General features: G+C 49.9%; 4 protein-coding genes across 7 annotated transcripts; 3 read left to right on the plus strand and 1 right to left on the minus strand.

Annotated features, from left to right (window-relative positions):
- Nucleotides 1-388: 388 nt before the first annotated feature.
- TPRA1 (transmembrane protein adipocyte associated 1) lies at nucleotides 389-17,730 on the minus strand. 3 transcript variants are annotated; one of them, XM_035546663.2, is made up of 11 exons: nucleotides 17,617-17,730; nucleotides 13,693-13,895; nucleotides 13,414-13,546; nucleotides 10,826-10,912; nucleotides 9,128-9,200; nucleotides 8,036-8,115; nucleotides 6,731-6,841; nucleotides 6,269-6,329; nucleotides 5,095-5,197; nucleotides 4,395-4,475; nucleotides 389-3,329 (listed from the first exon to the last, which is right to left on the minus strand). In XM_035546663.2, the coding sequence occupies exons 2-11, from the start codon at nucleotides 13,881-13,883 to the stop codon at nucleotides 3,095-3,097; spliced, it is 1,155 nt and encodes a 384-aa protein (XP_035402556.1). In that variant the 5' UTR covers nucleotides 13,884-13,895; nucleotides 17,617-17,730; the 3' UTR covers nucleotides 389-3,094. The 3 variants fall into 3 exon arrangements, with proteins under 3 accessions (XP_035402556.1, XP_050568711.1, XP_035402557.1); XM_050712754.1 differs by having other exon boundaries at nucleotides 395-3,329; nucleotides 13,693-13,891; nucleotides 17,617-17,668; XM_035546664.2 differs by lacking the exon at nucleotides 17,617-17,730 and adding an exon at nucleotides 17,080-17,479 and having other exon boundaries at nucleotides 395-3,329.
- Nucleotides 17,731-21,442: 3,712 nt separating this feature from the next.
- MCM2 (minichromosome maintenance complex component 2) lies at nucleotides 21,443-33,876 on the plus strand. The gene is made up of 16 exons (XM_035546976.2): nucleotides 21,443-21,500; nucleotides 21,948-22,138; nucleotides 22,660-22,835; nucleotides 23,342-23,605; nucleotides 24,611-24,830; nucleotides 25,138-25,345; nucleotides 25,987-26,121; nucleotides 26,333-26,524; nucleotides 27,668-27,761; nucleotides 28,418-28,668; nucleotides 28,924-29,050; nucleotides 29,269-29,381; nucleotides 29,510-29,752; nucleotides 30,565-30,747; nucleotides 31,763-31,918; nucleotides 32,842-33,876. The coding sequence occupies exons 1-16, from the start codon at nucleotides 21,495-21,497 to the stop codon at nucleotides 32,950-32,952; spliced, it is 2,670 nt and encodes an 889-aa protein (XP_035402869.1). The 5' UTR covers nucleotides 21,443-21,494; the 3' UTR covers nucleotides 32,953-33,876.
- Nucleotides 33,877-42,867: 8,991 nt separating this feature from the next.
- On the plus strand, nucleotides 42,868-72,913 carry PODXL2 (podocalyxin like 2). Of its 2 annotated transcripts, XM_035546883.2 has the most exons (9): nucleotides 52,332-52,382; nucleotides 52,582-52,644; nucleotides 52,729-53,022; nucleotides 60,976-61,871; nucleotides 62,912-62,986; nucleotides 65,818-65,974; nucleotides 67,460-67,521; nucleotides 69,022-69,201; nucleotides 69,556-72,913. In XM_035546883.2, the coding sequence occupies exons 3-9, from the start codon at nucleotides 52,809-52,811 to the stop codon at nucleotides 69,763-69,765; spliced, it is 1,794 nt and encodes a 597-aa protein (XP_035402776.1). In that variant the 5' UTR covers nucleotides 52,332-52,382; nucleotides 52,582-52,644; nucleotides 52,729-52,808; the 3' UTR covers nucleotides 69,766-72,913. The 2 variants fall into 2 exon arrangements, with proteins under 2 accessions (XP_035402775.1, XP_035402776.1); XM_035546882.2 differs by lacking the exons at nucleotides 52,332-52,382; nucleotides 52,582-52,644 and adding an exon at nucleotides 42,868-42,992.
- A 1,131-nt stretch (nucleotides 72,914-74,044) lies between these two features.
- ABTB1 (ankyrin repeat and BTB domain containing 1) lies at nucleotides 74,045-103,221 on the plus strand. Its single transcript, XM_035546787.2, has 12 exons — nucleotides 74,045-74,272; nucleotides 75,921-75,983; nucleotides 77,090-77,145; nucleotides 78,055-78,199; nucleotides 80,161-80,320; nucleotides 81,253-81,298; nucleotides 82,294-82,410; nucleotides 87,729-87,844; nucleotides 93,388-93,486; nucleotides 94,096-94,263; nucleotides 97,528-97,728; nucleotides 99,565-103,221. The coding sequence occupies exons 1-12, from the start codon at nucleotides 74,217-74,219 to the stop codon at nucleotides 99,769-99,771; spliced, it is 1,434 nt and encodes a 477-aa protein (XP_035402680.1). The 5' UTR covers nucleotides 74,045-74,216; the 3' UTR covers nucleotides 99,772-103,221.
- Nucleotides 103,222-107,183: the final 3,962 nt, after the last annotated feature.

Raw genomic sequence — 107,183 nt, forward strand, 5'->3', positions numbered from 1 at the left:
GAAGAAGTGTAAGTGAGGCAAGTGCACAGTGATTCCTCCCAAAACCCGCTCGCAAGCCTCTATTTCTAACCTGCCACCTGCTCATTTTATTTGATGACACTCAGTTCTCGTACTGAAAAAGCCCACGAACAGTCATCTCAAAGCCCAGAATAGGAACTGGGCACCAGTCGGTGCCTACTCCCACACGAGCCTTTTCCCAAGCAACAGGGGAAGGCTGACCTACAGCAGAGACCCCTGACGCTAGGCATGGCTGGGAACAAGACCCAGTTATTGAGAAATTCACTCTATTGTAGACCTGGAAACCACTCTCTGTACTGCCCTAGTAATAGGCGTGCAAAAAGGAAAAATCTGTCTCTGACAAAAAGAGACCATGGAACTCCATTATTATCTGCCAAACTTGTTCAGGGTTTATTTTTATTTAATCTGAAATATTTTTTTCTCCATAACATGGATCATTTGAAAAAGAACATATGACCATTTATGCCAAACAATTTTATCTCTTTATTTTACAAAAAATATATATACATTTATTCTATATTTAGTCTCTTTGCACCCCCCCACACAACACACTTCTGCTCGAGGACCATTGTGGACATGGCCCAAAGCACTATATACATATACAACAGGAGGAAGGTCAGTCCATGACCCAGCGCAGAAGCTCCTCAGCAGCAGAACACGGGACACTCCAGAAATCCTGGAGCCCTGCCGGCAACGGACAGGATGGACATGGTGACCACCTGCACCGGTGATCCTTCAGCACTGAATTCAGCTGATAAGGAGGCAAATTCAGGACCTGCTCTTCACAGCACCAAGGAGGGATAAGTCCCTGTACTCGGGGTGTTAGTCAGTGAATACTCCTTGGGATGGAAAAGTATTTGCTCCTTTATTTCTCAACTGCTTAGACTTTCAGATCTTTCAGACCTGTCCAAGACCCACCAGCTCCAGGGAAGCTCTGCAGGTTTCCCCACACTTCCAAACAGCAGCTCAGGATCGGTGTTGTAAGCAGCATTAGGAGAAGTAGGGCAATTCAGGCAACACATCATCCATCCCTTTTAGATTAGGCAAGCAAGCGTGGCTCAGGCCGATTCACAGCAAGCAATGGGAGGAGCACAGAACACTTCTCTAATGTGGCAAGGACTGACTTGGCCAGTTGCTTGTCCACCCCTTTCATAGTCATTACAAGGAAGGGAAATGTGAGAGGCTGTTGATCCACATGGGAAAATTTAGTTCTCACACATGGAAGCCTTTTTCTTCTTTTTTTTTTTTTTTTTTTTTTTTTTTTAAAGTTGTCGATGCTACTCAGAGGCCTGCAGGGCAAAGTCCACAGGCAGCAGAACAGAGAGGCTGCATTGCTCATTAACAAAAAAAAGATAAGCAGAGGGCCTGCATAGTTTCGGCAACTGATACGAACTTTGTGTTCTTATCCAAACTGTTTCTTCCTCTATGGTGGGAACACCAAGTAGCCAATGCTTCCCCCTACCTACTCATGACCCAAACCAATACCTCCACACTGCACCCTGCATGATGATTTCATAGAAACTCATACATCAATATTCTTTCTCAGAAATAGCAGCGAGTTGTGGCAAGAGATGTACACAGTACTCAAGTGTTTCCAATTCCCTCTTTCTACCATTTTTAGTGGAAAGTTACTATAGCAGATCTCCACCTACCTGTAGGACTCAGGTAGGAAAGCACCCCCAAAGCTAGAAGAATAAACCTCTTCGTCCCTGGAGAGCACAATCTGTCTCAGAAACCAGTCTACTGCAGCTTTCAGTTAACGGTCCCTGGATTAGAACACAATGTTATGGAACTGCATGCCAGACAGCTCTGACAACAGTCCCCATTCCAGTGTGGAAGAGATTAGTAAGTCCCAGACAGTCTTTAAATGAACCACACTCCACGTGCACATAACTATTTCCACTATAACAAGCCATAAAAACCTATTCAGACCAGAAGAAATCTGAGGATTAAAACTGTAACGTAACAGAAGCTGTAGCAGAGCGGCCACCTCCCAACCTAGAACACCAGCCAGCTTGATTCCAGAATGCCTATGGTGTTTGAGAGCTCCCAGTCACTACATACTGACAGCTCAGATTCATCACAGACTTCTGCTCTGCCTCCGGTATCTGAATGTCTCTGGAGCCTTCATCTGCAGAGTTAGCTTCCCTCGCAGCCCTCTCCGTGACCCTGCCAGAGCCATAAAGCCGGGTGCAGATGTAAAACACCCCTACCTCACAGGTTTTATTCTTGAAACTTAGCCCTGGCTCAGTGTTGTCACCTAGATGTCCCTGTGAACTCGGACGCACAGCGGTGCAGTCTCCATACTGTTTTACAGCTACCTCAGCTCAGCTGTGCTGTCCGTCCTTCTGTCTCCCCATTGCTCTGTCAGTTCACATCCATGCTACTAAACTACTAGCCTGTGCCCCCCAAAATAGTCCCAGGGCACACCGGACAGTTCATTCCTCTTCATACCTCTTCTCCTCCCCACACGCTCACAAAGTCCTTTTAAACCCTAGCAACTTAGAGCTTTCATTAGCATTAGCTGAAAGCAGAGATGAACCCAGCTGACTGGCTTCCCTCTTTAGACACTGCTATTGCTGCCTGTGCTGTTATATTATGACAAGACCCAGACAATTGTGCTGCTTGAGAAATCCCAGGACGACCATCTTTGGTTTAAACCACCAAACTCTTTCAATATGTGTAGAATACAGCAGTCAGATCAATAGCATCATCCCTAAATGCCATTCCCTCAATTGGCAGACAAGTGCTGTCAGTCACTGAAAGGCAGGAGGCGCCAGTCAGGCCTGGCTTCTGGATCAGATTCACATCTGGAACATGGAGGATCACGAAGGTTTGGTGTTCATGGGTTTACGAAGAGATCTGCTCTAGATTGTTTTCAGGTAGTGACAGTGTTCTTTCCAACGGGATTTGGGCTGCCAACTTAGTTCCACGATAGGTTTCAGAAATCCTAAGGAACAGAGGAAAGCCACGGCAGATAGCCAAGGACAGACTTCCAATGGACATCCTAACAGCTGTGTATCAGGGTGTTTAGAAGGAAAGGAATGAGGCATCATGTGAAGGGGGTAGCCCTGCCTTAGGCGTTGATGGCTTTCCAGCGGTCACTGTCTACGCTGTTGATGCTGCCCACGTGATATGGCATAGAGGCTACGTCATCCAGGTACGCTGTGGTGTCGATCTGAGTGCTGGAGTAGAACCCAGAGTCCATTCCCTCCTTCTTGGCAACAGCGTACGGATGGGGTAGGTGCACATCCACATCTTCAGGTTCATCCACCTGACATTTGTAGGAGAAAAGGATCTTCGGCTCAGACCTGGAGTTATTAAAGATTCAAAAACACGCGTTAAAGCAATGCGGTGTCTCATCACAGCCACCTATCCTTAACTGAAACTCGGCAGCACCAAAACCCATGTAGTCAGGTCCTGAAGAACCCTTCACATGAGCGTTCAGTCCTGAAATACACCTAGTGGAGTGATTGCCGTGAAATTATGCTAAATGTAGCTTAGGAGCAGGCTACTTGGGAGAAATAAAAATGGCAGAGTCCTGACTTCAGTGTGGGAAGCAACTCCGAGTTCTGAAGCACTGAGGGCAATCCTTAGCATCCAAACATCACCGGGCTTCACAGCAGGCCTGGCTACTGGTAACAAGAGGATTCCACCTCATGTTCCATTCATGTGCATCAGGAAAGTCAAAATACAAATACTTCACATGTGTCTCCATCTCACAGAGATTACATGCCTCTGTTACAGGTCTGACTCCAGAAACTGTTTCTTTCTGATTTCAGAAACATTTTGGTATTTTAGGAGTACTTTTTGTTCTTGGTTGTTCAAAAGCCTGATGTTTCTTGCTCGTGGATACTAAAAGTTACAGCCTACACTACTGCACTTTTCCAATCAAGATGAATCTCCTGAGTGGCCACACGGCGGCACCCTCAACCCAGTAATAAACACTCCCAAGTGCTTTTAAGTAGTGACTACCCCGTTGTATAGGAATCCCCAGTCAAGGGGTTACTTAACCCCCAGATCCTTACCAAAAAGGTATTAAAAAATCCACTCAGGAGCCCGATTCATCAGTCAGGACTCGATCTCTCACTAACCACTTAGTTACCAACTTCAGCCGCAGAACTTTGCACTAACAGGATGCAGACACTGAAGTGACCCTCCTTAAGTGTTCGAGAGGAATACAAATATTGGCTCAACTTCGCATACAAAAGAAGTGACCTGCCCTGGGTCATGCAAGAAAAACAGCAAAGCCAGAAATAAAAAATTGGTTCCTTAACTGGCATTCTAGTCACTGCCTTTTTCTACAGACTGAAAAAACTCAGGTGCCAACCAATTAACAATATATACTCCCTAAATCCCGGTTCCTGGCTACTCACCCAAAGAAGCCTTTCAGGAATGCCACATAGATGAGAGGTGCGAAGAAGCTGAAGTAAAGGAACGTGGTAGCATCAACACAGCTGCAAAAGGGAACATGAAGACATTTAGGACTCAAACACAACAACTGGACAACCCCAGCGACATCCACCCAAAGGATATGATCCCACTTCCCTCCAGCATCCAAGCAGAGCATAAGAAGAGTCTTCCGCTAACCAATTTCAGACTGATGCAAAATAACAGACTTTGCCACCAACATGTCACCTCTCCTAGGCACTCAAGAGGAAGCCATGCCATGTTGCAGGTTCCAAGCCCCAGTGCTGCTAATTTTGACGAATGGAAGGTGACTGATCTCTGCAGAATGGGACTCCAGATATGACCATGAGCATCTCCATGCTATTCCTAGCAAACAGGCTATTTACTCCCTTGTTATCTATGAAACAAGCCAGTGGCCAGGCATCAGTGGAGTCAAACTACTGGTCTCTCTCACCACCTCAAGGCCACCGTGAAGGACGCACTCCAGAGACCTCCCTACTTCAAGCTTCCTGATGATTTAGAATTCTTTTGGCATGAAACAGAACCAACAACTTTATTCCCCCTTAGGAACACCATGGAAGTTTGCTTTCTCGAGACAGGCAGTGTTAACGGACACAAATGCAACATGAGAGACTGGGCTGCAGACCTCCCTCCCAGCATACATACCACAGTCCTTCGATGATATCCACGCAGAGAAGGGCACTGCCCAGGCCCTGCACCAGGTTCAGCAGCGCCAGGATTCCAGCATAAACATAAAAACTCCTCCTGGCTGTGGGAAAGACATGAACACGAGGATGAAGCTCAACCTCACAAGCACCAGAAAGCGCCATGCAAATAATAGGTCCTGTCTGACAGAGCTGGCAAACCCAACGTAAGCATCTCAGCATCTTGGTTGTTTTATGAGCTCTTAGGAGTTAAGATGACATTTTCCTGTCCCATGCTGCCAGGACTGATGGAGGTATAATGGGCTAACCCAGACCCTCCTGCATGTGTATACGCAAATACACACACTGAAGACAGGTTTTGAAAGCATGTGGCCATGGCAACATGTGCGAAGATGTTACAAGCAAACATCTGGAACCACTGTCACTCATATATTTGGACATAAGAAAAAAAAAATTCCCCAGCTGAACCAGAAGTTGTGTCCTTTTGATCTGCAGACTAACAAAACTGCTCAGGAGACCCGGACAGGAGCAGCAGGGTATGCTGGACCAGACAGACCAGGCTCGGGATTGCCTGCTTGTGCCATGTGCCACACACCCACTCCCTCCGGGTACCCACACATGGATACCAACACTACACGGAGAAAGCACAGTGCAATTCAAGTATCTCAGTAGCAGCCCCTCTCCCTGTTCAAGAACTGCAGATATTCCACAAGCAAATAAACAGCACACACCTACAGAAAAGCACCTTAAAGTAAACGCCCAAATAAAACTTATTAGGCAGCTTCCAATCAGCCTCCTTCTCACAGGCTGACTAGCACGGACACTTCAACATCGTATGTGCACTTCAAAAGGAAATCATTATTAAGGCAAGGATTCTTATTGCTCTTCGGAGATTATATATTTATACCTGTATCAAGAACCAAGATACTACATCTTGTTTCCTTAACGTAACTAATTTGCTGTTGAAGTTGCAATGTAATTCCTCTCACCGTGCCCTCCAAAAGGCACAACATCCTACTTTCCAGTGATAACTTGAGTCCTTTGCCACGTTTCTGTACCCTTAAATAGCAGGACGTACCTTCAGCACAATCACATACAGGAACCTCTTATTCCCACCTATGTTTCATCATGATGCTGTCCCCACCTGTATGACGGAACACACTACAAGCACTTACAAGGCAGAGAAATCCGGTCCTTAAGAGGAGTTTTTGGAAGAGTCACCACGAAGGAATAGACCTGTTGAGACAAAGAAATAACTGTTCCACGGCTGCTCGGGAAGCCTTGCAGAGGCAGTGAGTGGCGTCACACACTTCCTAGATGTCTCAGGGCAGGGACACAGGCTCCCTGACATTAAACCCAGGGCACACGTGAAGGCTCCACACCTCACCCCATCAGCACACAAAGTCTGGTCACTGAGAAACAAGGGAGCAAAGAACATCTGAGCTCAGCTCAGACTCAGCTGTCACAGCTTACACAAACTTTTTTGCTTCAGCTTCCTTGTCTCATGAAAAGCATCATGCTGCATTGTATCAGGCAGGAGGTGGCCTAGGGCCTTGTTATGTTGAAATCATCCTCCCTACTCCATTCAGAAATTATAAAGAGGCTGTCAGAGTGCACAACACGTGCCTCGTACTTACCAGAAAGAAGAAACAGGAGCTGGCAAGCCAGAAGTGCCTCCCTCCATGACCATAGATGTTGAAGTCTTCTGCTGAGAGGTGGGCATCAGGGTACAGGATTTCCAAGGTCCCCTAGGAGGAAAGTGACACCATCACTACACTAGGACAGTCAGCATCCTCACTACAGTAGGTGTGCGTATAAGTGAGACTGTTGAAAGTTCAGTTAACAGTTGTCTGTGCCACGCCTAAGACCTAACTGCTGCCTTGCTTAGGCCAAGTTATGTTCATCCAGAATAGGAAAAAATAGAAAACGAGAAGTGATAGGAAAAAAAAAGGTGGCAAGAATCAGCATCTAAAGGGATACAGCAGTGACATTCCAGAGAAGAGACTGAAGAAAGGGAGGAGAGTGATTTCAAGCAGTCATCTATTTAGAACAGTTCCACTCCTATTTCCATCTCTAAAGTACACCTTTCCTGCTGCAACATCCAGAATATAAATGCCTGCACTTGTGCAGGAGTTAGGAAAGGAGACTGTCTTCTTCACTTGAATCCCTGAGAAATTATATAAATAGAAGCTACCATACTGACAGTGGAGAGAGAAAAGAATTTGTAAGCGTTATCAGCCTCTGATACGGTTCTCAAACACTTGATACTTAATCAGGCTCCTCCAGGATATCATGTGGCAATGATCAGTTCACTGCCTCCACACACCAGGGCCTGATCACTGAACAATGATCTGTGTGTTGTTCTGGTGCCGCCCCAAATAGAGGCGCAGAGCTGAGCACTTACATACCAATGAGAAAAATAAACCCAGACACACGCTGTATTGTCCAGAGAGAGGGAGACACAGCTAATAACCGAGCTAGCAAGCCAGCTGCTCGTTTGAAATGAAGCAAGAGCTCTCATCTCTCAAAGAGACAGGAGACAAGAGGCACAGTGCACAGCCCGTACTGACAAGGGCACTTTGGGTGTCTCCATCTAGTTTTGATTGTACTTGAGGCTAGACCCAAAATCTGTGGCTCGGATGTGAAAAACACTCACTCCTGTTCCAAGATTCAATGAACAAGGAAATCCATCCAAACTTCTTGACCAAAGATTTCTTGACCTTGACTGATGCATTCCTGCCATGGAGACGACAGGGTGATATGGTCTAGCATGTGCTCTGGGGAACTTTGTACTCCACCACGAACATCCAGTCTTCCCCCAAAACTCTGTCCAGAGAGCAAAGCTGCCACTTCCGAAACATTCCAGGAATCCCACACCTAACAAACTCCATGGCAAGTCACTCCTTTTGCAAAGGCTAACTCTTCTGCTCTGATGTACTCACCTGGGTGACAGAATATGCCAGAGACAGCACTGTAGTGATTGCCAGAACGCGTTTCACACTCGACTTGCTCTCCAGATGACCTGGAATTAAGGAATAAAGAAGTGACTCAGGTTGCAATCCCATCCCTGCTAAAAATCAGTTCTCTCCAAAACCAATTAACGAAAACGTTTGTATTTCCACAGGCCTTCAAGGGAAGTTTAAAGCTTACTTAACCCCTGTCAACTGCTCCCACTTGGAGAGCTAAGCCTTTCAGAGGCAAAGTAACACTTGTAAAATAACAGGTTTTTAATTGCTTCCTCCTGCCCATGCTAATACAGAGAGGAACCAAGTCCTGTCACTTGGATTACAAGCAAAAATCAGGAATGATTCCATTATCATCTACATGGACAGGTTTTAATTTCTTTCCAGGAAAAATGTTGATGGGAGACTGGATTAGAGGAAGGGAGAATGTCTTACATAATTTAGAAAAATCTGCACTGAAATACGTTGGAGCAGCCCATCTCCATAAGCTCCTTCTAACCTAAATTATTCTACAACCCCACCAAAGAGGAAAGAGACAGTGCTCCGATGTCTTAATGGCAGATGTGACAGAGATGCCTACCCTTTCCCCCAAATTTGACCCACAGCAAGAGGTGCTCCAAAAAGTATTTTTACTTGTACAACTGCAAGTAGAGTGACAGATTACAAGTACAGCTAAACGGACTGAATGAAGCCAGGTTGGACTCAAACTAACCAAGGTGGGAAGCAGATAGAAGGACCCCCAGAAGCAACCATCTTCTTTAAATAAAAAGCAATTTAAGTAAAGACCAGACAGTTAATCTCTGCATAAAGGTCTTCACCTAAGCTGTACACTCCTTCACCACAAGCATGCAGGACAAATAAAGCACAAATAAATCTTGCAATTGTACAAGCCATAGAACTGTGAATGTAATCAGGCTTTCAGCCATTTCTAACAAGCTAATTTTTCCTTTGTCTTTATTCTGGAATTCCTTAATTTTGTAGGATTAGCATTTCTACAAGCTTACAGATACAGCATCTGTGGAAAGAAAGGGAATAGGAAACATCCAAAGCACTCAAACTCCCGGCACATACCAAAGGCAAGGCCTAGAATCACCACACTCAGCTCAATCGCCAGAAGGAAGAACCTTGTGATCTCCCACAGGATCTGAGGGATAACAGAAACCAGACAAACATGATTAGAAGGAGCCAGGAACCAGTTAGAAGTTAATACAGCAAAACTCCATTCTCTGCTCCAGGGGATAGCTGCCTCTGAATGGAACAGGTCATTTCTACAAACCTTCCTCGTGCTTTGTAGGGATGCTAGTTTTATGCTTGTCCCAAGGTCTGATCTTGTCTGAACAGAACAATTGTGTGAGAGAAAGCAAACAGCTTGCCTCCGGAGAGGCAGAGTGGCCACGGTTTGCCACGCTCGTGGATCTGTCACTTGTCATGAAAATGCCCTTTCTGCTATACTCTCAAGAAGCAACAATCCAAGATGATCTTAAAAGTGTAATTTCAAACAGGGACAGTTCTTAAAGAAGAAAATTCTGCAGTAAAGTTATATCTGAATAAATTCGGTATTATGCCCTCCCCCAAGGAGGTCTGGGTTTTGGTCCCCAAATCCAGAGTATATTCAACTCTAAAACTGAATAGCTTCCAGTTTGTCATTTTTAATTCCCAGGCTTCGTTTGGTGAAACAAGATCGGACAAAAAGCAGGTGAGGTGACTTTCCAGAAAGTCATACAATAAACCAGGGCCACACTTAGGACAAGAACTCTGATTCTGGCTTATTTATCCCTTTTCTCTGAGCACTGGTGCTCTCTTGAATATACATAATATTTTAAGAGGCATGCAATAAGACTTCTCAGAAAATATATTTATAGTTTGAGACGTTCTCTCTCGTGTATATGCACATATACATGAGCAAAATATATGTGCATATGAGAAAAAACAGAAACATAAGGCATATTAGAACATGAGCCCACAGGAAAGATTAACTGAATGTCTGTCCTCCTGCATGACTTCTCAGCAAGGTGAAAGCACCTTCTCACCTCTTCTCCATTATTCGAGTCCTGGACATACATCTGTTCAGCAGAGGTGAATGGAAGTGCCACAAACGTCCAGCTACTCACTACAAGCAATGCCTTAAAATGCTTTTACAGGGAAAGCAAGAGAATCACACTGATCCCAGAGAACAAAGGTAGAAGACCCGTACTCTGGGCAGCCCTTCTTCCTCCAACAGCTCAAGCAGCAGATTTTTTTTTTTTGTTTTAGGTAACATTCTGTTGCAAGGCAAACGATTACAAAGGAACAGCACGTACAAAGCTATTTCCTGTTTGCTAAGGGTTCACCCTCTGCTCAGAGAAACTGCAAGGACATTCAGATATCAGGACAAAAAGGGAATTCTGTTTTATTTGCTTTCAACACAAAAGACTTCAGTATTTTTCCAAGAGCCCCTCAAATATAGCAAGAGCAACAGAAGCCAGTTATTGCTTATCCACTAAAGGTATCCGAATGTTTGTTTAGCTCTTGCGAAGAGCAACTTTCCATCTGCAGGAAAGTTTAACTGCCACTGTTTGTGTCTAATTTAGGAAGTCCATTGTTTTACAGCCCTGGATGTTGTGATCAATTAGATACAGCTATCAGAACAGGATTCCATAGCCCACATAAGCTGTGAGTAGTGCAAACAAAAACACATTCTTCTTGCATGCAAATAAAAGGGAAGCAGTAGCAGAATGCTGCGGCCAGAACCGCATGAAGCGGAGCCTCTAGAACGCGTACCGTACCTACCTTATCGGCAACTGTGGCAGCATCAGAGGCACTCACAGTCATGGAGACAACAGCACGGGCAATACCAACCAAAGCCACCACAAACACCTACATGAAAAGGTATCAAAAATAAGCAAATAAGCTCATGTCCAAAGGCGCGCATGCAGTAGTGACCAGACACCCTTTTGGAATACTGTTTCCAGGTCAGCTTCAAAGCCTGATAATGTGTACTGAGAACCCCACGTAACAGATTCAGTTTAATTTCCTGAAGAAAATTCCTCAGGCTTGTCAGGTGTGGGAGTACTGGCTTACAATTTATGAAGGTGCATATTTCCTCAGCTGTCAGATTAAACAGTTCTGAGGAATTCTCATCCACTCCTTTACAACCGTGCTTTAGTAATCTAGCTCTTCCCACCCTTCAGTCTGCTGGGGCTGGGCAGGAGAAAAGTCAGACAAAATACAGCCCTCCAAATTACAAGATAAAGCACTTGGTATGACTGAATAAACCAATGGCATCAGATAACAGAAGCCACTTCATACCAACTACCACACTTCAGATCCGTGATAAAGCTGAAATCCACAGTTCTTTCCCTCAACGCTGACAACGCTCAGGAATGCGGAAGGTAAGTCAACGCAGCCAACAGCTTTAAAGCTTCTCACCCCAGCACACAGAGCAAAGTCAAGATACCCAAGTCAGCTCATGCACCATTTAAGCATGGCAGCACAGAGCGCAGCAAGGCTAATTTGCCATCCCCTGTGCTGTCACAACTATACTCTGCAATTAAGACCTCAGTTGGACATATCTACCCTCTGCTGTGCAGACTTACCCTCTGAGAAGACAGATTTTTCCAGATAAAATTCTCCACGTTAAGAGCTAATTTAGACAAATGATGAAGGTGTGAGACAGCTAAATCTACCACAAAATGGAAGTCCAAGCTAATTCCAAGATGGATGGAGAATGGAAACAACCAATAAGTCACCTACTGCAGATTGGTTCCTCCTTAGAGGAAGAGGGGACACAACAGCACAAAAGAATAATGTGACATTCCCTTCTGGGGTCAAAAATTGAGGACAAAACACCAACAAAAAAAGAAGGGTCCCTGAATATAACGTGTTCTGGAGCAGCAACAACTCAGAGAGGAGAACACACCCTTTTTGCTTCCCCTCTAAGAAGGTAGAGACTCTTCCAAAGCTATTAACTTAGCTTTAATCACTGACTCCACAAGAAAGCATTCCTCCAAAATGTGTCAAACAGCCATTTGAAAGGAAATCCTCACAGAACACACTTAATATCCTCATCTCCCAAAAACTCAACCGAGAAGATCAAACTGAGTGAAAAGCACTTTTCTCTAAGGCTGTTTCATCGCATGCCACTTCTCACTCTGTTCTGAAGAAGCTGACAGCATACAGTCAGTTCACTTTTTTCTTTCCTTTGGTTTCTCAGTTTTACTTTTCAAAGCCTTTGGAATGAACTTCTTGCTGACCCCTCTGCGTTACTGGAAACGGAACGGAAGACTTAAATCCAGCCTGGAAATAGCTAGTAATATTTTCCTAAAGTTGGAGGATTTGTGCATGGTCCTGGTTACCCAAAACTTTGCACGAGCTCAGTGCCCACACCTCACACCTGTAAGAGCTGTAAGATTTCTCACCAAAGATTCAGCTGAGGCTAGCAGCTTACATTCTCTTTTGATGCACTGTGGGTTTTGCCATGCCAGTACCTGTATGCTGCCTGAAGGATGCCTCCCAATCTAACCCAGTTCAAACACCCATTTACTTACACAGCCTGTACTAATCCCACTGAGAAAGAGCAGGCACATCATGCTGCTTGGAGGCAAGCTAGGATCTCAAAGTACACCTAGGATCAAGCTTCTGAATGACATTTCACACAAATCCGAGCAGGTTCCTAGCTGCATTTACAATGCCCTGTGAGCAGAATCACTGAGTAGGACTGACGTTCAGAGATTACAACAGAGACTATCTGAACGTGATCAGAAGCTGCCTGTGCTTTTCTGAACTGGGGAGAAGAGAACAGAAAAGATCTTGAACGTTTGAGAACTGTGACTGCATTGCCTATGTTTCCATCCTAAGTAATAACAGGAATATCATCTAGCAGCCACTTTGATATGATGGGAAAAACTGACTGGGTAAGGCTACCGCATTCCCAGACTAACCAGAACCCTGCCGCGTCACTGTTTTCTACACTAGATGACCAAGCTTTCTAACAAGGGCAACAAAAATTATTCTCCAGTGTTTCACTTTCACTACCTCAGTGAGAAGCAAGTTTCATGTCACATGACTTACTGTAAAGAGGAAGGAGAATAGAAGATACTAGACCCCAAGACAATAAAGCAACAAATGAAGGAAAATAAGTCACCACAGAACAAAAACCACCCATATCCAGATACGGACATTCCCATAATCCAAAAAATAGAGTTCAACAGTGAAATAGTGTCTACTTCTGGTAATATCCCTCTGACTAAAAATAGATTTTATCCCTGTGTAATTTGGTCTAGGCTCTCTCACTCTCTCCACTGGTTCGGTGATACTGTTCATGAGCGGTAATAAAAAACACTCCTTCAATCAGTTCAAAAGCACACAGTGGTACTCACTAGTATGTAGAATGTGGTGAAGATTGGGCTGGAAGTGACCCGGATTTTGGCCCTGGCAGAGGGCAGCTTCCAGAGAAGAAACATAAAGAAAAGCACATTGGGAACCAGGAGCAAAAGATCCCAGTAGCGGACTCTGCAAAAAGTAAATAAAACAGGTTTTTTTTTCCTGTTCTTCAGCATCTAGAAGGCAAGGTACCAGCCCCAGTCCCTTCTCTCCCAAACTCTCAGAAGAAAAGCTCTTTCCCCTGGCCCAGGGTCAGGCTGTGATCCCCTTCTCACCTGGATTTCCCAATGTCCTCATAGAGCAACAGCAGGCACTTGTGTGGCACAGTGATGTTGGTGTCATTGATCACCTGCATTGTTTTTGGGGACAAAGTTGTCACATTATCTAGTGCTGTCACCAGGGCAGTAGAGTGTGTGACGTTGTCAGACACGGAGAACCTCATCACAGACATCATGGACTGCAGCATCCTGCCTTCTTTCTGGTCCAGGTCAAGCACAGCACAGGACAACAACAGCAGAGAAAAAGGAACATCAGATCAGTTGTGAGTCAGAGCTCAAAAAGCACATCCCTTCCATTAGGCCCCTGGACAACTGCTTCCTGCTTGTTACAGCAAATTATCATCATCATCAGGACTGCATTACACAACAGAACAAACGCCACCTGCCCTGCACACAGCCATTAGGGTACTCAGTGGAAAACCAGGATCTTGTATCAGAGCAACAGGCACCTTCAACACAGTGGCATACTAAGCTGGAGTAATTTTGTGATTTGAGCTTTGGCAGATTCCTAGAAGAAATCAAGACTCAGCAGCAATGCATGGCATCCTCAGAGGCAAACTCTGCTGTACCACTAATTATTCCAGTTCCCAAGACCAAGAAGTCAATGAATTAATTTCAACTACAGCAAAGAAAAAACGAAGGCCCGTACCTAAAACTTGTTGCTGTTACCAACCCTACAGTCAGAGCTGACATACTTTTACCAAAATGGACTGCACCATCTGCAGAAAACAACACTGGCAAAAGCCAAAATTCAGAACTTTTCTTCTAATCCTCCACAAGACACCAGAACTATTTTGATCTAAAGCACAACAGCAAGGATATGGAAAGACAGTGCCTGTCAATGACCTGACCAGCATAAGGCTCTCCAGCTTCATTACCCACCAATCTTGATCACAGTGAACCTCTCAAACACAGAGCAGCACCTGTGCAAACTGGCAGTCAACAAGTCCAGGACCGGGTGCAGTCCTACCTGGTGAATTTCCTAAGGCCAAACTCTCCGGCAGCAGAGAGCTACACAGTCAGAATCACAGGAGTTGTGGAGCTTGGTTCTTCTCCCTGCCCTACCTTACAATTCTCCAGCCACTTGGAAAAGTGACAAGGCAGAGCTTCCCATCTCCTGCTGAAACTTTTTGAGTTGCCTTTCCTGAGAGGACATTCACATGTTTTCTTCCATCTGTCCGTCCACCAGGCCCTACACTGCTGTGTTATTCCGCTCCGCTATCCATTAAACTCCACATGCTTCATGCCCATGCCAGTGGCTTTGCTAAGTGTCATAGCAGCAGAAGTGACAGCAGTTCATCACTCTCTTGGTTCCACAATCATTTTGGAAGCTCGAGTGGATGCTGGCACACAGTGCTGTAGAGCAGGATTAGAGTTTTGACCTGATTTATATTAGCAAACCTGCTCCTGATTCAGTGTCACCTTACAGTGATCCTCTCTTCTTCGTACCCCAAAACAGCAACCCTCACTGTTCATACGCTGCCTAGGAGCTGAATGCAAGCACAGGGTCCTGTCACCTCTCCCGGCACTCCCCAGAGACGCGGTCACCGCTGACAGATCCAAAAGAACCTCGACCAACTGCCCTCTTAGGGATGTGTGGTGTCAGAGATAGCACTCTAGTAGTCTGTGTGCTATAGTTAATCCAAGATTCACCTCAGAAAAATTCTCCCTGTTTGAATTTAGCCCTGGCTGGCACAACAAAACCAGCAGCCTGAATGACAGGAGTCAGCAGGTAGCTTCCCTGGTAGATGCCGAGTGACTCACCGGTCAGAAAAAAATCAGCACAGCCCTGCGTCATCTGGAGGTGCTCGGGAGCACCTTCCCCACAGACCGCTCAGGACTGTGGCCACAAACCTCTCTTCAGAGCTGAGGCTCTTCCAAGGTCTTCTGAGGAGTCACTCCCAGCTGACAGAGCCTCCCTTTGATTCACCCCTGCTGACAGAGACTTTGAAATGGGACTTGCTTTCGCGGCTGCCATGTGCTGCACTGCACAAGGGACGTCCCATCAAACAAAGACACACAGACCTGGAAAGATCAACTTTGTGCTGAGGTGGCAACGTGCGTGCCAACAAACCCTAGTTCTAGCAGAGGTTCCAGCAAACAACCTTCACATGGCAGACCTCTCCAGAAGTGTCCTCTCTCCCCTCCAGTTTCGCACTCTTCTGAATTGACACCGTTGAGAATGATTTTCTCTAAATAATTCTGCTCCATTCTCCTCTGAAACACTTCCCTGACCTCTGCGTCTCAGTAGCAGCAAGGTACAAATACATTCACATTTGTCAACACAGAAGAAATTCTACCTAACTTTAAAAAGGCTTGGAAAGGGTAGAGAAAAACCTCACAGAGCATGGGTAGAACAACATCACCAGCTGTGAACCATCACACCCTCTAATAACGTTTCTGGGACAAAGATTTGATCTGCTCATCCCATTGAAAAGAGCCCAAGTGTAAAGCTACAGAAGAATTACATGGGAACTAACATGTTCTTACAAAAACAAACAAACAGGCTCCAATTCTTTTCCCCTAGAACCCGCCACTATCACGCAACAGCAGCGAGCTGCTGATAAGGAGAGGGGTTGGCCACGTCTAGCAGCCAGCTCCAGTCACAAGTTTCAAAGGGCAAAGCAGGACTGAGCTTACCGCTGTGCCAGGCTGCTCACCGTGACCTGGTACTAGGATCCTGCTCCTCTTCCCAAGGCGGGATACGCACAGAGGCACAGCAACAGGACGCCCAGCGCACCGCGAGGGGCAGCCAAAGCCCTCAGCCAGACAGCACCATCCTCACGCTTAGGTCTGCCCTGATCTGGTGGAAGTCACCAGCAAAAACCTCACAGCAATGGGGCCGGGAACTGATGGCAGGGATCGGGCTAGGCTTTGGGATCCCAGCAGCACCGCTCCCTAGAGCAGACTCTCCAAACCCTCGAAATAAACGCAGTCAGCTGAGCATATCCGAGCCATCACTCACCGCACCCTGCTGCCCGGGCAGCCCCGCTGCAATCCTGCCCGGCCCACGCACGGGCTGAAGTCAGCCCCAGCCACATGAAAGGAGCCCGGTGCCACAGCCACGGCCTCCCTCCTGACAGGCTGCCCTATCTGTCAGGCAGAACCCAAAACAAAGCGGTCCTCTACGCACAGCCCGACTTGGCTGAGCCCCGTTGCTCTGCCCAGGCACTGGCATCTCCAGCGTTATTTGGAGAGAAAACACGGAGATACCCTGTAGGGTCACTGAGACAGAGCCTGGGCACCTTTGGGGCTGATAACTGCCTCTCCCTGAGCGGGTTTAGCTTTCTGGCTCCTGACACCAATGGTATCGGGGCTCTGCACAATTTGGGGCAGTCGCCTGCCCCCAGAGCCCGGCCACACAGAGCCGAACCGCGCACCCACCTGAGCCCTGGCTCTAACAGCAGCGACCGCTCGCCTTCCTCCTGAGGACAGCGCTGGGAAACCGGGCGAGCACAGAGCGCGGCGGGTGGCACTGCTCCCTGGGAGCGGGCTTGTGCAGCAGGGAGCTGCTCGCCGGCTCCTGCTTAAATTTAGCTGTCGCCTCAACAATTTCAAGGTTTAAAAAAAAAAACGAAAAAAAAAAAAAACAAGCGAAAAAAGCCTTTTTCCTACTCTTCTTTTTAAAGACAGCTTTTCAAACCTCGCTCTTAGTCTAAACAGTTAGGATTCCCGTTTTAGCCCCTACAGGACCCCCCAGGAGGCAGCTCCAGCGCCCTGCTCCCCCCGTCCTCCCATCTCCCCCCCACACCCGCCCCTGCTCCAGCCCCCGCGGGCCGAAAGCCCCCCCCAGAAGGGGGCAGCCGCCGGAGCAGCACCGCCACCCCCAGAGCGCCCCGCTCGGCAGCCAGGCTCCGGGTCCCCTCCCGTCACCCGCAGCCCCCCGGGCAGGCCCCGCCGTCCCCCCCCCCCAGCTCCTACCCGGCCTCCCCTCAGCCGCGGGGCCCGGCCCGGCCCGGCCCAGCCCCACCAGGCCCCGGCCCCGCCGGGGAGCGTCGCTGTAGGGAGGCTGGAGCAAGGCGCGGCTACCAGGCCGGAGCCTTTTCGGCTGGGCTCGGGGGGGGGTTTATTGAGAGATGGTCCCTCAGCGGGGGAGGGCAAAGGCCAATGGGGAGGCAGGAGGGGATGGAGAGGCAGAAAGAAATAGCGGGGACAGCCAATGGGGAGCGGGGGGAGGCGGGACTCGGAGGGCGGGCACGCGGCGGTTTAAAGGAGCCCAGTCCCGGCGGCCAGGTCTACCCAGCCGATCTCCCCCCACACACACACCCCACGCCCCAGGGCCATGGTGCAGGCGCTCACCAGCTCCCCCGGGGACAGCAGTGCCCCGCAGCCTGCCCTCGCACCTCCAGCAGGCGGCCACCTTCGCGCAGGGCCCTCACGCTGCCCTCAGCACCTGGTGGCGCCCAACAGCCCCAACACTGCTCTGGTGGGGCAGGGAAATGGCTGCCTTGAGCCCATGGAGGGGCAGCCGTGCCCTCGGCGCTCGCGGCAGGCTCTGCGCTGCACCGCCTGGTTCGGATTTTCCAGGGCAGCCCGGGCAAGGCAGCGTCACACCCAGCTCCCGAGAGCACAGATGTGACCATGGGCGCTCGTGTGAGCCAGCACCCGAATTGGTGTGTGCCTCCAGGGCTGGGAGAGCAAGGATTTTAGGCTACCTCAATAGAGGAATTGTTTATTAAAAGCAGGGGAGTTAATAATTTTCTTCCGCGACCCGGATGCTGTAATCAACACCCTGTAGGAGAGAATGATTAACGAGCTGGAGAGTTTGGCTTTTAAGGAACGTTTGAAGCTGAACTAGCTCGGCATAGTTTGGACAACAGCAGCAAAAGGGGAACAGGAAAATTCATTAGCAGGATTGGGAGGTGCAAACACCAGTTGGTGAGAAAAGATGTTCAGTATGGCAAATAGGGACATAGCTGGGAGAAATGAGGCAAGATTTAACAAGGAAGTTAAAGGAAATAGCTGGCTAAATATCAGCAGGTCACTCTTGGCAGTAAGAGCCGTCTGACTGAGATCCCAGTTTCAAGGAGGATGCCTGTTACCTGAGTCACTTCAAAGACCGGAGGTTACACTGACGTGGTTTTCCTATCTGTGGTTCACCTGGGGCTCTAGGGATTGCTTCTGTAGGAATGCAAGGCCTCGACTGCGTTGCACTTTGCTGTACAGTCAATACCTTTTTAGAAGATCCCTGTATTAGAAAAGTTTGCATGACCTGCTCTAGGGAACAGCAAGCACGGAGTTATTTGGGGACCACCCCACACTTGCATCTTTCTCAGATAAGTCTGCTTGGCACTATTCTCAGGTTTAAATTTCCAGCTTCACTACAGAAAACCTCATGGAGGGGACAGGATGCGCACTGGACTCTGGTGGCTGCCTCAGCCCCATTCCTCTGATTTTCTACCAGGTTGAACCAGGTTTTTATGCTGGTGTCATGCCACTGGAATGACACCTGGAGCAGCCGGTCATCAGCTTGCCCGTCTCACATTGTCGTTCGGGTTAATGATATGTTGCAGTATCTTGGCATGTTCTGTTTATGGATCCAAACTCTAAGGCTCAGGAGGCCCCAACGTCTCTGAGTTACAGAAGGGACACCTCTATTCTAAGAGAGGTGGAGTGCTTCTGACTAAAAAGTGCCTTGGCAACAGAGCCAGGAGTAGAAGATGCGTCTTCTCACTTCTAGCCTCAGGCTCTAACTAACTGAACGTGTTACCTCCCACATTACTGTGTCAGAAGGAAAGATTTTGCCTTCCAATCCACATGCTCTTTCCATCTGAATCACTCTGAGGCTATAGCCCAGCCCTTAGGACACCAAAAACTGTCTCTCAAATAGAAGGCTACTGGGTGCCACCCCAAGGACCATGACAGTTTAGATCCTGCCTTCCTCGCTGCCACCTTGAAATGGAGATGGGCAATCCACGCTTGTTTCCCTGCATTAACGAGCCGTGCCCTTCAGCCCAAACACATGGTGTGCAAACAGCTCTGCTCTTCCCACCTCAGAGACTGCCCCATCTCCTTGCTGCATGCTGAGAACCGCTGCTCTCTGACGTTTCCCCAGACCTGAGCATAAAGGTGGCAGGGCTCACTCGGTTGGTCCTTGCTGTGTCTCTCGACACTGCCAGGATGAAGCAAGACAAAAGTGATATTCAGCATGCCTTGGTATAACCCTGGTGGCCCTGTCACTTGGTGCTTTACCTGCTACACCCTGTTGCCCTTTGGCACCGAAGTCTCACCCGACTCGCAGGTGTCAGAGACAGATGGTGCAGGTATAGTTTCCAAAACATCACCGCACTCTCATATTGTCACCAAATTCAATTCTTTTCAGACATCTCTCTAAAATATGTTTCAGGTTTCATTGGATCAGCCTCCTGGACAGAACATTAGTTCCCATCCTAAACTGCTTTGCCGTTCAGCTGCTGAGCAACTGCAGAGGCAGATGTGCTCGCGTTGTTTCAGAGCTACCGATGCCCAGAGCTAGGCCTGAATTTTCACCACAGGGTTCCCGCTGGGCTGTACATCTCTGCCCGGCTGCTCTGAGCTCAGTCCCACAGCTCCCCCCGTGCCGCAAGCCGCCAGTTTGCGAAATCCTGGTGGTGTGCTTTGCCGGGAGGCTGGTGTTTCAGACTCACAAAGGGCGCTGGGCAGCTGTGAGGGAGGAACAGCAGAGCTTCTCTGTGTCCTGACCCGCAGCCTTCATGCCAGCAGGCCCTGCCGGTACCACAGCCCTCTCGCACACCCCAGTGCACGGTCTTTAGCACAAAAACTACCTGATTTTAGCGGCGCTTTTAGCTGCCCAACCTCAGCGAGGCCGAGCACCCCAGCTCCAGCACAGGACCGCTCACAGCTGGCACTGACACGGAGGTGGGCTGTGGTCCTCTGGGAAGGACAGACAGAAAAGCTGTCTGGCTATCCGGTGCCCAGAGGAACAGTGGCACCCTGTGGTGAGAGCAGCTCACGGCTGCGTCCCTTGGGCCCTGCCAGGCAGCACCACCTCACCCGCCTTCAAGCCTCTGTCCTGTTTGGCTGCCCCAAGGCAGGGGCAATCATGGGCCGACAGTCCTGAGCCACCCTCCTGCTCCTGCCGTGCTGCTTCTGCTTTGCTGCACGGGGCGGAATCGTCCCACAGGCTCCTGGAAGAGGCCTTTGGGCCTGGGGTTGCCAGGTTATTTGGGCTCCTGCTGGCTCTTGTCTTAGGGTTTCTGTCCCACATCCGGGTGCAGGTACTAAACACCAGCCCGAAACCCTTCAGAGAAGAAGATAGCTCTCCAAAATCCAAACCACCTGCACTTGTGAAAAAGCCTGTGGCCGGGGCATTTTACCCCCTTGCATCCCTGCAGAGCAGCAGCCCGTGGCCACGCCGCGTCTCTCTGAGCTCCCCGCCCAGTTTCGGTGGGACAGGTGCCCCTCTTTGCTACAGGGCACCAGAGCCTGTGCCGAGTCGCTGTTAGGACATACGGACTCATACCAAAAAAAAAAACAAAAACACCAAAAAGCCAAAAAAAAAAACCCCAAAACAAACAAAAAAACCCCACAAAGCACTAGAACCAGCCCCCAGCCCCTGTAATTTCGGCACGAAGCTGAATAAGGACGACGCTGGCTCTGGGGGCGCAGGGGGGGGCTCCCTCTCTGCCCCGGTACCCCCCCTAAACACGCCCCGCCCGCCCCAGGCGGTGGCATCATGCATATTCATGAGGAGGGGGCGTGGCCAGACCCGGGGCTCATCCATTATTCATGAGGTTTCGCGCGCTTTTGCCGCCCACGTGGGCCGCTTGGCGCGGAACCCGGCGGGGCAGGAAGGAGCCATGGCGGTGAGCGGCTGGGGTCGGGCCGGGGGTTTCGGGGTGCCGCCGCCTCCAGCCCCGACCCCCGATCCCCCCCCCACGCCGGTCACCGTCCTGCGGGGTCCGGGGGTCGGGTTTTGGGGGGCGGCGGGGGGGTGGTCGCCGGGGGCACCCCAAGGTGCTCGGGGCAGGGGGTGGGCGCGGAGCTCTTCGCCGCCGCCCTGGGGGTGGGTTCCCCCAAATTCCCGTGTGTCCCCGTTAATATGTGCGAGGAGCCCTAATTATTTCCATTTCCCCCCTTGTCGGCAAGGAGGATCCGCTGCCCATCAGCCCACCCGCTGCCCCCTTTTTGCCCCTCTGACCCCCCGTCGCGGAGGCTTCTGGAAGCCCCGAGCCCCCCCTTTCGTGCCCCGGTGGCTGGGAGGGGGTCCCCCGGTCCCCCCAGCCCTCACCCCCCCCCTCGTCCCCTTGCAGGACTCCTCCGAGTCACAGGCGGCGGCCACCAGCCCGGTGCGCAGCTCTCGCCGCGGCGATGCCTTCACGTCCAGCCCCGGCCGGGACCTGCCCCCCTTCGAGGATGAGTCCGAGGGGCTCCTGGGGACCGAGGGGCTCCCCGAGGAGGAGGAGGAAGAAGGGGAAGAGCTCATCGGGGAAGGGATGGAGAGGTAAGGGAGCCGGGGGGAGAGGGCTTCTGGGGGGCTGCGGCTGGGCTTTTGCTAGTATTTGGTGCAGCCAGCACCATGGGAGCTCGCAGCTGGGGTGGGTGCCTCTGCTGTGCTGGGGGGGTTGAAGAGCTGCTGGTGGGGGAGAAGGGGCAGGACGTGGTGTGGGGCAAGTCCTGGAAGCACAGAGCAAATTGCAAGCCAGGAGGAACGTGCCATCGTGATCCAGTGGGGATAAACGTGGATCCGTCTGGACACGGGATGCACATCCAGCTCGGTTCCTTGCTCTTGCAGGCACAAATCTGAATGTTTTGTTGCTCAGCTAGGCCTGCCGGCAAGCTGGTGAACTTCACAATACAAAGACTTGAATGCTGGCACTTGTAACCCTGGTGCTGGAGCTCTTCGTACCGCAGGGCATCTCTCTGTGGGTGCCTGCTCAGCCTGCTGTCCTGACACCTGCGCAGCAGTACCAGTGAAGGGCTGGAGAAATGCTTTCTGCTGATTTGGCGCTGTGTCTGTGCTAGGGACTACCGCCCCATCCCGGAGCTGGACGTCTATGAAGCAGAGGGCCTGGCCCTGGATGATGAAGATGTGGAGGAGCTGACCGCCAGCCAGCGGGAGGCTGCCGAGCGGGTCATGAGGCAGCGAGACCGGGAGCTGGAGCAGGGCATGGGCCGCATGAGGAGGGGGCTGCTTTACGGTAGGTGGAGACGAGCTTTAGCAGCTGGACTGCTGATCCCTGTGTGGTAAGCAGGCTGTAAGCTGGCCCTGGTGGGGGAGCTGGCCTCTCACCCTCAGAATACATTGCAGGGAGGACTCCGGAGCTCCAGTGTATTTGGGATCTTAGTGAAATCTGAGGCTGTGGGCTTGGCTGGGCTCGCCTGTGCATGATCCCTTTCATTTGGGCTTCCTCACAGCCCATTTGGTGTGTTCTCCTGGTTATATAGCTGCTGCTGAAGCAAAGTCAGGATCCTGGGTCTGGATCAAGGGCTTGGGATTGTACCCAGCGTATGCTGTGGAGTTTGGGGTTGGTGTTCCTATAGAGACTTCTGCGGGCTGCATGGGAGGGCCTTTTGTGCACTTGGAGGTCCCAAGGTTTGTATCCCAAGTGCCAACCTCTTTGCTTCCACAGCCTGTGTAGTCCAACCACGACCAGTCCAAGGAGTGGGAATCCCAACTCTGACAATCTGTCTTCCTGACCCTTAGACAGTGACGATGAAGACGAAGACCGTCCTTCGCGGAAGAGGCGGCTGGCAGAACGGGCTGCTGACGGCATTGAGGAGGAGGATGAAGACATGATCGAGAGCATCGAGAATCTGGAAGACATGAAGGGGCACTCAGTGAGGGAGTGGGTTTCCATGGCAGCTCCCCGTCTTGAGATCTACCACCGCTTCAAGAACTTCTTGAAGACCCATGTGGATGACCATGGGCACAATGTCTTCAAGGAGAGGATCAGTGACATGTGCAAAGGTAGGGCTGGGGCATCACAGGCTCTCTTCTCTTTATGTGGGCTGTGGTACTTCGCAGTGATCCAGCCCCCAGGGGGTATTTTGCTGCCTGCTCTGTTTGTCTCAGACATCAAGTCAGCACTTTAAGAAACTGCTGCTGATGGAGATAATGAATAATGGAAACATCGTGACTGTCGTCTTTGATTCTGACTGACTAATTAGAAGGCCCCTGGCATCTGCTGTTCATTAATATTCATATCCTAGAAATGCTGGCAAGAAATAAGTGGGGCAGCAGACAGCGGTCTGCAAGCTTGCGATGTGAAAGAGACAACAATGACTTGCTGTCTGTGCCCGCTTCTTTCTCACACTGGAGTCTGGATTGTCCGGCGAGGGGACACAAACAGAGCCTGTGACTTTGAAAGTCACGTCAGCGTTGCAGCATTGTATTCAAACTAGTCGCTGACAGAAGCAATCATTAGGGCTGTTATTGATAAATTTTAAAAGCAGATATTGTCACATCTAGGAACAGCTTGTGTAACTGCCATTCATATTTCTTCGTTACATTGAGCCAGAAGCTTGAGTACTGGATCTGGGTCATCGTTACGCAGCTAGCAAATAAAAGGTATCTGTCTTGTCTCTTCCCAGGAACATCAGAGGCCGAAGGGTTTTGCCAACTATTTAGCACAGTTGTTTCTCCTATTAACTTCTGTTTCTTGGAGGTCTGTGGGAGAGTTGTGTTGGGCTGAGGCTTACAAGTCTCAGGAGCACTGAGCCTGGGAAATACTTGTGCTGAATTGGAGAGGAACAATTGGAAGTTTAGTACTCATGGAGAATTTGGCAGGAAAAATGACTTAAAATGACTTTCCATCCATTTTCAAATTGTTGTCCTCCACACTTTTCAGGGAAGGTGCAGACATCTGTGAGATGCAGCTTGCAGGAAACAGGCGTGTGTGTTTTGGCTATCTGTTGAAAGTTCCTTGAGGAGTGAGCAGGTTGAAAATAAATTCCATCTTTTCTTCTTCTTCAGAAAACAGAGAGAGCCTGGTGGTGAACTACGAGGATCTGGCTGCCCAGGAACATGTCCTTGCCTACTTCCTGCCTGAGGCCCCAGCAGAAATGCTGAAGATCTTTGATGAAGCAGCCAAGGAAGTGGTGTTGGCCATGTACCCCAAATACGATCGTATTGCTCAGGAGATCCATGTCCGTATCTCCCACCTCCCTCTGGTGGAAGAGTTGCGGTCGCTCAGGTGAGCAGCAGAGCCACCAGCAGTGGCTGTAGGGCCTGCAGGAGGCTTTGGGGTGCTCAGGAGAACTAGTCTGCGAGCTAAAGTTCTGGATAAGTCCAACAGAATGACTAAGTTTATAACAGGAAAAAGTCAGATTAAGGATGAACTTCCAGTGTCCCTAAAAGTAAAATGCAAACTTTGGGAGAAAGCTCCTAGTGATAACTTTTTCTTAAGAGGCCTTTAGCAGTTGTGCCTTAGAGTAAGAATGTGCCTGGGGGGTATTCTGCCTTTGGTGCCCCACAGGCATCCAGCGTCTCTCTTTCCTCAGGCAACTGCACTTGAACCAGCTGATCCGGACCAGCGGAGTGGTGACGAGCTGCACAGGGGTCCTGCCTCAGCTCAGCATGGTCAAATACAACTGCATGAAGTGCAGCTTCATCTTGGGACCCTTCTTCCAGTCCCAGAATCAGGAGGTGAAGCCCGGTTCCTGCCCAGAGTGTCAGTCTCTCGGCCCCTTTGAAATCAACATGGAAGAGGTAAGAGATGTGGGCACAGGGCTGTCTGCCGGTCCTGCCCCGGCTGCTGCCGTGCCTGTCCCTCACCACCCTGCCTTGGATCTCACCCTCTGAAGGGACTTGGTGCTGTGAGAGGGGTCTACTGCTACATCCAGGGGACTGTGAAGATAGGTCTCCTCTATTTGAGGTGTTAATCTGAATCTGCCTGATCTGGCAGCCGAAAGTCATTTTCCGCCTTTTTGCAGGCACAAGCTGTCCAGCTCTCCTCCTTCCCAGGTTAGGTCAATATTGCCAGAGCTACCAGCTAAGGAAATGAGGGGACTGTAGCAAAATCACTGCTGTGTAGCTTCTGGCTCCTGTTCTTTGCTTTGATATTTTCAACTGTCAAGAGTAGAGCGTCTTTCTCCCAGGATCTGCTCTGGGGTGGACAAACACTACAGAAGCTGAAGCTCGGTAGTCAGATGTGGGAAAAAAAACTTTCTTGTCACCATCGTTGTCTGTCACAGACTAGAATTGTTCCTCACAACCTCCATCTTCAATAGTTTTCTACCCAAAATACAGTAAATCTTTGAATGGACCTTTTTAGTGAGGCGCCTTTGAAAAGCGGTGGCAGTGCTGATGCCATCCAGACGTGCTGGGTAACTTTAGTTTTGTTGCTGCAGACGGTCTATCAGAACTATCAGCGCATCAAAATCCAGGAGAGCCCCGGCAAGGTAGCTGCTGGCAGGCTGCCCCGCTCCAAGGATGCCATCCTCCTTGCCGATCTGGTCGACAGCTGCAAGCCAGGGGATGAGATTGTGAGTATGTTGTTGAACTCCAGTATGGGGCGCGCACAGAACATTTCTAAATTCTCTGACAGGTACATCAGTAATTGTGTCAGAGGGGATGCAGGGACAGATTGTCCTCAGATATGTTTGGGCACCTACTTTCAAGGCTGGTATCTTGAACTGGAAAAGGGGGGCTGTTTCCTACTGTGCAGGCACTAATATACCATCTCCTGGTTCTCAGGAGCTCACAGGGATCTACCACAACAACTACGATGGCTCCTTGAACACTGCCAATGGGTTCCCGGTGTTTGCGACTGTCATCTTGGCCAACCACATAACCAAGAAGGACAACAAGCTGGCTGTCGGGGAGCTGACTGACGAGGATGTGAAAGTGCTTGTGGGTCTGTCCAAGGATGAGCAAATCGCAGAGAAGGTGGGTCTGCCTCAAACATCCTTTCTTTTCCTGCTGAGAGCCAGCCATCACCTGGATCAGTTGGATCAGAAAGTGATGGAAGGTGTCAGCTGGCTAAATATTAGCTAGAGGAATTTTTAGAAATCCCAGTTCTATCTCAATGCTCTTCTGGTCTTCTGTAGCTCTCAGACAGCTGTTGATGAACATGAGTTACAGGAGGGAAACAGATATTACTTGTTTCTTATACTTTTGGAGGGTCATATTTTCTGTTTCTACCCTTCTCTGAGCCTTCCACATCACGACAGGGCTTGAAGATGAGGGTGAGAGGCACTCAGACACTGCTGGACTCTGATCATTATTTCCTCACACTTTGCTTTCAGGATATGGGCAGAAAGCATTCTGAGGGGCCAGTGCCTGCATATCTGATCCCCTCAAGGGTGTTATTACTTAGCTAAGCTGTGACGGAGGTCTTGGCTTTGCTTCTCTCTGCATGCTGAGACCTGAACCCAGTATTCAGAAGAAACAAGCTCCTGGGTTGGTGCGTGTTCAAACTCCCTTGAGTCAGGTTTAAGTTCTCTAGTACAGGGACTTCACTCTGTTCTCTTAGTCACATAGTTTTTATATTGATGGTGCAGCTCCTGGTGGGTAGAGCAGCTTCATTTAAGTCAGGACAGCTTTAAAATCAGTAGTCTCCAGCATCAGGCTATTATCAGAGTACCCTTGAGAAAATAAGCCAGTTGTTCGTAATATTTAACCATGATGACAAATCGTGTATGGCACAGCACAGCCCATCCAACTACCGTTGTGTGCAGTGAGTAAGTCTCAAACTGAATCAAGGTCTCCAGCTTCGCAACAGCCGATAAGAGCCCCTGTGGTGCGCTTTGTGCACAACACGAGTGTGGAGGCAGTGGTGGCAGCTTCCAGCACTGGACTATGGAATCTCCCATGTTCCAGCAGCTCTGTTTTTTTAAGGCAATTTTAGGGGACTCTGGGTGGGTAGTTACCTTTGAACCCCCCCCCTCACCATGGATAATAGAACACTCTTTGAAGACAGCTGTATAGTAAGGGCAGCCGCAGATCAACTCATGATGGTTTTCATGCCACTTTCTGCCCAGACTGGGAAATGGCATTCCCTAAGCAACTCTTTTCTGCTTTTCCTTTCAGATTTTTGCCAGCATTGCCCCATCTATTTACGGGCATGAAGATATCAAGAGGGGGTTGGCTTTAGCTCTGTTTGGTGGAGAGCCCAAAAACCCAGGTGAGTGTCCCTTGTGTTCTGTTGCTTGGGGCTGCTTCAGTCAGCTGGAAACAAATGGAAATTGGTTTGTCCGCAGTGTTGCAACGAGAGTGGTTAGAGTTGTCCGTGTGTCTTGGTGACAGACAGGGTAACAGGCTGAGGGATGTCTCTGATCAAAGTGGCTCTTTTTATCACAGTGAAAATTCCGGTGTGGCAGTAGAAATGCCTAGAGTAAAACCAGCTCCTGCAGCAAACCTGGGCAAGTTTTTATCCCTCGTTCTCTAGGAGGTCATATTTGATGCCCCTTTAAAAGTTTGATCTTTTGGCATCCTGATTTGCTATCTCCTTAGAAGAATGTGTTCAGAGGGCTTAGAAATGCTGCCTTACACTTGTATTTAGAAAATTGCTGTTGCATTGGAAAGGGAGAAGCTCTGCTTTGGATTCCCAACACTCAATATTTGACCCTTTAGTACTTTGGTTCTTCTTGGTGCTCTAAACTGTAACAAAACGTGACAGCATCCAAGGCTGGTTTTCTTTTTCCCTCAGCTTCCCTGTGAGGTGGTTTCCCCGTGTACACTTTGCCTTCCCTTCAGCTTTGTGGTGGTCAAGGCAGGGTTGCTATCAGGCCATGTGCAGAGGACTCAGCTGCCCGTGTGTCTCTCCCATTACTGTTTTAGGCGGCAAACACAAGGTCCGTGGTGACATCAACGTGCTCCTGTGCGGGGACCCCGGTACTGCGAAGTCGCAGTTCCTTAAGTACGTGGAGAAGGTGTCCAGCAGGGCCATCTTCACCACTGGCCAGGGTGCTTCTGCCGTGGGTCTCACAGCCTATGTCCAGAGGCATCCGGTCAGCAAGGAGTGGACTTTGGAAGCAGGAGCCCTCGTGCTGGCTGACAGAGGTGTCTGCCTGATCGATGAGTTTGACAAGGTGAGTCCCGGCTGCATCTCTCTGGGAAGGCTGTGCTGTGGAGGGCCTGGCTGTAACCTCTGTAGTGAGGAGACTGTAACTTGGGGTGCCATCCCCCAGCAGACCGGGTAATCCTGCGGTTTACTTAGGCCCTTGCTGGTCCACAGTGCAGTTCGCTGTCTCTTCAGAACACCCCACACAAGCTAATTCTCCTTGGTGCATTAGGCAGTGAGTATAGACTTCGGTTCGCCTCACGTCATCCTTGCTTTCTTGTAGATGAATGACCAGGATCGGACCAGCATCCACGAAGCCATGGAACAGCAAAGCATTTCCATCTCCAAAGCGGGCATCGTCACATCCTTGCAAGCCCGCTGCACCGTTATTGCTGCTGCCAATCCCATAGGTAAGTGCTAAGAGACCACAGGCCTGTCTCAGGCCTCCAGCGTCAGTCCTGTTGTCACGAGCACTGTGGTGCAGCTTCCCTCCCTCTGCCTGGTTTCTCCAGTCTCGAACAGAGACCAAACAAGCAGTAACATCTTCCTGCAAAGGAGATCTGTGTTTGCCTCAAAGCTTCAGCCCTGAAGCCCGTGTTTGACTTGAAGGTTTGTCTCTGTGCCCCAGGTGGTCGATACGACCCATCGCTGACTTTCTCGGAGAACGTAGACCTGACGGAGCCCATCGTCTCTCGCTTTGATATCCTGTGCGTGGTGAGAGACACGGTGGACCCTGTGCAGGTACAAGTTGTGCAGTGAATCAATCCGAGTTTGTGACATTGCTGTTGGGATGCTCAGCTGCTGTTGCTCACAGAGTTGTGCTGTCTAGTGGGTGTCCTCAGTTCTGTTACTCCACTGCTCTCTTGTAGGATGAAATGCTGGCCCGGTTTGTTGTTGGCAGCCACATCAAGCACCACCCTGGAAGTAAGGAGGCAGTGAACGGGGACTCCAGTGAGGTTATTCTCCCTAACACATACGGGGTGGAACCCATTCCCCAGGAGATCCTGAGGAAATATATCGTCTATGCCAAAGAGAAGGTCCACCCCAAGCTTAACCAGATGGACCAGGACAAGGTGGCCCGGATGTACAGTGACCTCAGGAAAGAGTCTATGGTAAGAATACTGGGAGAAGGGGGAAGAAGTATGCATCTAGATTGTAAATCAGCCTGTGGCTGCTCCAGCATATGTTGACACATTCTAGCTATTCGTGTCAAAAGAGTCTGTGCCGCTTTTTTGTGAGAGACAGGCACACACTACAGTGTCTGCTGAACAGACGATTGTTCATCTAAATGCAGAGGCTTGCCTGTGGGTGATCCATGGACTGATGGACTGGACACATGTACTAATTCCTGCCAGGGCAAAGTCCTCGTATTGTGACTCAGTCTGGCAGGCCCACAGGAGATGTTTGCATTTGTTCCACCCCATATGCTCCTGGTACATCACAAGGAGTTGTTCTGTGTAGAAACGTCCTTCTCTTGACTGTGGGATCTTTCAGGCTCACTTCATCCTCTCCAAGTGCAAGTGGATTTTTTTGAGGTCTGAAGGGGATTTTTGGACCTTGCGAAAACTTGTGGTGTTTTTTTTGTTTGTTTGTTTTGTTTTTTTTGTTAAACTGGCCTCTTATTTCTCTTCCTGGCTTTTTGTTTCTCCTTGCTGGAGGTAGCTGGGGATTGATGTTCCTGGAAGGCCACTAAACACTGGCAAGGAGGAACCCCATGTAGTATTCCCTCGCGCTCCGCTGAATTAAGATGTTGAACGCAGGAGCCTGTAGCACTCTGTGCAGCATGTGCCAGCAGGTGGCAGCGCCTCCTTAGCCTGAGACAGTCCTTGAAGGTCCAGGAGCGGGTCCTGACTCAGAAGCCGCGTGTCTTGCCCCATGTCTTTTACCCTTTAGTAAGGAGCTGCTCCTTCCTCCCCCTCCTCAGGCGACCGGCAGCATCCCCATCACGGTGCGGCACATCGAGTCCATGATCCGGATGGCCGAGGCTCACGCCCGCATGCACCTGCGGGATTACGTGGTGGAGGACGACGTCAACATGGCCATCCGGGTGATGCTGGAGAGCTTCATCGACACGCAGAAGTTCAGCGTCATGCGGAGCATGCGCAAGGTGGGCACCGGTCGGGCCCACAGCTGCACCCCCGGCCCTGGGGGTTCGGCTGCAGCCCCCTTGGTTGTGCTGGCTGTGGGGAGAGGCTCTTGCAGGCTCTGCAGGGTCTGTCCTGCACAGGCAGGCATCGTGTCCATGTGAAGAGCATTTTGAGTCTGAAGGCACTGCTCTGTGACTGCCCTTTGCTGGTCTCTGGTGGGGTGTGTAGGGGCTCTCTCAGGAGCGCTGTTTTATCAGGGCTGAGGACAAACATGAGTCCTGACCTGTGCCCTGAGCCCCTGTACCCAAAGCACAGTTGTGTCTCTCCTCCTTTGACACCTTCCCTCCGTGTTTTGGCCCAGCACTCCCACTGCTACCACTGCCAGGTGATCGAGCCGGCAGGCAGTTTCTTCATTTTTTCTGTCTCTTCAGGGGACAGTTAACCCCACTGCAGCCCACACCGTGACTCAGTGCACGAGAGCCTGCCCTTTTCTCTGCGTGGCAGGGCCTGGCTCTGAACAGCTCTTGGCTGGCTGCAGCCTGGCATCTGTCCACAGAGTGCCTGCCCTCAGTCTGGGCGACTCGTGGCCTCTCTGTTCGGCTGCAGACAGCCAGCTGGGTGCGAGCGTCTGCTGGGCAGGCACGGGGTGGTCTGGGTTAAGAGAAGCAGCTCTACCCTTCCTCAAGAGCTGCTTCCCCCGGGGGCAGCACACCTCCACAGCCGTGTCCTCTCAGCCCCTGGGAGGCTCCCGGGCTGCTGCTGGGGTCCCTCCAGAGATTTTGGATGGGCGTCAGAGCAGCTGGTGGAAAAATATCTCGGCTGATACAGGCCTTTGTTGTAACTGCACATGCAGGTGGCAGCTTGGCAAGGCTGAAATCCCTAAGGAGACACTAGGTGCAGGTGACAGTGGTGTCATTTGGTTCCCCTTGTACTCTGTGGGAGGAGGGGGTTGGTTGGTGTTGGGCACGGGAGACCTGCAGTGCGGCACTCGATGCCTGACCCTCCTGGCTCATCTCCTCTCCTCCCCTCTGCCAGACGTTCTCCCGCTACCTTTCGTTCAAGCGAGACAACAACGAGCTGCTGCTGTTCATCCTGAAGCAGCTGGTTGCAGAGCAGGTGATGTACCAGAGGAACCGCTATGGGGCCCAGCAAGACACCATAGAAGTCCCGGAGAAGGATCTAGTGGATAAGGTACGGGCTTATCCTAACAAGCCTTCTCTGGGGTTGGTTCCTGCTCTCTGTCAGCAGCCTCAGCCAGAGGTGCTATCAGACAGGTAACTTCTTGAGGTAATGTATCAGGAAAAAAAAACGGTGTTCATCAGTTCAACCCAAAATCAGGACGGTCTCATCTGTCTCTAGTCTAGGAGTGCCGTGTTCTTCCTCCTCAGTTCTCATGCCCATCCCATAGAACTCTGGGGTTGGAGTGGTAAATTCCGCAGTAAGGCTGGTGCTTTGCAGGTGAATGAGGAAACAAGTTCCCTGGTGCCCACATGTGAGGAAGCAATGAGTAGAAAAATCTACTTGGATGAATTTTGCCAATCCCTCCTGAGGCTCACTGTCCTCCTCCTTAATGTGTCCTCATCCCGGCGCAGGGGCTGTGCTCCTGACTCTGTGCTTTTCTGTGCAATGCATTGACCTTGCGTGGCAATAAAGCAGTACTCGATTCCTGGGTTGCTGTTTTTCTGGTCCTTGCATCAAACAACGAGAGTAACTGCTCCTTCCAGAGCCACCAGTTTGTTGCTGCTGCTTTGACCATCCCCACTCAGAGATCCTTCAAGACTGTCTCCCACTGAGCGAGGACTGGGAAGTTTTGGATAATAGTTGTGTATAATAGTCATGTTCTACCTCTAGTGGAAGTAAAAGAACAAGCTGAGAGCAGGCAGATGCTGAGCAAGCATCCTCTCTTCGCTCAGCTCAGCTCTGCCAATGCTCCTTCCTCCTGACCTGCAGTCTCCCCTTCTACTGCAGTTCTGGTTCCCGCTGAGCAGAGCAGAGATTGCTGACTGTCAAATTTTGTGAGGATGCTGCTGTGGAAAACCACATGGTGGCTTTTTTTTTTTTTTTTTTTGGTTTTGAATAAACATTTACCTCTTTCCCCCGCTCTGTCCTTCCAGGCCCGGCAGATCAACATCCACAACCTCTCCACGTTCTACGACAGCGAGGTGTTCAAGATGAACAGGTTCAGCCGGGACGTGAAGCGGAAGCTGATTGTCCAGCAGTTCTGAGCCTGGCACCGGCGCCCTCTGTGTGCTCCTGCAGGACGGAACTTCTGTGCTGCTGCCCACCTGGGTACGCTACAGACATCACCAGCCAGAGGGACTTGGCTCCACATTCTCTTGCTTGCTTTGTGCCTTATGGATTAAGGAACTGCTGAGCTGCTGAAGACCTTGTAAATAGTGCAGAGTTAAGTAGTTAAATGCCCAGCCAAGTCTGTTTAGCAACTTTGTTCGCTGTTCCGCCTTGTAGATGAGACCAACAGCGAGAGAAGTGCTGGCCACATAGCCGACGTGTTTGCTGTTTGTTTGTCCCTAGTTGTTAATGGGCTCATCTGCAGGAGGGATGAACGGGAGCATTTGAAAGACATTTGTCTGCCTTACCCACGTCCCTTGGATTGCAAGCACCCTCGGGGATTCTCTTTTCCCATCTCTGGCGACTGTGCAGCCTGCTGGGTGATAACTGAGACTGCTTTCAACTCGCCGTGAACCAGTCAGCCTCTCAGCTCCAGACCTTTGTGCCTGACACTTGACATTTCCCCAGGTGCCCACACGGGCTGACCTGGTGCTTGGTTTGTGCAAGGGAAGGGGAGGGCACAGAGGAAGACACGAAATAAAACATAACCAGTTCTCGTGTTAGGGGTGACCTCAGTGGGCAGTGGAAGTGCCTTCCCAGTATGCTGGGGCAGTGTCCAGAAGCCTCAGGGAAGGGGCTTCTCCTGCCTCGCTGGGTGTGAGCTCTGTACAGCTGTCAGCAGATGTGGATTTACAGCTGGATCCTGCAGTATCTCACACCCGTTTGATGAGGGTGCTGTTCTGGGGAGCAGCAGGGGAGGAGCCCTGAGCTGGAGGTGTTCATGGAGGGCGGGATGGGCTGAGTACTCACATGTAATTTTCTTGCTGTGTGCATTTTTAATACATTTTTTTTCAATACCTTTTGTGTTTCCTCCCTTTTTTTTTTTTTTTTTTTTTGGAAACTCCTGCAGCCACAGGGGGAAGGGAAGAGCATAACTGCCCACCCTGAGGCTGCACCAGCTGCTCAGCAGTTTGCTGCTGGGTTATGGCCTGGGTACAAACACATCCTGTTTGCTCCCCAAGTTCGTGGGAGCTGCCTGTGCAATGAGAGGTAGAGAAATCCTGCTAGTGCTGGTCTCAGCTACTGCACATCCTTGTGGATAGATACCAGGACATGACTGTCTGCAGTACAGTCACATGAACACTGCTGTTCCCATCCAGCGCCAGCCTGCAGTGGCTCCTTCCCCATCCTGCCTGCCTCTTGGAGCTCTGATCCCGCTGTGGGACTCTGTCCCGTGAACGTTACTATCACCTTGAGACTGTTCCATCACAACATACATCTTCCACCTCCCAGTCTTGGGTTAGACAGCCTTGATCTTACGTCTTGGATTCCAGCCTGGGAGAAGCAGTAAACCCTCTCCAGGGCTTACTGAAGTGAATGTGCTTTGCCTGGCTAGACATGGGGACTGTACAGCATCTCCAGCCTCCTCCTGCCTTTGCTGGAGAGAATTTGTAAACTGGCTGCTGCGATTCTGGGCTGGCCAAGCAGACATGTCCCCGGCTGCCAGCATTGTGGAGTTTTGTCATGGTGATGTGTGTGTGTGTGTCCTCCCAGCCTGGTTGCTACTCGGGAGCTAGCAGTGCTTGAACCCTGCTGGGGGCTTAGCACATGACTCTCAGCCTGAAACTGGCTCCGCATGTTGCCTTTTCTGTCTGCCAGCTCCCTCCTGTGTATTTGTTTAACTGTTTTGGCTGTTTTTTTCCCTTCCCACTGGGTCTCTGTCTACCAGGGCTTTCCGCAGGCAGCCCACAGAGTCACTCTCCTGGCATGAGCTCGCCCTGTGCCCCCCAGCTGTGTGCATGGGTCAGGTCCGCGCTGGGGATGGCAGCGCTGCCGTGTGCCTGGAGCCACGGGGTGAGGCCCTGCCTAAAGCCTTGAGGTGGCTCTTGAGGTCTGGGCACAGCACTGTCAGCACCTCACCTCCTAACACCAGAGGACACGGATGGAGGCAGTCCCTGGGGAGAGCAACCCCAAGCACTTGCAAGCCGTGTCCAGCTCCACGGGAACCCACAGACCTTGCTGGAGAAAGTGCTGGCCCTGAGACAGCAAACCCGGCAGTGAGGAGGGATGCCACGAGCTTGTCCGACAACTGGATTTGTGTCATGGGGATGAGGGTTGGGTGTGGGAGGAGAAAGGCTTTGTGTTGCACTGGAGAAATACAAAATGCTTCCTAAACACTTGCAACCTTATGAAGCCTCTGCTGTGCACAGTGTCCCAGAGTTGAACACATGGCCAAGCACATTACTGTAAACCATGAGAGAATACACAGGAACAGATGATTTTCCCAGCTCCTTGCCCTGTGGCTGGACAGGGCTGATGACAGCCACCCTTCAGTTTTGCCCTACAATTTGCTCCTGCCTCGTGTCCTCTGGCCCCACCTCACTTGACGCAAGATGCGAGCTGTGGCAGCAGAGAGGTGCTGCTGTCGGAGTCACTTCTTTGTCGCTTCTCTCACCCTGCCTCATCTCGAATCCTCACTGCAGAGGCAGTTCTGCCTTTCCACCTTGTGTTGCCAGCATCCAGCAGAGCAATGAATTCTTGCAGCTGCGCCCTTGCTAATGTTGGCATCAGCCGCTCAGTGGAGTGTTAATGCCAGTCTGAAGGCATGTTCCTCCTCTCACGGCCACTGAGCTTTTCAGGTTCCCTGGAGCAAACTTCGACTGTTGACAGCATCAGGTGTCTGCTCTGGACAGGGGTGCAGACGGGGTGAAAATAGATGCTGCTTTGAACAGGGACTGCCTTGCCTGGGGGCATGTTCCAGCTGAGTGTAGCAAGGATTTTACCGCAGGGCTCTGGAGATCAGCAAGGCGAGCCACGCTCTCGTGAAAAGAGGAGCTGCTCCCCTGACAACCCTGGCTTTAGCCAAGCTTGAGCACTTGACTTCTCGCTGCTGAGATTCAAACATTGCACGCTCTGACAACCTGGGGCAAAAGCAAGGTCTTGGGGAGGTGAGGTTTGTCCAGAACAGGCTGTGCCTGGGCTCAGCCGGGAAGGTGATGAGGATGCTCCCTGCAAAGCAGAGCTCAGCAAAGCCAGCAGTGTCCCTTCGAGTCATCATCGCCCCCTTGGGATTGTGGCTGTTGGCAAATGCTGAGTCAGACAGGCTTGGAAGAGCATCTTGGTTTGAAAAGGACACAACGGGCCAGATCCTGAACCAGTTTAATTTGAACGTGTTATGTGCACACCCCTGAGAGAACAGCATGGCTCTCTGCACCTCCTAAAACCCTTTTTGACCTTAGCCCAGCATGGAGCATTCTGGCTAGGTAGAGTGCAACCCTGAATATATGTATACATTTACATACACACACATACACAATGTGTACATACACGAGCATGTGCCTGCACATAACCAGCTAACTCATGCGAGGGTATTTGTCAAAAAGGAGACAGAAACTCCCCCTTTTTGCAAGCCCTTTTGTATCCACTAAAAGGGTTTGGAGTCTCAACAGCTTCTGCCTTTACTGTGATCATAAACCACCACACTATATCTGCAAGTCCTGGGTTGTATCCTGTGTGCTAGCAGCTGTTGCCCAGTCTGCTTGTCAAATGGCAGCTGCTGGCCGGGTGGGGGAAGTTCTACCCTCACTACACCACATTTTCCCCCCAAATTAATGCCGTAGCCACTTGGAAAAATCAGCATATACAGCATTTATGGACCAGCATTGTTTCAGTTTCTCCCACACCTTGGCTGAAACCCGATCTGTCTTTGTGCTTACTATAGAGCTGTCCAGAAGCTGGTTGAGGAGGACTTTTGCAGTGCAACCGTGCTCCAGATGGAGCAGTTGTGTCAGACAGTGTCATCTTCCTGTCCCAGACCAGACCAACCAGCTGCAGTTCAACCAGGAGGGCCATTTCAGGCGCTTGTGGCCCTGTCTTTGTTGAACTGGCTGAGCTAATTAGGGGAATTCCAGCATGCCATTGCTGAGCCCTGAACACAGCATGGGAATATCTTGACAGAGGATGTGTATCTGCAGTCACAGGTGAGTGGACAGCTACCCCTCATGCCATGCTGCAGGGAGGATGCACTCTGAACTCCCCAGTGTTTTTCCATCTCCTGAGGTACTTTACTACTTAACAACGCAGAGCCAAAATTGGATCAGACTTCTGCTGTATTTTGCATCTATTATGCAGTTCATGCTGCCATGACTGATTTAATGTCTCCATTATCATGGAGCACTGGCCTGCCAATGACTCCAGCCATCCAGCACGCTCCTCGGCCATAACTAAACATCTTTAGGGAGCCTCAAGGGGCTGCTGAGCAATGCATCTTTAGGGCAAAAGCTCCTTGGAAGCAGACTGTGCTTCTTTCTGCTCTGCTTGCAAGTCACTTCCCACTAAAGGCAAGGTGGGGCTGTGGGGGGGAACCCAGGGGAGCTGCCAAGTTTCTCTTCCAGCTTATCTGGTGCTCAGGGGGACCCGAAGATAACTGCTCTATGTCAGAAATGCTGAGGAGCTTCAGTCCCATAAAACCACGTGGAAGTACAGATGTAGGAGTGCCAGTGGGCCCTATAAGACAGGGCATGGCCCTCCTTAGAGGCAGCAGAAACCAGCTCTCTTCAGGTGCAGGCTGCTTCCTGTGCCCTGGGGTTGCCTGCATGTAGCTTACCCAGCTGCTAAGGAACCAAGAGTTTCTCACAAAATACTGTTGGGCTTTTCAGTTTGGCAAGGAAAAGCATAACCCACAAGCCGCCTCTGGGTTCTCTCCCAAGATAGTACCTTGCTCAGTAAGGGATAGAAACTCTCCTCACTGTGTGAAGGGGAAGGTTTATGTTGTCTAGGTCCTGAGGGTACTGGTAGGCCCGAATTGCTCTGACCAGCCTCACCTGTGGTCACCACCCCACACCCACAGCCCAAGTTCTCTATTTAAGCTCAGCCTGGGGTTCCTTATATGAGTTATGGGGTAGGTGATAGTTTTATGGTTAGGCTTGATGCTCTTAGGGGTGTTTTCCAGCCTACCTGATTATTGTGCTGTTGTCCAGCTCAGCTGTGCCTGGCTATGCTCTTCCCGTTGCTCTGGGCTGTGATCTGCCATCCGGCTCTGGTTCTGTCCCATCACTGTGGACCTGCTAAGTGGTTGCTGGATAGTGTCTGGCCATGGTTGCCTTCACCAGACCTGACTGGCCTCTGGACCAGCTCCCTGCTTTGGTATTGGACTGGCCTCACTGACATGAGCTCTGCTCATGATGTGGACTTCTGTCTGAACCTGACTGCTATCCCTGGGCAGCTCTGCTTGCTTAGGCACTGGGGGGTCCCTGTTGTGCTAGCTGTCTTATTGCGCTCAGTTCCCCAATGTATGTTGCTTAAAACCTGCATAGCAAGGACTTGGTGGTTGCTAACGTGGACCCAGGTTATGCCTCTAAGATATGCAAAGACCAAATCTCCCGCCCTTTATCGCTAACCTCCTCATTCTACTGGGCTTTAACCTGCTTATTCTCCTGCTCCAGCAAAAAGCTTCAGGAGCTCTGAGGTTTGCCTGCTCTCCGGACACCTAGTTTTCTGTGTTTCTGCAGATTTCTCTATCCCTCTGCAACCCTTTCCAGAAGGGCGTTTGGTCTCTGCCTAGGAACTGGGTGGCTGTGTTCAATGCAGAGATAAGAGTTCTCCAAGCCGTGTTGTGCAGAAACCCAGCTTAAATGATGTGAATAAGCCCTAAGAGACCAAATCCTTTCTGCTTCCTAGCTAGAAGCTCAGTAGTCACCCCTCAAGTGCGTGGAGGGCTGTGACCATCCCTCTGCGTGCCTGCTGCAACACAGCAATGTGCCTGGGCTGCTGCTTCTCTGGGAGGAGCCCTGTCCCTATGGCTGTGAGGAAACTTGCTTTGGCTTTCAGCTGGAGAGCTGTCTGCTTCCTTGCCTCAGGTGGCTCTGTTAAAGGTTATTCTGGCCCCTTAATCAAATTCAATATAGCTTTGTTTTCTTCTGCCCTCTAGGAGTCTGTGGGGGTTTGCTGTCAGAGCCTCCTGCAGGAGAATGGCACGGCTATTAATGCAGCAATCGGCTCTGCTTCAGAGGGGAGAGAAATGCAGCACTTCAGGGATGGAAAGCAGCAGGGGCATGTGAAAACTGGGAGTAAAAGTACAGCATAACTTGTGTGTGCTCTTTCACCACTTCTTACAGCAGGGGCTGGGAAGCAGGCAGCGCTGTGTCCCGGGTGGGTAGCGTGCCCTTCCCTAAGGGGAGGAAGCTGGTGCGGAGAGATGAAGAAAGGCTCAAAGTGATACAGAAAACCTTGCTCCCACTCCTGTGCTCTCAATGGAATAGATCCCATTCCCCTCTAATTACAGCACATCCTGGAAGGCATCAGTTGCTCCAGGTCACTCTTCTTGAAGTGTTTGTTACACATCTTTCCCAGCAGGATTTTGGATGAGAGCAGAAGGTGTGCGTTTTCCCCACAGAACGGCTGCATGCCTGGGCTAGGCGAGAATGGAGTGGGTACCCACTCCTGCTCGGTGCAGTCAAAATCTTTGTGTCCTAGCATTAAAAGGCTAGTCAGCAAATAGGCTTATATAAAGCTTGTCAGAGACTCTGGAATAAATTCAGGTATGCTGCAACAAGGGAGAGGTTAAATCCTTCCTTGTGCCCAAGGAAGGAGAGGCTGGGCAGGGGACTCTCAAGCTTCCCTGTCAAGGGGGGGTGAGATGCCAAAAGGCTGCCCAGCTTCACAGTAGTTGGGGTTAAACTGCTTGGTGTGCCACAAGCCTGCTGTGTCACTGAGTCTCTGTCCCAAAAAGCCGGAGACTGAATTAACTGGACAGAGTCTGAAAGTAGTGGGGTTTGTTTTTGTTTTTCTTTGCGCCAAGAATGGCCACAGATCCCTTTCTGCTGTATGATAATTGCGAGCATGCAACGGAAGAAGTGTTAAACCTTTTTCCCGGTACTGGTGACATCTTGCATTTCTAACACTGCAAGAACTTAACATCTGACTGCTTATTTGTTTTGCTTATTGTTTATTTTCTTGCTCTGCTGAGCAAGGGCAATAGATCACTTTCATCTTTTTAAGTGAATTCAATTTTGCTGGATTTAGGAGAATAAAATATTTTACCAGCATATTTCAAATTAATGTGTTGCTTTTTTTTTTTTTTAAACTGGAGTTTCAAAACAAGTTGTATTTCTGTTGAGATTAGACTTCTATTTAATTTGCTTTTAATTAACAAGTCCTAGGCAGCAAATTCTTTCCTTTAGCTATCACCTCATTCCTCTACTTCAGTAGTATTTGTTTGCAAGTGTCTTGGAACAAAATGTGACCCTTAAACTGAAATCGGAAAGCTGGCTGAATTTCCTGGAGGCAAAAGCTGTTACGGTAACTTACGGGGAAAGCGGCAGAAGGATTTTCAGTTTTGCCAGCCTAAAATACACACTTGCTTTTTGATTCCGTCTAATAGATGTAACTGTGAAATTGAACAATTTGGGGGAAGAACAGCAGAGCACAGATAATGGTAATACTGATAAAAGTTCCTCCCAGTATCACTTTTCTGAATAGCTTTGAAGCAGCTATAAAAAGCATTTAGTGCAATTGCAAAGTCCCTTTTACCGGTGCTCTGAACATTGCTGGAGAACATACCCCAGGTAGGGAGGCTGGAGAAGATCAAATGAGAAATGACAAACCTTTGCCTGTAAAGCTGTCAATACCTCAGGAGAGCTGAGCCAGCCGTGCCTATCCAAGGGAGCATACGACGAAGACACGGGCTGTGCTGGGTTTCAGTTCATGCTGTTTTTAAAGAGCACTGGTGTTGCCCATCTCTGCTGGCAACGCTGACCTGGCTGATCGATGTGGCCGCAAATTTTGTCTCATTTTCTTGTCTAAGATGCATCTTCTCCTTTCATACTGCCCCTTTCTGCTGCTCAGTGTGAGACCGATGTACAATGTCAAAATAAATCCATGCGGCACCAGGGAGCACCATGAGCCTCATAGTAAGCGTGCACAGCGCCGTGCCAGCGTGGTTTCCTCCCCTCTGATGCGAGGCCGGGTAATTCATGAGGGTGTCTGCACTGCCTTTGATGCCATGGGGCTGCTGGAGACACTGGAACCAGTTTCTAAGATTTGGGAGCTGGATGTGGCAGGGTCAAGAGATCTGAAAGGCTCTTAGTTACCCGCTTGTAGTAAGCCACCTGCATGCAGAGACAGCCAAATTACCAGCATAAAAGTGAAAAATGACAAGAGTATTCATTAAATGCCATGCCTGGGCTAGGCTCTGAGTGTACTGAAGGGTTTTTATCTCGGCGAAGGGGTAGGAGGCAGCTCGGTAGTTCCTGCTGCATTTCCTGCGCAGTGGGGGTTGGGGGCTGCATTGATTCTGGGATAAAAAGGACTTTCAGAGCGCTGGGAGGACGTGGTCTGACAGAAGCCAAAAGCGAGTAGTTTGGTTCAAGCCTGCTGGCTTTGCCTTGCTGTGCTGGGGAACTGGAGCAGCCAGTCTGTCACCTGCCCTTGTCCCACTCAGGGTAACTGCTGCATGGGAGCAGGTGATGGAGGGGAAAAGAGGGCAAAAAGGGCAGGCAGCTGCCCAGAGGGGCGGTGATGGTCTGGTAGGAGCTACAAAGGCCAGAACTGATTGTACCAGGTACCCGGGGCTGGTTGTTTGGCTCTCAAGAGGGTTTGGTGAGCTTTGGCATGCCACCTTTCTTTAGTTGTCAGAAAGCCATCAAGCTCATGACAGAAAAAAAATAACATCAGTACTTTTTCAGGAGATTCAATCTCCAACAAAAGAACATTCAAGATTTGCAGGGAAAAGGAAAAAAAAGACTGAAATATTTTTAGTGAACATTTATTTAGGGGATAAGAATGTTTGGATCTAGAATCCTGACCGCCTCCAGACCGACGTGTTGTTGCCTCAGCCACATGCTGCATGGGCAAAGGAGAGCACTGGGCACCTGGGGCCCAACATGGCTCGTGAAGCATAGGGAGGTTGGTGAGAAGCCACCAGCATGTCTCTGCCGTGTGTGTGGCTTGCTGAGCAGAGCATATGGAGAGAGACCTGCAAACCAATGCTCCTCCTGATGTCTTCGCAGCTCAGAAAGCAACAAAGGTGGCCACCGTAAAGGCACTTGGTGGGGCCATGGCAGTGCTACCACCTCCTCACTCAGGGCTTGAGATGTTTGATGTCGGTGTTGCCTGCCCTTCTAGAGTTGTGTGACAAGAGAAAATTGTCCTGAAACCACAGAAAAAGGCACCTAGGTGCTGCTGTTGAGGAAAGCTTGATGCCCAATGGGCCTGATACCCAATGGAAAGGGGCAGATTTGTTTTGGGGTCCTTCAGCTTGGAGTTATGAGGTGTTTGCAGCCCTGTGATGCTTGGGTTTTGGGTAGATCTCTCAGACGTGAGGCCATGACTGGACTGGGAGCTGTGCGGCCCCTCAGTGGTGGCGGCTGCCCAGGGGCTGGAGGCCTGTGGGACACGAGTCAGAGGAATGAAGTTGCCCTGGGGGAGAAATCTTTCCTCATGGAGCAAAGCAGGTACACACACAGTGCGTGGCTCTGTGGCTAACTGGTGAAACAAGGTGTGAAGCAAGATATCACTCTGCGGGCTTTTCCACCCCGGGGCTCAAAGGGCCCACGGTCTGGGACCGTCGCCATGGGGTTCCCGCCGAGGGACCCCATTCCCTCGGCGCCTGCCGGGCACCCGCGGCCCTCCCGGCTCTCACCACCCACCGCCGCCACACGGAGGCGCGGGGGGCCGGGGCCCTGCAGCCGGCTTGGGGACGGGGGGGGGCGGCTCGGCGGGCACCGAGCACCGGCTCCGCGCCGCCTCCACGGCCCCCCTCAGCCCCTGGGGGGGGCTCCGGACGCCCCCTCCCCGTCTCCCCGCCCCCGTAGCGGCGGGAGGAGGCGGCGCCGGGCCGGGCGCGGCGGCGAGGGGCAGAGCCCGGCGGGCGGCGGGGCGGCCCCGCTCCCCGTGAAGAGGCGGCGCGGCAGGGCAGCGGCCGCCGCCATGCAGCCGTTGCACCGGGCCCCGGCGCTGCTGCTGCTGCTGGCCGCCGGTGAGTGAGGGCTGGAGGAGGGGGGGCGCCGCCATCCCAGCGGGAGGGTGGGGGCAGGCACCGGGACTCCCCCCCCCCCCCCACTTCCATCCCTCCCATCCCTTCCATCCCTCCGGTGCCGTCCCCGGGTAGCGGAGCGCCCAGAGCACCGGGGGTCATCCATCCCCGCCCCGGGGCACCGGGACCTCTGCGGGTGGCAGGTCCCCAGCACCCCGCTTACCCCAAGAACCGGGACCCTCTGTTGGGTCCCCGCAGGTCTCCTTGGGTACTGAGCTCCCCCTTAAGCACCATCACCCCAAGGGGTGGTGGCTGGTTGCCCCCCGGTTGTGGGGTGCCTGTGGGTTTTGCTCGCCCACGGTCTCCAGCATTGATGACGGGGTCCGCGGTGGGGACCCGGCACGCCATGGCCAGTCCCGACTGCCCTCGCGATGCTGTGAGAGCGGACGTCGCCCGGAATGGGGTGAGCTGCCCGCCACGGAGGACCTTGCTACGCCAGGGTTGCCCCCAAAGCGCTCTCGTGTGTTTATGGCTTCTTCTGGCGTCGTGGTAATTTTACCAACTACCGCAAAACTGCCACAAAGGAAGGGGGAACCACAAATTGCTCCGCGTTCCCCCCTCCAAGAGCCTCCCCTTGAAATTTGGACGAGAGGTAGGGTGCCAGGGAGAGGCAATTAAGTGCAAGAATAATTGTACTTGGAATAGTTGCGGGGCTTTGCTCCTATTTTTAAATAATCTGGGGAAATTTCCCAACAAAGGGCTCCCCTCCCCAAGACTCATGAGGCTGCGATTGCGCTCGCCCTCCCTACCACCGTCTCTTTTGTACCAAAATCTGGTCAGAGCGAAGCTGAGAAACAGGAGTTCGGAACGGGGACATCTAAAGTGTGGGGGAGTCTTTGTCTTGAGTCATCCCGGCAGGGAGGGAAGGGCTGATTTCCCAACCAGTCGCTGTCTTCCAGCACGACCGAGCTGTGATACGGTGACATCCAGCCCCCTGGCATGTCTGTCTTATTACCCCAAGCTCCTGAAAATGTTTGTGGGGGAATGTGTCATCTGGAAGCTCTGTGGAGTCTCTCTGTCCCTGAGCTGTATGTACAGCGCCTTGCCCCTGTGGTCTGGAGCTCCCTAAAGAGAAGGGATAAAGCCTTTTAGGTTTGGAAACAATAGTGAGCTTAAAGAGCAAAATGGATTAAAAAACCTGTTGGGGTTCTGTGCCAATGCTCCGTGGCACAGGAGCACTAAGCCTTTCCTGAGCTGAGCTGGGAGCCAGCTCTGTGTTTCCCTCGAGGCAGGCTGTCCAAGCTAGGGAAAACCTCGTGCACAGCTCGCAGAAGTCCTTTAGGTGCATCTCATTGGGAAACCTGTGCCCCAAATTCTGCCAGACCTCTGCCTCCTCCATGGAGCAGGGCAATGAGCATGGGTAGGACCAGCCATATTCCTATCCCACCATTCTGCCAGCGCAGGCTGGCCCCATCCCCACGCTTGAAAGCTGCATTTGCTCTGTGGGGAATGGACAGGAACCTCGTGGTGGTTTTAAAATCTGGCACCCAAAAGGTCTACAGCTGATGCTGCTGTGCTGAGGGAGGGTGTTTCCTCTTCTGCACAGACGGCTGGAAACTTTCTAGTGTTGCTGTCCAGCTGGTGATGATACAGAGGATTTGGGTCCTTGGATTTCCCTGTGATCCTCTCTGCTGTCCTAGCAGAGAGAGGCGGAGGGATGGGAGACAAGGGGCGGCTCAGAGGGGCAGCTCAGTTCCTCATCTAGTGAAACTGGTAATCCTGGTGTGTTGTGGTGGCTGGACTTGGATGGCCGGGCATCTCTGGAGACTTGTTTTCCTACCTAGCTGGAAGGTCAGAATTAGAGACAAAGACTGCTGAGAATTTCCAAATCGAGCCCATTTGGGTTAGCAGCTTTGCTCAGTGGTTAAGGAGCTGTTCCAGTCTGGCATAATTCAGTGCGTTGTGGCTTCGCTCCTCCAGTCCCACAAGACAGGCATGGTTAAAACCCAAGAGCTGCAGGGTCTGCATCCCTGATGCCAAGGGAGAGGCGTGCTTGCAGCTGCCTCCTGGGGTCGGGAGCCTCTGCAGACCCTCGGGACAGGCTAAACATGCCCCATATCGGGGTCCCAGGAGCGGGCTGGGCAGTGTGTAGGTCTGCTGGCAGAGCATGGAAACATCTCTCCGGGCTCTTGGGTATCTGAGCCCCTTTGCTTTTGCAAGTAGGAAAATGATGTGGTTAAAAGCAGGGGAGAGGGCAGGGAAGCGGTCTTTTCCCTCTCATTGTCTCCCCAGGTGCTTGTCTGCATGTGGGCTATTTATTATTTTTTTCCCTTCTGCCTGCTTAGAAGATTCCTTGTTAGCAGTGTGTGAACAGCCGGAGCTGAGGGAGTATAAATCAGGATGGATGAAAATTCCCTGTAGTCAATTTTTCCTTGGCCTCTTCAGTGCCATAAGGAAATGTTCATTTAATTATAGGCATCAGGGGTAGAAATAACTACATTAAGCCCTCAAGGGGAAGCTGCAGGCGACAAGCTGCAGATCAGAGCACACAAAAGTTTTTTTTTTCCCCTCTGCTCAGCGTGGGAAGACGCTCCGGCATTTTGTGGGTAAATAAGTGAGCAGGAGACACAAAGGCAGCCGGGCCGCGGTGAGAGGGGCTGCGGGGAAGGTGCGTCGCGGCCCACAGCTGGCAGTCGGGTGAACTTGCTTCCAGTCCTCGCCAGCTATTGAAACACGTAATCCCGAAAGAATGGAGAGGGGCTATTTGTCAGCCACGCGAGCGCAGCCCGGGCAGAGTCGCACAGAGGCAGAGCAAACACGTGCGTTGGTTTGTTCAGAGGGCCGGGGATGCTGGCGAGGAAGATGCGCCCTGCTGGCGCTCCCATCGGACCCCGCCGTCCCCGTGCCGAGCCCCGTTGTGCCTCCCAGGATCTGGATGCGCGTTCTGTGCTCAGGGTTGTGCCCGGTGGGTCCTAAAGTCCTTTGGGCTGAGCTGGTGTCAAAGGCTTCTGCTCCGTTGGGGCCGTGTCTGGAGGGATGTCTGTCCTGCCAGGGCAGGGAGGTTTGCAGGCGGGGCAGCCGCGCACCTTTACTTGGTGTGCTGGAAACAGGACTGGGGCGTGCAGCCCAGACAGAGCGAGCAGTGGGAGCAAAGGCCTGGCAAGGTGACTTTCTGGCAGACAGTTGAAATGTTTTGGGCAAAGGAATCCGTGGGCTGTGTTGTTTTTGTTTTGCTTTGTTTGTGTTTTTGTTTTTTTTCCCCCAGATCAGTTGCTTTCATCCTGTGGTCTGTTAACCCCTGGGGCTTGCGGGCTGCTTTGAGGATGCTTAGGAAAGGTAACCGAGAGAGGTAAATTCACTTCTGCTGGGTGCAACTGCCTACCTGGCGCTGTTTCCCCGGGGACTGCGTCCCCCCCCGAGCAGGGACCCGCCGCGGTCGATAGCGAGAAGCGCGGAGGAGCAGACGCGGCAGCAGCAGAGGAGGGAGGTGTGAAGGCTACGAGACGATCCGGGGAGGGAGCGAAGGGAAACAGTCTGCGAGGCTGAAACCAGGCACGGTTGTGACTCCCGGCATGAACGGCTGATGGAAGGGGGGAGAGGGGCTCGCCTGAGCTGCCGTGGCCTGGTTCTGCGGAGTCTGCTGGGAGACTGGCTCTGCTCAGAGCGGGCTGAGGGTCCTGCAGCCCTGCAGGTCAGACCTCGGTGCGTGTCCGCTGCTGGAGGGCACGTCTGCAGCTGGCTGCAAAAGCAGGTGTGGGTCCTGGCGTTCCTGGCCTCCTCCCGTCGTGGTACCTGCGCTGCCGGCGGGAGGTGTTCTCTGCTGAGATGTCAGGGGAGCAAACGCTTGCGGTCTGTTGTGGCGAGGTGGTGCCTGCTCAGTGTGTGCGACTTGCACGCCCTGCTCCCCGTGTTTGAGCTCCCTGGTTATATTAGCTGTAAAGATCTCTAAAAGCTTCAAGATGCTGGCACAACTACGGGGTGCTTTAGGATCTCCTTCTTTGCAAGGGCCTCCAGCTGTGCCTCGTCACCTTCTCCTCAGTTCGTGCAGGGCCTGTACGTGCTCCCTGCGTTACTTCTCCCATTGCTTTGCAAAACGTGCCAGGGCTGTGGATGGTGGATGGCTTCGAGGGACACCCAGTGAGGGACCTGCTTGCTGACAGTACGGGAGGAGGACGGCAGGCTGATCTTGTTTTCTGAAGTCCTAATTAGACATGCTCTCGGATTAGGGACCTGGCTGGATGTGTGAGAGGTCCGGTGCACTGGGGGAGCAGCAGCAGGGCTGGGCTGGGAGCGGTGCAGTGCTCCAGGCTGTAACTCTGAATTAGCACCAGAATGACGTGGCTGTTAAATGGCTCTCCTGTTTGCACCCTGCTGAGAGCCCGACTTCAGGTGAGAGTGGGGGAATCAGCTGGGACAGCCCTCAGCTGAACAGCATTACGCTTCTCCTCTTCCTCCTGTCTGCAGCTGGGATTATTTTTTTTTTGTTATTAAATCAGCGTCGTGGTTTGTTACGTTTTGTGAGCGTTTCTGCGTTGGCAGCTCTGCCCCGGGGCCTCTCTCCTCCCTGCCCTCGGGCCTTGCTCCCCAGCTTTTGCAGGCGGTGGTCTGGGGGAGGGCAGATCCCTGGCAGATGCTTCCCTCCTCTGGTCATTGTGTTCCTGTCCTAACCGATTATCGGCGAATGACCCATTCCTGACCCAGTGCTCCTAGGAAATAACCTCGTCGGATACCTCCGGGGTCTGGGCTGAGCCTGAAAGGAGGGTCAACGGTAGCAGGGCCAGAGGGACGTCGTTGGGGCTGCCGTGCTGGCCACACCGAGGTGCCCTGGCCTCCCTCCCTGGTACCTGTTGTACACCCGCCTGGGTGGTATTGTACAGGCTCTGCTGGTCCGTGGTGAGAGCCAAGAAAGTCAGAGCACGCGCTCCAGGCTAATGCTCTTCCCTCAGCCAGGGCTGATCCTGCCTTCCTGGCGGTGTGTTACAGTCCCAGCACTGGAGAAGGAGAGGTAAAACCAGCTGATAGGGCTGGGGAGATGGGCAACTGAAGGGCGCACAACCCCCCTGTAGGTCGAGCCAATGTGATGACACCTTATAGGACGTTTGTGTTATTTCCTTGGAGAGAAAACTGAGGTTTGCTTGTTGTTAATTAAAAAGCAAGAAAATTTTAAAGGCCGTTTGACACAGTCGTAGCCAGATTCCATTTCACGTCCCCAAGTCCCTCCTCTCATTTCAGCTGGATCCAGAAATGACTTATTTCCTCTTTCCCTGCTAGTCCTGTTCCATAGGCCGGTTGGGAGCTTTTAAGCAGCTGCCCCGTCCCGTGGAGAGGTGGCTTGCCTTGTGGCAAAGGGACAACGTGGTTCTTGGTTGGCTAACATAGAAAACGCTTTGGGGTTCTCCTAGAGTTGAGCACAAACGTGAAACTCCTTTTGTTCCCAGCAGTTCGGGAGATAGGCGGCAGATGTTCTTTTCTCAGATTTTTTTTTTCCTGCTATTGAGCAAAACTCTTCCATCTGCCTTTTCGGGCTCTTATGTCGCATCCTCTGCTGAGCTGAGCAGAGCAAGCTTCACTGCTGTGAGCTGAAGCCATTTTCTGAGGCACCAGTGGGATCAGCGACCAGCAAACTCATTTCACGTGTGTATCCTCCAGGCTGGCGCTTCTCCAGCGGCTGTGGCAAGGTAACACTATTGCTCCCTGTTGTTGAAACTGCCCCGTTCCACTCCTCGTGGAGGTGAAGCCTCTTCAGCAAGGTCGGTGTTCCCTCCACGTGTCACGTTTGTGGGTGCTGCCAGCTGGAGAGCCCGAGAGTTCGCAGCCGGAGCAGGAGCTCCCGCGCTGTTCCTGCTGCACGCTCTCTGCCTTTGTTCCCTCTCGCCGCGCCGCTTACCTCTCCCACTTTCCCTGCGCTCTGTGAGCTGGGGCTGGTGTTGCCTCCCGTGCTCACATCCCTGCTGTTTCCCCGAAGGCTGGCTGCCCTCTTTAGCATGCGGAGCTTCATCTCCTCCAGGTTACGCAGAGGTGCCGCAAAAATAGAAACGAGAGACAAACGCCCCATTGAAGCAGCTGGCGAGCCCTGGCTCCGTTCCCTGCTCCCTCCCATCTCCAGTCGCGGGGTTTTATTCACGTTTCTTTTCTCCTACCGTTTGATATGCCTTTTAAAATACCAGACTGGAGACTGATGGCTAATGGAAGTCGCCTGATCCCTGTTCCCCATCCGAGGAGGAAAATGGCTAGCTGCTGATCCCTTGGGTTGGATTTCTCAGCTGTGCTCCCCGGCCTCCCAGCTCAGCTCGTGCTTTGATTCTTTCTTTGCCTCAGAGCTGACAGCTGCATTGAGCTCCTTTATCAGATGCTTGGAAGAGAGGGGGGGAAAAGTGACAAATCTGTGTTTGGCACCCCAAGCCTTTGGGTTGGTGCTGCTGCAAAAGGTATGAGTTGGTGTCAGGATGCTGTCTGGAGAAGGTGCCTTGTGATATCTGGGCTGGGGCTGGCGCAGGGAGTTCCCCCAGGCCGACCTCTGCACCCTGTGCCCGTGGGTCAGGCCCCAGGCTGGTGTCCTACCCCACATCCACTCCCGGAGAAACCTGCCTGGCTCGGCCGTGTCTGTTAATGACTCCCTCTTAGGGATGGGGCGGTGCAGTTTTATCTTGGGCTGAGGAGAGCAGAGCATCCCAGTAAACAAGATAATGCAGCTTAAGGGGTTTTAACGGGGTAAACACTTCAGAGTTAAATGAGGGTAAACGAAGTCCCAGGACCTGAGCTTCCTGCAGGGGTGGGATTAGCTCCCTGGCTGCCCAGGTTCATCTGCCAGATGTCTGTTGTAGGGCTGTTGGGCTGGGCTGTGGCCTGGAGGCAGCGCAAACGGTGTGTGGCTCGGTGCGTGGAGCTGAGAAGCTTGAGCCATCCCTGGAGCTGGTGCAGAGCTGTGTGTTGAGGCTTTGCCTAGCTGGCAGGGGGACCTGGGCTGTGCATAAGTAGGATCCAGGCGGTTTTACTCCCAACTACGCCACATTTTCCACATGTCCTTGGACCTCTGCTGTAGTCTTTCCCCATCCTTCTGCTCCCCTTTTCTGGATAATTGGAGAATAACGTTCCCTTTCTGCCCCTCGCTGCTCCCTGTCATGTTTCCTTAAGCAGTAAGCTCCTCAAGACAAGGGCTGTCCCCGGCTGGGCTCTTTGGGGCTCAGCAGTGCCCCGTTACTGCTGCAGACACTCCAGCTCTCTCGTGGCAGGCTGGGGATGCCCGGTCTGGGCAGCGGCGCTTCGGAGCCTGGTGAGCACCACTCAGTCGGTGGCACGACGGCAGGCCGGGTCTCTCTGGACCGACACACTCCTGCACAAGAGGTGTGCAGTCTCTCATTTCCAGCTGTGGATTTCACTGTGTGTGGCTCCCAGGGAGCTGGCCCGTCCCCAGGGGTGCCTTGGTCGGCTCCGTGATGCTGCAGCAGCCTCCTTCCCCTCTGGTGCTCTTTTGCCATTTGCTTTTTGCCGCTGCGCTGGCCTCAGCCGGTCTTGCCTTGGATCAATAGAACAAAACAATCGAGGCTGAGGAGTGCAGAAGCCTGACTCAAGTGTGTATGGGAAAGAGTAACCGATACTGGGTTTTGCTCGGTTCGGAGAAGAGCAGAGGTAGGCGGAGAGGGTCAGAGCACGCACAAGGCTTGAGAAGTGCATTTCTGGGCTTCCAGCCTTCCCAGGGCAGCGCTGGTAACCAGCCTGGCAAGCGAGCAGCAACTCCCAAACATTTTTCTGTGCTAAGAAGTCAATATTTTCAGTGAAAGCACAGGGGCCAGCCGTAACTCATCTTGGCACTTGCATTGATTTGAATTTGTCCTTCTGGACGTGGTGGTGGGAAGGAACCTTGGGAGGTCGCCCAGTCTGTGCCCTTGCCTGAAGGCAGATTCAGCTCTGCCTGAATCATTCCAGGCCACGTGTACCCAAATCTGCGTGCGGCATCCAGGTGATGTCTCAGCAGTGCTTTGTAAAATCTCTGTTTCTAATGCTTCAGGACTTTGCAAGCATTTTCACATGTGCATTCCAGTGATATCTCGGAGACATTTCTAATACAGGAGCTTCTCTTAAGACGTTTCTAACGGATGGTTTCCTATCTTATATCAGAGAATGTTTGGTGCTAGTTCCCAAGGTGGTGACTTACCACTTTGCAGCGTCCCTTTTCATAATATTTCTGTTATTTCCACCCTTGGGATCACCTGGCTTTATCTACAGTCTTCCTTTGTAGTGAGGACATCTCCTAGCTTTGTTTCCTTGGCTAATTTAATTATCTTGTTCCTAATTTTTTGTGCCAAGGTCACTTAGGAAAATGTTAAACAACACCAGGTCCAAGGACAGACCTGGAGGATTTCTCCCAACAGCCTCCCTCCAGCACAAGCCCCTGTCAGTTTTCCTATAGCCCATGCGTTACAGTTGCCTTACAGTTTTTCAACTAATCACTGTCTTTTCTTGCTTCTCTAGTAACTCAGTGTGGGGCACCGTATCTGATATTTTTCTGAACTCCAGATGGAGTAGATCTGCTGCGCTTCTCCAGTCTAGAAAATAAGTTATCAAAGAAAGATACCAAATTAGTCTTCATTTCAGCTTATTCAATTAGTTCAGTTCAGTGACTAGTTCATTAAAAATTGAAAAAAAACTGAGTATAAGCTGAGAAAGCAGGAAAACTTGTCTTTTTTTTTTTTCTTTCAATCTCCAAATGAAAATCAGCTGTGACAGGATGAGATCTCGTTTTAATGCGCTGAAGAACAGAGGGCTAGGAAGCCCTCAGTTCACCCAAATTAGTTACTTCGCTTGCTTAAGAAAAATGTTTTAAATGCAAAGCGTGGTTTGGTAGATGTATTTTTTCTTTATGTCCCCATGCTTATCGTGGTATTTCTCGGTCGAATAAAGCCACGTTCCAGATGCTGTTTTCCTGCATTTTGATTGAAGTTCAATATGCATGTGAATGTACCTTGACACAAATCACAATTAAAGGCTCATCTACGAATCGAGGAGTGTCAGTCAAACTTTCTAATGTGTAAAATGGAAATACCAAGTATATAATTGTTTAAACAAAAGTGTAAAATGCCACCTGCATCCCTGCTCAGCGTTAGGTAGTGTCTGCTGTTAGTTTGCCTTAATTCTTACCTGTGACAGTCAGCCTGTCTGTGCAAAAACTAAAGATGCGAATGCAAAATGAAGTTCAAATCGATGGCTTAAAAATAGATTTCCAGCCTTCTGATTTAAAACATGATTAATATTGATGATTTAAATAATTTTGGTTTAAATCAATCCCCCTGTATATAATACAGCTGCGTATTGGGAACGCTGGGGTGAAGCCTTGGCTGGGTGACAGTGGAATAGAAAACTGGCGTTGACTCCGCAGAGCTAAGGTTTGATGCCGTAAGTATGAGCCGTTCCACCTCCTCTCCAGGATGGGTGACTCACGAGGCACCTTGTCCTTTCAGGGAGGCAGAAAGCCCCCGAAAGGCTGCCCCATCGCTGCCCCATTGAAGGGAAGTGCCCAGGGCCGAGCGGCTGCTTGGCACCGGCTCCTCGGGGATGTGAATGCTCCTCTGTCTGGTTGTGAATGTTTCCCCAGATAGCCCGATTTTCCTCGTCAGCTGAGTGCAGCCCGTGTGCGGGGCAGGTTACCCCAAGGCAGGTTGGTTTGGCAGGAGCAGGTTGTCTGGAGACCAGCCTGCTGCTTGCCGGTCCTCTCTGATGTGGGTTTGTTGTCTCTGTACAGGGACTTTGTGCCTCTGCCTTGCCTCCTCGGAGGAATCGACCACTGATGGCCTCACTTCAACCTCCCTGCTGGAGTTTGCCATGATGTCCCATCTGGAGGCCGTGAATTCCCACGAGCAATCCAGCCCTGAGGCCGCGGAGCCTGATCTCATCCCTGGCTCTCTGCATGCTGCCCCGGGATCAGGCTTTGCCAGCGAGGAGAACGAGGAGTCCAAGATCTTACAGCCCCCACAGTACTTCTGGGAAGATGGGGGAGAGCTCAACGACTCCAGCTTGGACATGGGACAAGCAACAGGTGGGCTCTTTTTACCTTGTTCTTCCTCTCCTCTCCACCAGGGCTCTGGGGAGGCGAAGGGATGCAGGGATCTGTTTTCCTGCTTTGACACAACTCTTGCTAAGAGGGGTTGAGATTAAACGTCAGCTCTATTTTCTCACCGCAGTGCCTGATGTGTCCCCAGTGAACCCTGAGCAAGCACAGGCTTTAGAATTCAAGTTACAGCTGAGCCTTTATTCCTGAGCTGCTGTGAGGTTCCCTGAGCTGGGGGAGGGGGGGGAAAGCATCGCATCCACCTAGTTTCCCATTTGCCTCATGCCCTTCTTTCTCTTTCACTCCTTCTCCCTTTTATTCTCTTTTCTTTCTTCTTTCCATTGCCATCAATTAATTACGATCTAAAGGTCTCAAGACCCTGGCTCAGAGATCAAGGCCATCTCAGGGTTTGACTTGCAGCTGGATCCCCTGGGCCAAATTCTGGTTTCCTCACCCTGTGACTTCAGCAGGGATTTGGCCTGACTGAAGACAACGTGGTTTTTTCCCCTGGTCAGCTGCCCCATTGCTGTCCTGCCTGCTCCCTGGGGAGCCCAAGGCCACGCTGAGCTTTGCTAGTGTTTCTGCTTGCTTTCCTCCATGGATGTTTTTGAGCATTGGTCCCCTCAGTGGTCTCCCCTCTGAGTCCCTTGTTGGCTTTGAGGTGTTCTCGGCGAGGGATGGGAGGAAGGAGGAGTCTCTGCAGGGTTTCCAGTAGCTTAGGAGATTATTTCACATACTCCCCCTCTTAAGTGTCATGTGGGGCGTGTATTAAACGTTACCCAGGGGCCAGGCCTTCAGCCTTATCCCTCCTCCCTTATCCAGTATCACTGCCTCCCTCCCAGCAGGTCTGACTCAGGCCTGGAGTTAGAAGGCACAAGTCTTGTTTTAGCTTTATCTTCACACCCGTTTCTGACCTTAAAAAGAGCTGTGCTCCCCCAGGGCTGAGGTCTGCTGCAGCATGCCGACTGGCAGCGCTGTGCCTCGGGCCGCCCGCTGGGGCCCAGGCCGTGCTCTGGAGGACAACGGCGATCCCAACGTAGGTCTCTGAAGCCCTTTGCTCACTTACGTTGCCCTTAAACTCATCCAGCCACGCTCCCATGCCGCGCTCTCATGCAGCCCCAGGGCACTTGCAGGCCTGGCCGTGGGGAAGCTGTGCAGATGCTTCCTCTGCAGCGATGCTCGCGGGGGATGTTCCCACCAGTGCATCCTTGGGACATGCTCTGGCTTAGCCGCTCTCACGAGCTGGCAGCGTGCTCAGCGGCGCTTTTATTGGTGTGCCAGCAGGCACCTGCATGTACTCCCAGATCTGGACGTGACTTGGAGAACAGCATGTGCTTGTGCATTGAGAGCGAGATGCGCTGGGTACCGAACCCAGCCTTGCCTCTTGCACGTGCCTCGCCCCATTTGTATGCAGAACATGCTCGTCTCTCCTTCCGTTCTCGCCTGCAGTGCTTTCCTACACGAACAGATGTGTTCTTTCAGCTGTCCTTTACACGTACCCTGCCCGATCCACTGCCCAGCACTTCACTGCGTCCAAGCGCTGTTTTTTTTTCCCCTGGCCATTGCTATGTCCACAGCTCATGTCTCAGTGGCATTTCAGAACCTTGGTTAATAGAACAGTTTGAATTATTCAGGAGCTGGGAGCACATTTCTACTTAAAATTTAATTAGAAACCTGCTGTGTGTCATTTTACTATAAAGGATATTGTAATAGCATCCCTAAATTGGGCAGCCTTCTCCTGTCATGCAAAGCCTGTGCATGAGAGAGACACATAACCAATGGCTCTTATGTTCTGCATGTGTGACAGATGCCATGGGATACCTTGTGGAGCTGTGTAATGACATCTGTTAGGTTATTTTCAACCTATAAATCCATTAAACAGTTTCAAACAGCTGCTATTAAAAAAAAAAAAAGTGTATACTATAAGTTCTCCTTAAGTAGGATTTCTTTCTGAATGACAGTGAAGTGTAGCCTGGCATAGCTGATATATCTGCCCCAGGCGCAGATTTGAGACCCTGTATCAATCAAGGCACAAAACAGGATTGTTGTACTACTGGAGAGAGAAAATTTACTACTCTGAAAGGAGACGTGGAGCGCTGGCTTCCTTCCCTGTTTGCTGTAAAGATACTGGGCCTGGAAGTGGTGGTCTTGTTGCAGATAGGCCAGATCTCCTGAGATTTCAAAACGGTATTAGTCATCTCTCCTTTTTTCTGTCCTTCTGAAGGCTGTGTGGGGAGACTGCTCTGCCTTTGTGTGACTTTGAGGCTGAGAGAGATAAAAAGTAATAACAATCTGCAGCTGCTGCTCTTTTTTTTAAAGTGCACTCAAACATCCTTTAAAAATATTTCTGGAAAACATGTGGCATCTACAGCCACCTGTTAGTCCATTAGAAAGTGAGAACGAACTCCCACTGGCAGAGCACAGCTCAGCCTGAGGCTCTGATTCTCTTGAATAACATGCTTTTGCTGATTTATGCTATGGAACAGTAAATCTATATTGATATCAGTGAACACCAGCCCGTGGAAGGACCCTGAGATTTGTCTCTTTCTGTCAGAGCATACACAGAAGTGCGCACGTGTGCTAACCCACCGGTACCTCTTGGCTTTGCTGCTCTTGTACAGCTGCTACCCAGCAGAGGTGCATCTGGAAAAGATGGAATTAGGTCTGTTGGGAAAATGGATGCCATATCCTTAGGGAAAAAAGCAGTGGATGACTGGTGTTTCAGCCAAAAGGCAGGTCAGAGGAGCTGTGAACCTGCCACTTCCGCATCCCTCTGCCCTCGGGCTTCCAGCGAACCCAGAAGCTGCTCGGGTTGTAGTTTGGGTTTGCCTGCTTTACTTCGCCTTTGGTATCTACTTGCCCCAAGTCACGCATCAACCCTGAAGATATAGTGGACCTTGCCTCAGGTTTTTCTTGCCTTCCTTTCCACCTTTTCCATCTTGTTTTGCCTGGAGGCTTCCATCGTAGTGTTTCCTACTATCATGCTGGATTTCTGGGGAAAAAAATGCAACATCTCTTCTGGCTTAGGGGTAGAAGATAGGAGTCATCAGGACTGCAGGTTCCTTCCAGTCCCTGATTTCTCGTAAAGGCGTTGTGTGGTGTCACATCCATCCTGGGGTGCTCCCCGCTTTGTGTTCTCAGTCACAACACAGTGCCCCACACATTCTGCTTCCAATGAAGGCTCTAGAATTTGACAGCCTAATTATTAACCGGTGGGAAGTGTGGCCTCCCAAAAACTCACCACGCCTCGCAGCCTGGCGGTGGGCTGGCAGCAGGCTCCCTTCCTTACGGCCAGAGCCAGCACTTCTAGTTCCCAGTTGTGCATTTGAAGCCCGTGGTGTGACTGTGCTGGGAGCTATCAAATACAGTCTTACGGGCTGGTGATTCACCAGGGTGGCATGTGGCACTTTGGAGGAGGAAAAAAAAAAAAAAAGGTAATCTTTTAATTATTCATAGTAATTAGTAGAAGGGATTTCCATGAGAGCTAGGATAAGGAATAGCAGGACAGACAAGTTAGAAGCGCTGTATCCAAAGAAAAATAAGTTGTCCAACCAACTAAAGGGATAAAATCTCTTTCCACTCTCAACTCTTCTCTGATAGCGAGATTCACTTCTTTCCGTGATGAATTATGTGCCTCTGGCCAGAGAGATCCCAGTCTCTCCCAGCCTTACTGAAATCTGCTGCCTCTTCATCCAGACTGACAGCAAAGCTGCAGTTGTTAATACCATCTTCAACGAAGCCTTAATGAAATGAAGCACCTGGTAAAGACTGTCTACATAAGAAGCTTAGCACTGAGCAGCCCCCTGCCTGAGCTCCGCTCCCGAGATGCCTCTTGTTTATGCCCTGGTTTAACGTACGCTGACACGCTAGGTGATCTGCCCGGGGACGAGCTGTCTCGACCAAGGCATTGCTCGCAAAGGCTGACCTGCGGCTAACAGCGTTTCTCTGTGCAGAACGTTATTTTGGTGCAGCTATCCCTGAGCGACTCCGTGTTCAGGGGAGGGTGGCTTATTCCAGCCTTGCTGCAGAGCAGGCACGGAGCACAAAAAAAGGTGTGGGTCTCTTTGGGAACAGCTGTAGTGCTTTAAAGTACCCAGTCTCCACCTGAAGCAACTTCCAAGCATAATGAGAGGTAACCACTTTGCTACCCTGGGTCTCTCTTTTAGCTGTGATTTCTTCGGACTTGTCTTGGAGTGGCAGACAGTAACTTCTCCCACCTCTTCTGGAAGATAAGGATATTAACCCCAACTGTTTCAGCTCCGCTACCAGTAATTGCATTTTGCCTCCTTGAGATCCCCCTGCAATTCCAGTCAGATGTAGCATGCCTTTTTGCAAGAAGCCTGGCTGCTCTGTACGGTAAAACAGCAAGCAGGTACCACCGCAGAACCGGCTGCGTAGGAAGCAGCAGGTAAAATGCACCTTGTGCTTCAAGCTGTGTTGTGATGGAAGCCCAGGAATGTCCTTGTCTTTATTACAGTGCCGTGTAGTTATCAGTAATTCAGTCTCTGGTTAACGTGATCTTCCCGTTTAATCCAATAAAGACCTTATGGTCAGGTTATGCGCACTAAAAACGATGAGGCTCACCCTTTTTCTGAGCTGTCTCGGTTGTTTTAAACAGTTAATGTGGCAAACACAGGTTAGGGAACCTCGCGGGGCAGTAACAGAGCCTGGCTCTTCTGAATGAAGGAGAAGCAGAAGTGTAATGAATTAAATATCTGGCTGGGGAATCGGGCTCTGGCAAAGAGCCAGGCCCTGGCCCATCTGGTGTCAGGGGAAGTTTTGGTATCGATTTCAGGGGAAGCAGGGCGCCACCTAAATGGTGGCTTCGCGGAGGTTCGGAGCTCATGTTCGCCTCTCCCAGGGCAAGTCATCTCCCCAGGCAAAGGAAATGAATCTGTGCGACCCTGCCCCGGGTCTGCTGGGAGCTGCAGAGGGCAGGGGGGCTGTGCGAGATGGTTTCTGTGGGAAGCGGTGATCCTGGAGGTCGTTGCTGGAGGGCCTGGAAGGGGAAAAACTGGGAGGTCTGGGGGGGAGGAAGGCAGCTGGATGCTGCAATGTAATCCTGCTATGGTAGAAAGCGCGAAGGGGGCTGCGGTGGCCGGGAGGTGAGGTGGAGGTGTGGAATTTCATATCGGTGAGACGGGCTCCCAAGGGGCTGGTGAGGCAGGGACACTGGGAGAGGATGTGACGCGGAGGTGGGGCTGCCTGCTACCTTCTTCTGGGCCATCCCTGCTGGACTCTGGGGCTGAAGATGCTGAGAGTCCCGTGGGCAATTCTCCTGAGTTCCCTCCCTCTGGGGGAGGGCTGGTCCACTGCGGCTTGGCTGCTTTTGTTCGTGGTTTGTAGGGGTGTGTGGCATGCGCCATCTCTGCGCGTGGCCACAAGTTCCTCTCGTGCTCCAACCTAGTGCTGATCTCAGCGGGAGGCTTACAGAGCAGACCGCGGCAGGAAAGCATGGTTACTACCTGCTCCTTTCCCGGACACCCCTCTGCTTGGCAGCCTTCTGTTTCCTTTCTTCAATTTGATGAGCTGATAAAGCAGCAGATCTGACAAATCTGGCCACTGCGGCCAGCTCCATAATACCTGTCTCCTTTAGCAGAAGAACCTGCCCCACTCCTGCAGCAGGAGCACAGGTCACCCGAGGCTGTCCGGCCTCTGTTCCGCGGTTGCTGTTTCTCATGGACCTCCGGCCGAGCTGGTTGGTATGGGACTGGCCAGCTAAGTGTCTAGCTAAAAGCCTGGAAGGAAGGATTTCATCACCATCCTCAGACCTCTGAGCCTGGAAAGTGATTGAAGCCCTTTGGGAACTGAGTTATGTGGGGAGCAGCTTGTTTTAAGGAGCACGCAGCAGTACAGCTCTGGCCAAAACACCTCAAGTTTCCATGTTCTCCACGCGAATCTCTGAGTTCTGCCTCTTGCCTTGACTGCAAGGTGAGCAGCTACTAACAGTCTTTGCAAGATGTGAGAGGAGTTAAGGTTGTAATCAGTGGAATTACTGAAGCAGACAGGAGGAAGATGCTCCTAGCTTAGCACGCAGGACAGCGGAAAAGCTGGTGGCAAGTGGGAATGTTAAATCAATTAGTAGTGGGTGTGAGGGCTCCTGTGTCTGCTTCCACCTCGCTGATTTGTTGGCCCGGAGAAGCAGTTGGGGTTTCAGTTTTCAGCTGTCTTGTAAGACAGAAGCCTGCTGGAGAGTGGAATCGGTTCTCCTGGGCTTCCATCACCCAGCAGAGGTGGCAGAGGCGGCAGGACTTCGGGCTCCCGTAGCTCGTGTTTGTGAAAGGGCAGCACGGCTGCACCACGCAGGGCTTCCCCTCTCAGGAGCCAGCTGATCTGTGCCAGCACCTTAAGGAAAGGTTGAATCCGTAGCTTCAGGGGCCAGCTGACAGGCTAGGAGTGTTTCCAGCTCCTGTGGGGCAAACCTCACACTGCTTTTGCCCCATTTGTTTTTATTCTGTGGCCATCTGCTAGTTCGTGCTCTCTTCCCGCTGCGAGGAGGTGCAGAGGAGTCGAGAATAGCTGCGAATGTCTTTAGGCAAGGGAGATGGCACACTGGATCACTGATCCCTTAAAATAATGCCTCATCTGACAGGGCCTTGTTTTAGAGGAGGAAACCAGCATCTCGCTCACTTCGCCCACAGCACATCAGGGCGGGCAGGGTTCCTGCTGAGGCTGGGGTTTTCCGTGCAAACCCTGAGTGTCCCTGCAGCAGCAGAGCCCTGCGAGAGGCACTAAACCTTCACCATCTGTCTGCAGAGGGTCCCGGCCTGATGTCCTCAATCCTGTGCTCTGGGGCCATGCCTGCCGTTAACCAGCATCTGTCCAGCACGGCAGTGACCCTGTCCTGCAGGCGCTGGGATGTCTGGCCGTCGGTAAGGGCCTTTGGGAACACCAGCACAGGGATCCTCTTCCTCTCTTTCTCAGAATATATGCTGTGCTCATCTTGGGGAGAAAGGGAGGTGATTGGGAAGCAAACTGCAGAAATGGAGCTACTTGGATCCAGACAGTTTCTCAAGGCAGATAGGCTGATTTGTGCCTGCGGGAACTCTTCTGACTTCCAGCTTAATGTGTCTGATCTTGTGGGTACTCTCCTTATTCTGCAACCACTTGTCCTTGGGCTTCCACTGCCTGCTCTAACCTTACATTTGTGAGGTGTTTCTTCTCCTTCAGCATCTACATTTGTCTAGCAGTATACCTTGTGTTTGTGGTCAGAGCCACGGAACAACTCAGGGCTGAAGTTGGAGGGAGGGGAGTTGTATTCAGCTCCTGTTTCTGACTTCTGTATCCCTGCAGCAAAACTGCTCCTTAATGACATGGGAATCTCATAATGCAGATGTCTGTGGGATGACTTTTCTTCTGTGAAGCCTTATACAAACTCAAGTTCTGCATTTCAGAGGTGCCCAGGTTGATTCAGGGTTTGGCGGTGTAACCTCGGCATGCCAGGGAGAAGGATGTGGTTTGCTGTGCTGTCGTTCCCTTCCCTAGTATTTCCCATTTAGCTCGTGTCTGACAGCTCTTTCTAAAACCCATGCAGAATGAATCCCTGGGTCCCAGCCTGATTCCTAACACTCCTAACCTCACCTGAGAGAATGCTAGGTGTCAGAGCTGCTATTTGCAGCCCTCGTGGCTAGCAGGTCTGTGAAAACACCTTCAGGGCAGAAAGGAGTGAGGAGAATGAAGGTATGAATTTTCCCTAGGGAAAGCGGGTTCGCTGGGATGGGGCAGGGAGCTGGGTAAGTCCAGGAGCACACAGTGCATTTACCAGTACGCTGCACTTACCAGGTGGGCTTGTTCTTTTCAGTGGCAGGCTCTCTGCTCTTAAAGAATCTCTGCCGTTTGATCCCATCTGTGGCTAGCCACGTGCAGTGGGGACAGTTCTCTGTTGTTCGGAGTTCACAGGTACTTAGGATGTGACATGAAGTCTCTTGGATCTCTTTTTAGACTACAGCTTTCCTGCTGCCTCTCAGAAGGCCCTGCCGAAAGGGAATGGGACGCAGGTAAAAGACAACTGGGAAGCAGCTACTGTCCGTCCGCCGGCAGAATTTGTAGAGCCTGACTTGCACACACCTTTCTCCAGCACGCTGGAGGAAGAGGAGGGGCTGCTCCCTATAGATCACTCAAGAGGAGGAGCGGAGAGCCTTCAGACCTCTGGGCCAGAGGTTACATCTTCTGAACCAACGGGCCAAGAGGAGTCCTTGTTCTCCGTCATGTTTTCCACAGCCTCTGCCCGCCCAGGTGTTGTGACTGAGGCAGCTGTGGGAGGGCAAGAAGAGGACTCTGCTCCTCCTGGCTTAGACCTTGGGAGCAGCATGGGGCCGAGTCTTCTGCCAGTGTCTTCTGTTTCTTCTACTGCTGCTGCAAGGTCTCCTGGAATTTTGGAAGAGCCCTTTGAGGTGACAGACGGAGACACGTGGGCTGGCGGGGGAGCATATTCCGAGCAGACTGTGACTACCGCAAGAGCAGAGCTTGCAGAGCCCACGGTGGAGGCTGGTGGGGAAGAACATTCAGCCCGAGAGGAGTTCTTGGAGACAACAGTGGGGTGGGAGATGCTGGAGCCCACAGTGCTAACTGAACTTGAGCAGCCAGCAGAGACGCCTGTTTGGACACCCGCTCCTGGCGGCAGCTCCACAGATGCCCAAACTCATTCTGGTGGTGAGCAGCACCCCGCTTCCTCTGCAGCTCCGTGGGACGGGGCTGAGGAGCCCGTGCAGGATCCTGTCTGGAATGACACCGAGTCAGCCACGGAGGCTGTGACAGCAGAGGGGAGCTTGTCGCCGCAGGCTGGGGACGCCCGCATGGCCATGCTGCCGACAGAAATGCCCTGGAATTCAGCACAGGTAGCGCTGGGAGGGGGCAGCGGATGGGGGGTTGTACTGGAGATATTTGGCAGGGTGCTCAACCCCTTAACCTTACCAGCCCCCTAAGTCTGACTGGTGGAAGTAGCTTTCCCTGCTCATCCAACTCAGCCCAAACTGAATTTTGGAGGGTTTTTCACAGCACTTCTTAAGGTACCTGTGGTCCTTGGGGAAAGCCCTGCCCCCCTCACATCTTCCCTCGTGAAAAATCCTGCTTCTAATAAACACCTTCCCTCTGGGGCACACATGGCAGCAAGAGCTCCTTGTTTTTTCAGACTTCATTATTGGAAGTGTCAGGACAAAAACGGCCCCAAGGATTTCTGGAAAGGGAGTGAGAAGGAAGTGCTATTTTTGTTGCTGCTGCCTGATGCAGTCACCAGATGCAGAGCAGGTGGAGCAGGGCAGAGCGATCTGTGAGGATGTTAGTCTAGGAGAGCCCGTGGGTGAGGAGGCGTGAGGTGAAGTACAGCTCCTGAATCCAGCAAACTGGCAGCTGGTAAAGGCAGGACGAGCAGATTGGTGGAAAAAGTACCGGGGAAAGCTTTTAATTTTTCTTTCTGCCCCAAAGTACTTGGGACCCTGAGTGAGTGACTTAGTCTTTTTGTGCTTCCTGCCCAGGCTGCAAAGAACTGCCCTCTCTCACCAGTTTAAGCTCCCCAGGGGCTCCTGGTTAGGTTTTGTGTTAAGAGCTGATCACGTATAGAATAAGGCTGCAGGTTAGAGAGCTTTGCATCGAGTTCTCAACTCATCCTAGACTCTAGATATGAGGGGAAGGTAAGCTGGGCTGTGGGAAGCTGGCACAGTAGCCTTGTGCTGCATGTGATAGCGCTGAAATGAAAGCAGCCAGTGTCCCGCATTACAAATGGAAGGGTGAATCCTCTGTAGTGCAAAGAGAGTACAGATCCTTCCTTTGAGAAGCACTTCTCTGGGGTATGGCGCAGCCCCGTGTGCACCCCGTGCTTTCAGCAGAAGAGCTGCATTTGCTATGCAAACCCGGCTGTCTTTACGTCTTGTCTTTCCAGGTGATCTGCAAAGACTGGAGCAACCTTGCGGGGAAAAACTACATCATCCTGAATATGTCGGATAACATTGACTGTGTAAGTCAGTCCACGGAGATTTGCTGGCATGGGAGGAATAGTGCTGAGAGATGTGGAGGCAGGCGCAGCTCTTGCTGTGTGCTTTCACTACAAAACATTTTAAAAGCACTAATTCTCAAAATCCCTACAGAGGCTGTGGAGAGAAGGACAGAAATATTCCTGTTCCCCAAATGGGGAAAGAGTGGGTGGATTTCACTCGGTCTAGACCATGTCAGTTCCAGATTGGATTTTGACTAACTCCTGGCTGCTAGTTTGTGCGTGTTCACCTGGTTTATCAGGAGACATGAGAGCTTCTAACTTGGCACCTCTTGCTTACAGGCAGTGCGGCAGGATTGAGGTGTGACCCTTCCTCCTTGTCTTCCTTTTCCTTCTTTTCCTTCCAGGATATAGGAACATTCCTCTGATGGCTCAGAGGAAAAAGGATTCCCCACTTGCAGTGTGAATGGTTCAGTATCAAGCAGCTGTCTCTAAATCTTCCTTAAGTACCTCTTGTTCCCACCCTGTTACCTTGTGTGTTATCTGGGACTGTTAACTAGACATGCTCTGCTAATCCACTGCCTGTCCATCCATCCCCATACAGCTGCAGTTAATTCATGAGCCCGGAGCCCCTTGTGGATCTCTGGTAAAAGGGCTCATTCACCTCTGCTGGGCCTTTTATCAGGCACTTTAAAACCGGTTGGGAAAGGCCTGGGGTCAAGGTGCCTTTCATAATTCTCAGAAATGATTACGAGCCTGACAGCCTGAAACCAAAATATTTCATCAGGGAGCCCCGTTCTGTCCTTGCGTGTCTGCACTCCTGCTTGTTGCAGCTCCTGCCGTGGGCAGAGGGGAGTTACTGCAGGGTGACCCTTCTGCACTGACCTGTTTCCACTAGTGGTGAGTTTGTGGTGTGCTTTTGGGGCTCAAGGTGAAATATCTGGGGGCAGTGAAAGCAGGTGATTTACACCACAAAGCACGCTGACTGCTGTAGAGGCAGATTAAAAGTCAAGCCTCATTCCTCCTGACTTTAGGCAGACAGGTTTGCCCTTTGGAGAGTCGTGTTTCTGTTGCAGTTCACAATTGCAACCCTGAAAACTGGTCCTTTTTCCTCCACATCCACCATTGCTCCTCCTACCATCTCTGTGGAGTTTAAGTGCTTATTAATTTTGCAAAACATGGTAGCTTCTTTATTGTGGTCTTGTGTTGTTTAAACCAGTGGAAGGGCAAGAGCTGAAAAGCCGACGTGGAGATGTCCCTTGACAAAACTGTGCCTTTACTGTTGGATCCTCAATCCCGTCATGCTGAAAGAAGGAAGTGCCCTGGGATAGGCAGGCCTGAACTGTTTTTCTACTTGATTTCATGTTTCAAAAAACTTCCCAATGGGTGATTTGTACTTATCTCCCCTTTATTCTAAGGGACACTTGTCAACACACGTATTTAACATGAACATTGCTTCATTCCCTGTCTCCCATTACCACTTTGCATGGCTGAAATTGGAATCAAGCTCTTTTCCTTTCCACCACTGTTGGCACAGTTTGTTTCCTACCCATGGCAATTTGCTCACTTCGAGCAGTTCACCTGTCCTCTGCCTCCCCCTTTTGTTTTCTGGTTAATGCACCCAAGGCCTGCGCTGTTGGGATTTCTGGGGCTGTGGGGCAGAATCTGCGCTGCAAGTGCTGTAGCTTAAATTAGCACAAGGGGATTCCTCAAATATTTCCTATGTTTCGATGCCTTGATCTGGTGCAGTGCTGAGTCCCGCTGAGAAGCCGAGGGACGAGGAGGGTGCCCAGCCCCTTGCAGAGTCGCACCGTGAGCTTCAGTGTTCTCCATAGCGCCAGGCTCTCGCCCGGTGCAGGGCCGATGCCTGTATTGCAGGGTTAAGCTGGCAGCTTAACTTCCTCTTGGGAAGTTCCATCTTCCTAATGGGCTCTGGGCAAGGCAGTCGCTTCAGTCCCTCTCGGCACATCTCCCACTCAGTATACCTGGGAATTGTGCCCAGGAGAGGACTGCAGGATCTGACCTGACACTGGCACCTGGGTATACGCTGGGAGGTGACCTCCGCGTGGGCTCACGTGCGTTCAAAGGAGAATCCATCAGCGCTCTGCAGCCTCTGCTTTCCCCGTGACGAGAAATATCTCACCCCCGTTGTCCCCCTGCTCTTGGGCTAAGCTTCTCCCCTTTCCCCCGTGTCCCCCAAATGCAGCTGCAGGCCGGCAGCAGGAGCCACGGCTGCTCAGCACCACGCCGCATCCCCGCACCGCTGCCCCGGGCTCCCCGGCAGCACCCGCAGCCTGGCGAGACGAGGCACCGGCAGGCCCGTGTGAGCCAGGCCCCAGCCAGCGGTGTCTCTTCCAATTAGGCCCTTTTCGGCACAGGCCTGTGCCTGCCCTGAGCGCTTCGGATTGCCATGGCAACGAGAGCTCTCCATTTTATTAATCATCCGTGCGGCCTTCGGGTTGACATGGCAACCGGAGATAAGAATAGAAACGCACGAGTGGGGAAGGCGGCAAAGGAGCCCGCCGAGGGACGGCTGGAGCACGGCAGGCTGAGCTGCGCCCGCTGACCGGCGCTGGCTGCGGGGAGAAGCCTGGCTGGTTCCTGCCTTACGTGGTGGTGGTGGTGCTTCACGGTCCCTGTGTGTCGGATTTGGCGTGGTGCGGGGTGTATGGCAGCCGCAGGAGCCCGGCAGGAGGGTTGGTTGGTGTGTCCTGGGAGCGTTGCACCAGGTTTAGCATTGCTGGCTTTTGGTGTGCCCGGCGCAGGGGTTTTGGCCGCACAGCCACGCCAGCCCTGCGGTGCTACGCCTGCCCCCTGCCCACCGTGCGCTCACCAAGGTCCCTTTCCCGTGGCAGGAGGAGTTTCGGCTGGAGAGGGGTCCCCAGCTGTTGGCGCTGGTGGAGGACGCCTTCTCCAGACAGACGGACGGACTGCAGGACCGCTGGCTGATCTCCCTGAGCAAGCCCAATGAGAACGAAAAGCACTTGCTAATGACACTGGCAGGGGAACAGGGTAAGTGCTGGGAGAAGGAGTCTTCCTGTCATGGGGGTTGTTTTTAGGGGGCTCTCAAACAGAGGTGCTTAGCCATGTTGAAAGGAGCTTTTGCTCTCCTGTCCCCTTCAATCCCACCAATTCCAAGCGTTAAATGGACTTGAGGGACAGAGTGGGTTCTGAGGACTTAAGACCCTTTTTCTTCACATCTTCCTTCTGGCTTGTCCCTCGCTGCTTGCACCAAGCTCTCTTCTGCACTTTGCTTCCTGCTTCGCTCCCTCCCTGGATTGCCTTCACACGTCAGCTTCCTCACCATGCTTCTGCACTGTCCTCCATGAGCCTCTGCCATGGCAGGACACGACAGCCTGCTTGTAGGTCACTTCTTAACTTATCCCCAGAGAAACTAAAACCTACAATGAGAGGTGAATTGAGCTGGGGAATTTTAACACCTTCATCCCCTTCTGGGAGGAGCATGCTTCTCCTGTACTGCTTCTGCTTTATTCTAGAGGCCTCTAATGTTGACATTGTGGCCAATATGAAAAAAGCAGTATTCTAAAATGCCCTATAGTAGTAGGAATATAGAGCTAATGTTTAAATTATATTTGCTGTATCGATGCCTTAAAAAGCCCTTAGGCTGGACCATGTGCCAATGAAAAAGCTTTGGTAAGCATTTGGTCTTCTGAAATAAAGCCTTAAGAGAGGACATCTCCCTTCCTGGAGGGGAAAAAAAAGTCTGAGCAGCAGCACAGCCAACCTGGGAGATATCCCTGAGTTTAGAAACCTCAGGAACCAAAGTATTTTCTGCTTTGAAGAGTTGTGCTTTTGTTCAGTTCCTCTTTTTGCTGCTTTGCGAGTGAATGTAGAAATGGGCCTCAGCCTCTAAATCCTCCCGGACTGCTCACACTTGCCTGGCTTGGAGAACAACCCAGGAACTGCTGGGGAAGGAGGGTCCCAGGAGGGGCTGGCTCAGTGTGGGCCGGCGACTCCCTGGCTAAAGCTGTTTCCTGCTGGGACTGAAGCTGTTACAGCACACCTCTTGCAGCCTCTGCTGTTGTGCCAGGGATGCTGCTTTGCCAGGGTGCCCTGAAGAGCAAAATGCACCTGCTAAAGGATGCAGTAGGTAAGCATGGGGCTCTGTGGGTATGTCCTAAGTGCTGCAGCTCAGGATCAGAGCACGGCAGCTGGATCGGGCAACATAGGCACCTGCCTCCATGACTCTTCGGATGTTGCTGCTCACAGAGCAGACGCTGATCCTGAGAGCTTCTGTGGCTGTTGGAATGGTACCTAGGTGCCTGCTGTATCAGTTCATGCCTTTTTTTTTCGTCCTTTAAGGAGCGTAAGGAGCTTGGTTATGGTCCTTGCATTCTTTTGGCCTCCTAACATAAAGCCAATGAATAAAAATGTGTGTTCCTCTTCCTTCACCCTGTTGGGGATTTTGAGTACATCTTAACCGAGTTAACGTGAGCTGAAAAAGAAGCACTGATCCCTCCCTCTCCTTCTTTGCAGGTGTCATCCCTACAAAAGATGTTCTCATGGCACTGGGAGATGTTAAGAGGAGCTTAGCTGAGGTGAGAGCCTGTCTGCCTGCATCCATCCTTTAAGACTGGCTATACAATTAAAATAAGCACCTTGCAAACTGGGAGCACATCTCAGTCTAACCGAATGTTGAACCCACAGCAGGCTCACAGATGAGTCAGACTCTTGGCAAACTCCCTTCTGCCCTCTCTGGTAGTTGCCAGGTCATCAAATGTCTGCTCCCAGTAAGAGAGTAGCTGTGGGTTATTCCCCCCCGCTTTTCTGGCTTAGTTTTGAAGCCGCTTTTCATAAATACATTTGGTTGGGATACTTGGTCTTATACTTTCCACGCTCTTGCCTGTGGTGATGTGGGTGCTGCAGAGCCCCAGATTCACTGCTGCTCACCCTACAGCTGATTTACACATGCTGGCTGCTCCCATTTGCTCAGTCTTTGCTGGAGGAGGTGGGAGAGGTGCATTTGCTAGGTGTGACACGTTCACACACAGTCCTCCTGCAATCCCAGGGTCTGCATTTCACTCCTTAGGAGGAAGACAAGGACTGTCTCCACAAGGGCAGGCAATGGATGCCAGATTCCACTGCCAGCTGCCTGTAGTCCTCACATATTCACTCTTACCCATAGGCAGCTTGGAAGAGGGCAGAGATGAGAACAAAACAGTCCTGTGATCTCCGAGTTTGCCCCTTAGGCACTGATTCTCTTTTTTTTTTTTTTTTTTTAAACATTCCTGGAGTAATTCTGCTGACTTCAGCAGCAGAGTTGAGCCACCACCTTGCTAGATGTCTGCTCCCAGGTTTTTCCCTGACCTAACAAACTGGTGCAGTTAGACAAAGCAAATTAAGTGCTCAGTGCGGTATTGATTGGCTTACACCAGAGAAAGTGCTAAAAGCCAACCCCGTAGACATAGTGTGACTGAAGTATCAACACCTAGAACTGTCCGGAAAGAAGGATTCGTGCTGGTGTAAGGTTAGACTTCTATGTGCAACAGTGCCCCTGTGTAAGCACGCATCCTACCACAGTAGCTCCACTGCCTGCCTCTGGCTCTCCATCCATCAATAATGAAACACCGCTCATTGCGTTGACCTTGTGCTAGCACAAGCTTGGGAAGAGGCGGGAGGACATTTTCTTACACCCGTCGTACTTGCTACTGAATTGATATGTAACCTGTTTGGAATGCACCAAGTCACAGGGAATGGCGTTGGGCTTTGCTGACAACCCCAAGAGAACTCTCAAACCTGGGTGGTTTGTGCCATAAAAGCCTCCCTGTCTCGCACAATGGTGTGAGCCTTGTGCAGGCAGCCAAGGCAGGGTTGTGCCTACTGTCATTTGCTCATTTGTCAGCTCTCAAGGAAGATGGTGTTAAATTCAGTCGTGTTCCTTCTCACCACGTAAGACAGCGAACATCCTGGCTCCCTAACCCTGGCTTTTAGTTACTCTGCCCACAGTGACGGTCCTGTACTTAGACCCTGGAAAGTCTGAACAGGATCCCACCTGATTTCAGGCCAGGGGTTTCAGTGTGCCCTTTCCTTCCTTCCAGATTGGCATCCAGAACTACTCGACCACCACAAGCTGTCAGTCACACCCCAACCAGACACGCAGCGATTATGGAAAGCTCTTCGTGGTACTGGTGATCATCGGATCCATCTGTGCCATCATCATTGTGCTGGGGCTCATATACAACTGCTGGCAGCGACGCCTGCCCAAGATGAAGAACGTGGTGAGCACTGGGTGGGTGGGGAGGGTGGCTGGACTCTTACCCCTTGGGACGGAGGGGATTGGAAAATTGGGAGAGCTTGTTTTCCCCTGTGCACCTTCTGGATGTAGCTGGATACACTGCTGGAGCAGCAAGGAAGCCCATTTAGGGATAAGAGAGGTGCAAACCTGTGGCTCTTGCTGTGCTCAGGACAGCTCATGTCTACCGTGAGGGCTGGGCCAGGAGTAAATTTACCTTTTCCCACAGATGACCTGCAACGTCCCCATGACCCTCATAGCCTGATCTAATTGTGCCTTTCAGCAACGCTAGGACCTGTTCTCCTTTGTCTCCATTCGTGTTCCTCTCCTTCCTCTGCAGTCCCACGGTGAGGAGCTGCGCTTTGTTGAGAACGGCTGCCATGACAACCCCACCCTGGATGTGGCCAGCGACAGCCAGTCAGAAATGCAGGAGAAGAAGCCAAGCGTGAACGGTGGAAACACCATCAACGGCCCCGACAGCTGGGATGTCCTGATCAACAAGCAGGCGAGCGAGGATGTGGATGTGTTTGAGGAAGACACGCATCTTTAGAAAGACAAGAGAGAGCACCACCCCCCTTAAATACACTTGTCTCTCTCCTGTCTTAACTGGTGGACCTTGGGATCAGGTGGCTTCTCAGGAACTTTTTAAGGCTTGGGACAGGTCAAGTCTTCGGGCAAGTTTTCCCGATGGAAGTCCTGAGCCTGCATCTGAGGCTTGGAGCCAGGAGGATCGCTGAACAGAGGGAAGCGGGAGGGGTGGGTGTCTAGGTCTCTGTGTGTGTGTTCCTATCAGTAGCACCAATGCTTTCATCACCTTTAAAGGCACTTACTGTAGCTCTCTGGTAGTGGCCGAAAGTGGCTGGGCTTGAGAAACAAGGGGGTGAGGCTAAGTCTGCCACCAGGAGCTCTGGGGAGTAAGTTCACTTTGGGAGTCCAGCTGGAGTTACGGCAGCCAGATCCTGACCTTGCTACGTCTGGATTTGTATCTGTAGAGCTGAGACCACGTTCAGTCCCTGCAGGTGCAGTAGAACCTGTGCACCATTCTGGATGGAGAGAGCCACAGTTTGTTTGATGTCCTGGGCAGAGTTTGTATTCCACACATGAGAAGAGTTTTTTGGTGTTTTTGTTTGGTTGTTTTTTTAGCACTCTAGCATTCAGCTGCTAATTGGATAGGCCAATGTTTATATCTGGGAAGAACATCCTACTGTCGTCTCTTTTTTCCTCACACCCTCAAAGTGCTTCTCTCTATCCCTTTTCCATTTCACAGCTCCAAGCTGAGCTTGCAAAGTTTGAGCACTTTACCCTTGCTTCACTGATTGCAGAAAACTTGGTGCCATGGTGCAGCATCTCAGCTGGAAACTTGCTTTAGGCTGGAGAGTTACTCAAAAAGGACATTTACCTGCCTCTTTCACCTAACAGCCTGTGAAATCAGCAGCAAAGTATCCCTTGTGTAAGTCTCAGTCCTAGATTGGCAGGCCTTTTCTACTCCTGTTCCATTTTCCAGGATAGTTTGGTTTCAGTTGATCTTTTTGAGGTAAATGTAAAGGCTATGGGAGTCTTTCAACAGGGAGAAAAGTGAAAGCTCAGATAATTTTCTGGTCCTTTTATTTCTGTTTCAGGATCTTGCCTTGGGGTGTGAAGTGTTTAATGTCACATTGGTGTAAATCAGGGTAACATCTTTACAATTGCTGCATTCAAACAAGTGTAAAAGCCTGTTCAGATGAGATGAGAATCAGATCTAAGAGCTCCCCAATGAATGTTTTTCAGGCACGCCTCAGGCAACTTTGAGGCCCCAGCTCCCTGAAGATGTGTGATAAAAGGCACGTGAATATGCATAATTGTTCTCTGAGCCCTGCCTAAATCAAGACTCAGAACTGCTTTCAAGCCTGAAATCCCAGAACATTTTTTCTCTCATTGAGGGATTGAGGGACTTGCTTCGGTCAGAGGCAACAGTATTGCTCTCTGTTTTGGTGAGCTGCTTGCTTGCTTACTGCAAGAGGCAGCTTTGCATTTGGTATTTAAGGGAACCTTTGTACAGAAAGACTCCAGATATGCAGCCTGTAAATCTATCCCTGTACATATACGTATTTTTAGCATGCTCATCCCTGATGTGAGTGCCTAAAGTCAAGGCACGAAAGAGTCTGTTGTTTCATTTTGCATAGCGCTTTGCATACAAACTGAATCACAGATCACCTCGATGTAGGACCAGGTCAATAGCAGTCTGTAACGGATTCAAGAGATAGCCTTTGGTTTCCTATCCAGATTCTAAGTTTCAGTGTTTATCCTGCCTCCTTACCTTTCCCTGTGTTGTGTAGGAGATGGTGACCATCAGCTCCTTTTGTATCTTGGTAGAGTTGAAGAGATGCCCAGAGGAGTTCCCTCTCCTGCACCAGCAGCTGGCAACGGGTGGCTGGCAGGGGGGACAGTGCTCGTATGTGGGTGGCCACGTGTGGCCCTTCGCTGACTGCCCCTTGGTGATGGGTCCGTGCAGTGAAACTGCACAGGTTCAGTGGCTGCGTTGAGGGCATTTGGGGGCTCATGGAATTAAACGCAAGTTATTATGATACAGTGAGTAAATTTAAAGCATGGAGTTAAAATTTGAGTTTGTATAGCACTTAGCATAACGGGGCCTGGCATGGCTGTGGCCTGTAGGCAGTTTCACTGTATAAATGTTTCTAAGTCCAATAATCCTCATTAAATATGTTTTTATAACCCAGTGGCTATTAAAAAGGTACAGCCACCAATCAGATGTGAATTAGCTCACCTGCAAAACCCTTTCTTGGTGCACTTCATTGCTAGGAGCTGCTTTGCTGCCTCATTTTCTCTCTGCATTACTAATTCAGACAAACAACAATGTGCTGATAAAGTAATGCTTCTTGTTGAGCTCAGTACCTCCTGATCCTGTCAATGTCAAACTTTAAAGAAAGCACCTGGGAGGCACTTGGGCTTGTTAATGAGCTAGCAAGTTCTCCTGGCTTGCTGCTCTGGTTTCTTACAGCCTGACTGTATTCCAGGGACTGTAGTGGACTCTTCTGAACCTGGAGTGCTCCAGGGTACCTTGAGAGTGTCTAAGGGTGGCTGTCACGAAGGTGAGAACAATCTTCTGACGTCTGTGACTGGGTGCACTTAACTGTATGATCTCAGTTTATCTCTGGAAATCTACTGGCTAATACAATTTCCTTGTAGTGTGGTGATACTTTTTATACCTTTTCCATTTGTTTTTTCTCTGTATCCTTTTTTGCACTAGGCCAATCTTGTTAAGTCAATTGCACTGTTGTCCTCTCCTGCAAGCCTTGCAGATGGGTCATCTCCTGGTACCTGTGGGCTGGGAAGTGCTGTAGAGAGGCTGTCTGTAGCCCATTTCACTTTATTGTTCAGTGCTTGGGTTTCCAGCTCTGTACAGGGAGGATTTAAAAAGGAAGAGAAACTTTTGTTTTATCACTTGTAACGGGAAACTTTTCTATCAGTTTAATGTAGTTAAACTTCTTTGTAACAAAGACTGTCAAAGCTGGACTGCTCAGAGTGGTGTGCCAGGCAACAGAGCAGATAGAGAAGACAATGTAATTCCTGGAAAACCCTTTTCCACCTACTAGGACTTCGCTGTAGTCCCATCTGCCAAACGTTTGACCGCACTGACACCTGGTGGCTGCTGGGAGTTGGAGACAAAAAAAATAAAACGGAACTTTTTTTCTCCCCTCTTATCTGTGGATATTTGTTTGCTGTGACTTGCCTAGAACAGTCACCTGCTTTGCTCACGGAGGGTTGCTGGAATTCCTTGTGAGCAGAGGGGCTGGCACCAGGCACGTGAGGGATGGTTTGTGTGAGGATGTCCCTGTCTGCAGAGCAATGAGATGGGACGTTTCATGGAGTCACCAGTCTAGAGGCCCTGGACAGCCAGCCCAGGGTCACAGTTCCGTGTGCCCCCTTTCTCCTCCACTTGCCCCCTCTCCTCCCAGGAAACACGGCCAGAAGTCAGAGGCTCTGACCGGAACCGAAGGTGTTTCATCTAAGAGAGCAGCGGGGTGCTGGTGTGAGGAGCTCTGCCTCAGGAAAGTGGTGATTGCAGCAGCTGGATGCACGGCTGGGAGCAGAGCGACTTTCCACCTCTGTGGGACAGGGGCCAGATGTGGTCTGGGCTGGCCGTGCTGCAGCTTGCTTCCAGATGTTGCTGAGATGTCTAGAAGGGGGTCTGTAATGCAGGGTGTGTAGTACAGTGCGCTGGGACTTTGCATCCTACAGCCCCCCTCTCAGGGTGTTGAAACACTGCGAGGACACCTGGTAACTGCTGGGCTGTGCAATATGTAACGTGGGCTGAGCCCATAGTTCTGGACACCACCTTGGGCCTCTCCCTGGACAAAACCTGTGGTGTGAGATGGAATCACGCTGTATGGGTTATCACAGCGTGACCTCGGAGCGTGGCAGCAGTATCCCCCTGCATCCTCTGCTCCATGTTTCAGGAGCGTGTCCGTCCTTTGCTCCTTTTTCAGGACCGTGTCCATCCTTTCAGGGTCGGCAGCAGCTCGGCCCTTCAGCCCCACCATCCATGGTGACTTCATCCTGGCTCATCCCTGCTGCCCGCCTTCGCTGGGGTGCTCTCCCAGCCTCCTCATAAACACCCCAGCCGCGGTTGGAGATCACTTGGAAACACGTATTTGACCCTGAGAGCGCCAGACTTGGGTTTTTATTCCCTTTACAACAAAACTCAATAATTGGGTGCCTCAGCACCGAGCGGCGGGGGCACCGCGCCCCGCTGCCCTCGCTGCACCTCAGGCCCCGGCCGTTGCTCCTCCGGGCCGCGGGGGGGCGGCGACGGGGCCTCTCTCCTCCCTCCCGGAGCCCTGTTTACATCCGGCACCGTTTCCGTCCCCTCCGGTTCCCCCCGGTCCTCTCCGATCCCCGGCCTCCCTTCCCCGGCCCGGCCCAGCCCGACCCGACCCGGCCCGGCCGCCCTCCGCCCGCAGGGTCAATGCGGCGCCGCCGCCCCGCGGCCTGTCCCCGGCCATGGACACTAGCGACCTGTTCACCAGCTGCAAGAAGGGGGACGTGAGCCGTGTGAGGTGAGCTGGGGGGACGCGGAGGGGACGGGGGGGGCTGCAGCCGCTGCCAGCGCCGTGTCCCCGGCTCCCGCCCTCAGCCCCGGGGCGGGCTGGGGCTGCCCCGCAGCCGGGAGGTGGCTGGGGAGTGGAAGGGAGAGCTCGCTTCTGTATAAACACCCCCCAAAATTTGGGTGGTTGCAGGGTCTTCGCTGTTCTCTGGAGTTTGTTGTAATGGTTGCCTCGTTTCTTAAAATTCCCCCGTCGGGTGGCTGTATACGGGTGCTGTCTGTGGTAAAAACGTCCTTGCGGAGACCCCTCGTCTTCGGCTGATCTGACTCTCCGGCTGGAAGCTGTGTTTGCAGCGGTAGGAAACTGGATCTCTGGAAAGTGCTCGTCGTGGAGATACTCAGACGCCTCGTGGCGTAGGCTGTGGGGGTGTCTCCGAGAACCTGGGCTCCTCAGCCACAGCCTGCTTGTGGTGCCGCTGGGTGGGCTGCGGGGCTGCAGGGCCGGCGGGTGCTGCGGTGCGAAGGCACAGGGTGACCCCACACACACCTCCACTGCCTCTCACGGCCTCTTTGCTCTTTGCTCCTGTTTGATCCTTCCAGCTCCCAGCATGCGGATCTTCCCAGGTAATCAGAAAGAGCCCCTCTGTTTCAAGGAGCTTCCTGACTTAGGAGAAGAAGGTCGGTGGGTGAGGTCTGGGAGACGTTTTTATCAATTGTACGTTCACGTTAGCTTAGTTTATTGCAAGCGCTAAGCTGCAGCTTGCTGTAGAAGGAGAGGCCCTGCAAATGACCTTGCAGAGGTTTTAGATAACCAACAGCGAAGTGATAGTGGCGAAATCATCGGTCTGGGAATGCTGTCAAAGCAGAGACGAGCTCCGCATGGAGCCAGACAAAACGGGCTGAGTAGAACGGATCTGCGTTGTTTGGGGTTTTGGACGTAGTCACAGGAAACTGAAGTTTGAGGATGGAAAGACGGAAGGAGTGGAAAAGGGAACTGATGTGGATGAGGAAAACAATTGAGAATCTTGGTGAGGGCTGAGGGGGACCTCTCCATGCGGCTAGGAGAGACACTGGGGCTGTAGTTGGGGGCAAGAGCCAGACAGCAAAGAGTTTGGTGTCCAAGGCAAAGGCTGGCTTCTAGAGGTGCCAAAGGGCAAGAGTTGGCAGCCTTTGGTATAGCCTAAATGTGCAGGACAAGGAAGTGATAGGAATTAAGGGCAGTCTGGAGTGATACTGATGTTGTTACTCATGATAAGAAAAGCCATAAACAGGGTAGGAGTCCAGCCTTGTCCTTGTAAATTTGGCTGCTTGCTTGTAAGCATCCAGGCTGTGAGCATTTAAAAAAAAAAAAAAAAAAGAAGGTACTGCTGAAGTGCTCATTCTTCTTTTGTGACTGTGGCCTTGTTATGGGTCAGCAGAAGGTTTATTTGATCCCCGTCTTCCCCTACTCACCACCTATGATTGAAGGAAGCTGTCAAGCCACGCTGCAGAACGCTGTTCTTTGTTTGACTGACATCCCTTCATCCCTAGACTGAATGCAAGGTCTTGTCGTGCCTTTGGAAGTTACCACCCAAACTCAGAGTTCTGTCTTTTTAAAGAGAAGAATGTGTGTGAGTGAGCAACTGCATGAAGTTATGACTTTGCTCTCCCTTCTCTTCCAGATACCTCCTTGAGCAGCGAGATGTGGAAATTAATGTCCGTGATAAGTGGGACAGTACACCTCTGTGAGTCCTGCAACCTAGAGCACTGCCTGGGTGGGAGGGCAGGGCATTCAGAGCTCTTTTGCTCTCTCTGCGTTAGAGCTAGGAGCTCTGTTACAAAATGTCTTAGGTTCTGCTTTGTGGGAGATTTGGCTGCATATTTCTGCTTCTCTCCTCTGTGGGTGCTGTGATAAATATGTCTTTGTCTCCCCATCTGAGTGACACTTGCTGGAGTTAGTGCTCAGAAGCATGGTTAATTTTGTGACCAAATGACCTGGATTGAACAGTCTGTTCTTGGCCTGGCTATGCTTTTCTTCCAAGTCTATGTCGTCTTACCGTGTCTTTTCAGGTAAAGGTGTGACCTGATAAAATGCAAAGTGGCTGTGGGATCACTGTCTGTCTGGCAAGGTTGTGAACATGCAGTAGGTAGTGAAGAATTTCTATTCCAGTGTTGAGGAGCGTTGTACAAGCTTTTTATCTCCGTACATCCCAATTCCAAAGTGTACTTAAACATCTGCAGTATATTTGGAGTATGGAATAACTTCGCAAAGTAAAAGTAGAGTCACATTTGCCTGCTGCAGTGCAGGTTACAGAATTCTCCTAGTCTGTAGGCCAATTTAAGGTCCTCATGAAAATGAATTAGAAAAGGCTTAGATTGTGAAAAGGAAAACAAAACCTATCACAAGCAAGACTTCGAGGGGTGGGTTTCCTGTCCATACAGTGTGGGTGCTGTTCCCTCATTGCCATAGCATGCAGCAGTCAGATGGACATGCAAAGGATCAAGGAGAATTCAGTGGAATTGCTGAGTGCCCGTGAAATGAACTCCGTTAAAACGAGGAGGCAGATTTGGCAGCTAGTGGTGCAACAGAAGATGCAAAACCCAGACTAGGACCTTGAGATCTCCTTGTAGGACAGCAGTGCCTATGAGTGCTAGAAGCAGATCCTGCTTAGTCTATTGTTTGGGTCAGACTTGCATGCTATTCAGGAACAATTTCTCGCTTCTATGTGGAGACATCTTTTAAGCTTATCACGGATGGCTCAGTGCTGAGGTCTGCATGTTGTGGTGTGCCCAAACACTGAATTTTGCTTCCTATTTTATCTCTAATTTTCCTTTCTCTTGTTATTGCTAGGTATTATGCTTGCCTCTGTGGACATGAGGAGCTTGTACGCTATCTTCTAGCCAATGGTGAGCAAAAGTGTCCTGGTTATCTTGCTCCCTACTGGTCTGTAGGGATTATATATTGTTCTAGCTGTACCTTGTGGAAACTTCTAGTTTAATGAACCATCTAATCAGTAATCTCAGGCTTCAGGGAAGCTTTCTGTGATGACTCAAGAGACATCATGACTTTCTGAAATCACAGCTGATGTTTTAGAAGGGTGCATTGCTATTAGGAGTATGTTGGTGTAAGAATTGTATTTCATCTGAAGAACTGTCCATATAAAACGTTTTTGCAGTCTTCTGATAGCCTTGCTTCATACACAGGACTTGAAGGTGAAAAGCAAGGACTTTTGCTAACCTGAATCAAAGCAAGGCAAACCATCCAGGCAGTGTCTGCCCGTTTAGTTCTTGGCACCCAAGTTCCCTTCCACAGTGGTGGCACTGTGCATTCTGGCAGAGGAATCAGTGTGCAGAGTGAGATCTGGAATATTGGTTTCTCTCGCTGCATTCAGTGCACTTTAATCTGCCACTCATGTACTTCTAAAATAGGAAAATGCAAGTGCCCTTCAAATTTGTAATAGATTCTAATCTAAAGAGGCGTCTTTTGTCCTCCTGTTAAAAGTCCAAAAAGTGATTGTATTATTTGTACAGAGATATGCTTTTCCCCAGAACATTGCTGGAATCATACTGAGTGGCTTATTACCAAAGTCAATTTAAATGAGTCATGACATCTTCAGAAAGGAATTATGTGGTGGGAGTACAGCTTTAGGTTATGCACGTGTAGCGGGAATTTAATTTCCGTAATTGTGCTCAGTAGCACAGGATATCACAGTGAAATATGTCATCGGCTGAAAATCGTACTTGTTTAGTGACCATTCAGGGACACATGAAAGACATAACTCTGCCCTCTGGCATGTACCTGTTGTCATTTTGCAGGAGCAAAATGCGAGGCAAACACTTTTGATGGGGAACGTTGTTTGTATGGAGCTTTGAGTGATGCCATCCGACGTCTGCTGAAGGAGTACAAACAGATCACAGCGAAGTGCATGAAAAGAGACTACTATGATGTCTTCCTACAGCGGTAAGCAGATGGGACAGCTCCGTGTGCAATGCATTCTGTCATCCTTCCGTAGCTGTTAACCTGGATATTCAAGCTCTCTGTTAAGGGCCAATTTGCAAGGCAGATGATCAGAACCTTATCTCATTCCCGTGCACGTAGGGCTTCCTAGGGGCACATGTTCCTGTGTTGCCCTAAGGGCTGACTTCCAGGTACACATGCACTGAAAATACAGCCTTCAGGTACAGATTCCAGAGCCAACAGAAAGTTTGTCTTTCTAACGCAGAAGCATTAGACTGTCATCCTTGACTGTCAGACCTAAATCAGGTCACCAAAACCACATCAGCAACTTAGGATAAATGACAGCTAAAATTAAGTTTCTGGCCTAACGTACTGTAGCCCACAACCAAGGTAATAACAGGTGTCTCATTTCTGAGATACTCAGTTTGGGGCTTCTTAAGATGCTCTTATAGGTATGTTGCTCAGTTCTTTCTTTTTGTTCATTAACATTTAATTAAAATGTGTTAATTTTAAGATGTTTCTGAAAGTTGCCTGTCACACCATGTAGTCTTAGCCTAGAGCTCAAGAAGAAGCCTAACTTGCTCTACGAGTAGAGGAATAGTGTCAATCTTTCTCTCTTGCTGTTTTTCTACCCTGGAAGTTCTTACATTATTACACAAACATTTTTTTTTAAATTGGAATTACTTTAAAAAAACAACAACAAACACAACAAACCACACAGATTTCAGCATCTGTATCTTCAAAATTGGAGAGAAAGCAAGTCCTGGAAAGATCTGAAAATCTTCCCACTACTACAGAGTCCTAATTTCTAAAGCCATGAGAAAAGAGTGGAGGAAGGAAAGTCATTTGTCTAACTAAAATAAGATTCTGCCTTATGTGGAAGTAGAGTTTTGCAGGGTGATCCGTCACTTCCCAATGAGTTTGTGGCTCAGATAATGCAAGGTTATGCATGAAAACCAAAATGTGCTGTTTTCCACTTCTCATTCCAAACAGACTTAGCATTAAAATTGAAACAAAGGGCAACAGTAGGGGGGGCAAAAAATTAACACCTAACTGTTTTTATTTCGTTTTGGACAAGACAGTAGTAGGAAGGATGTAGTGGCAGGAGCTTGAGATCTGCATTCAGGACCCTGCTGCGATGATATCTGCTTGCGTGACCCCCACACCTTTCTGTGCATCAGCCCTGCTCTCTAAAGGGAGCATGGTGCTTATTTCTCCTGCCTCATTTGTGAGGATATTAATGCAAGAGGTGATGGGTGTTAGGAAACACTGGTGAGGGATGCCAAAAATGTTTTAAGTAGCATCTTATTTTTCTCCTTTTCAGGAATGAGGGTATGGGCTTGCAGACATAAACAGGGCTTCATCTGTTATGTGGTAATTGCCTGTGTTTCATGGCTGTAACATCCTTCCTTCTTCTAAGGGTGTGTGATCTCAAGTCCTTTCCTGTTTGGTGCATGGTTAATGCATGCACACTGACAGTGGCCAGGGAGCAGGAAAGTTGCACCTTATCTTGTGGTGGGGCAATTATTTTATGAAAACGTCTGCTTCTGTAGGTCATGGACAAATGCTGCTTGTCGTATGACAGTTTAAAAGTAGGATTAACCTTTAGAAGATGTGTTTGGGGGCAGCTAGTGCCTCTTTAAAATCCTCTGCCTGTGTTCAGGGGCTCCCCTGAGGCAGGAAAGTCCTTCCTCAGTCTACTTTTTGCATATACTACGTATTAATCATACACAGTTCAGGTAAGTTTGCAACTTTTTCAAATTACTTTTACCAGGAAACATTAAAACTATCTGATTTGATAAAAGGCATCTAGGCAAAGCAGTCTGTCTTTAAACTCTTTCCCCCCTGCACTCTGTGACCTGCTGTTCATTTGGAGCTTAATGTTACCATGTCTCCCACCAGCTCTGCTCCATTCTCTCCTTTTTCGTTTTGCAGCAGATTTCCCCTCTCTTTGTTCCCTACAGGTTGCTGGAGCAGGGTTACCAAAGCGACATCGTTTTCATTGTTCACGGCAAATCCTTCTGTGCCCACCGCTGCATTCTCAGCGCTCGCAGCGCCTACTTTGCAGAAATGTTCGAGACCAAGTGGAAGGGGAAGAACATGATAGTGTTGAAGCATCCACTGGTGAGCAGGGCTGTGCTTCCAGCCTTTCTTTTCCTGTTTCAGCGGGGTGAGAAAAGTGAGTGGGAAGGATGGTCTGAGGGTTAACTTCTGCAGTGAGTGGCTCCTGCAGCTCAGAATGACCCTAGGCAAGAAGGACTTGTGAAGGCACTTTATGCATATAATAGCATCTTATTCGAATAACGAAAGGCTGTAAGGCTGCATAGTTTGCCTTTGTTCCCTCTGTCACGGGCTCAAACATAGCTTAATTAATTGCAGTAGCAGGTAGCTGTTACCATCTGGCAGCTGCGTCATAACTCCTCTGTGAGTTGAGTCGCTCTAATTCCTGGTGGACAGGTGGTCTCTAGTGAAGACATCACCTCCATAATTGGTACTAATTGAGTCCCTTTTGTTGCCTTTACAGCAAGAACTAAACAGGCCCTAAGTACATTCCATCCATTAATCACCAATACTCTGGCATACGTTTCTCTTGCTTGATTGTGGCTGTGCAAAACCTCTCATGGCAAACATAGTTCCAGTTTCTCAGGACATTACTTAATGTTTCTCCTTTCTCTTTGCACAAGAACATAGCTGTCCTGTCAAATTAAGAAGAGGGGTTGGAAATATTTGTGACCAGTAAAAGAGGGGATTTTACAGAGCGTGCATTATAACTGTGTCTTCGGAGCACTTGCATTAGTCAGGTCCTGTCCCCTAGCCACATGGATTAGTATCAGCTGATACGTTTAAAGAGCAGTGTAAACCAGGTGGAGTGCCAGCATCAATTATGCAAGGAGCATAGAAATTAGATATTCAGACTGCTGTGTCTGAGTTGCCGTTGTCTGTGTGTGTGTGTTTTTTTCCCCAACTTGTTCAGAATCATGTTGGTATCCAGGCAAGATTCAAGCTTGTTAAATGCCTGGGAATTCTATCAGTAACTTTCTCGTGTTTTATTTTAGATTAATCCAGCAGCCTTTGGCTCTCTGCTGCAGTATCTATACACAGGTAAACGATTTACTGTCTAGCGCATGTGTACGTGGCTGGTGGGTTGCAGTCTGTGCCTCTGCCATAGCATAGTTTGGGTGGCACAGGCTTGCAGACAGGCATGTTTGGGTACATGAGTTGCCAACACATCCTTTCTGCTGGCAGAAGAGGAGGATGTGAGCAATCCACGGCTCTTCCAAGTTGTTTGTACCTTTTGCCAGTTGTTGTCCTGCCAGTAACTATACAGTCAATTAAAAAAAAATCAGCTTTGGCTGATTGGCTGGATGGATGTGGAGAATGTATTTTTAACTTAGAGAAGGTAGATTTATCATCTGGGGTAACAATCTCTATAGTTGTTGAAAACCCAGGTTTCCACATAGGGCATTTTCAGTCTGGCAGACCTGAGCAGTGTGTGCTGAATGCTTTGACTACTTGCTGATATTTTTTTTCTGATTAGCAGTGGATCATAAACCTTCAGTCAAAATGCCAAATGTTGTATTGTACGCATGTTGAGTGCTGAGCTATTTCGGGCCAGGAGGTGGTGCCAGAAAATAACTTTTATTTTCAGGGCTGTTTCCCCAGTTCAGCGTTTTCAGAAATATTCCTCATAACATTTTCAGTGATGGTAAAAGATTCTGGGGTTACAGCTTATGAACCTAAACTGTTTTCTTACCCCAAACCAGACAGTCATACATGATGCTGTTGTGCTGCTCTTTTTTTATTTTTTTGAGAGAATTAGGTGCATTTTTGTATAAGCCTGTTACGTCTTTGATTTCTTGAATGGAGCTGTTAGGATAGATGCTGGGAAGTGGGAATATGAATCAGATGCCAAGCTGAGATGGGGGTGGGCTAGCAGATCTTAGCTTCTTGGAATGAGTTGTAACTGGACACTGAAAGGTGAGGTGATGTATCTAATTATTGCATTTCTGTGCCATCCAGTCTTCAGTCCTTGAATTTACCATTTTTACAGCTAAGTGATATGGGTTAAAAGAGCTGTCTGCATTTCTTCTTGACAGGTCGTCTCGATATTGATGTAGAATATGTAAATGATTGCAAGAGATTAGCCAAACAGTGTCGGCTGCAAGACCTCATAGATGACTTGGAGACCAAATGTAAAAAAGTCTATGAATTTGGTAAGCATTTTATGTGCTGTTGTCTCTGCTGTGCATGTGTGTCCTTTCAAGGAGAAAGAGGAAAGCATGATGGTGGATATTTCATGGTGGCCCCCTTGGGGCTTCCAGAACATGATTCTCTTGTGGAATCCCCATGTTTGCATGGTAGTTTTCAGTCACAAGTTCTCTGTGGGGCAGCTGTAGTGGTTTCTGGCATGTGCATGTTTATCATTTACATTGAATGTTTTCATTATAGTAGAGCAGCCATAGCGGCAGGACTTTGCTGTGGCTGCCAGCCATTCAGTGCAACACTATGGGGTATATTGTGAAGTGCCTTTCAGCAGAGAGCTTATTTAAATCCCTGGGGGGATAAAATATGTAGAATTGGAAGTCCTTTTCTGCATTTAGCTGACTCCTAACCAAAGTAAAACATTTGATAATTGGTTCAAAATGGATGCAGAAAGAGATACAATACTTTTAAAAACAGAGAAGTATTTCTGAAAGGATGTGTGTATTTTTAACACGTGTATGTGCCAAATGTTAAATGATTCAATCCTCTATTTAAGGGCTTTTTGTTATCCAGAAAGCTTGTGATCTAGTCATGACATCAGCTTATTGCATGAAAACCGACAGTTGGAGTTTATCATTCATCTCCTTAGCTCAAGAAAAAGGACACGTGAAGAATCAAAACAGCACAAGTAGGGCAAAGCAGTGTTAATCATTAAATAACAAAAAGGTATCTGGTAACAAAACCTTCACGCTGAAAAAATCTGATTCTCATTTCATGCTCTGAGTTAACTCCTTTGCTTCAACCAAGTGAGTTTTATTTCAAGAAGGTAATGTAGTTTGTAGCTTTTAAGTCAATAGCATCTTTTTCCTTGATCTAAGAGGTGAGGGTCTAGCTATTCCAGCTTTCCCTTTTGAATTACAAGTTCTGATTGTTCAGCCTCCTAAAGTCGCAGGGCTTAACAAATAGAATATTCTGACTCAAGAAATTCCTCACCTGCAGATGGCGTGGAAGATATTACCATGTATATGTCTCCCCTTAGCCATGTGCAGTTGTTTGTTGGTGGTGGGATACTAGGTTACAACAGTACAGCTGTTCCCATATAGACCAGGCTGCAAGTGGAAGCTGTGTCGTAAGTCTTACCTTAGCTGTGTAAACACAAATGTTAACATACATCTGCAGAGATGAGAAATGTATTTCTTGGTTTCTTTTTATGAGTAAGTGTTAAGATGTCAATCTGTGTATTAAATGGTTGGTGGAAAAGAGGAGTGGTGGAGAATACTGGAAGTGGAAAATAAAAATTGCTTAGGCAATCAAGTAACAGAATTGTCCTGTGGTATCTTTTGATATCAGCGTAATCCAGGGAGATGCAGGAGATCTTTTTTTTTTTTTTTTTTTCTTTCTCCCAGGGTCTAGCTGAGACCCTGAAGGTGAGCATTCCACCTTAATACATTAAATTAGAATCTCATATTAAATTGTGGGAGGAAAGTAAAGCGAATAAATTTCTGGCTGTCTGAAGCCACTCATTGGCAACTTAAGGATCATAAAGTCCAGTGGTTAAATTAGCAAACTGCCAAACTCTTGACTTCTTGGCAGGCTCAAAAATGCAAAATGGTGAAGTAACATTTCAGGGTGCTTGGGAGTTCCAGGTGCAAGCTGTGCCTGCAAAAGTGATAAAAACCTTCTGGGTGGCAGAGAATAAATCATTTAATTTACTTGCTCTTTGGCAGGAAAGAGCTGTTCTTCATGTCTAAGGTCTGACAGAAGACATAATCAATGTGTTTAAAGCACTGATGGAAGTCCTAGGCTTAATTTTTATTCACAACAGGTTGGATTCAATGGAATAGACAGAACTGCTGATAGGTCTGTTAAATGTTTTGTCTCCTATCAGATCTCATGTGGAAGCCAGGAGAACTTGTTGATTCTCCAGAAAATAATACATACAAGAATAATAGATGTTAAAAATGGGAAAGATCTCAGATCACATCATGTCTGGCACCGGACAAAGCATTACTGTTCCCTCTAGTGCATTAGGAATCTCTGCTTGTTCAAAGTGTTTGCTGTGGAACAGACATCTGATTCGGGTCTGTGGAGCAGGGTCATGTCTTGCATCTCTATTATAAAGTAGAAACATGCCTAATAAAACATGTGAGTTCAGGCCTGTGCAGCTCCAGTGGATAATAACAGTCTCTGTAATGTCATTATCTAGAGTTAATCAGCATTTCAAAAACACTTAGTGACTTGGCACCCACAGGCAGTAGTTTAGGAAAACCTGGAGAGGATGACCGACAGCTTTCTGTTGCACCTGAGATGGACTTCAGTGTGACTGCTTGCGTGTGGACTGTGCCTACAAAAAGAAAAAAACGTTGCAGTGTTTGGAAGAGCTCAGACAAGGTTTGTCCAGACTAAGCCATAATCCTTCCTTCAGAAGTGAATGTTTTTGAAAATAAACGTTCTGTAGTTATTTCTACAACTTCTACAAAAGGTTTGGAACAAGGTTTATGATTCTGTGATGCTCCCCTTCATAGCGGAGGGAGGCACGGGAGATACAGAATTAATCATTGTGGTTTGCTGTGGCATTGGGAAGAGGAAGCATGAGGCGTTACCTGGGTGTGACGCCATTTTGTGAGGGTTTGGAAGTTTGGTGTTTGTTTTTTGTGGTGCATTGACTCAACTGAAACAAAAGAATACAAAGAGGTACTGAGCAGCAGAAGCAAAGGCAGCTGATGAATTGGGAGGGGATGTTCAGTGCTGTACAGCTGGGCTGGACTGGGAGGGAAGACAAAATCGATCCTTCCTCAGCCAGAGCTGGGTTATTCACTCTAGCTCCTTGCATTGTCTATGTTGCCTGTTCCAGAAAGCCCTACATTCCTCCTTTTTGCTAAAGGTGATGGTCCCTGCTGCTTGCTTGCAGCCAACAGCTTTTTCCTGTTTTGTCACTTTGATTTTTTTATTGCTTCTGTTAGGAGAGAGTTGCATGTGATACCAAATACTGTACTCCTGGATTTTGGGAGACACAGTGTCTGAAATGTCTCCTAGTAGATGTGCTTCTCAGACAGATCACCGTTCTTTCATGCTTCTGTGAAAGTGCACAGATGCTTTGCAGATCCCATGAGAAGAACTCTTTCCCTTGACTACTGCTTAAAACTTGCTGGGTCCATTAGTGCTCACAGAGCCTGATTGATCTGGCGACAACAGGCACTACACAGATATAAACGATTCTCTCTGCCATAAAGAGTTCCTAATTGCACAGTGAGAAATTTGCTTCTCTCACACTGGTCTGTAAGTGGACAGGGCTCTTCAAGCGATGTGTTCGAGTTGGTGCCAGGTCTCCCTTTGGCTTATTTCCCCTATCTGAAGGTGGCATTCAGTGCCAACAGAGCAGCCTGTCTCCCCACTGGTGTAGCTCCATGTGTAGCAGTGATGGCACCTGGCTGTCTTGTACTGGTAGATTACCCTTCCTTTTCCAGAGTCCTTCTTGGATATTCGGCGTATTTGAGGCACAGTGGTAGCGTATCTGAAGGGTGCAGCAGTAATGCGGAGGAGGGGGCGGAGAACTTGTTTTGAGGCACATCATGGTCTTGTTTCGCCCACGGCCCCGTGAAGTCATCTGATGGAGCTCATGTAGTGCTGCACAAAATGTCAGGAAAAATGAGGTCTCAAGGTGGCGTGATTCACCTGCGAGGGGTTTTAATGCGGTGAATCATACCTGTCAAATTATTCTGAACGCTTCAGTGTGGGGCTGCTTAACTCTTTTGTCCTTGAGAGTTAACTTTGCTTCTCCGTGGCTCCCAGCAGCATCTCAAGCCTTCCTTACCTCAGCTTGGCATTCGCCAGTGGTGCGTCATGGTTTTCACATGCTTCCCTGTATGCCAGGGACTCCTGAATGTCTCACATGCTCCAGTCCTCACCCAAAATGTGCTGACTTGGAAACAAACCTGAGGGAGGTGGCCAGAAAGAGGAGCAGCTGTGCCAGCAGCAGTAGTGTTTCTGTCCAGCTACTGCACTGCCACTTTGGTTTGCTGCTCGTTTGAAGTTGGAGCGTTCCTCTCTGTTATTCACAAAGCGCAACTTTCAAAAGCAGCAAAGATTTCTTAAGCATTGAATTTTACAAGCCTTGCTAGATTATGTCCGAATACTTGCTTATATTGCCTTTTCCAGTGGAAAAGGGGACTGATTACAAGCACTACAGCAGCCTGCTTTTCTTCTGAATGAAGGATGGCAGGTTTAAATGTTTGTCTCACGTGTGATGGCACATTTAGTTCTCAGTAGTTTTTGGAGGGACTCCAGACTTCTCTAAGATGCTGGTGTTGGAGCAAACTGGAGACTTGTGCTCTAGCATCAAGAAGAGCAAACCCTTCTGTATGGGCATGGCAGCAGCCTGCAGGCCTACAGGTGTGCAGCAGGGCTGAATTTAAAAACATAAAAAAAATATAAAAGGGTCAGAAGGGAGGGGGCTGTTGGCTTCAGTGAGCTCCGCATCATTTTGATCATAGCAAGACCACAAAACTAAGGGCGTGTGTATTGCCTCCCTTTTGTCGGGCTGTTCAGTGACAGGGCAAGACAGGAAGACACGCTAAGTCTGAAAAAGGCAAATGAAGTTATAGTCTCTGTGCGGTTTATTTGGTCTCTTTGGTGGTGGTGGAAATGATTACTTAGTGTTTGCAAACAACAAAGGCATAGTCAGGAGACCAGGTGTTTTGGGGGTCTTTGTGCTATGGGATCTCCAGGTAGAGAGTAGAGAACAGGCTTAGGTGCATAGAAGTTATTACCTAAACAAGAGTAAATCCCTTTGTTCCCTGGCATGAAGGTAGGATGGCACAGCTGAAATAAGACCCTTGAAAGCATGTGGCAGAGCGGAGAGGCATGGGGGCAGCTTCATTTTATCCATTTATCCCTTGTCAAGGGCTCCACCGTAGGTGGTGCTGTCAGTGGTAAGGATGGTCAGCTGGAGAAGTCGCTGTATGGGTGACTTGCAGGGATCAGCAACCTGTAGGAAAGTCCTCAGCTATACCCGATGACAAGGATTGCAGAGAGCAAGTTGGCTTGAAATATGCCTGTAGCAACTTTGTGTTCGCTACCATTCATATTTTGGTGCAAGGAATAAGTTTGAGGTGAGACAATACAGGCATCCCCTTCCAGCCCTGCTCGCGAGCTGTAGTGAGGGGTGCTGTGTGCATGTTTACGTAGGGCCATCACTTGTGCATTGCAGTAAAAGCTACACAGCAATAATGTTGATGTTTTCTGGAGTCTCTTTCTTTTCTCTAAATGAGAGAAAATGTTCGTATAGGAATTTAGGCATCTCTGCTGTTTTGTTTTTTGCTTCTTCCAGTTTCTTCCAAGCCAGGGACCTGTGTGAAAGTGCTGACGATTGAGCCCACAGGTAACTGCCGGCTGCAGGAAGATCTGGCTCTTCTAGCAGACTGCGCCCTGCCAGCCGAACTGCGGGTAGGGAGCATTTATCCTACTTCTGGTCTCTCTGGGGCTGTGGTGTGTGTTCACATGTGTTCGGTCTCATTCTCTCCATTTGAGTTTAATGGTTGCTTGTTTGCTGGTGTTAATGCTCCAAGCTGATTTTGTAAATGACGAAGCGTTTTATTGCTTGGAAATGCTGTAAAAGTATTTAATGAGGCTGTCAGTGCTGGGCCTTTCACTTGGATTTCTCCCCTGGCAGGGATCTTGGTAAATGAAACCCTTGCCATGCAGTTGGTGGGGATTTCCCCATTGACTACAATGGGACAAGAGTTGGCCCCCCAGCTTTTTCCTTCTCTCTACCGCCCTTCTTGAATATCAGAAATATTTTATCAGTGGGCACTGTTACCTGAGGGGACGTATAGATGGAAGATGTCTTGCAGGGCTTACTTGCTAGGAACTGACACCCTGCAGCTGAGAGGTGTTTTCAAGCCCTGATATATTTTCAGTAGAAATGAGTCCTTCTGAAGCAAATTTAACTTGAGTGGCAATAGATCTGTTTTTCATAGTTATGTCTTGTTGATCCTTAGAAATGGTCCACAGACAACAGAATGATGATCGTTACATTAAAATACCATCAGGATTATTAGTTATGTGGATTATTATCAGATATGTGGATATTTGCACCTAGTTGGAGGAGAATAGGTTTAATATTAGAGATCTTCATTCTCCTTGCGTCTGTTGCTTTCTCTAGTACCAGCAGTTTCACTTTGCTTTTGTCTGCCCTCTTTTTCTTTCTTTCGTACCAAGCACTGAATTTAATAACATGAACTCGTCTTTGGTGGCTGCTATGCTCAGAGGTTGTATGAGTGAGTGCTGTAGCAAAGTTGATTGCCTTTCTTCTTTTTTTTTTTTTCCCCCTTCTCATCTCCTGCTGAATAGACCTGTGTGCTGCAGATGTCAGGGAGTTTGATGAAGCAGAGAGGATCCTTCGCTCTGTGTGTGTGCCCATGCAGGACTGTGTGCATGTGCATGCAAATGCTAGCGTGTGAGCGACCAACCTGATGGACAGAGTTTCTTACCTGCAATGTGTCAGTGTGTTTTGTGCTGGCTTTTGGAGGACATTTCTTTGAGTACTGAGCTCTTTATGGAGGTAGTTTTTCTCTGTCAGGTTTCCACCTACCAACGCAGGCATCGTTCCTATGTAACTTCCCTCCCCCAGATAACTCTGCAATTGTTTGTGGCTCTCAGTATGCTTTCCTATATGCTTGCAGGCTATAAAGGGAGGTGATACTAAAAGTAAGCCTTAGTATTACCTCCGCAGGAATTAAAAAATGGATTGTGGCCCCAGAACAGTGAGATTGACATAAAATTTAAGCCACTTCACAAATAAAGATAATGCTTTCTTTTTGATTGCTTGTTCCTAGATCTTTATACCAGACTCCTGTCAGAGTTAAGGTTTTCTACTCAAGGGTTGGAAACGCTTCCCATGTAATTCTTTCATGTAGAATAGGAACTGGAAGGAAAATATGAAACTTGGAATAATGCAGCCATCTGACAGTGCCATGAATGCCTCTGTGAGTTGTGGTTTTCTTGCTATGTTCATAGACCAGAAAGAAAGCAGTTACAACAGCGTTAGTCTTGTTAGGGCTGTGAAAGTGAAGAAGGTGTGGGCACACGCCTGTTCAGTAGAGATTTTGTATGCTGTGAACAACTAAGTGTACTTTATTAAAGCCAAATTCTAAAAGATTTCCCTGTTTTTCTCTCTGTATTTTTTTCATTAATTTACAAAGAATATATAAACAAAAGTCATCATCCTATTCCCATTTATCTCTTCCTAACGTTTGCAAATTGGTAAATTCTGTGAATTAGAAATCTTTGTCCTGGACAGAGAAATCCTCACTCTTACAGGGTCTGACATCCTACAAGGAACAGTATGCAAACCGTTTGACTCAAAATGTCAGGGCCAACCAAATAGTTGTGTTCAAATATCTGTGTTTTCTAGAGAAACATGAACGTTTTCTAGCATATGCAAAACACAATTGGTGTTTGGCTTCTGGGTAAAACCCAGCACTTCTTGATGGCAGTGGAGGTAATAACCAGAATTTGATGAGACATTCGGAGCTGCTGCATATCGTGTAATGCTGCACCGCGTGGTATTGGGATGTATACCACTTTCTATTTCACTATAAACAAATAATTTACATGTGATGTCTTTACATTTGAATGATGCAGAAAACTCTGAGCATCTCTGTTTCATAGTTCGGTGCTGAAATATGTGACTAAACCAATAATTAGCACTTGATATGCAATCAGGGTTCGTTGTTGGCTTTGTCAGAGAGAACTATCTATTCTTTGAGCTCTTAAACCTGTTTAGAATCTTACTGTCTCGTTTCTCATTTGTTCTACGGGAAAGCCTTTTCTCTTTCTGTGTGTATTTTAAAAAACATGGTTGTCACTGTTCTGTTTTAAACTGGTAAGAACCAGAGTTTTTCTGACCACAACAACTTCTTCATTGGTTTATTGCAATAAAATTTTGCAGTGACAGATTCAAGTAAAGTACCATCAAAAGCCAGGCAACTGTCAAAAACCGTGTGGCTTTGCACTGTCTGCCTCGATCTTCATCTCATGCCTGCCCAGTGACCTCTGAGTTAGAAACTCCAGGACTTCCAGTATGGAGGACTGCAGGCACATCGCTTCCTTGCAGCTGTTTTTTCATTCCTTTTTAACTGAAATCTTATTTTCCAACATAAGATGAAATCAGGCTTAGAAGGATCAGCGTGCCGTGAAATGAATACTGCTCTTTCCATCTGTAGCCGCATTTGGTGTGGCTACAAAAAATGTGGCCATTTGTCATTTTTGGCATCAAGGTGAATCTTGCACTGCATAGAACCATTTGGAAGTAATGTCACTACAGCCACGTAATGTAGTTAGTGGTAGTTATTCCTGGGTTTTGCTTCCTCTGTTTGGCAGAGGCCGATGAGCTGACCTATTAAAAACTTGCTTCCAAATTTTTTATCCAGTCCACTTGCATCTGATTATGGGCTGGTAATCTCCTCTTGGATCGCTAACCCCTGTATTTTGTGTCGTCATTTATTTACAATTGAATCTTCTTGCTGAGATAATCTCCTGGCTAAGGTACAAATTGCTGTCACTGAGCTGTTCTGTGTGTTTTTGCTTCCAGCAACATTTCCATTTAAGCACTAATAGCAAATTTGTAGCAGCAAAGACTTGATCCTTGTGGTGGCAGGGAGATCCTGTAAGTGTTCGTGCTGTCTTATGCTGCAGAGGTGTTGAGAATATTTCTGTATGGTGAGTGAGACACTGTGAAAGCGTTTGCACCTTGCAGGCTAGACTGTTTTGTGCCTCTTGGGCAGCATACTTAACTTTGCAGCTGTGCTTTGCCTGAACAGAAGTATGTTAAAGAGGTTGCCTGAATGGGGTGGCACGGGAATAAAATGTTTTTCTGCAGGGAAGAAAAGACGAGACGAAATTTCTCAAGTGTGACAAGGGTGGAGAGTAGTAGTAGAGACTTAAAAGGGGAGTAAAAGGAAAAAAATCTGCAAAGCCACTTCATGCTGACTAGGAGTGACAATGACGTGACGTTGCTTTTGTAGTATGAATTGGAAATGACCTTGTAAACCTGAGCAATTGGAGTGCTGACCAGGCAAGGCTAGGAGCTGAAAATTGAGGCAGTAGGATTTTGTAATTCAGGAGACAAACTCTGAGCTAAACAAACTCCCATGTCCATCCCAGAGGGGTGAATTCCTTCTCAAAATTTACATTTGGGGAATGAAAGAGGAGCAAAGAATGGATGTGCGTAGGAGCTGGGGAATTAGTGTCTTGATTTAAACTTGTGCTGCAAAGAGTGGCATCTCATGCAAAGCCTGTTTCTAGTTGCCTGTGAAGGTTTTTTTTTTGTTTTGTTTTGTTTTGTTTTTTTATATTTCATATCAGAATTTCTAGGAGAGGACATGGAAGCAGTGGGGATAGCAGCAGGGCAAACAGAGCAGGCAGTCACACCATGGCTGCCAGCTTTTGTAATGGGATGCCACAGAGCACCCCTGCTGGGGTTTGTTCATTGCCTTCAAACATGAGACATGGCTAACAGCAAAATAACAGCCCAGGGAAGCTAGGGATGGGGCAGTTTGTCTCATCTTTGGTACTGGAGGTGTCCTTTGTGTTAGGGCTGTGTAAAAAGGAGGTAATAGATCAGGTGTGGAATGTTCCCTGGATGGCTGCGTCTGTTCTAGGGGAGAAGTGCCCTGGTGGGGATGTAAGGGAAGGACTCACAGCGGGGAGGAAGCATTACTGTGACAGCCCTGCACACAATTTGGATGTTGCTGGGCTTACATGTGATTAGGAAGCACAGGCTGCCAAATGTTGCCGTGGGCAGATGAAGAGTACAGTAAATGGGGCCAGATTGCCACGTTTGGCGGTGTCGTGAGCTTTTGCCAGCCTGGTGCCTTGCCACGTCCCAGGACCTGTGTAAGAGGAACCCCACTGCATACAAACTGAGCTAGTCTGAGAGCGCCACCCCAGTGTATTGCAGACCGTGTCTTTGTGTAGTCTTGGAGGGAGGAGTCATCTGGCTCCTCAGTGCAGCTGAAAGTGTGTTGCTTCCAGTTAGGATCGAGGCAGGCATGTTGGAAATGATGCTTAGGTTGTCTCTGATTGGAGACTGGTCTTCGTGGTCAGCCCAGGATTTTCCCAGGTGCAAATTTGGGATGTAACTTTCCTGGAGGAGCAACAGAGGTAATAAACTTGTCACAGGCAGCACAGGGGCATGTGTCTGGAAAGCAAGAACCAGGGGAAACTTTTATTTCCAGAGATTAATTCTCTTGGTTACAACTGTGAATACAAACTTTTTTTTTTTTAGCAACTGAACACAGAATAAGGTAGAAGTGAAAATATTTGGAAGTGTCACTTTAAAATAACATAAGGCCAACAGATTCTTTTTTATGTGTGTGCTGTCTTCGTTGGCATGTGGGACTGGGAGGAGGTGTGTTGGTGTTAAAATAATTCACTAGAGTATTAATACCGCAACAACACTATCTTTGGCTGCAAATCAAATGAGAAATTTAAAATGTGCTTTGGAAATGTTAGATTATTCAAGTGAAGCAGTAATTGTAGCCAAACCATTTTAAGACGGTTTATACATCTGTGTAATCTATACTTTACTACATCCACCTGGAGATCTACACAATCATGTGCTAGTCCTAAGCTCTCATAGGCTTATGATACCCACTTTGTGAAATAAACGTCACCTCCACTTGATTTTCTGCCTTGCTAGGTGGCACAAAAATGCTTTGTGGAGGTGTATGGAAGGGTCAGGGAGTTTTCATTGAAAAGGGAAGCAGCTGTAACTTGCACCAGGAATATCTCTATCAGGAGTGCAAGGACTGGACTCCAGTCCCTCCCATTGAAATCTTTCTTCAGAGTATCTCTGGTCCTCTGTGTTGTGCTGAGAGAACAGATGGATGGTTGCATCTGGGAAGACCAAGAAGTCCAAACTCAGGGTCCTGAGCACGTTTATGGCAAGAATGTTAAAGGCAGGATTTTCTGATTTCTTTTCCCAGGTTGGTTTTGGGGAGTTGCCATTTGACAGCACTGACAACTTCAACAGTTGTCCTGACGTGTGTTTCCGGGTGGCAGATTACAACTTCTTATGCCATAAGGTATGTGCTGGTGCTATACTTCGTTCTCCTGCTCTTTTCCGTCAGTCTACCTGTCTCCCCCACTCATCCAGTGTTGGATACACTTGGCAGAAGCAGCATTGCCTCATCAGCTGGAAAATGCAAAGTCTCGCTGCAGCTGAAAACTCTGTTCAAAACATTTAATAGAACAGCAAACCCTGCCTTTCTTGCAGAAGTGAGGAGATAAATTTATGAATTCAGCTACAGCATTCACAGCTGCAAAACCTCCTAGTGCTGGTTTGTGAGTTCACTGCCTGGAGAGGGGAATGTTTGACTTACAAATACACACCAATAAGAATAGATTTTGAGATCCGACCTCAACTCAAGCTCCTGCCCTAGTCCCATGCTACTTGTGAATCTCTTTAAGTTTACAAACGCTTTTTGGGTCTGAGGTTAGGCAAGATTAGAAATAAGGTACGGAAAAAAGGGAGGAAGAAGTCTCACCCAAAGAGTGAAGATGCAGCTTCAGAATATAGGGAGAATTGCAGTTACAGAGTCTGAGCTTCAGAAATATCTTTGAGCTGCTCTGATGGGTGGTCGGTAGTGCTGTTTGGTGAGTTGCTAGTGTTTCGGCCTTTTTTCCTTCTCCAGGCATTTTTCTGTGGTCGCAGCGATTACTTCAAAGCGCTACTTGAAGACCATTTCTGTGAGAGTGAGGAGCTGCAGACACAGCCCAGCATCCCTGTGGTGACTCTCCACAACATCTCAGAAGACATCTTCATCCGGGTCCTCTACTACATCTACAGTGATGATACAGAGGTGAGGCCAGCCACGGAGTTTTTCCTCCTGTGCTGTGTAATTGTGGAGGTGTGCACAGCAGAGTTTTTCTGCAGCGTCCTGGGGATGGTTTCATAAATACCACTGCCCTACTCTGCTACTTCATCTCCGTCTTAGCAACCGACGTACTGGGACTTGCTGTGAGCTCTGCAGGGAGATGGCTTATGTGCGTGACATTCAGGAAGCAAATCCCCACTCTTCCATCCAATGACAAAAGTTTGGAAATTAGGTTTCATGCTGCATGTCGGGCTGGTAGATGCAGGTCTTTGCAGATTTCCCCCTTGGGCTCTGGAAGGATAGGGTGGGGAGCTGCCAGTAGATGGCAGATTGAACACATTTGGAGATGTGGAAAGGTTAAGAGATTCCTACTTATTTACCCTTGGCATCATGGCCCGCTTTTCCATTTGTAGCGAGTAATCGTTGCCACTGTTATTTATTGCTGGGGTGGGCAAAGGTTCCGCTGGGAGACCAAGGCCTTGCTGTGCTCAGCTGTTGCAAGCAGGGACAAAAGGGCTCTAACCCACACAATTTTGAGTGTAGTGGAAGGTGCTGCAAATTTCAGCAGTTAAGCAGCTTCCCGCTTTGATTTTGCGGCAAATGCTTTCCACAAACGTAGCTACAAGATGCCAGGACACATTCTGCCATTAGGGCAGTGATCAGAGACTGCTGCACCTGCCAGTGTCAATTCTTCCAAAGCAGCTTGCGTGCTCTGGGTTAGGTGCCACGTACAGAGAGCACGCGCAGCTGTGACCTTGTTTGTGCTGATCTGTTCACCTCCGGGCAGCAGCCAGGAATACACGGTGGGGAGAGATGTATTTAGAAGGCAGCAAGAGCAGGATTGCCATTGGTATGCCAGAGAGCAGATGCTTCACTTGTCTGTGGTCTCCCCTCAGCTGTGCTCTGAAGGAGCAGGAAGGGAGGGAAAGAATTGTGTTGTGGTTGTGAAGATGCTCCTCACCTTGAGACCACGCTGCGGTGGGACCCTGTTGCCTTGCACCTCTGCAGTCTGCCTTCCTTCTTCATGACGGCTCACAGGAAAGGTGTTTCCCAGTCAGCTGCCCCTTTCCAAGGGGTGCCTCAGCTGCCCTAGCTGGACTTGGGGCAGGGCAGACCAATAGCGATAGGTAGGAATGGAAGGGGTTTTGCTTGCATGTTTCCTGTGCAGGATGGTGCCATCACAGGTACTAGCTTGGGTTGTAAACTGAGCAGCCAAGTTGTGAGTTTCTCTGGAGAGTTTATCTGGCATGGAAAGCTACCAGGAAGAACGGTCAAGAAAACAGGAATATAGCTCAAGTTCCACACTTACATGTGGAGTGTTCTCCCTGGCCCGGATTTCTCCAGCCAGATGTCAACACTCTCAGTTCCACTTTTCTTTTTCCAAAGAATTTAAAGGTTTTTCTGCTCTGTAGTAGTGACAAAGCTTGCAGCAGGAGGGAAGAGTATGTACAGAGCCCAGGAAGAGTTCCAGGTAGAAAGAGAAGTTGCTGATCAGAATATTTGTGTGGGCTCAAGGGGAATTTATGGAGGAAGCTGCTGCCATCAGTACTACTGACTCAAACACCTCCAGCTTGTGAGGTTCCTGGAGCCTTACGAAAGGACAAAGCAGCACTTGATTAGCAATCCCAAAAGCTTCGTTACATCACTGTGGCACTATAGCATTCATGACATGCCTCTAACACATCTTGCGTCCTTCTGCACAGCTGTTGCGGGGTGTTGTACTGCTGAGACATTTGCTGTGAGTAGCGTGTCCAAACAGCGGTGTGGACAGCTGTAGGGGAGGAAATAATCAGCCTTGTGCAGTTGTCAGAGTGAGCAGCCACACGTGCAGATGTGGATAGCAGTGTTTTTGCTGCTGAGCAGTTTTCAGAGCAGTGGACTGTGCTGCGCTAGAGTTACAGTTCCTCAGCCTAGACCAGCGTGGCTTGGTCTCTAGAAACAAGTGATCTTGCTTCCTCCCCAGCCAGGATGTGCTGTATCCTGCAGAGTGGCTGTTGAAATGCATGTGGTAAGTGCACTCTTTGCACTTCACATTAGCAGGAACAGAACTGTGCAGAAAGTGGCTCTAGTTCCAGGTTAGTGACGCAGATGGCTGACTAAAATAGGATTTGCCCAGCCAGGGAGGATAGATTGAGTGAAGCTGGAGGTGGTGTCTCCAGCATTACCTATGGCATTTTTTCATCCTCCTATTGCAAGGAACAGAAGTGTCCAAGAGGGAAATGGGAGGCTGGTTCTCTACCTCAAGACCCTGAAAATGTTAAAGGCCATTAACAACAGTGTGAACTTGAGCATCTGGTGCATGAATTTAGTTCAGTTTGAATGCCTGTCAAAGCTCCAGTAATATTTGACATGCAGTCTGTTCCACAGTTAGTTGGGCTTCACGTACAATTTATTTGGGGTACAATTTTCTGTGTGCTTCATCTAGCTCTGATGCATATGTCAAAATACTTGCTTGTGGCTTGAAAGCCCCGTGTGATTTGACCTCCTTTTGATACTGCGATGCTTCCAAGGAGCCCTGGTCCTGACAGTACCTGCTGGGATTACTGCTAGCTTTGAGAGCTGCCTTTGAAGCAGAGATGAGTCGTGTGCTGTCCTTTTGCCTGTGGGTTCCTTGATCTTAGATCTCTGCAGTGCTTGCATTCGTACTTCTCATTCCCCTTTTCAGGGGCTGGTTTGCGCCTTCCAGGTGTAGTTTGAAAGACTGGGAGTTCCCAAAAGAGAAGAGAATGGCAGTGGGGGCAGGAGGATACGCTGGCTGGCTTCACAGAGCCAGGTTGAGGGAGGAACTTAAGAGAATTTCACATGCTTTTCACAAAAAGTGAGTCCAGAAGTAGAGAATGGGAGGAAAAGCCCTAGTGTGGACAAGGTTCTCTGTTCTGCCAGCCAGTCTCTCTGAAGAGCTTTCAGTACCTCTGCTAAAAGCTACCCCCTTCTGTTACCACATTCTTAGCAGCCAGCATGCAGCTACACTTCAGTGTTTCAGCATTGCTCTGTGCTTAGTTAGGGGGGTCAGCTGCAGAATGGCAAACTTCCTGCTTTATGCTGAGCAAGCTGCCTCCGCAGCATTTTAAACTCTATAACGACCGAATGGCAGACCTAGCCCGGAAAGGTTGAGCTCCTCTCTTTCCAAAGCAGTGTTTGGGCTAAGCAACATTTCAGGGAACCTCAGCTAAGACAGAAGAAGGCATTTTGCAAGGGACGAGTGAGGTGGGTAGGATTGGGCAGTAATTTCCCTCTTTCCATTGCCAGCTGTCCCCGGAAAATGCCTACGACGTGCTGTGCGTGGCAGACATGTACCTGTTGCCCGGGCTCAAGCGCCTGTGCGGCAGGACCTTGGCGCAGATCCTCGATGAGGACAACGTTGTCAGCATCTGGAGGATTGCAAAGCTGTTCCAGCTGACCCGGCTGGAGGACCAGTGCACGGAGTACATGGCAAAGATCATCGAGAAGGTAGCAGAAACACTCCCCGCTGCGCTTAGCACATGTGCCCATAAATTTAAATGCACAGTGAGCTGTAGACTTAATAGTTGTGTGTGGTCTGTGATAAATAGTTGCCCTCTCTGGTTTTATGTGCTTCCTGAAAATGAGCAGCTGTTGGGTAGGAATGCTTGTGGTGAGTTAGGATGGAGGGTGGGAATGTCACTGCAGTAAGCCAAATGCTGGGGGCTGTCTAGCACAGCCCTGTGGGCTGTGGGGTGAAATACATGCCCCAAAAGTTCTGCCAGTGCTGTGTGCAGGTGACTTTCACCAAGCTTTCAGACACCGTGGCCGAAGCAGCAGCAGTGTTCTCAAAGTGCATCAGCTGCAGCCTGGAGAACCCAATGGGGTTGGCAGGGGAGCTTGGTGCAGGAAATGTATGCAGGTGTTCACACACAGCCTGCCCGGGGTGGGGAAGGGTGGTCTCCCTGGCATGTTGCTATCGATTGGAGTCATCAGTATGATCTCTCTCCTTTAGGATGACAAACCTAACTGTAGAGGTTCTCACAGGGGAAATTTGGCTGTTGAACAGCCAGAAATAATTAATCTAATGCTGAAGTTTTCTTTACGAGGCTCCGTTTAAGTGTTAAGCTTAGTGATTATAGCTTGAAGTGTCAGGACTCATGGACTAAGTTGCCATACAGAAGCACAAACTAGAATCTATGTGAGTTTTTTTTGTTTTGTTTTTTTTGTCCTTAGACAGGTCTCTCTAAGTGGCTTGTACAGCTCACATGGGAGTGTAACGTATTCACCTGCAGCTTGAAAGGTGTGAAATTCTTTGTAGCTTGTGAAAACAGTAAAGGAAGTAATTTTAGGGCTGTTATTTTGTTCAGTGTATTGTTGGGGATGATAAACACATCATCGTGCACCCAGATTCTGGCTTCAGAAAAGAGAATTTGGTTTGAAAGCTGAATTAATATCCCAAGTAGTAACTGGGCAAGGTAGGGCTTTGCTTATATGTTCCTCTTCCTCTTTTCCATCCTGAGTGGGCATCCTTGGACCCAGTACTGGCAATGTGCCTTTTTAAGGGTGTTGGCACAAATGGAGCCAACCTCAGCTGTTAAAACAGCAGCAGCTGCCAGCATCTTGCGGAGATGCACTGATGATGGCAACGGGGAGAAATTTTGGCAGTGTGTATAGCATAGACCAGGGCTCAGCAGCCCGCTGTGCCCAGGCGCAGTTCGGTCGCACAGACAGACGGAAGCTGCCTCTCACCCTTCAGCACACCACATGTTCCCGGGGAAGTCGGTGCAGAATCATTCATGGGTGACCTGATTCTGTCAGGTTTTGCACGGAACAGAGCAGCTGCATTGCTGTGATCTGCTGGCGGTGGTGGGGCTGAGAGCTGTGGTAGAAGCAGACTCGTTTGGGTCTCCTGGTTCTGCGTTGGGCGCAAGCGGCCGCTGCCTTGCCTGTTGCAAGACGTTTCCCAAAGGTGTCTGGCAGAATCTCCTGGTTCCTGCTGCCAGTTCCTGCTAGGGAGCTTTTCTGGAAGGAATATTATGTATATTCATGTGCCCTGATAGCAGGGCTACGGATTCTTAGTGGGTATTACAGCGTGCTGCTTGAGGTGCAGATTGCTCACAGCTGTGGCCACTTACTGTTGGAGTATTACTGCCTCCTTCAGGTGAAGCAGTGCCACAGGACACATCTCCAAGTGGTGCGCCTGTAGGAGACACGGGACACCCTTAGGATTCCCTCTTCTCCCAGCAGATCTCTAAAAAGTGGATGAGCCCGTTATCCCAACAGTTTACATCTCTTTACCTGCCTTCTTGTCTTCCTAACGATGCTTTTGTCCGCCCCATCCAGCTGGTGGAGTCGGAGGAGTTTGTGGCTGCTGTGAAGGAGAATGCAGAAGCTGTGGAGGAGCGGCAGGAGACTGACTCCATTCCCCTGGTCGATGACATTCGCTTCCACATCACCAGCAATGTGCAGACTTATAGTGCCATCGAGGAAGCCAACCAGAAACTTGAAGCTCTGGAAAACCTCCTGGCCAGTATAGGGCTTGAGTGCTGATGTGTGCAAACCCTGCCTGTCATACGCAGCCTGCGTAACCCCCAGTGGGTTGGCTCGGAGTGCAAGAACATCTGAGTCTCTGAATGTTTCTTTTCCTCTACTTTGTCCTCCTTCCCATCCACTTCCAGGCATGGTTTCTTTTTAATTTATTTATGTCTGGACATTTGCATGTCTGGTTTGTGTTTGGTTTTATTTTGTTTTTGTGTCTCCTTTCGGAAGTAGCTCCCAAAGTTCAGCCTAATTCAGTAGCTGCTGCTTTGTACGATGCAATGCTGATAGGAGACTGCAGGCCATGGGGGTGAGGGAGTTGCTCGGGGGGACTTGCTGTGCCTGGTGTTAAGACCCATCCTGTTCTGTTGCCCAACAATACACTGCTGAAACTGGTTCATGCCAGGCTATTTGTTGAACTGCCAGCAGCAGAGGAAGAAAACTGGATTAAACTCCCCAAATAAGTATATTAGAAAGAAGATGGCCTTTCCTTCTTTCACTGTCAGCATTATAAGATTGGCAAAGTTGAGCAGCACTTCCCTAACAGAGTGGCAGAAGCACTTGGCTGTGTGGAAGCTGCTGTTTTCACCTGCTATTCTAGTCAGGTGGAAAAAGCCAAAGTGATTTCCAGGTCTTCCCTAGCTTTTTGTTGCTTTGAAGTGTTGTCATTTGGATTTCCACACTGAGAGGAGTGGAAAACTCAGATTTTAAAATATCTGAGTTCTGACAGGTGGACAATGTATATGCAATCAGGAGGGGAATACAGAGCACAGATTTGATGTTTTCCTTGTGCTGCATGTAATGCACAACTTAAGAATTTAAAAGCTTTGCTGAACAAACATCTTTGGTAATACAGTAGAGACCAGAGACCTTCCATTCCTAGAAAGCAGTAGCTTTTGATGCGTAAAAAAGGGAGAGTGCCCCTTGTCTCCCTAACAGGGGAAGGAAACACCGTCTTGGAAACAGCACTTTTCCCTTTCTCTTGGTCCATTGTGGTGGTGCAAAACTGACTTGCTGGTTGGGTCGGGGGAGAGGGGTCACCAGAAGTCTTCTGAGAAGGAAAGAGGGGTCTTCTGGGTCTCTTGCGGGGCAGCTGTCCCACTCTTCGACCTTCTGGCTTTGCTCAGCCTTCAGCCTTGTAGGTTCATTGTTCTCCAGGAAATTCACTGTTTGTACTAATGAATGTTTTGGAATCTGTGTTCTGCACTGGGTCATGTTCTTTCTTTGTCTCCTTAGACTCCTAATGAGGGTGATGATGTTATTTCTCCCCAGCACCGACCAGCAGGTGATAGCCCTGCACAAAGCTTCCCCTGCCAAGTAGGCTGCCCTGAGAGCTGTTTATCTCCAGAATGGCACGTCATGAGAGCCTCAGGTCTCCAAGGCTCGGGCCAGGCACGCTTTCAGTGCTGTGAGCTGGGAGGAAGAAAAAGCATTGTGTGAAGCACATAAGGAATCTTGCACAGATGGTGGGCTGCCATCACCAATACGTATTGTCATTTTGGTCACTCTGTGCAGCAAGAGTTTAAAATAATCCATGTCATGTGTGCTTTTAGTGTTTGAGGTGAGAACTGGGCACGGGTTCCCTGCAGCTCCAGGGTCTTGTTTCCTGTAATGGTGGTGGTGCTTCACATGGACGAGGAAAGGGTTTGGAGATCCAGTGTTCAGCAGGGACTTGTTAAAAGTGCAGATATACTGGGAGGTTGGGTCTCCCTTCCCTGCTAATCTCACCTGGTGAGGCACTCATGCTCCCACCGTATGAGAACTGCAAACTCTGCCCTTGCTCAGAGCATCTGCCCATACCTGGCATGTGTTGCAGCTCACGCAGGCAGCCTTTGGGCACCGCTTGCACTAGGCAGGCTGGGTTCAGCTGCGGTGAGAAGGTGGCACTGGGCTTCAGCTGGTGTATTCGAGAAGCTGGGATTTGGCAAAATCACGTCAGGACTGAGCTGCACTAACAGAAGCTGCAGACAGAGCTGGCAGGGCAGGAACGAGATGCAGTGCCACTAACTGGACCCCAGATGCCCGTGCACTTTGTCATTTGTGTTTAACTGGTTTCTCTTGCCAAGCAAGTCTCTTTGTGGCAAGAGATGGTGGCTGTGTGGCTGCTTCAGTTCTGTTTCAAAAAGCTTGTGAGGAAACAGAAGGAGTTGTTGTGGTTTGCTTTCTGCAGCCACACGAGGGTGGGGGAAATGGGTGTGTTGGTGCAGGGTGTGTTGCTATAGGGGAGCAGCAGCAGTGCGCTTCTGTTTGGGGTGGTGGCGTGGAGAGGAGCTGTGCGTGTGTTGTGTGGAACGTGTCTGTGTCTGTCTCCAAGCTTCGTTTGGCTTTGACAAGACCACCAAAGAGACCAGCACAACTTGAACTGGTGAAGGCATCGCAGTAGATTTGAGGAGGGGAATGGCTATTTGGAAAGCTCGAATATGAAGTCCTGTATATTTGGGGAAAAGAAGGGTGGAAGAGCAGAACTGCCTGTTTTCTTGCTCAGCAAAGTGTCAGGCTCATGAAGCCTGCACAGAAACAACCTTCAGCTTAGCCCAGCCAGTTCAGTTCCCCTGTGTTTCTCCTCCATTTATGGCTGAAGATGACACTGAACATAAGCAGGATGTTTAGTTTATCACGTCCCCTCTGCTTCTCCTGCATAAATTCCCCATCTGACATCTCAGTAGTCAGCTTCCCACAGCAACGGTTGTGACAGCCCTGCACGAGGCTCGCACGGAGCCCCAGAGAGCAGAACGTGGCCTTTGCCTTCTGTTTGTACCGAACAAGATGTAGGAACAGGATTACCGAGGAATGTGCTAATTCTTCTCTCTGCAGATGCCTCAGCTGCCTAAGGAGGATGGACGCTGGCAGTGGGCAAAGCGGGAGGACAGCAGAGGAGGGGCAGCGGTGCTGGGAAGCGTTTTCCATGTGGCTGCTCTTAAATAATTCCATTCCCGTGTCCTTAAGCGTGGAGGGAGTGAGGCTGCGGTTGTACACGTGGGAGGAAAGGTCAGCGTGGCCTTTTGATCTGCTCCCCCAGCAGCCCAGTTCCTCACGGACTGCTGAGCAAACCCCTCGGCTGTCCGCCTGCACTTAGCGGCCACTTCTGTGAGCCCTGCTGGATCGGCCAATTACTCGGGGTCCTTTAACCCCCCCCACCCCTTTTGGCAAAACAGGGCTGTGAAAAAGCATGCATAAGCAGATGGTCAGCATGCAGGCAAGCTCTCTAATTAACAGCAGCCAGGTCAAAAAGTAGATTGGAATTCACTTTATTCTTGCTGCATATAATTTTATCACGAAATAAAAAACTTAGGATTTTTCTTCTGTTGCCAGCGTCCTTTTTGTGTTCTGTTGCCTCTGTCCTTTTTATTTACTACTTGCCACTTGTTGAATTAAGAAGATTGTAAAGTTTATCAGAGCAACAGTATATTTAAGAAGAAATGTATAAGCATGTGTGCAGCAATAAAATAGTATATTTCACTATATCCGCTCTGCTGTAGCCTGTTTGTTACCAACTAACATCAGTGTGTCTTTATTTCTAAAAGGACTGGGTGGGTTCTTTGGCACTTTTTCCTGCACCTGAACTGGGGCTGGCTCTGTACCAAGCTTCCAAGAAATGACGACGATGTGACTGCTCTCCTCTCCTGGTGACCTGTTCGGACAGTCCTGCCATGGGTGTAAAGCACCGACTTGTTTTTGTGCGCTCCTTTGTCCCGGCATTGTTGTGTTTCGTGAGCAGCTCCGTGGTGCAGACGTGGTCCGTGTGCTGGTGGTGTGTCAGGGAGATGATTTTTATCTCGGAGTGCTCCTCTGGGCAGTCCCCGGGAGGTCAGCTGTCTGTTCCTCTCTGCTTGTCACCCCACGCCTTTGTTATTGCTGGCTTCTCTTAAATCCAAGGATGGAGGTTTCTCAGCCTCCATGGAAAGCTCTTCCTCCGTTTAACTCTGACTTGTTCAGTGCACTCGCGGTGCCCTCGAAGCACGTGTTTTCTCCAAGCCTCAGGCCTGCTGGAGTGCCAGGCAGTCTTTCCTCTCCTCTCTGAGGACACACACTTACTCTCCCTTCTGCCCTCTTGTATGCCTGCGTGGCTGTGATAGTTCTGGTGGCAACTAGCACGACGAGCTGCCTGCGCACAGCCTGTTGACTTCAGAGCATGACTTGGCTTCAGAGAGCAAGGATCCAAGCGCCCCCCTCTAGCTCCCTGCAGGAATGTGCAGTTTTCAAGGGGGGAGAGCAATAGTATCTGAGTGAGTAATGCTGCTGAAGGGAGGGACCGGGTCTGGGCAACGTTCAAGCACTAATCAGGCTTTTGGGAATCAAGGAGCAGTGCTTATAAGGAGTATCACTGTGCTGTGAGAGCCTGGAGTAAAAGACGAGGATCTTTAAGAGACTTGAGCTGCTGGCGTTGGTACAGTCATGGTCAAATAAACAGTGGAGATGGCACCTTCCCACGGAACAGCTCGCAGTCGCTGTGTGTTGACAGACTCGTCTGCTCGGGGTGACACTGAGCTTTTCTCTCTTGCTGTGGGCAGCCTGCTGAAGCCTGTCGCAGCTCGGGGAGCTGGATTGTGTCTGGGCTCGGTTTTTAAGGATGAGCGGCTCCTGCTGGGGCTGGCAACAGAAAGCAAAGGCTTGGCTTGGTTCTCTGCTCGCGGGGTGTGTTGGCAGAGCAGGTTTTTGTTTTACCTTCTAAGCTAAAACAGATTTGACATAACAAATTTATTAAGACAAGAGAGGCTACGCTGGCAAACCATTTGCCATGGTTGGGGCCTGTTTGGAATAAAGGTGGCGGGGCTGCCCGCCTTGAAGGAGCACCAAGGGAGGAGGGCAGTGAACTCCTCCGGGGTTATGGATGTTTTGGGGGTTTCAGGTTGGAAATTGGCAGGGGGTTACTGGCAGTAACCAAGGCGAGGTCTCCAGGGAGGCAAGCTTTAAGCTAAGTGTGATCAGCATCTGGGGAAGGCGTGTACGTGCCTTCCGCTTTTCCTGGCCGTGGTTAACTTTGTAAGCCCGCAGGTTTCAGGCGAGGTTTGAAGGGCACTTCAGGAGACGAAAGCAAGCCTTGGAAAAAGGATCAGTACCATGCAAAGAGCTAGCCCTGGTCTCGAGGGTCTGGTTGCTCAGTTCCCAAAATAAGCTCTGAGAACTGAGTGTGAGAGCTTTCCTCTCCCTCCTCCTGTTGCTGGCAGAGCAAGCTCGAGGGGAAAGAGAGCGGGATTGGAAAATGCCATCTGCTCCAGGGCTGCTCCCTCCTGACTGCAGCTCTTGTGGTTTTCTGACAAATTGTCCCAGGGGGTCTGCTTTGCTCCCTGCTCTCTTTGGTGGTGTGGCAGGACATGAGGCCATTGCTTTGGCACGGTGTGGTAAGCAAGAGGGAAATTGGGGAATGCTGTGGCAGGGCCAGATGTGCTGGTTCATGGGCTCGGGTGGAGCTGGCTTGCTTTTAAGGAAAGCCAGAGGAGCATGATGTAGCTTTCCTGTGGAAGAAACTGAGCTGGTCTGTGTTGTGCTGGTGTCATTAAAACCCTGGTTGGAGGAAATGCCTCCCTCTTTAATCTTTTATCCTATTGCTTCTTTGCTAGCCGGGGTCATCCCAACACCATTCGTGCAAGGCTGTGACAGTGATGAATTGTGCAGGGCTGTGCTGAGACCTGCTCTAGAGAGAAGGAAAGTAAATATGTTAGTTACCACTCCTTGAGATACGCTTTTGGAGGTGAAGGCTGATCTTTCATATCAAGGCTAAGATGACATTATATGTCTCCCTTCTGCTCAGAAGGTTTTATTCTAACACATTCTTGGCACAGCACAACAGAACCACCAATATTTCTATGAATTTTATTAAGCTTGCTTCCATAACGGGAGCCAGCAATCTGCTCTCTAACTCCTTCCACCCTCCTCCTCCCTGGAAGTAAAACTGAACTTTTATCCAGGAGTTTTTAAACCAAGTTTGTTGGCGGCAACTTCAACCTCTTTCAAATTCCCCAAAGCTCTTGTTAAGAAGCTGGGAATACCTCAGGCAAATTGTCCAGAAAGATTTTTCTTCCAAGATGCTTCTCCTTGGGTGCAGCATCTTCACCGCCGTTCAGGGCACGGGCTCTGTCCTGCTCCTCTTGGGGTGACTGCTCCTTCCCTCCCCGATGCCTGGAGGAGATGGCATTTCTTGTGTCCCGATGTTACATGACTTTTCCTGGTCACGCATGCAATCCAACAAGAGCCTTTTCGGTCTGAAGGCGCACAAGTGGAAAGTGCTTCTCTTGCTCTGTCGGCTGTAGCGCTCGCACTGCGCTAAGAGGGCAGCTCAGGCGTGCGTGCAAACTTTGGCGTTCTCTGGGGGCCCGGGGCTTGCCAGTCACGCGAGTGCCCCCGGGCTGGGTTTGGGTGCAGAGGAGATGCAGTGGGGGACACGCACGCGCTTGGCACGGGAATAGTGGGCTTGGTGTTAAAAGTGCACAGGCTGAGCGTTGGAAGCTGGGCTCTGCTGGCGCTTTTGATGTGGCCAGCACAAGGGCCGCCCTGTGCTGCGGGCAGGATGCTTGTCGCCTTCGCTCCAGCACAAAGCTGACCCCGCAACCCATCGTGAGGGAACATCTGTGTTTTTCCTCTGGATCGGGAACCAGAGCTGTTTGCACCCAGCGTGTGCACCCCTCCCGCTTCAGGGTTTGTTTTGCTGGCCCGAGCAGAGCTGTGCTGGTGCTGCCAGTGTGTTTTTCATCCAGATGAAGATATGACTGTGGAAGGAGGGCTGTCGGCCTTGGGAAGGCTGGAGAGGCTCTGCTTCAGCAGAACCTCTGCTTTGGCAGGGGGGTTGGACCCGATGATCTTTCGAGGTCCCTTCCAACCCCTACAATTCTGTGATTCTGTCATTCTCCTGGGGCTCTGCCCTGTGGTCAGTCAGGGGGTTGCTTGCCCTTGGCCATGGGCCTTTCCTACGCTGCTGCAGGAAAGGTACCGCTCATCCTTCCCACCTGAGCTCCATCCATTGCTTCCCCTCTGCCCTTCTCCTCTCTGCATGTTATCTTTCAGGACAGCACAAGTGTTTTCCATGCTGGACATCCTGTCCTCCCCTCCGCTCCACCCCAGGCCAAGCAGGTCCCTCTGCCAAGTTTCCTTTGCTTACACATCAGCGCGTACCGTGCGACCCATCCCAGCTCGTCATTGATCTCATAGGAATTGTTTTGCATCCAAAATCCTGGAGTGCTTCCAGGCACTGAAGAGCTTCCCCTGCCTGCCATGGTCTGCTGTCCCCCCTTCCCACGGTGTCACGGCAGAGGCCAGGGGACACCTGCCCAGCCCGGAGAGGAGCCGCCAGCTCGGGGCAGCACAAGGCCTGGCACGGGCTGGGGGAACAGGCGCAAAGCCTCAGCCTTCCTGCCGGCCTGCAGGGTCGGGCCACGAGCACGTGCTAAAAACAGCAAGGCCACCCACGGCTGTGACAGATCGCTGTG

This window comes from Cygnus atratus, chromosome 10 (assembly GCF_013377495.2).
Source record: "Cygnus atratus isolate AKBS03 ecotype Queensland, Australia chromosome 10, CAtr_DNAZoo_HiC_assembly, whole genome shotgun sequence".
In the NCBI taxonomy this organism is placed as follows: Eukaryota; Metazoa; Chordata; class Aves; order Anseriformes; family Anatidae; genus Cygnus; species Cygnus atratus.

Bases quoted from the DNA above. Each gene is read 5' to 3' on its own strand.
- PODXL2 (XM_035546882.2), top strand. From the start codon at position 42,944: ATGCAGCCGTTGCACCGGGCCCCGGCGCTGCTGCTGCTGCTGGCCGCC. The intron at 61,872-62,911 runs GTAGCGCTGGGA...TTGTCTTTCCAG, and splicing joins TGCCCTGGAATTCAGCACAG to GTGATCTGCAAAGACTGGAG. The intron at 67,522-69,021 runs GTGAGAGCCTGT...CCTTCCTTCCAG, and splicing joins TTAAGAGGAGCTTAGCTGAG to ATTGGCATCCAGAACTACTC.
- ABTB1 (XM_035546787.2), top strand. From the start codon at position 74,217: ATGGACACTAGCGACCTGTTCACCAGCTGCAAGAAGGGGGACGTGAGC. The intron at 75,984-77,089 runs GTGAGTCCTGCA...TGTTATTGCTAG, and splicing joins AAGTGGGACAGTACACCTCT to GTATTATGCTTGCCTCTGTG. The intron at 77,146-78,054 runs GTGAGCAAAAGT...GTCATTTTGCAG, and splicing joins ACGCTATCTTCTAGCCAATG to GAGCAAAATGCGAGGCAAAC.
- TPRA1 (XM_035546663.2), bottom strand. From the start codon at position 13,883: ATGCTGCAGTCCATGATGTCTGTGATGAGGTTCTCCGTGTCTGACAAC. The intron at 6,330-6,730 runs GTAAGTACGAGG...TTGTCTCAACAG, and splicing joins GCTCCTGTTTCTTCTTTCTG to GTCTATTCCTTCGTGGTGAC. The intron at 3,330-4,394 runs GTGAGTAGCCAG...TAATAACTCCAG, and splicing joins TTCCTGAAAGGCTTCTTTGG to GTCTGAGCCGAAGATCCTTT.
- MCM2 (XM_035546976.2), top strand. The intron at 22,139-22,659 runs GTAAGGGAGCCG...TGTCTGTGCTAG, and splicing joins ATCGGGGAAGGGATGGAGAG to GGACTACCGCCCCATCCCGG. The intron at 26,525-27,667 runs GTGGGTCTGCCT...TTTTCCTTTCAG, and splicing joins ATGAGCAAATCGCAGAGAAG to ATTTTTGCCAGCATTGCCCC.